Raw genomic sequence first — 144,179 nt, 5'->3', positions numbered from 1 at the left:
TATGGCTTTCACCACTATAAAAACTGAGTGGTTCACAAATATTAAATAGTGCATTCTCAGAATACCCTGAAGCATAGAGAGATTAAGGCAAAAACATCCATTAATTTTGTGTGTCCAATTTGAGATGTCTGGAACCTGATTTTCAGAGTAGTATATAGCCCTTTAACTGTGCAACAAATTCCTCCCATTGATTTCAGCTGCAGATATGAGCACTTAGAAGTGCTGCAAATCAACCCCCAGCATGGCAAGTCAGGCACCCAAGAAATGAAGAACACATAATTATTGACCAGATGAGGAAGGTTTGGTCACAGTTTAAGGGACTCACCCAATATTAGGAATGCTGTGGCACAATAAGGAATTCCATAGGGAAGCATTCCATTGCCTTAACCATGAGCTCTGCTCTTCCTGTACTCCCTGTCTCATTCACTACACACCTTGCAACTTCTGCAACAAATGCGGCAGCGGGCCTAACAGATAGTCTTGTTTGCTACACAGCTCTAACTCATCGCCAAAGCAGGTCCATCTCGTGTATCAGGGGCAACTGAAGAGGGGCCATGAGGGACACTGGCCACATGACTCCCCCCCCCCCAGCCTGGGGTAGGGCCAGGATGACCCCCCAACTGTCCCAGGTCATGCTTCTCCATTCCTTCCCCACCCATGCTGCACCCGCTCCCTACCTCTTTCCCCCAAACAATGTGCCCCCCTCACACACACACTCACCAGCAATGACAGACGGAGTGGAGCGATGTGGTTCCAGCTTGCTTTGCTCCTCCAGACACCTCACTCTGCTTCCTGCTGGTGAATGCAGAGGTGGTCCTGCCCCTCCCCCAAGAGATGTGTCTGGAGAGCAGAGTGAGCTGGGGCTGCTGCCAGTGAGTTCAGGGGGGCTGGACTCCTGTTGCAGATGACAGTCTCCCCAACTAGTCCCCAAGCCACCCAAAGATTCTGGCCCTGCCGGCAGCTGGCCAGCCCCTTACCCCTCCTGCCCAGGGTGTTTTGGGGGGTGCATATGCTCCGTTATGCCCCCCTAGTCGTCACCTATGCTGTGTATTAAATGAGGCATGGGCTGTGTGGAAAATAGTACATGAACATGTAATTAAAAACTATGATGATAATGCATAAGGAGCCGGGGGCTGAGTCAACATTGCATAGTCAAGCTGCCCTGACGAACACAATCCCAATCTCTCTGCTGATTTAGGTTTGCTGTCATTTACTTTCCACACACTGATATTCTGCCATTTGGTTTTGTATCAATAAGAAATAGCACACGCTCTTAAAAATAATAGCGAAGCACCTAAAACCAGGCACAAAATTTTGAAAAGACATAGACCATACAATCATAGGACTGGAAGAGACCTCAGGAGGTCATTGAGTCCAACGCCCTGCCCAAAGCAGGGCCAATCAACCAATACAGGGACAAAACTACGAGCATTTGAGTTGCGTTGGATTTAATATTTTTGTTTTCTCCCAATAGCTGCATACGGAGGAAAGATGGGGTGTGAAAACACCTCTTGAGAAAAATAAACCTTTATTTTAATTACTGGACCCCCTCAAAAAGTGTCTCCAAATCCTCTGGGGCAGGGAGTGGATGTAATGGAAAGGTTGATGGCTCCTTAACACGAGAGAGGCTTATGTAGTGCTGCTGCCGCCTGTGCCATCATCCTACACATCCTTAAATAAACATTCGGAACTGTCATACCCAATATACCGGACCCTGGTGGATAGTTAAAGACAAAGGAGAACAGAGCAGCATTGAAATCGGATCAGAAAAGACTTGCACTTCAGCTGGAGACTAGGAGCTGTTGTGGAACGTAGTGCCTGCTGCCCAGCCCTTTTTGCTGGCCTCAAAGAGATATATTTTAAGGATTTAGTAACAAACAGCCTGTGTGTTGATTTATTTAGTTGCACATTTTGAATGAGAAACTGACAGTAGTTGGAGCTTCTCCATACTCCTTTTTTGTGTTCCCAAGACCAGAATAGTCTCCTGCAATGTAATTTCCAGCTGACCTATCCAGTGGCCAGCTGGAAACTACAGGGATAGATTAATGGCCTAGGAAGCTTTAATGAGAACAATAGCGCGATCTTGGGACAAAGAAGAACATGTGAAGTGGAGTAGTCTTGAAGAGAGAATTCTGTATATTATAATTTTTGCCACAGCTTATTTAGTTTTTAACATGAAAGGCAAACATGAGTGTTTCAACTGACTCAAAATTTGCCAGCTCCAAACAATAACCCTTCAATAAAGCTGTATAATATTATTTCCTTTTAAAAAATTTTTTTACCCTGTTTTATGGATGGAGCCCTGCAAGTCCATAGCTATCTGCTTTATATCCACAGGTATCCGCATCTACAGATGTGGATGTGCAAATCCACAGCTCCTTTTTGTAGACACAGATGTGGAGGTGGATACACATTTTGTATGCATGCAGGGCTCTACCTATGGCCAAATTCTGCTCCTGGTGGAAAACAAAAGCAATTGCAGTGGAAGTCACTGGAGACTTACATCAGTGTAATAGAGAATCATTTGATCCTTGGTGTCAATTTCATAGTGTTCCTGTGAGGAATCACACAGGAGACAATGCAACACAAAATCATAGTTGGAACTCTAGGAATGATCTTTTCTGATCTGCTGAACAGAAGCTGACTTTTTTTTTTTTTTTACTATCAGTAGACTCAGGGTATGTCTACACTACCACCCTAGTTCGAACTAGGGTGGTAATGTAGTCAACCAGAGTTGCAAATGAAGCCCGGGATTTGAATTTCCCGGGCTTCATTTGCATGTTGCCGGGCGCCGCCATTTTTAAATGTCCGCTAGTTCGGACTCCATGCCCACGGCTACACGCGGCATGGACTAGGTAGTTCGGATTAGGCTTCCTATTCCGAACTACCTGTACTCCTCGTGGAACCTATGAGATTCAAACTTCTTATGTAAGAGAGGGTATGTCTACACTATTCCCCTAGTTCGAACGGGGGGGGGGGGTAATGTAGTCATACAGAGTTGCAAATGAAGCCCGGGATTTGAATTTCCCGGGCTTCATTTGCATAAAGCCGGCCGGCGCCATTTTTAAATGCCGGCTAGGTCGGACCCCATGCCGCGCGGCTACACACAGCACGGACTAGCTAGTTCGGATTAGACTCGTGGAACTCGAGGTGTACAGCTAGTTCGGATTAGGAAGCCTAATCCGAACAAGCTAGTCCGTGCTGCGTGTAGCCGCGCGGCACGGGGTCCGACCTAGCCGGCATTTAAAAATGGCGCCGGCCGGCTTTATGCAAATGAAGCCCAGGAAATTCAAATCCCGGGCTTCATTTGCAACTCCGTATGACTACATTACCCCGCCTAGTTCGAACTGGGGGGTAGTGTAGACATACCCTGAAAGAACAGGTTTTTTATACCATATCTGCAAATCTAGACTCTGACATGTTAAGGATTTGAAGAAGCACGCTTGAGACACAAAGAACACTGGGTCAGCATCGGTACAGAAGGTGCTTCAGCATGGAAGCCTGACCTGTGCCATGGGGAGACAGAAGGGATCTCAAATTGCCAGGTCCCAAATCATGTACAGATTAAACCTTGCATGTACAGCTAAACTGCAATAGAAGACCTAAGTCTCAACGACTGGGTCAGTTGACCTGAATTCATAGCATTTAGGGCTAAAAATTGCAGCATAGATGTTTGGATTCAGGTTGGACTCCAGGCTCTGAGACCCTGTGATGGGGGAGCATCTCAGAGCCCAAACTCCTGCCTGAGCCTGAATGTCTGCACAACAAGTTTTAGCCCTAAATCCTGCCATCAGGAAGATACAGTTTCTACTCCACTAAGCTGACTGGGATCTAGGAACCCTGAGGATTTCAGAAGTTTCCACATTGAACCTGTTACCTTTCTGATGACCCACTCCGCAAAATGGAGCTGTGATACAGGTCAACATAGGGTGAGATCACCATGCTATGCCTTATGACACACTGGACCCAATTCTGATACTGCCTTTGCTGTTTTCCCACAGATGTAACTCCAATGATTGTTTCTGTCCCTTGTGGAAAGAAGGTGGTGCTGTGTGCTCCTTAAGCACGCCTTCCTTCTGCCTCATCACCTAATGCGCCCACATGGACAACCTACCACTCTATGCAATTGACAAAGTGCAAAAGAATAAAACACGTGAAAACAAATCAGATATTCCAAAGATGAATGGACAGAATTAGCATCAATTGCCACAGAACATCATGAATACTTAAACATTCATTTTATGTAAGTATGTTTTGGGTATAACAGACAACTGTTGAAGGAAATGATCCATCCTCTTAAGAATGAAAGAGTAGAACCGGAGACCGAAGTGAAGGAAATAGCAAAGATGTTAGACATTTATCTTGCATCTGTCTGCACAACAAAAAGGGGAGATTGTTAGCCTGCTTTAGCTGTCAGCTGTGCTGCAGGACTGGCGGAGGAGAGATGGAGAAAGAATACACATGGCATCTCAAAGCAGTGATCCCTGAGCTACAGCATTTTCTATTTATTTTCATATTTTTTTATTTAAAAATCACCCACCTAAGAAATCTAGCACTTCCCACAGCTTAGAGTACAAAAATTAAAAGCTAAATTAAAGTTAACTTAAGTTAAAAATTAAATGCTGCTAGGATTGCTAAAGTTATGCTTTTAAGAAGCACACGGGATTTTTTTCAGGGGGAAAAGGCAATACGCCACATTTATTGAGAATACTTTTCTACTGTATTCTTAATAACTGTGATGTATTGCCTCCCTCCCGCCCCCCCTCTCACCCCCATATGCTAATACTGCCACCATAGAACAAATCAACCAAATTATCACAATTCCTCCCTGGCTCAACCTCCCTCCTTTCTGCCCAAAAAGCCAGAGGGGAAAAAATAGGCGGAAAATTGAGTCATTGAGCCTAGCTGAGCCTGGGATGATGAGAAGAATAATTTGCTGATATTTCGTATAAGGAGGTGCTGTTTAGAAAAGTGTCAATGGAAAGAGGGAAGTAGCTTTTCATACTGTCATGCCACACTAGGCTAGATTCTTCATAAAACCTTCACAGATCCAGCTGTTCCTTTCAAGTTGTTCCAAAGAGAAACAGAATGTAACAGGAGCAGAGGAGGACATGAATTGGCTCTGAGTCAGAGTTTCTTCTCTGTTTCTTGTTTGTTTGGGAGGGGATGGGGTTCAGTTACTTCATCTCTCTCTGTCTTTTTTTTTTTTTTTATAGCAGCTTACTCCTTCAGTACGTTAGCCAACTGCTTTAGTCAATACAAGGGAGACCAAGGCTGGGCTCCTCCAGATCTCTGCTTGTCTCTTGTCTCTCCGTACACACTTATTTGCAGTGGAAGATATTCCACCAGCAGATCCTGCCTCTCTTCTGACGCTAGAGTCCCAGTGTGAGTGGGATCATACATGGAAGCAATATGGAGGGAGCTGTAATCCCCTATAAGGCTAAGTCAGAGCTGTAAGAATATAGCTCTTGGTGCAAAAGATCCATTCTCCCATTCATAGTGTTGGGATTCTAGCAGAAGTGGGAATAGAAGCCAAAAGGATTTCCTTAGAACAATGGTCCCCAATGCAGTGCCCGCAGGCGCCATGGCGTCTGCCAGGGCATTTATGTACACCCGCCTAGTGACCAGGGTCGGCCCGAGCCATTCTTGTGCCCCGGGCTCCCGGCACATGCACGGTGCCACCCCGGGTGTACGGCGCATGCACAACCCCTGCCTCAGGCGTGCAGCGCATGCGCAGTGCTGCCCCAGGCATGTGGCGCATGTGCGGCCCCTACCCCGGGAGCGCAGCGCATGCACGGCCCCACTCCCACCCGGCCTGGCAGCCCCAAAAGGTTGGGGACCACTGCGTTAGAAGATAGGTGAATAGCTGGCTACATGGTTAGACAAGGAGGATGGAGTAACTGGAAGTGCTGTGGCTCTCAGAGGGGTGACTGGATTTAGAGCTGGAGAAGACTATTGGGCTATGAAGGTGATAAAGAGGACAGCTGGTACTCTTGCCTCATATGGGTAGTTCAACGTGGCAATCTCATTTAAGATGCATGCAACCAGGGTGTCACATCCAAACAAAGTGTCCATTAAACCCATGTTTATTATGCCCAACTGAGCACATTCCTCCCAAAACAAGGAATCAATGCAGAAAGCATGAACTTAATGGACACAAGAGCCAAGAGTCTACACCATGTGGGATACTCAGTATAAAAACTCAGCAATCTATTGACAAATACCATCCTTGATCTTGGAAATATTCTGTACAGTGCAGAATGTTCCCAAGCCTGTCGTCTGCCCAGATCAGTAGGGTCTTTATACAGAGAGTAAATGACTAAGAGAAATTACTCACTCCATAATGCTGTGCTTCAGCAGACCTGAGGCCTAGTCAACATGCAGTACTTAAATAAGGTCTGTTTTCAAACAGCACAATGTGGTTACCTCAACATACTTGGCACCAGCTGGGATCGGAATTGGAGTCATTTGGTGGTTTTGGAGAAACACACGAGCCCTTATTTTACAAAAATATTTCTTTTTAGTGTTTGTTTTGTTTTTGGGTTTTTTTTTTTTCCAAATAGCAAACTCCCCTTCTCTCCCTCTTAGTCCTGTTCTCTCCTCCCCCCAGCATTCTGGGATGTTATGTCTGGAATGCATGGACTTCGACCATTTGTTTTCTTCCATTTTCTACTTTGGAATGTCATCCTCAGCTGTTTAAAAAAAAATCAGAGGGGTTTGCAGGACATTTTCTTTTTTCTGTGCCTTGTTTTTTCTGTATGCAGATACATATTCTGAGGCACTGTTTATCAGAGAGGCATGCTTCCTCTGACTGCCAAGCACACACATTTGTTATGAGATCAAATAAAACACTAGTTACTCTCACATTAATGTCCTACTGTACTGGTGTTTTGTACTTCATATTTATTTACCTGAATGAAATATAATAAGCACTCCCAGGCTATGTCCACACTACACTGATCTATCAGAAAAAGGTACGCAAATTTTGGAAAAGCCTCCTCTTTCAGAAGAGTCCTTTCTTCCTTGGGGGAGGAGAAAGACAGGGCTTCCGAAAAAGCACGTCTGCTCTTCCGCAAAAAAAGTGGAAGGGCAGACGCGTTCCCTGGATGCAGCAGAATTTTTCCGGGATAGCTCTGGTATCCCGGAAAAGCCCCATAGTCTAGACATGGCCCCAAACAGGGAGTGGGTCTTCTATGTGTTTACAGAGGCATGTAATACATAATAGATAGATATAAATAACAATGATGATTCTAGTGACAGGTTAGAAATGGTGCTTCTGTTTATTCAAACCTATTTTAGCCTGAAAAAATATGCAGAAATACGGGGATGTGGCTATAAACTGAACTGGTTTGCTGGTTCTGGTATGTGTTTTCCCTACTCATTTGCTCTATATTACATTGGCTCCCACTCACTATGCAGTCATATGACCAGCACTGAAGAAAGCCAGATCCTTTTATTTTAGTTTAATTTAATTTATTTTTTTGAGAATTACTGAAATATGTATCCAAGTTTTGATTCAAGTATCTTAACCTGCCCAATAGCAACATGTCTCTTTCTTTCTCGGGCTTCATGTGTGTATGAGTGTGTGTGGGTCCGTGTACACACACACACACACACACACACACTAACATGGATCTATACAACCCCCTGGCATCTATAAATGGCTTTGCTTTGGTGTTGCTTAAGTGAGGCTGTCATGGAGCTGGAACACAAACCAGCCCAAATGTGTCCATGCCCAACCATCCCACACCAGTCTCACATTTATACAATATACCTCTTGCCCTGCTTATTCTAAGTTTCTCCTGGCTGGTTTCCCAGACTATCCCTTGCTTCTGGCAAGATAATTGTACAAGTCTGACATGCTGTCGCCAGAGTCCTTAGCTACAGTATATGCTCTGCTTAATATAACTAGGGCTTTGGAAGCTGGCAGGGAAGGAAGGGTTGCACCATAGGAGTTAATTCTGTTTGATGTTCCAAAACTCACACACTTTAAAACTGTAATTCCAAGATGATCAGTCTACGTATTAAATGGAACAGGTCAAAATGGGGCTTTTGCCCATACAAAATTTTCAACTTTTGTCAACACTCCCACCAAAGCCCCCAAAATATTTGGTTTTGGAAACCCTAAAGCAAAAAGTTGGGCTGCTTGGATTTTTAACAGGAGATGGAGAAATTGAGGCGTAAACACACTTCTCAGAAAATGTTTTGAGCTGGAAACCCAATGTTCCACTGAAAAAATGTTTTAATGGAATTTTTTGTCTGGGCCTGGCATTAAACTGACACGATCAAGCAACATCAAGATGAGAGCGAGAGAGACACGTTATCTTTCAAGCATAGATTACCCTGTCCTTATCCCCTTTTCTTAAATATCTTTTAAATGTAATAAGGGATGAGATGCCACCATCAAAATGCCATGTAACAACATCATAATGATGCTCTACCATCACCCTGCTGGGAAATCACACTGCGAGTCCTTTGCGTGATGGAACCCCTCTTATGGCAATGTGATTTCCACTTTTCTAAGGCAAGGTTCCCCAAAGCTGGAATGTGGTCATCCAGTTAGGAATATTCACTGCTAGATTCTGGTCTTTGTGCCTGTAACGAGCGAGCCCGTCCGGCTCCCCGCTGTCTCTGCTTCCCCCCCCTTCTACGTAGTCCCCCTCACCCCTTGTGCTACCCCACTTCCCTCCTTCCTGTGCTGCGTGCCTCCCCTTCTGTGTTCCGTGCCTCCTTCCTCCGTTGTTCTCTCCTCCTCCTCTATTCTTTCCTCCTCCTCCTCCTTCTCTGCTCCTTCCTCCTCCGTTAGCTCTCTGTCTCCTTCCTTCCTCCTCCATCCTCTCCCTTTCCTTCTGCTCCCTCCCCCTTTTGAATTCCCCGCCGGCGTCCAGCCGGGGCGACGCAACGCGCCACGTCACCAGGCTCCGCCCCCGCCGTGCGTCTGTGCCCGGTGACGTCAGCCGTCACGTCGCCGAGGCTCCGCCCCCGCCTTACGTCACTGTCCGGGCGTAGCCCCGCCTCCGCCGCGCCGCCTGTTATCCGGGCCGCGGCAAGGGAGCAGGCCCCGCAGTGCCGCCGCGCTCCCTGGGTGGCGCCCAGGAGGGACAGCGCGACTGCGGGCTCAGTGCGGGGCGGGCCGCCGGATGGGGTGCGGGGGCGGCGCGCCCCGTCACACACCTCCCCCTCCAGGTTCGCCCGTTCCTCCCCTCGTGTCTCTGGGGTCTCCTCGGGTATTCTGGAAAAAAAGTCTGCGTTCCCGTGGTCCTTCCCTGCCCAGTGGCTCACTTTAAACCGGTAGGGCTGCAGCGCCAGGTACCACCTCTGGATGCGGGGGTTGGCGTCCTTCATAGCCTGGAGCCACCGGAGGGGTGCGTGGTCGGTCACCACCGTGAACGTACTGCCTAGGAGATAATATCGTAACATGTCAACGGCCCACTTGACCGCCAAGGCCTCCTTTTCTATTGTTGAATACTGCCGCTCCCGCGGGAGCAGCTTGCGGCTCACGTATATTATAGGGTGTTCTTCCTCTCCCTCACCCTGGGACAATACCGCACCGAGCCCGTGCTCGGAGGCGTCCGTTTGCAGAATAAATGGGCAAGAAAAGTCGGGCTGTGCCAGCACGGGGGCTTGGGTCAGCCGTTGTTTCAGGGTCTCAAAGGCCTGGGCACACTCGGGGTCCCACCGCACCCTCTTAGGAGCCGCGTTCCTGGTTAGATCCGTCAGCGGGGCCGCAATGGTCGCAAAATCGGGCACGAAACGCCTATAATAACTAGCGAGTCCCAAAAACTGTCAGACCTGGCGCTTCGTGCTCAGGGGGGGATAGTTTCGTAGCGCCTCCATTTTCCCGATTTGGGGCCGTATCTGCCCTCCCCCCACCGTGTACCCCAAGTACGACACCTCCCGTTGGCCAAACTGACACTTCACCGGGTTAGCGGTGAGCCCAGCTTCCTGAAGGGAGGATAATACCGCCTCTATTTGCTGTAGGTGTTCGGCCCATGTAGCGCTAAAGATGATTATATCGTCGATATAAGCCACCGCGTACGCCCCATGGGGCCGGAGCACTAGGTCCATTAGCCTCTGAAATGTGGCGGCGGCGCCATGGAGGCCGAAGGGCATCCGCTTGAATTGATACAGGCCGAACGGCGTAGAGAATGCGGTCTTTTCGCGTGCCTCCTCCGTCAGCGGGATTTGCCAATACCCTTTCGACAAGTCGATAGTGGATAAGTATTGGGCATTCCCCAGTCATTCCAGCAATTCGTCTATCCTCGGCATTGGGTAGGCATCGAACACAGACACGGCGTTGACCTTCCTGAAATCGATGCAGAACCGGGTGGTGCCATCCTTCTTAGGGACCAGTATGATGGGACTTCTCCACGCGCTGCGGGATTCTTCGATCACCCCCCACCGCAGCATTTTGTCCACCTCGTCGCGTACCGTCCCCCACAGTTTCCTGGGCAGCGGCCTGACCGGCTCTCTCACGGGGCGGCCGGGCGCGGTCACGATCGGGTGATGAATCAAGTCAGTCCGTCCTGGTGTCTCCGTCAGGACCTGTGAGAATCTCCCCAAGGTTTCCCGTAGCCCCCTGCTCTCCCCTGGTGTGAGGTCCGGGTTAAGGCGAGGCCGGGCGGCTACTTCTTCTCCCCTTGATTCTGAGACCCACCCCGCCAGGGCTTCCCGGGACCGCCATGCCTTAAGCAGGTTGACATGATAAATATTGGTTGCCTTCCGCTTCCCGGGCATCCTAATCTCATAGTTCACGTCCCCGACCCTCCGGACCACCTCGAAGGGGCCCTGCCAACTAGCTAGCAGTTTGGAGGACTGCTCGGGCAACAGGAGGAGGACCCTATCCCCGGGCTGGAAGGTGCGCAGCCGGGCGCCCTGGTTATAGTGGCGGGCCTGCTTCCTCTGTGCCTCCTCCAGATTACGCTTGGCGAACTCACCCACCCGACGTTGCCTTTCCCTGAGCCTCAGGATATACTGTACTGTTCCTTGCACTCGGGTCTCCTGCGCCTCCCAAGCCTCTCTCACTATATCTAGGATCCCTCTGGGCTGCCTACCGTACAGGAGCTCGAACGGGGAGAACCCCGTGGAGGCTTGGGGCACTTCCCTTACTGCAAACAGGAGGGCCGGCAGGGCCCGGTCCCATTCTTTGGGCTCCTCTTCCACGAATTTCCGGAGCATCCCCTTGAGCGTCCGATTAAATCGCTCCACGAGCCCGTCGGTTTGTGGATGGTAGACCGATGTCCTCAAGGTTTTCACCTTCAGCAGGCGGCACAGTTCCTTCATAAGCGCCGAGGTGAAATTCGTCCCTTGGTCAGTGAGGATTTCCCCGGGTATGCCTACTCGTGAAAAGATTTTAATCAGTTCGTTCGCGAGCGTGGGGGCGGTGGCGTTCCGGAGTGGTACGGCCTCGGGGTATCGGGTCGCGTAGTCTACTACCACGAGGATATACTGGTACCGGTTCTTTGTTCGCTCCAATGGTCCCACCAGGTCCATAGCGATCCTCTGGAATGGGACATCTATTACCGGCATCGCCACTAGCGGGGCCTTGGCCACCCTCCCTGGTCCCATCTTCTGGCATTCCGGGCAAGATTCACAAAAGTCTTTAGCCGCCCGGTATATGCCAGGCCAGTAGAATCGCTGCAAGAGACGCTGTACTGTTTTCTCATACCCCAGGTGCCCGCCCCAGGGGTTGCTGTGCGCCAGGTCCAACAGCCGCCTGTGGTGTAGCTTTGGTACGACCAGCTGCGTGACCACCTCCCCGTCCTCCCGTCCCTCAGAGATCCTATATAGTCGGTCGTCCTGGATCTCAAAGCGTGGGTAGGTCCTTTCTCCTTCTGCCCCTGTGGTCGCACTCCCCCACGCTTGCCGCAGGAGGGGGTCCTCCCTCTGTTCCCGGACGAAGTCAGGGGACCACTCCCCCTCCGGGCCAGTCGGGCCCTCCCCGGCCCTGGCTCCCGTCCCCATCATTGGGGCGTCTGCGTCCTCTGTGGCCAAGGCGGCTTGGTCCCCCTGCCACTCCCGGAGGGCCTGCCCGAACCCGCTCCAGTCTCTTCCGAGGAGCACGGGGTATATTAGTCCCGGTACAAGGGCGACGTGGGCCCTCCCTTCCGAACCCCCATCCTTTAAGTGTACCCAGGCAGTGGGGTATGGCTCGACTCGCCCGTGTACGCATTGGACGAACACGGGGGGTCCCCGGGGCTCCCTGGGGGAAACTAGGTCAGCTCGGACCAGAGTCTGGCCGCAACCTGAGTCCACAAGGGCGGTGACTACCTGGCCCTCAACCTCCACCTGACGCAATATCTTTCCCGCAGCCTGGGGCCCCGGCCGGTTCTGCCCCGCCATTACCTGCGTAAAGGAGCAGTCCATCAGCGGGCAGTCCCGTTTGAAATGTCCTTCTTGGCCGCATTGGTAGCATACTCCCCCGGGGCCCCGTGCCGGGGGGGGATTGGTCTTTCGATCCTCCAGGGCGGCGGGGCGGGAGGTTGGCTCTTCCCTCGCGGGTCGGCTCCACACTGGTGCTAGGCGTCTGCCCCCACCGCGGCCGGGGCTGAGGGGGGCAGCCGGGCCCCTTGCCTCCCCTTGCCGGAGTGGGGGGTCTGGTCTCTCTCGATGCCCCGCTGGAGTGTTCCCCCCGCGATCCGACTCCTTCCCTGCCTCCCTCGGCTGACATATAATCCTCCATAAGGGTCACCGCGTCGGCTAAAGACGTAGGGTGGTGCCTTTTCACCCACCGCTGGCCTTCCCCCGGAAGGATGTGTAGGAACTGCTCCAAAACCACCTGCTCCGCTACCTGGGGTCCTGACCGCTGCTCGGGCTCCAGCCAACGCCAACCTGCCTCTCTTAGCCGCTGCGCCACGGCTCGTGGGCGGGCCCCCGGGGCGTATTTTTCCTGCCGGAACCGCTGTCTATAAGTCTCTGGGGTGACCCCTAGCTGGTCCAGGATTGCCTCTTTTACTTTATAATAATGTAGGGCGTCTCGCGGGTCTAGACTCCGATAGGCCAGCTGAGCTGGGCCCGTTAGGTACGGAGCTAGCAGCGTAGCCCAATGTTGCTCTGGCCACCGGGCGGCTGTGGCTACCCTCTCAAAAGTGACCAAAAAGGCCTCGGGGTCGTCGGCAGGGCCCATTTTAGTCAGTCTTACGGGGAGCTGAGCTAGGGCCCCACCTTCCGCCACTTCCCCCCCGACCACTGGGGCTGGCCCCCGGCCCGCATTTTCCCACTGTCTCACCCAGTGGTCCTGTTGCGCCCGGAACTGCTCAGTCACATCACGCAGTAGTTGGGCCTGCTGCTCCCGATGCTGTGTGGCCAGCTGCTGAAGGAGGGCCGTCTGCTGCTGTTGCTGCTGATGTTGGTTGTCCGTCAGCCATTTGAACACGTCGGCTGCGTCCATGGTTCCGCGTTGCACTCAGTTGCAGCTTTGCTGGGCTGCTTGTCCTGGTACCCTCACCTCTTCCACCCTTGGGGTTTTTTTTTTTTTTTTTTTTTTTTTTTTGAGTTGTTGTTGGGGTTGCTGTTGGGGTTCTGTGATTTTAGCTAGAGTTCAGTGCCCACATTCTCCACCACGTGTAACGAGCGAGCCCGTCCGGCTCCCCGCTGTCTCTGCTTCCCCCCCCTTCTACGTAGTCCCCCTCACCCCTTGTGCTACCCCACTTCCCTCCTTCCTGTGCTGCGTGCCTCCCCTTCTGTGTTCCGTGCCTCCTTCCTCCGTTGTTCTCTCCTCCTCCTCTATTCTTTCCTCCTCCTCCTTCTCTGCTCCTTCCTCCTCCGTTAGCTCTCTGTCTCCTTCCTTCCTCCTCCTTGCTCCTCCGTCCTCTCCCTTTCCTTCTGCTCCCTCCCCCTTTTGAATTCCCCGCCGGCGTCCAGCCGGGGCGACGCAACGCGCCACGTCACCAGGCTCCGCCCCCGCCGTGCGTCTGTGCCCGGTGACGTCAGCCATCACGTCGCCGAGGCTCCGCCCCCGCCTTATGTCACTGTCCGGGCGTAGCCCCGCCTCCGCCGCGCCGCCCGTTATCCGGGCCGCGGCAAGGGAGCAGGCCCCGCAGTGCCGCCGCGCTCCCTGGGTGGCGCCCAGGAGGGACAGCGCGACTGCGGGCTCAGTGCGGGGCGGGCCGCCGGATGGGGTGCGGGGGCGGCGCGCCCCATCACAGTGCCCTTTATGTTACTTGGAAACACCCTAATGAAAACAGTTGCTTGACTCTGAGTTTTTACCAGAAGCGCCAAGATCAGATTCTGATATACTGTTCTATACCACACTGTATTATTGCTTCGGGTGAATAATTGTTCCAATGAACTTTGTAGGTTTGACACATAGCAGTAGTTATACAGGCTTTAGCTTTATTTTATGTAGTTATATAGATTTTGTTTCATAAGCTTTGTTTATAGTACATCCTAGGTATTTAAATATACTTTGTATTAGGTATTATAAGTTAGTAAGAAATTGTGTCTAGAATAATTTTTTTAAACTTTGTAAGTCTAAAGAAATCCTGCCTGTTCCTTTGTCAGAAAAATTGCTTTCTCTGAAGTGAACTGCTCTTTGTGTAAGTGAGGAATGTATGAATGTGTGAAGACAAGAGACAGAGGATTCCAGGACCTGATGGTGAGAACAGTTAACAAGGAGGTTTGAAATCAGGTGTCCGCCAAATTCAAGATGGCCAAAGAGTGGCAGAATTGATGGCTCTAAAGCAAAGGCATACACCTGTGAACAAGATTGTGAATGAGATAAACCACCTGCAGTCACTCCCAGGATCTGATGGAACATGACAATGGAAGCAGCCTTGGGGTAAACACCAATTAACAATTAGATGACTCCAGCATGACACTGCAAAACCCATAGACTAACTTGGAACTTACAACTATAAAAGTGGGATATGTAGCCATGAAGCTTTGGGTTCAGGCCTGTAAACACTCCTCAGTACCTTGGAGCATTGAATTATGATTGACAGAGCCCAGCTCCTCACTGGTGTTCAATCTAACCAGCTTCTAGATTGACTCAAGCTACAATAGACTGGTAACTATAAGATCATCTGCAGGACCTGCATGGGTGTGTGAATGAATGAGTGTGCTGATTTCTATGCTGTATGTGCAAGAAATGTGGTGTATTGCCTTTTCCCCCTGAAAAAAGATCCCCATGGCTTGTATAAGCATAACACCTTGAATCCCAGTTTGGAAAGTATCAATTTTCTCTTTGGATGGGGACAAAGGTGGGGAGAGGACAGGTGGCCTTTTGATGATGGTACATATCTAGAAATCATAACATCTGAGTTCCACTGCTGCACAGAGTGCCTCAGAGTCACTTTAGCTCTGTGCCTCTGATCTCTACCTATAAAATGGGATGAGAATACTGTACTTTTCTTAACCAGACTTTGCCTATCTTGTCTATTTAAATTGTAAGCCATTAGGAGCAGGGACTGTTTCTGTTATCGAGATTGTACAATACGTTACCTAGCAAAATGGAGCCTGAGCTCAACTGGAGCCTCTAACAGCTACTTTGATGCAAATAAATTGCAATAATCCCCAGCAGAGGCATTATCTCTAATGTATATAGTGGCTAGCACAACAGGGCCCCACATTTACTTGGTGCTACTGTAATACAAATAATAAAAGGAAGGAAACAACATTTGTGCTGGGTCTCTTGTATGTTCCCACAGTATCTGAAAAAAAATCACAGAAAAAATGTTAAACACATAGCTGTCACAAGCCCAATTAAAGAATCCCATATACTTCAGTCAGTCTGAGGGATCTGAGCCTTCTGTTCTAAATTGCCTCCCATGCTGAGACTGTGTGCCTACGTCTTGTGATCTTTGCCTTACAGGGCCAAAGCAATCTCAAGCACTGACCTCCCTTTGGTATGCCACTCCTTTACAGTACACCTGTCCTTCCACACAGGGCAGATTACGGACTTACTTCTTCCAGATCACAATCAAAGCATTTGGGATGATGTCATTCTACCAAAGTGGGTTCTTAACTGCTCAAACTCCAGATCCTGTTACAGATTTGTTATGTGGAACTCAAAGTTAATTCTCATCTAGAACAGTTGCACACTGGAGCAAGACAAATTGCTTTCCTATGAATATTAAAAGTAGGTGCGTATCTGGGTTTGCTGCTGTAGAGGTCTCTAATTCTGAGCTATGAAAGCAAAAGTTATCAATTGTTCATGGGGTTAAAGAAAACAAGTGAGTGTCAGGTTGTTCAGTAACAAAAGCATTAACCCAATGTGACTTTAATCTCGTTCCTTTAAGACAAAGTTACGAGATTGAACAGTTTGGCTAAATGAAATCGGCCAAATTCTAGTATCAGTTCCATTAGGGATTTCTGTGGAATTACTTCAGACATGCAACAATTTAACAGGGCAGAACACAGCCCAGACAGACATTCAACATCAGCCATTCTGTTTCCTAAACAGTTTAGTTCTTTTTCACATATTTAGCTATTTATTAGCATCTTGTGAGTTTAATAAGTGTTGTGTGATTTCATTGAATGCGAGCTTGGAAATTTCTTGAAGACACAGGGGTAACATCAAAGCATTTAGGAGCAAAATTATGCTTGTGTGTCAGAAAAAATGGTCAGTTAAAACATTTGGAGTGTGTGTGTGTGGGGGGGGGGGGGATCTAAACATTCCCCACGGGGCTGGAAGCCCAAAGAACAGCATTGTGTTAACTCACAGATCCAGAAATGCAAATTAAACTCCCCAGTGCAGTGTCAAGGCCCAAGCAGAACAAAGTATACACAAACAGCATAAATGACCAACAATGTTGGTGTAGAACATTAAAAGGTAGAGTATTCTCATTTGCCTAAACTGCATGATTTATATGGCTAAGGAAAGTAGTTTTCATCTTTCCTGTCTTCTTTTTAATATGGATATTGAGTATCATCTTAGTTGCCACAATTGGCATATGCCTGATCCTGTCTCCTGTGCCAGCAATGCAGCTCTTCCTCTCATGCGTCCCATAAAATTGGCTATAGAATTGTAATAAACATTTAGGGCTGGGCTGCACCCTTTTAGGATCTGCACCGCTATCTGCAGCATGGGAGACACCATGTCAGTCTGGGAGTTTCCTACGTGCTGGGGAGCATGCAAACTGTTCTACCCCTTTAAGGGATACAACATACTTCCACAATGTGGTTGGCCAGTTGTGATGGTTAGTGCAGGAGAAAAGGAGTCATATTTCTGCTTCTGTTCTGTACTAGCCTCCCCTCCCACTCCAGGGCTCTGTGACCCTTCTGGGAGTAATCAGGGAGTGTCATTCTGCCAGCCCTTATGTGGGATATGCATGAGGGCTAGTGAAGCTTCCTTATCCTCCCTCACACGGCACTCTTGTAAGCCAGCTCATAAATGTATTAACTGAGTGGAAATGGTTCAGGAAGGATCCAAGTCCATTTCACATTAAAATCCCTGGGTGAAAAGCTTTAGAAGACATCAGTTTGCGCAGACTTTATACTTTTCTGCACATGACCTGTTAAGGCAATCTAAAGATTTCTCCTGATTGTTTTCAAAACCCTCACTTATTTTGGGATAAGTTGTTATAGAACACGCGAGCTCTATTCAGCTAGGAAGGAGATGCAGAAAATCTCAGTGCAGGAAAAATCCACACAGAGAAAATGAGTTCAACTCATACCCTCCTCCACTGACACCAGTTTTCAACACCATTAGCAGCAGTGCTTATGGGTAGGAGAACATGTGCTCAGGTTTGGGGGCAGGGAGGAGAGTGACCACAGAGTGAATTAATTACCTTTGCCTCTGGAGACCTGGTTGGAAAGGTGACAATATTCACAAGTGAAATGAGTTTGGGACGCTCTCAGCATATTTATTACTTAGTGCCTGACCCACAAGATGCAGAGCAGATCCTGGGTATTGGAGAAATCAATGGGAGATGGTACTTAGTAGCTCTCCAGAGGTGCTCGGCCCATTGCAAGACTGTGCTCTTACAAGTTATGAAACTGCCCCCACAAGAGTTTTCTGCTAAGGTGTTGGACTGTTAAATGTGTGTCTAGATAAGATAGTGTCTCTGATCTCCATGGTGAAGTTTATCCAGCACTGAATTCTGCTTCCCATTGCTTCAGTGGTACTTCTTTGGCTTGAATGCATGAGATACCTGTTGTTCTCTCACACTTATGGTCAATACTATTCACTCACACAAGTGTGTTAGCCTTCAGAACTCCACGCCCTCCACACACACACACACACACACACACACACACACACACCCCTACCCTCCCACCCTGCTGCTCAAGGTATATTCCTAGCATGTGTTTCTATTGATCTCTGAGTGTCAGGTAGCTGAAGGAATCTACCTTAGCACATCTAGGTAATGACCAATATTATTACTCTGACCTAATTCTTATAAAATGCTTTTCACCATTGATCTCTACGCACCTTACAAAAGAAGATCTCATAATCCCCATTTTACAGATGGGGAAGCTGAAAACTAAAAGGTGATGTGACTGCACAAATTCCCACAGCTGGCATACTTGGAATAGAACCCAGGTTCCCAATTCTTTTTCTAATGTCCAATTCCCTTGCTAGTAGAAGTGCGGTAGAGAAAGGAACATTAAAACAGAGTGCTAGAGAAAATCAATGGCTGAATTCTCTGCTGATATAACACCACTGAGATAATGGTTAGCCCAATAAAGAAACTGAATAGGAGGAATATTTTTATAAATAAAAGTGAGACTTTATCTACATTAGCACTGTGTAGAGATGAGCCAAAAAATTAGCCATTTGAATTTGATCCACACTTTTTCCAAAATTCAGGAAAATTTGGTTCCATGAGTTTGGTTTGAGCTCCAACTCTGCTTATCTACATGGGGACTTCACTGTGAAATTGAGAAATGGCGAGAGAGTGTTAGTTATTCTGTACTATATCTCTCTGTGGACATTTATTCTGAACTAAACTAGTGTGGACTAGCTATTCAGCAGTATTAGTCTGCAGTGGTTATTCCATGCAGGCCCGTAGGAGACAAACAAGCTCTTAGAAGAATGCTACCATTATAAAAGAATACATAACAGGACTGCTTAGAAAAGAAGTTCTGCAGCAAATGTCACAAGTACTTTGTAGGTAGTGGTTAATCAGTATTTTATTTTGGTTTTGAAAGTATTGAGAGGTTTTTTCCTGTGTTGATTGGTTTGTTTCTTTGCAGACACTGAATCGAACCCAGCTCTGTAGCCATTTGTCAATTAAGCGAGGGACCCATTTGCAAGCTGAGATGGTTTTCATTATTAGTAATATACAGTTCTTCCTTAGGCTAGGACAGGCATGAAAACAAGAATGAAGCTGCTTTGGAATGCTTGGAATCTACAGCACTTCATCTGTAGGATTCTAGAACTAAGATGCGGTCAGACGACACAGGCTCCTGCATGGACGTAAAGTAAGGGAAATGGCGCAAGGAGCCTCTTCCTTGGAAACATCCTCCCCAGCCACATGGGGCCAGACATGAGCACAATCTTTGCACTAGCCTGAACAAAACAATTCTATGGAGGGCTAGTGCCTCTTAGTCTAGGCCAGCCCAAATGGATAGCCAGCAGTGGAGGACAGCACATGGTGTAGCCTCTTGAAGGGTGATGCAACAGCTGCACTCCCTTTGCCTGCCAGGTAGCTCCAGGAGGCACTGTGCTTTCCTGAGGCATAGTTCCTCCTAAAGTGCCCCTCTGTAACTCCATAGTACCCCTAAAGTGCATGTGTCTATAAAGTAAATTAGGGTCTATATAGCATGATAATATCTCTCCACCTCATTGTGGCGCCAATGCTTTGCAAATCTCAGCTGGAGATTTTTCTCCTTTGTCTCTGCCTCTCTCCAGCTGGTGATATTTAAAGTTCCAGTCCAATAAATAATTGAGGGTATGTCTATACTGCAAACTAACTCCAGATCTGTGAACCCCAGGCCTGTGGGCTTGATATTTCTAAGCCATGCTTCCACATTGCATTGTAATCCTGGGGTTACTATTGCTACACCTGGGTCTCTCAGCCATGCTAATGCACCCATACTGCAGACCTTTTGACTTAGGTCTACCGCTTGCCCTCATCCACAGAGCAAAATTACAGGGTTTGCACCCAAGTTGCAGTGGGTCCTGGGCTCTGAAACAGCCCCTCTAGCATGGTCCTAGGATCCGGGTCCTGAGCATTTGCAGACCGGAGTCAGACTGATGTGTGTGTGGACAGAAGAGGTAGTTTGGGTTCAAATCTGAGCCAGGCCCAGGCTTAATGTGCAATAGACACATAGTCTAGGTAACTCCCCATGGCAGCGAAGGACATCATTTTGCCTGACACCACAATTGCTGTGTCCCTTGTCAGTGGGAGGGCAGCTCTGTGCTCCTGGAAGGAGTGTGGCCTCAGGTGGAAGAGACAAGGCAGGGCAACCATTCCTCAGCACTGCCCTGACCATGCCATTCTGCCACTGCTGCAGTCTGGCAAAGAGCCCAGAGCCCTTTTGAATTGCTGAGCCCCAGGGCAACTGTCCCCTTTGCTCCGCCCCCCTTGGAGGGCCTGGCTGGCAACAAATAGCTTTATAACTCAAGCTGTAGAGACTTCTACTTCTGGGGCCCTCTGGTGCTGAAAGCATAAGTCTGTAGAGATTGAATTATACAGTTGGATTCTCAAGTCAAGTGGGTGAAGCCCAGAGGTGGTCACAAATTAGTCTTAGATTTATATTGGTAAACGTCTGTTCATTCTCTCTCACACACACACACACACACGACAAATGTTTCCATCAGTGACCATAAAAAATGTACAGATCAGCAAAGAAAGAAAAATACTGCTTGAGCACCTATTTCGTGCAGATGTAAGGCTATTTACTTGGAATATTTTGACGTGCGATCTTGAATCCTCCTCTCCCACCAAAGTGTGAAAATGTACATTGATCAAAGTAATAATTAATAAGGCTTAAAAATAAACATGACTCAGAAATTATATGAAAAAAATCAAATGTTGCCAAGGCTACGCATCACCCACTGTCACCGACCAGTATGTTACATGTGCATTGGTGGGATCAAGCCCTGACTCCGTAAACCACTTGGGATTCAAGTTGCCTGATGACTGTAAGACAGTCTATATGTAGCACTGCATAGATTTCTCCTCACCCCTTCGAAATGCCTACTGATTTCAATGGGAGTTTTTTGGGAGCAAAGAAAATATAAATTTGGGCCCCAGAATTCTGCTGTGTTTCTCTCTCAACACTAAGATCCCACACTAAGATGTTTACTTTTAATGTCTGAGCTTTTACCTCCTTAAATACAGAGTGCTAATTTAAAAAACACAGCAACCCACTGAACCAAGGTCATTAGTTTACAGCCTGTGTGATCAGCCACTGAGCTGAAGGTGATGTACTTGTGGCTAAAGACAAGCAAATACTTGGGCTTTACCCACAGCCCATACACAGGACATTCCTTGGAGGGGTTGGGCAAAGTGCAATCCACACACCTAATGGGTGTAGTTCACTGTCCCATGTAACAACACCAAGACTCCTTTCAGAGAGAGAAAGAGGGAAACAATGAGTATGTTCTACTACAGGGGTCAGCAATCTAAGGCACATGTGAAACTTATGGCACACAAGCCGATTTTCAGCAGCACGCGGAAGGGAGCTCAGCCTTGCCCCTCCTCCCCCATGCAGCAGCTGGAGAGTGCTCCCTCCTCCCTGAAGCGGGTTAGGCTGCGGTGGGAGGAGGCAGCACTGGGGCGGAGGCTCCTCAGCGGTGCCTCGGCCAGGACCGGAGGCACCACTGCCATGGCAACACAGTCCAAGATAGGCCCTGCTGCCGAGGCCATGTGGTCCGGGGCCAGGCCCAGAGGTGCTGCTGCTGCTGCAGCCACGCAGTCCAGGACCAACCTGGGATCACGTGGCAGTGGAACCTCGGGCCTCCGGGGCTGGCCACAGACCACAGTGGTATCAGGGCCTCTGGTGTGGCCCTGGATTGTGTCAACAGCGGCAGCAAGGCCTCTGGGGCCAGGCCTGGACCATGTAGGCCCCGGCAGCGGGGCCTCCCTCCAGGGTGGCTGGGACAATGTGGCTACGGCCATTGCTGCAAGGGGGCACGAAGCCAGGTAAGGTTCCCCCCCTCATGCCCAGACCCCTCCCACTCTAATCCCCTCACTTCAATCCTCTTCCCCCTCTCCCCAAAACCCGGCACCCCCAGCTTGCTCTGACACCCTCTCTTGTCCCTGCACCTTCTCACCTGGCCAGACCCACCCAGACCTCGCAACTTCTCCTTCTGCACTCCACCTCCCTCCCATATCCTGAACCCATCCCTATCCTACTTGCTAGCATCCCTGTCTCGCACACTGCATCCCTCATTTTCGTCCCTACACCAGAGCCTAAGGAGGTCTATAAAATCCACTAACTCCAGAACCCCAGAAAAGTAAATCTGGTCTATGGGAAGCCCTGAACCTCAGTCCCTCCCTTCCTTTCGTTTCCCCTCAACCTGTGAGGCTGGGGCACCAGAGGAGTGATGTGTCTCAGTTGGGGCCACATCAGTGAGCATTGGGGGTTTTTGGAGGAGGAGTTTTGCTTCTCACTTGTGTGGTCCCCAACTGATTTTTCTGTGGGGGACCACACAAAAAAGGTTCCCCACCTCTGCCAACCCAAAAAAGGTTCCCCACCTCTGCCATAAAAAAAGAAAACCCAAAAAAGGTTCCCCACCTCTGCCATAAAAAAAGAAAACATTGAAACCTTTTGTGTTGGACATAATATTTTACTTTATTTAAAATGATTTTTGATAAACTAACATGAGAAAGTTAACATTTAATCTGTTACATAATTTAAATTAAACCGTTCTCCCTAGCTGCAGCCGGTTCAGAAAATAACGTCACCATATCCAACCTGCCCTTGCCTCCCCTCCCTGCTCCTTCTCCCAGCACACAGATCTGTGAATAAGTTAAATCTTGGTACACCACTTCTGAAAGGTTGCCAATCTCTGCACTAAAAGGTAAGATCTGCATCTTAATTTATTAATGAAGCTGCTGTAAGTAGGACTATTATTGACTTTAAAAAGTATCATCGGCACTCGGACCCGTACATAGAGGTGAATAAGTCAAATCTTGGCACTCCTCCTCTGAAAAGTTGTTGACCCCTGTTCTACAGCCTTAGCTGAGAGCCAGCTCGCTCTTAGCTCAAGGGGTAGAGGCTCATGCACTGAGGACCCAGATTTGATGCTGCCTGTCGGTATTATAAAAGCAAGGGCTTGAAATCAGAACATGTGAACTGCTGAATCCTGAATACAGCCAATACTCCTTGAAGAGCACCATGCCAAAGTATCTGTGGAAGTCCTAAACTCAATCATATCTATTGTTTAGTGCCATACTACACAGGTAAGCCTCAACCACTTTTTTTCTCTATATTGAGATGTTGTAAATGCCTAGATCAGAAAGATGATAGATTTGTCTTTTATTTGTTACATCCCACCTTGTTTTCTTGTCTTGATGGAGGATGATAATAGGTTAGAGACAGGAACAGAGAACAGTATTCTGAAAATGACATGCTTGCTAACAGTTTGATCAAGTAAGGAACAAAAACCTTATTTGCCACTGTGGCTTTTTGAAAATCAAATTATCTGGAAGAACTCCTGTTAAGATTACATTAATCAACAGCATGGAGGAAAATAATGAGCAGGAGACTGGCAGAACTGTTTGGGATGTTACCAATGAAGCTTGCTTTTTCTCCTAGAAGCATTCATATTAGCTAGTCTCCATAATAGCCCAATGTGAAATTACTGTGATAGCTGGCTGAGTAATTAAAAAATGCACACACATCAATATTCCACTGGATGAATGACAGGGAGAAAAATGAAAACATTACCTGCTGAATATTATTGGGAACAAGTTAAATTATGGAAAAACATGCGGCAAAAATGACCAAATCCCAAAAATCATTCTGAATGTATCTGAAATTATCCACAACAATTCAGCCAACTCCAGTTATTATGTTTACTTCAAAATGAAGTCATCAGAAGGGCATTTTGTCCCATATATATGTATCATACATGTTCTCAGTAGGGCAGATCCTCAACTAGTATAAATTGGCAGAGCTCCGCTGACATTATTATTGTCACTGAAGACCTGTCAGAATTTTATGCATCTCCACTAAAAAAATAAGACCTAGAGCAAGGAGTCACCTGCTGTTCCCTTATTCATAGATAGGAGGTGAGCCTCCGGGAAGGAAGGCGAATGGAGGGGCCAAACCCCACTTAATTGCAACAATCTATACCAATGGCTTTATTCCCCTTTGGGAAACCCGATACTTGGAAATATGTAACAGGTCTGGAGTAGGGTTTGAAAGCCACTCACCCAGCCTTACGTTGCAATGTATACTGCGTATGTTTCCCTGGACATACTGATCAATCAATTCCATGAGGCCACTTCTGGGCTTCCACATCTTGTAACAAGAGTAAGGGACACTCAGTGGAATTAAAGGCAAGACATAAAACCGTTCAGTGGGACTTACTGCCGCAAGAGATCACTGAAGCAAAGAGAGACTGGAAGGGCTCTGAGAAACAGACATTCATATGGATATTTTTAACAGCCAGAATGGCATTAGCTAGGATAAAAATTATGAGGGTCTAGAAGATTTATCCACCATTGCTTCAGTCCTTAATTCAAATACTTCCCCCCCCCCCATTTAAATCATTGTTCTGGGGTGGGGTTGGGGATGAGGGGGTTCACTAGGCAGGCTGCCCCCAGGAAAGAGGACAACCACATCCCTCTCTCGCTTAAGGCCAGATGAGGAATGCCTGTCCAAGGCTGCTGCAACTCCAGCAGGCACAGTGGGGGAAAAGGGGGGGAGGGGGAGGGAAGAATATATTTCCCCTGGCTGGGAGACAGACACACAAAGACAAACTCTCTGAAATATATAGTAGATAGTTGTCCCTTTCTCCACTATTTGTCCCTGCTGGCCCAATGGGGTTATAGCTGTCCCAGTCACCATTTCTGGCCACTTTCTGCCTCCCCCCCTCCCCCCCCCCCCCCCGTGGTTATTCTTCAGTATAACTCCCTCCCGCCCGACCCTTCCCTTTCCATTTTATGAGAAACAATCGAATTCGATGCCCATCCCAATATCCTGGCACAACCAAACCCTGACCTTGCTTTAAGTTATCATAAGAGGAAGCTGCCTACCACATTTGGTGGCCCCAGCTCTCACTGTTCAGGAAGAGTTCTTGAACAAATGGAGTCGCAGATAGACAGATCAATAGATGTAAATTTCTAAAACATATGGTAAAATATCAATCCCCAGGCTTCAGGACATAAGCCAACTACTAACTGCCAGAGATTAAGAAGAAACATCCCCCAAGGTCTGTTATCGTAGAGTTGTTTATTATGAGGATTTTACACCTTCCTCTGATGTACCTGGTATTCAGCACTGCTCAGAGTGGGGTGCTTAAACTGATGGCTAATTCCTGTGCTCAGAAATGGCAATTCCTGTATCCTTACGTTCCTAACAAGAGCTTTACTGAGTGCCCTTCACTGCTGTATATGTTATATGTGCAGTTTCCATCCGACGCTACCAGGTATCGTCTGTAAGAGGCTCTACTCCATTACAAATACAGTCTTAAAATAGCCAACCATAACACTTGCGGTATGTTGGCAAACACCAGTTTGGCAGTAAACTTAGGACAACTATTGGCAAAAACAGGACACCTGTTGTCAATATGCTGCTGAACATGATCGTTTTAACACTGGAAAAACTTGGAACGTCTCCATGCAAACCTATTTAATGCCAAATTAACATCCAATACTTATGACTAAGGTAAATTTTCAAAAATTTTCTTTAACCACTAATTTGTAGCCGATGTAAGTAGCTGTGATAGGGCAATGGGTGCACAACAGCACATCTGAACTTTGTTTGCAAGAACTGTAAAATCTAAAAATAAAAATGGATAGACCCCTCCCCGCAACGGCTGCAAGGGAATGACCGAAAAGAAATAAACAGAATCACCTGGTGAAGCAGGTGGCAGTAAGGCAATAAATGCTCACTGGAGACTGAAGACAAGGCTTTAAAGCATGTGCTGTCTTTAGTCTAACAACTGGCACAGGTGGGGATTGCATGGTCAGATGTGCCCCATTCCAGGCTGTGAAGTGAGTGGGATTTGGTGATCTGCTATGTGACCTTTTTAGAAATTTGTGCCATAAATCCTCCTGCCTGATGTGTCAGCCTGATGATGGCTCAAAAACGACTCCAAACTGAATCCAAAGAAAATTAACCTATGAGAGACTTTGGAGAGAGAGTCAAATTTAGCAGCGAGGGATTGAGTTAATTATTTTAGGGAGCAGGCACTTGGAGAATAGAGCTTGGCCAAAAGCAGCAATTACCTGCTCTAGGAGGAAAGATTGAAAAAGCTGGGCATGCTTAGTCTTGAGTAAAGAAAGCTGAAATGGGGAGCTTTTAACAGTCTTCAAATATGTTAAAGGCCGTTATAAAGAGGAGAGTGATCAATCAGTTTCCATGACCACTGCAGGTAGGATAAGTAGTAATGGGTTTAATTTGCAGCAATGAAGATTTAGGTTAGATAATTGGAAAATCTTCCAAACTATAAGGCTACGTCTATACTGGCAGATTCTTGCGCAAGAACTCTTTTGCAGAAGAGTTCTTGTGCAAACACTCTTCCAGAAGAGAGCGTCTATACTGGCGTGTGCTTTTGCACAAGAGATGTGCTTTTGTGCAAGGGCATCCATGCCAGTGTAGACGCTCTCTTGCGCAAGAAAGCTCTGATGGCCATTTTAACCAGAGGGCTTTCTTGAGCAATAAATTCATGTTGCCTGTCTACACTGGCCTCTTGCACAAGAACGGTTGTGCCAAAGGGCTTATTCCTGAGTGGGAGCATCAGAGTTCTGGCGCAAGAAGCCCTGATTTCATATATTAGAATGTCAGTTTACTTGCGCAAGAACACGCAGCTACTGTAGACAGGCAGCAAGTTTTTGCGCAAGAGGCTGCTTTTGCGCAAGATCGTGCCAGTGTAGACCCAGTCTAAGGGTAGTTATAGGAATAGGATTCCAAGGGAAGTTGTGAAACACTCTTAACTGGAGGTTTTAAAACCAGGTTGGACAACCACCTGGCAGGGGTAGTCTAGACTAGCCACCGGTGCTGGTTTCTCAGATTACAATGCAGTAGATATATTATTACATGAGATATTATCATTTGCTATAAATATGCATCAGGATACACTTAGAATAAACTACCACACATCACTTTCAGTATTCACATAAGAGAACTAAGACCAGTGTTTGCTGTAAACTGAGAGCTTGGGCAGCTACCCAGGAGAAATTCAAATATCACCCAGATGATTAGCAGAGAGCCCATAGCGCCCACATCTGGCAGCATGTGTTTCAACTAGCAGTGCACATCCACACATGCCTCAGGGCTTATAAAAAATGTATTCCATCCCTGGATGGAAAAAATTAGAGGGACCACTAAAACCCTCATTTGATGAAGTACTGAAGCATCTGCTTAGCTTTAAGCACATGTATAATCTCATAATGACTCACATGCTAGTAAGCAGTGATTGAAAAGAACTGGGGATGGTGGTGGATAATCAATGGTACATAAGTTCCCAGTATGACGCTATGGAAAAAAACACCAATACAATCCTGGGATGCAAGAACAGGGGGATTTCACGTAGGAGTGGAGGGGTTATTTGTTGCTGGAATACTGCGTCCAGCTCTGGTGCCCACAGTTCAAATAGGATGTTGATAAATTGGAGAGGGTTCAGAGAAGAGCCGCAAGACAGACCAGACAAAGAGATTAATCTACTTATCTTAAAGAACAGGTTAGGAAATGACTATTATAAGCTACGAGTATCTACATGGAGACTAAATATCTAATAAAGGCTCCTTCAGCCTAACAGACAAAGGTATAACATGATCCAATGGTAAGAAATTGAAGCTATACAAATCTAGACAGGAAATATAAGGTATTTTCTCAAATGGCCAAAACACATATTTTGGTCCAACAGTTAATAAAGATCATGGTGTATTCTCCGTCTCAGACAATTTTAAAATCAAGATCGGACGTTTTTCTGAAATATCTGCTCAAGGAATTTTTGGGGGGCAGTTGTATGACTTGTATTATACAGGGGCTCGGCCACAATGGTCTTTTCTAGCCTTGGTATCTATGAATCTACTTTGCAGAGTCAGGTTCTAAGTTTCTGACAGAGCGTATGATTGATAGGACTGCATTTAGCTAGGCTTATAGGTGGGTATGTGCTAGGCACACCTCCCACACATCGCTCTGCCAATACATCTCACTCCAGCCCTGCAGAACTGCCTGCTATTCAAGTCTGGGTCTATCAGAGGTCAGCAACCATACTAAATTGTCATATGCTTAGGGTTTGTTTGGTGATATGCCCCAGTTAAGTAGCATGACAGCCATCAAACTTTCTCACGTCAGACTCAAGTCTGGGACTTCAAACCAGGCCTTCTGTAATACAAGACCATTGTTAACACCTACCCCTTCCATTTGATTATATTTAGAACTTCACTGATTGTTATGAAAAACCCTGCAGCATAGATGGTATAAAAATATGAGGCCATGCCACCGTCATGAACCATATGGAGACCCCCTTTAATTAAAAAGGGTCATCCCTCAGTGCCTCAGAAAATAAAGCCTTTTCCGGAAGATCCCTTATTCCTGATTTTAAGAGGAATAAGGGATCTTCCGGAAAAGGCTTTATTTTCCGAAAGATCCCTGTCTAGACTGGCGCTTTTTTCTGGCAAGCCCCGAGTTGGAAAAAAGCGGCAGCCATGTTCATGCAAATGCCGCAGGGAAAATTTAAATCCCCACGGCATTTGCAATTCCGACTTGTCTCATTAGCATCCCTTTTCTGGAAAAGGGTGCCAATGTAGACACAGCCTGCGAGTTAGGATTGGTGGCTGTAAACAAACTTTATGGCACTGCGGGAAACTTAGTCACATCCATGAAAAAGTGGACATGTGGCTAACTAAAATCTTTCTGGATGAAGGATGTTTCGGGACGAAGAGTTCTGGACTTGAGAGGTTCAATCTGTAGTAATTAATCTTGTGAGTTGCCTTTGTTTTATAATTAACCTCTCTCAACTATTCCAAATCTAGTCAGCAGAAACTTTAATCTGCAAGTCAACTTTATAGCACACAGTGCCAATTGTACAGCTTAATTCTTCACTACATTTATAGCCCTGTCCTTCAGGATGATCTTGTTCTATCCCCTTTGTTCTTCTTGATGCTTTTAGGCTTTGCCATGTTGTATTATTTTAACATATAGACTGGGTCCAGTATCAATACTAAACACGCTAATGTTTATTTTGGAACAGAGACGACAGTCTTTAGGTTCACACATTCTCATGTGTCTATGATCTCAAAGTGTAGCATCAACTAGCCTAACAGCCTGGAATTTAAATACTATTACAGCTGGCAGCAAGACAGAAGGAATTACAGGGCAGAAGAGGAGAAAAATACGTTCTTTCCCACTTTCTGGTGACATTTTGAAGCACAAGACTGGATTCTAAACTAGTTTACTTTGGCAGAGTAATCTGGAGCCAATGAGCCAGTGTGAGATCAGAATCTGACTCAATAGATTTACTCCTATATCAAACCTGTGTGAGAGATCAGAATATGATAGTCAAATGACTGGATTTAACTTGATCCCTCTTCAACTTTAAAAATGTGTGTCTGCTTTTTAAATAAATTATCTTTTAATATATAAATTTTCCATTCAAGTTGTAGATGACTTCGCTCCCTTATGTGTACAGCGCTGCAAATCCAAAGATATCTTCTGGTATCCACATCTGTAGATTTGGATGCAGGTATCCATTGTTCAGTTTTGTGGATACAAATTTTATATCTGCGCAGGACTCTACCTATGTGTAGTAGTAACATGTTGATACAGTCCAGGCAACGCTATTCAGAACTGTAACTTCTTATCTCCTTAGATTTGTAGTTAGAAACTTCATCTGCTGCATTCTGTTTTAGCAAAGATGTTGTAAACTGAATTTGATATGGAGGGTTGTGTTTCTTAATCCTAACTTCCAACTCAGGAGCCAAATTTTAATCTGACTGCGCTTTAGTAAAAAGCCAGAGAAACGACTGATTGCATTAAAGTGACTCCAGATCTATACTGGGGTAACTAAGCAGCATTATCCTAGAGTTGTAAATTATGCAAACATCTGAAATAAATAATAGATTCTCACAGATCTTCAAGCTGTGAAACTATTTTGATACATTAATAAAAACACAAGCACAAAAATCTTAACTCAACCCATGCAGGAGGAATGTGGGGTAATGAGTAAGGTGGGGAAGATAACAGAAGACAAGAAACCAACTGGGTGATCTGAGCAGACTTAGCCCGTTATTGAAGTTCTCCAGCTCCTGGCTGATGTCTTAGGTGTCTTCAATTCTTTGAGGGCAGTTGATCTGCCTCCTAAGATAAAGGAAGTCTTTATGATCAAGTCAATGAGAGCAGTGGTATCCCTACTTCAGAGGATGTTACTCTTGCATTGGTCATTGTGTGTTATTCATTCTTCTCTGTGCCTGAACTACAGAGGATGAAAGTTGCTTCACAGATGGCAACTTGTGAGGTTGAACCTTAGTTTAAGTAATAGAGATGCATGCTTTTGGCTCCAGAGGTCCTCAGTACCATCCCTAGTAGGTCAGGCAAGATGGCAATCGTCAGATGTTTCTTATTTTTCATTTTTTCTTAGAGCTGATCCCACTCTCTAAGGCAACTGTAATGTCTGCCAGCTGGAAGATACGTAGCAGCAACGGGCAACCTAGGCTAGTGAGTGGGCCACAAGATTATCATAACCAAGATTATCTCAGAATAGAGTGGTTTTGGTGACTGTGCTTGTGTACCTAGAATTTGTGGGGTGTGCCAACTGACCAGCAGCAGTGCTTTGATTGGACGCAGAAGGAGCGCACGGCTCTCATCGTCAATGTTGTGTGCAATCAGTATGCACATCACTTCATATGCCTTTGCTTTACATGTTTACTTTAGTAATACCAGTAGGAAAATCTACCTAGACAGAAACCAGCGGAATCTGGCAACCCTGCATGTGGGCGACAGTGAACAAAACCTCTCATAGTTCTCATATAGAATCCCAATGGGCTGCATGAGGTCCACAACCCGCAGGTTGCTCACCACCAATACAGTCAAGAGTAGATACCAACTGATGCTTCCCTGCTTAGGTCTACACTGCACTAAAACACATCCAGCTGGCTTGTGGGAGCTCATTTCTGATTGCTGGGCTTGGGCTCTGAGGTAATAAAAATCCAGTGTACACTTCTGGGCGTGGGCTGGAGCCTGGACTCTGGGACTCTGCAATGAGGGAGAGGCCTTGAGCCCAAATATCTACACTGCAATTTTATAGCCCCACAGCCTGAGCCCTGCGAGCCTGAGTCAGATGACAAAGGCCAGCTATAAGTGTTTTGCTGCAGCACAGACATGGATATTTCATGAGAACAATAGCAGAGACAGGAGAAAGGATATAAAGCCCACTTCTCACACACCAGTTTTACCCTAATCGTGTGGGCTTTTGCATGAGATTAGAATTAGTGTTAAACAATTGTTATGTAAAACATGACATTTTAAGTGGACAAGATACTTCTTATTTGATCTTTTATTCAATAACTTTATAGCTTTTCCTTTGTACTTTTCTTGTATGGACACAACTGCCTATTGACATTATTCCATTCAGTTTCTATGGCCTAAAATTTTTAAAAAATATCTGAACACGAGAAGTCTCTGAATAATCTTATGTAGGAAAATATGGATGTCATTAAAATTTCTCTAATATGGCACATTCATCTTTTTCCCATTTCATTATAAGAAACAGATTTTCTGAACGTAACAGGGTCCACAATTAATTGTTGTAATTCATCACACAAAAAGGGTAGAGGGTAATCTTGGTTACACTGGTGTACGACCAAAGTAACAAATCCATAGATTTCCATGGAACTCCTGGGAATTCTCACCACCATAACCAATAGCAGAGTCTGGCCGAAGATGTCTTCCTTTCAGTTAAGTGTACAGTGCTCATTTAAATACTTCTCAAAACTGTATACTTAGCTTCATGGGATGGAAAGTTACAATATGACTAATGTATCTCTCTAAATCCAAACAGGAACATCTAAGATGACCTCCAATGTTTTATGATGTGCTCACTATGCATAAAGATTTCAGCAAAAAACACTTTCAGCAAATCTTAACATCTCCCATAAACTGATGAACAGATGCTGAACAGAGTAGGAGCTATACAATGTGATTTGTAATATTTATCCATAGTTACATACATTTCTGGCAATCTTTACATTGGCCTGATGTGCACAATAACTCCTAGAAACACCCCCTCCCCACCGCAAATTGGTTTGCAAGTGAGAAATTAGCAAACCACTATTCTCCACTGTGCTGTGTATATTTTTTGTACCTCCCGCCCCATAGACCACCCTCAAAGTGAAGGGTCACAACTAATGCCCCAAACTAAATGGCTTGTCTTTCATCTCACCTTTCTCTGCTTATTCCTATTTTGTCCGAGCGAACGATACCACCAGCCTGCCTACTGCTCAGGCACATAACCTAGCAGCATCTGACGTTCTCCTCCCTTTCCTCATGCATTCGTGCTGTATTCAAATCTTACCAGTTCTTCGTCCCATAACATTCTAAAGTCTGCCCATGTTCCAAAACCCTTACCTCATCCCCCATATTGACCACTGCTACCACTTCCTCTCTAATTTTAATTCTCCCTGCTCTCTTGGCAGCCATGCCAGGCCCCGTGCACCATGCTCCTGGAAGGGGCTGGGCTGGGGGCAGCCAGCCCTTGGTGCACACAGACAATGGTGGCTCCTGCCCCAGCACTGCATGGAACATGCCACATGGTGCCCCCACCTCCTCAGGTATCCCTAAGAGCCACACAGAGCACCACAGTGATGCTCCAGCAGCAATTTAAAGGACTTGGGGCTCCTGGCCAGAGCCCTTTGAATCACTGGGCCCCAGGGCAATAGGCTCCTTTACACCCTGCCTGCCCACGAGCCTATTAAAAAAAAAATGCAGCTTCTGAGCTCATCTTCCAAGCCTGATCTGATTGGCATCATTCTGCTATGAATGTTCCTACTGGATCCCTTTTTTCCTATCACATCCTTGCCACAACCTTGCCTGTTCATACTCATCTGCTCTTTTCTTACTGTGTTGTCTTCTCCTGCCCTCTGCTCCGCTAATACCACCAGCCCTGTCCACTGTTTCACCACTTGTGCCGTGGTCATAGACTCACAGGGTTAGAAGGGACTGTAAAGGTCATTCTAGTCTAGCCCCCCTGCCAGGATGTAGGATTTCTTGTGTCTAAGCCATCCACGAGAAGCTGGCTCTCCAGCTGCCTATTGAAAACATCCAGTGAAGGAGCTTCCGTAACCTCCCTAGGTAGCCTGTTCCCTTGTCCTACTGTTCATACAGTCATAGTTTTTTCCTGAGATTTCAATTAAATCTGCTGTGCTGTAGTTTGAATCCATTGCCTCTTACCCTGCCACCTGTACAGTCTCCCAGCTACTTCCCAACACCACCCACCCTGAACTCATTCATAAAACTGCTTTTCCCTCTTTTAAATCTCCCTGCAACACCCACTTCTGCTATGAAGCATCAATTAAAAAAAAAAAAAAAAAAAAAAAAACAGCCCATGAGGGATGGTTAGGTTATGCAGCACTATGGGAGAATTGATAGTCATTCACATAACACAGGAAAATAGACTATATTTTTTATATTACCTGTCTAAAAATATACAAACTATTTTGCAAGCAGTCTTAGATTGTAAAGTCTCTATGGAAAGGACTTGGTCTAGCTATGCTTTTGCTGCCGTCTCAGTTGTGGCTTGGACTTTTGAGTGATACAGGTTGGACATCCCTGGTCTGTCACCCTTAGGACCTGTCCTGGTCCTGAGCAAATCTCCAATACCCCCAAGTAGCTACTCTGCATCTTAAGAGCAAGCCTGTTATATCGAAATATAATGGGCTTGCTATTCTGATGTCCCTGTAAACCTCATTGCACGAGGAATTAGGGATGTTTCAGAAGAGCAATTTATTACAAAATGTGGTGCTGTGTAGACTATAACAGACTATAAGCTATTTTGAAATAAGACTGAAAAAAACCTATGCAAATTGCATAACTTACTTTCAGGTAAGGGTGCTGTGTGGATGCACCCCCAGACACTGGCCCTCCTGCCACTGGGGCTCTCTGGTTCAAGAAGATCTGTGGTCCTGCTGGACCATGGATGTTGCTGAACCAGAGGGTCCCAGTTTACAGAGGTTCTGTACTATTACAGAAACCAGACCAACAGCCCTATGACCAGTGTTCCCTCTAAGCTGTGCAGCAGCACAGCCCCTCCAGCTGCTCAATGAGTCCTACCCAGCCTGGGGCTCAGGAGTTGCTCACAGAGCTGCCTGGCAGGTGAACAGGCACTTCTCCCTTAGCAATAGCAGGAGCTCCCTCCTGAGGGCAGAGCAGTGAGCCTCCCCTAGCCTGTAGGGACACATCCCCTTCCCAAGCTAGGTGAGACTCAGTTGTTTAAACTGCAGGGCTGTGCTACCACACAGCGTAGAGGGAACATTGCCTGTGACAGATGGACATTCCCTCCACTGCAGTTTCTCACCTTTCTAGACTGCTACCCTGGAGGAAACAAACCTGCAGGACTGAGCACCACCTTCAACGTCCAATGGATTTGAAGGCAGAGTCCATGTTCTAGGAGATGCTCAGCACTGTGGCTGGCTTTATATAGAATAAAGCCTATTTTAAGCCTTTTAAAATGTTTATCAATTTAACATTTTACAGTTGTGGAAATTGTAGGGAGCAGGAGAGGGAAGGGGATTCAGACAATTGAATGCCAGGAGATTCAAAAAAGTTAATGATTAAAAAATCACAAATTGTCACAATCACATTCAAAATACATAAAATAAATAGCCTTAAGCCAGACTGCAATAAGCTCTCAAGCAGCATCTTTCTTACTTTGCCTAGCTTTACATTTCAAATATCATTGACGGAAATATTTTTGGTCAGTTTGTGTATGTAAGTAGAAATTTATGTTTGACAAAAAAAATCTAATAATTGCAAGCCTATTTATATTTATCAAGGGCCTGATTCTGCACTCATTTACACCAGTTTCATAGTCATGGCTTCCCTCTGACGTCTACTGATTTACACTGACAATCTAAGTGAGCTGTGAACAAGGGCCTCTGTTTTTAATACATGTTATGAATCATTAGGTCTGATGCTGCTTCCACTGTGTGTGTAAAATCTTGGAAAGTTTTCATTATTTTATACACACATAATTGTATAATATCGTATTGCTACTGCTTACTCATCTCATTGTATTTGATATTACATGTATACACTATTTTTAAAACTATACTTCTAGTTAAGGTGCAAAATAGCTCTGGGGTTCCCTACAAATTTGGAAATTTGTAATTTTATGATTATTAGTTATACACTAGGGCTATGTCTACACTACAAGGTTTCCGTGCAAAAACCTGCAGAGCATCCACCTCTCAAATGAACTCTTGCGCAATTAAATGGGCAGTTAAACAGCAGAACAGAGGGCTTTTTCCGCCGTAGATAAACCTCCTTTTGAGGTACAACTGCTTTTAATGCTGTAGCTATTGTGCAAGAAGGTAAGTGTGGACACTCCAGAGGGGTTTCTTGTGCAAGAAACCCCTATGGGAAAAAGCACAGGTGCTCTGAGGGCCAGTCTGTAAATGGCATTCAGAGCTTTCTTGAGCAAGAGTGTCCACACTGCATCGCTTTTGTGGTGTGCTTTGATGGACATGTTCTTGCACAAGAAGTTTTTGTGCAAAAAGTCTTGTTCAAAAGGCTTCTTGCACAAGAAGCATGTAGTGTAGTTGTAGCCTAGGTGGCTGTGTTCCCTGCACACCATGCTTGCCAACCCCCCCTCCCCGGAGTAGGCAGCCCTGTTGCTCCCCCCAGCCACCAGGAAGGCCAGGCCGAGGCATGGCAGCCACAGCCTGCCCCCTCACACCCGGCTGCCAGGCTGGGCAGAGGCCAGGCCAACCCTGGCTCTCCCCCAAACCCCTAGCTACTGGGGGAGGGCCAAGGCCATGCCAGCCCCCTTTCCCACACTAGCCGCATCACCCCTGCCCTCCCCCCGCCCCCCAGCTGCTGGCCGAGCCCATGGCATCCCCATCTTTCTCCTCCCCAAGCTGCCAGGTGGGGGAGGGGGGTGTGACAGGTGAGGCTACGGCAGCCCCAGCTCTCCCCCAGAGTACCAGGGAGGCTGTGTGACACCTGCCCACCAAGCACCAGGGAAGGGAAAAGGAAGAGGGGGGAAGGAAACAGGTGGGATGCAGAGTGACAATGACGACATCACTCTGTTGTCCCACAGGAAGACAAAGTGTACAAATTTCCCTGGGGACATGAAAGACACCACGGTTCACCACAAGACATCCACTCGCAATATGCATAGACAATACCTAGAGATTTTCCAGCTTCTGTGAATTAATCTTATATGGAACAGCGTCAATACATAACATCTGTGCAAAAGATACCCTAACGTGGGCAGTAAACCTCGGAATTCCTCACCAGCAGCATTTACATCATTCTTCTTTGTAAATAGGTAAATGACTGGTACATCTTTGATTAGAGATCTGCATGCCACATATTTAATGAAGCTTTCAGACTGTTCATTTAGAGCTAAACACAAAACCACTGTAAATTCTTGCTAAAAACAAATACATACAGTGAAACTAAGGATTTAAGGTTTCCATAATCACATTATGGTCTCAGTCAGATTGGTGCAAATCCAGAGTAATCCATCTAAATTTCAGCAAAACTAAGATCAGAATTTGGCCCAGAGTCCACAGACCAGTAGCAAGCCAAATTCATTACAACACTCTTTCCTACACGTCTGTGTGTTAAAGAAAGAGCAAGATTTTTATAAGAGGTACATTTCAGCTTGCCTAAAAGTACTTTCTGTAATTTTGACAATAATACCAAGTCACATAAAAACACTCCACAAATGCAACAACATTTTCCCTGGAAATGGATTTAGAAATGCATGTGTTTTCTAATATAGTATTCTTCAACAACCATCTTTAAGAAATAAAAGGTGATTTCCCTCACCATGGTCTATTTGGTCTTTAGGTAAGAGTCTCAACAAGGAAGAGAATTGTTTTTGTCTGTGTCCTCAAAGACATGCAAATGGTAAGAGTTTGGATTTTAGCCGGTTGGTGGGAGAGTGGGATTATGGGATGTGAATGCTTCTTTATTTGGCCTCTTTTCTGGAATCTGATGTTATCAAAGAAACAGCGTTTTGTCCCTGGTTCCTGAGAACTCTCTCTGTCGAAGCATCAAACACAACCACGAGATATCAACCGTGAGCTTTATTGATCGTGTCTGAACTGCATGGATAGTTAACAGCACATACTAAACTACCAGTGTACCTACCCCCCCCCTCCACCCACCTCAGCACGCGTAACACACAAACACCGCTGTCTGAGAAGCAGTCTCTTATTGTATTGTTTTGCAGCCCTAATCAAGAACCAGGAAAGGATGTCAAACTATCACATATGTAACCAGTGACTGAGCTCAGTTACACCTGCACATATCTAGAGCAATGTTTCCCAATTTTATTTGGCCATGGAACCCTTTTAAATGCGAAATAATTTTGCTGAACCCCTAATATCAGTCTTATGTATGAAGCTGAAAAAGTAGACCACAAATAAGTAAGGATAATATTAAACAAATGCTAAACAAGGTCATGATATGCAGATGAATCTATCCAAGTCAATTTGTGTGTGTCACGGTTAAAATTTTTAAATACAAGAAATCACATGACTAAACTGAAGTAAAGTATTTATGGGAGCACTGTCCGCACACTCCCATACAAGCAACTGGTTTGACAGCTGAAGTTTCAACTTTGTCCAGTGTAGCACTAGTATATTTGTATTCAAACACTGACGTGATCCACGCTCCCCGAGTGTGAGTATGGAGATTTACGGTGGTATATTACAGGCGATCACACCAGTGACTGGCTGTGCGCGCAGCACTGAGAAGTGACATCATTGTCCCCACACTCTGGCTAAGCTGGCATTACACAGGGACACTTACCATGGAAGACAATTTGTGTTTGCACTAAAATTCATAAATGCTTAAATATTAATGATCATTTTTAAAGAATAAAGTGTTATTGTAATGGAATTCTCTCACAGAACCCTTATTTTCATTTAGTGGAACCCCGGGGTTCCGTGGAACACCATTTGGGAAACACTGATCCGGAGTGATTCCATTAAATTTAATGGAGTGACTTTGAATTTACACCTGAATCCAGCTCTAATCATCTAACCATTGAGTGGAGACTGTAAGTGATTCTCATTAACACTAAAGTTCCTTTACACTGCCGGAGCCTTAAAATAGGTGCAAATTACATTTAGATCCCTTTTATGGTCCTTTTTACACCCGAGTCAAACAACGTAAATGTCATTTTGTAAACAAGAATCAGGCTTTTATTAAGCCAATTTTTGCTGCCTCATCTCATCACGCTACAAGTTTATGGGGATTTATTAGGCACTTAGCTGCATCAGAGGGAAGTATTTGCTAATAGTTGCTACCATTCCATATGGATTTCTCTGACTCAGTGGGCTCTAAAAATGCACAAATATTCTCCTGTAAACAACAAACTCTCAGCAGAATGCAGTTTGAAATAGTAAGAGGCTGAACATAGACTATTTATAATACTTTTTTTTTTAAATGTGGAGAGTATACAAAATTCATGAACACACTATGACAAACAGTAATTTAGGCAGCTAAAGGTATAATAATTCTTTCCTTTAGATTTTAAAAGTCAGCCTTAAACCAGATGGCAAAGCATAACATTAAGCTTATGTTTTTAATAATTCTGAGAATACAGAGGAAGTATAAACACATATCTTTGTTCTTACTACTGCAGTGATTTTAGAGAGGGCATTGACCCACAGATGATTATTTGGAAATCAGGGCTGTAAGAATGTAACTGGTTAACTGATAAACTCATGCTTATCAGCTACCGTTAATGGTTAAACCTCTGCATGGGACTGCTGGCAGTGCAGGCAGCCCTGTGGGGCCAGAAGCCAGCAGCCCCATGGTGCTGAAAGCCAGAAGCCATTAACCGTGTAACCATTAGAAATTTTTATTGGTTACATAGTTAATATCTTTATTCATTTTTACGTTCCTATTGGAAATACATCTTGACTATTAGACTTCTAGCACACAAATGAGTTATTATAAACACATCTTCCACATGCTTGTACTCAGGTCAACGGAAAGAGAGGGATCTATTAAGGGATTGTCCTTAATTAGCCATGATTTTCTTCCGTCTCTTGCTCTGTCTCTCACACATCCTTGTGCCCTGTAGTGAAAATATATAGGGCCATGTAGGTGAATTGCTTTCACTTCCTTCTCTACCGCAGAGCCACACAAAGGAAACTCCGAAGCAGAGAGGAAGGAGGGCAGGCAATGGAGCACCCATAGGGAGATTAATCTTGAAAGACTCCAGCTGCTGCACAAGGCATTCCCACAGAAAGGAAGGAGCTTCAGAACAGAGTGTAATAATGAAGACCACTGCATTGCCAACAAAAGCATCCACTTTAGTGTACTAAGGCATAATGCGTGGGAGAAGTTTGTATTAAAGTTCAGATCGCTACCTTGAAAATCTCAGCAATCATAACATTTGAGTAATGTCATGGAAGTAGTTTGTGACCTGGTAGAAGGGGCTAACACTATGGGTACGTCTAGACAGTGGCGCTATTTTGGGATACTGGAAGTACCCAAAATAACTATTCCACGTCTTTTGAACAAGCTCGTTATTTTGATATAGATTTCGAAATACTGGTCTCACTATTCCGGTGTCTTTGTAACCCTCGTGGAATGAGGGTTATAGGAAGTTTTGGAATAGCAATTTTGAAATAAGCCATTTCAAAATTAGATTGCATAGTTCAAATTGCGTATCTTATTTCGACCTATGGGTGCAGTATAGATGTACCCTATGTGGTTAAAAGCTGGCAGAGTCATAACATGAAATGATATATCCAGAGATTTATCTTGAAAGTCCCTGAGTGGAGTCTGGATCCTTTGGAGCTGTCTGTAACAGAAAAAAGTCTGGGAGACTTTCTGAATGGTTTGACTCTCTCCATATAGAAGGCTACTGCCCTTCTAGTATCGAGAAAGGCAGCTTCTTGTATAGTCTGATGCAGAGATGAATAATCTGGTTAATATGAAACTCAGAAGACACCTTATATTTAAACAAACACACACCCTTAGGACATGGTCATAAGGAGACCTTTTCCTTAAAGAAAACTTTAAAATGGCGGTCTGCCAATAAAGTCCCCATTTGCCAACCTTTCTGTCAGAAGAATGGCCTCCAAAAAAAAATAAAAAAAAAAAAAAAAGCTGTTTTCATTGATAGTTGAATCAACAAACATGTGGCTAATGGCTCGAAGGGATGTTCCATAAGAGAACTGATGACAAAGTTCAAGTCCTAGACTGGACTAGATTCTCTAATTTGGGGCACGGGACAGATTCATCAGGCCTCAGAAATCTCAGTGTAGGGGAATCAGATAGTACAGGACACTCAGTTTCATTGGGTACAAATAGGTCCCTTGAGTACCTAATGCCACAGAGGAATAATGGAAGTCAGTTGACACCAGTACTGTCTGGCTAGTAGGTGCCGTAAAGGAGGGCCTACACAAATGTAGACTCTAATGGAGCAGCCTGGTGCCAAAGAAAGTACTGAGAAGCCAGTTGGTGCTGGCCTCTTCATTGCAGAATGCCTGCTAACATTGTAGTCATTAGGAGGAGCAATCTTCTTCAGAACCTGGTCTTTTAAAGAAAATGTCTGGCTGTTAAAAGCCTTACATTTCCTTGTGGTACCAGATGCACTTGGATCCAAAGTAACAACCCTCCTGGGGTCGGAGGTCTCCAGGGACCAAGTCCTCTTTAAAATAGATCTAAATGGCCATGCTCTTCTTGATGGTTACCAAAAGTTCAGCTGTAGACATTTGATTCCCCAAAGCTCTTGGTCACTGGGACCTCGAAGAGGGCACAGAAGCAGTTGTCTTAACCTTTGCAGCTTTTGGAGACCATGAGCCAGTTGGTTATCGGGTAGCAACAGTCTGACCCACAGAAGTTCTCAGTGGCCAGGATCCAGAGGTGGATGGACCATTACGTATAGGGGTGTTCTCAGAGTTTTGGTTGAAAGCCAATTTCAAGATGTTCTCCATCATGAGGTGTTTGAATTTTATCTCCCATTTTTATGGGATCTCCCATTTAATAAAGAACAGATTTTACATTTTGGGGGTACATGAGTATCCCTCAAGCATCAAGACACAGAGTGTCTATTACTAGCCAGGAAGAACAAGATTTAAACTACAGCATGGGGAACCCAGCATATCCCCAGTTATAAGAGTCCAAAACAACCCCAGAAATGTGTGTGTGGGCGGGGGGGACTATAAACAAGAGAGAAAGAACTAACTAGAACTAACCACCATCTGATAAACAAAACGGTGTCAAGTGGGCTCCGTCTCAGTCCCAAAGCAGTTGAGAAGGAACTGGAAGTGGTTCACCTGTGACGCTCAATGTATCTTTTTCGTGGGACAAAAGGGATGGTGGTGGCAGTAGCAGCAACACTATCACCCACCTCCTCTTCCTCCAGTAATTTTGTAGCTAGACAAAACTATTGGTGTCCAATTTATAAATAGTTCTAGGTTGTGTGAAACCGCACTTTTGTTGAATAAACAATTAATCTAACAAATCCTCACCCAGCACTAGTTTGCAGTGCATACAGAAGATTAAGGGTTGAGGTGGGACTAAGAATTCCCTCACTTTTATTAGCTAAAGTCAAACTCTTAGAGTTTGCATCTTTGTTGCCTCTGTAGTTTATGTCTGATGGCTAAACTGCCTTGTCAGAATGCAAGGATTTTGTGCATTAAAATAGTCAAATTACAACAAATCATATCGGTGGGTTTTAAGATGAAAACATTTAATTATGCAACCAAATATCTCAATGCTCTTGAAGCAAGCACACTGCAAAACAATTACTGAGTTATGGCAACTTATGTAACATGTGGCATGTCTTGAACTCAAGGGGCAGTAATTGCTGCACTGGTTCTGTGGCCTCTCCAGTGACGGTCTTCCTGCATTTTGTTTGCTCTTGCAGTCGCTATCCAAAACTGTGGACTAGTAAGAGCCAATCTATTTGCCTTTCTAAAAGGTGCAAAGTTTCAAAAGTCTTCAGCATGCAAAGGTGAATTTCCTAAGGCATTTCTATGAAAGTTATACTTCCATTTTTCTTGTTTGTCATTTTCTTTAAGGAATTGAGGTCTCAGTGTTGATCCATTTCTACCTCAAATCAGGCTTATTTTTCCATTAAAATTGCTTTTCAGAAGAAAACTGGATCTCTGACAATGAATTTTTTTTGCAAAGTGTCTGCTTTGCACTAAACATTTCAAGTTTTCAGTCAAAAACTGGAAACTTTGGGTTTTCAGGCAAAAATGTGGCAGGATGGGAAGTTGATAAAGTCTACATTTTCTACAGAAAAAACCCACCCATTTTCAAACCAGTTCTAGTTATAAGACCTGAATAGATTATTTTACTATGATATGGAGTGGGGGGAGGGGGAGGGGGGAAGGAGGGGCTTTAAGAAAAAAATGGAAATCCTATTTAGAAAAGAAATCAGTGAAATGCAGTCTTCTACCCAATTCCCCTTAACACTGAAAAAACAAGTTCTCTTTTTAATGGTGGCACTTTCTGAAGAAAAATGTGTTTTGAAAAGACAAAATTAGTTTTCCAGCAAGTCACATCCATTTATCTTTGTCTATACAAAACCACAACAGGGGCTTAAATATGAGCTGCCAGTTGACTGAAGGGATTGTTCCTGCTAAAGCTCCTTTGTGTTTAATTTCTTCCCATAACTGTGGTGTTTGTTAGGCATTATCATTCAGAGGGGAGAGAGGAGTAGAAAGGGAAGGAAGGGCCCTTTTGTTTCTTTGATCTCCCCTCCCTTCCGCATACACACACAACCTAAACAACTTAGAATTCTGGAGAGTTAACTCACACCCCCACCCCATTTGGATGCTCCCAGTATAGCCTGTAGTTTCATTTTTGACAGGACATAGGCTCAAACCAAAACTCCCAATCTAAGCATTCGCCAGATTTGGGGAAGTTTGGCTCCACAATATTGCTGACCATTATGGTTCTGTTACTCACTGTGGAGAGCATCCTGATCGCTGGGTCTGAAGATTAACTCTGCTCAAGTCTGATACTGCCTTCCTTGCACCATGGCCACTCTCTTCTTCTCTCTGGGACTCAGACGCTCCCTCTTTGAGACTCAACCCAGGCCACTGTACAGTCCTCCCTTTCCAGCGTATCAAAGTCCCACTGTACCAGTAGTCCTTATGCCACTCCACAAAATCTTCCAGTTCAGGACCTCATTGTGTGCCACTTCCCAAGCAACAGGTAGGAAAATCTGGTCCCACCTGCTACTCCAGGCTCCAGCCTAGGGATCTTATGTCCAACACCTCTGTTGTGCTTGCTCTCCAGCCCTGGTGCTCTTTCTACAGACTTCCTCCTACTACTATATCTTCTGCCCCCTCCTCCACGTTTTCTGGCCCAAATACTCTCATCCCAGTGAGTAACTGGAGGCTACTCTGTTCTTGGGTATCTTGCCAGACTCTGTAACCCCAAACACAGCTCCCTTTTCCCAGGGAGTGATCGAAGACTACTTCCCCTGCAGCCCTTCTCCATTCTGAGCTTCCGCCCAACCTGCTTCTTCCTAGCTGGACTCCATTGTCACTTGGTGCTTGTCCTTCAAGCCTAAATCTCCTCCCAGGTGCAGCCTACTAGATTGGTTGGCCTAATTTATACTGCTCTGCCTTGTGTGGAGTGGGCCCCTCATCACAACAGGTCTTGTGACATTCGGTGTTTTTCTTAAAACCCCAGCTCTTGGAGTAATGTGATTACATGAGAATCTCAGATTTCATTAAAATATAAAAAATAACCATCCTGCCCCTTGCTTACAGAGCAAAGTATGAAAATGTGACCCTCAGTGTATCCTAATGGCTCCAAACCCAGAAGGCAAATAAACAGAACCCAAAATATTTCTGTCTTAAAATCAGATTTTTTTTAATCTCATGGGGGATTAAATAGAGATGTCAGGGAACAGATTCCAGATTAGACTGACTTCTGCTTTTCTTCTGATCCAAGTTCCTATCATTATCCTCATCTTTCCAGCTCACTCCCACCACATTTGACTCTGTTGCCTTCCTAGGGTACGTCTACACTACAGCATTAATTTGAATTATCTTAATTTGAATTAACTATTTTGAAATAAATTAATTTGAATTAACGCATCTACACACAAAACCTATTTTGAAATAGCGCGTCCACACTGAGTGGACCCTGAACCGAAGTTAAGGCTGATTGGAACCAGTGCCGGCAGGGCATCATGTTAGGACTTAGTGAGTGGATCTGCTGCCTGAGGCTAACTGAGCTCCGTGCTTAAAGGGACCCTATCCCCTCCCTGGACAGACAGTTCTCAGGGTTCCCCACTTGCTTGTCTACCTCGATGAAGGACAGCAAAGCAGTCCTGTCTTGGAGTGTCCTGAGTGCCCTCACTCTGGACACCACAACACTCAACCACATGGAGCCAGAGCTGCCCCGAGCATGCTGGTGCATCTTGTGGGGTCGTTGCCATCAGCCCGGCTGCACTTGCTGCAGGCTGCCATCCGGGGGGGGGGGGGGGGGGGGGTCCATCGAGGGGCTGTCAGGATCCAGGAGACCCTGCGGGAGAGCGCCCACCCCGAGGAGCCCTCAGAGCCACCCTGGTCCTCCCCACTGGGGGCTCGTGCCCCATTCCTCCCTCACGTCCTTCCACTTACCCCTTCCTGATGTCAAACAAGACACGTATATTCAAAAATAGAAACTGGGTTTATTGAACAAAATGGGGGGGGGAGGGATGAACCTCTGGGGAGACTGGGGAAAGGAGGCAGGAGAGAAGAAGAGAGGGTGGAAGAGGGGAGGGGGAAACCTGGGAGGAGGGAACTGGAAGGGGGAAGAAGGGGGAGGGGAAGCTCAGGGTTGGAGGTCTCGCTGAACCAACTTGATTGTCATGCAAATCTGCTCCTGGGTTCGCATGTGGCCTTTGGTGGCCAGGCTGGCAGCTATCCTGCCATATACGGCCGCATTCCTCCGTCTAGTGCGGAGATCATGGACATTGGGGGCATCCCCCCCAAACCTGAATAAGGTCCATGATCTCCACCCTGGACCAGGAAGGCGCCTGCCTTCTCCAGCCCCCATCAGGCTCCTGGAAGCTGGCAGACTGCTCCTGGGGAGCGGTGGAGGGCTGGCTGCCAGTGGCTTGCTGGCGCATGTTTTGGGGGCCACTGGGTCAGGTGCCCCGGTGGCAACTGCTGGCTCTGGGCTGGCAGGCTTGCAGCTGGCACAAGCACTGTGGCCAGGGTCTACCCCTTTAATGTCTCCGGGGCTGGGGGAGAGGAGAGTAAGTTTTCCCAGTTGTGCCCAGGGTGGCTACTAGGGCTTCCTGGAAAGGGCTGGAGGCCCCCTATTTCGAATTAAGTGTCTACACAGCACTTAATTCGAAATAGCTATTTTGAATTTGGCATTACTCATAGAATAAGGTTTACCAAATTGAATTAAGCACTCCGCTATTTCGAATTAATTTCGAAATAGCGGTTTGCATGTATAGATGCTATTAAAGTTAATTCGAAATAATGGCTGTTAACTTTGCAGTGTAGACATACCCCTATTGTGTCTTAGCTGACACGTACCTTGTAAGCTTGGCTGGGGCAAGAATTGTCTTTGTTTCTTAGCTGTACGAGGTCAAGCACACTAGAACCCTGATCTTTGATTGGAGTTCCTAGAGGTTAATGAAGTACAAATAAATTAACTATTATTATGGACTCTAGTAAGAATCAAAACAAATGACATTCTGGAGACACCCGTAAATCATCATCTGAGTTTCATGGATAATTGTGTCCCTGCTGCAGAACTCCAATGAAATTCTATTTTATGGATGGCCTATCAAAGCTGAAAGACGTGAGCACCCTTAAAAAGTGGGGAAGGTCAGATCCACACCTGAATACTTTGGCTTGGATTCATGTCTGCTACAAGGAAAGTAGTTACACTTTGGAAACAGCAGGTATTTTGGTTCCACAAAACTGCTAGTTTAAAAAAAATAGTTTGGAGTTGCTTGAAATATTTTCCCATTAATTTAAAGCCTCTATTTTTCAATGAAAGATTAATTAAAACCCCATGTGTTCTTATTTATTGGAAAGCTATGCTAAGCCACTGTCTGACAGTCATCCTTGTCCAACTGCTGTTAGGGCTATCAGGGAATTTTATTTTTAAAGACTTTTCAACTATGCAACAGCCCAGAACTTGCTATTTTAACAACCAAATCTCAGCATTTTCAAGCTCAATCCTTACATCTAGATGCCATCTCAAAAGGGTTCTGATCTGGGGAAAATACGTTATTCCATCTCTAAATAAAATCTTTCACAGCAACTTTGTCTGAAGAAAGGAGTTGACTGTTTCTAGGAGGTGAACACCTCCTAATGATCCTTCTAAACCATAAGTATACTTCTAAAATGCTCTGGGTTGTGCCACAATGGAATGGTACTTTCAATCCCAAATCCCTGGTGAGCACACTATAGACATCTCTTTATATCCCCTCTGTACATTTAATTACAATGGTTAAAACAAGGAAGGATTGCAGGGAGAAGACAATCTAATCCAGATTTGTCCTGATATTGCTGCCTCATAGGGTTGCCAGGTGTCTGGTTTTGAACCGGACAGTCCAGTATCGGAGCCTTCTGGAGCCACATCTGGCCTGAGATCCCCCACTCCTGATTTATACGGCCATCCCAGACACATTTATCAATCTATTGTATACAGCCAAGCCCCAAGATACAACCGGATTTGCTCTGATCCCACAGACAGACACAAACACCTACAGAATCTTTATACAGCATTCCTAAAATTGAAATACCCACCTGGAGAAGTGGCAAAAAACATTGACAGAGCCAAAAAGGTACCCAGACAAGAACTATTTCAAAACAGAATTCTATTTAGTACATATAGTCCACAGCTCAAACCCCTCCAACACATTATACACAATCTGCAATCCATCTTGGAAAATGATCCCTTACTTGGGGAAAAACCTAGTCTCGCTTACAGACAACCCCCCAACCTGAAACCAATTTTTTCTGGTAACCATGCTACACAACCACATCATAAGCATCCTGGAACCTCGCCCTGCAATCAGCCATGGTGCCAACTCTGCCCACATATCTATAAAAGCCAATTCATTACTGGACCCAACAACATAAGCTACCAAATCAGGGGATCATTCAGCTACTCATCCACTAGTTTGATCTATGCCAGCAGTGCCCCACTGCGCTATATCTATATATAGATATAGGACAAACTGGACAGTCCCTACGGGAAAGAATCAATGGACACAAATTAGATATCTGTAAGGGGAACGTACAGAAACCTATTGGGTAACACTTCAATCTACCTAATCACTCTCTAAAAGATCTCCAGGTGGCTATCTTGTCACAAACTAATTCTATTAGTCAAATGCAGAGGGAGGCATTGGAATTACAATTCATGTACAAATTCAGTTCTCACTGATCATCTCCTCCTCAATCAGGACAATGGATGGCTGGGACATTACCAACCTAACAATCAATGAAGATGCCAACAGCTCTCTATGTGGATTCTTGTGCCAATTCCCTTTGATCCTAATCTGTTTCCTTTTCACTATCCAATTTTCAGGTGTTTATGGCACCAGCTCTGCCTACTCGTTTTTCCCCTTTGATATTTTTATTCCCTCTTCTCCTGCTCCTTTGATATTTTTATTCCCTTCTCTTTTTCCTCCCTCCCCCCTTCCCTATTTATTTTGGGTCTGCACATCTTAAACTCATAACTCTAGTCATCTGAAGAAGTGGACGGTGCCCACGAAAGCTCATGATACCCTCTACGGCTATGTCTACACTCGCGGCTTCTTGCGCAAGTATGGCCATTCTTGTGCAAGAATCCGCAGAGCGTCCACACTGCCCACCCGCTCTTCCGCAAGGAAATTTACAGTATGGCTTGGTAAGAGAGCTTTCTTGCGCGAGAGAGCATCCACACTGCCATGGGAGCTCTTGTGCAAAAGCACAGCACGCACATGACATTGTGGACATTTTCTTTTCTTCTGCAAGACTTCTTGTACAAGAACCCTTGCGCAAGATGTTCTTGCGCAAGAAGCCATGAGCGTAGACATAGCCTACAAGTTGTGTTAGTCTATAAAGTGCTACCAGACCTTTTGTTGTTTAAGTTTAGTGTCAAGCAAGGGTGCGTGCTGGCACCGACCCTGTTCAGCATAATGTTTTCAGCCATGCTGTCAGACGCCTTTCAGAACAGTTCCTTGGGAATCAGACTGAGATACAGGTCCGATGGGAAACTGTTTAACCTGCGAAGACTCCAGGCTGTCACCAAGATAAAGGAGACTGTGCTACGAGACCTCCTTTTTGCTGACGACTGCACCCTGAGTGCTGGATCAGAGCAGGAAATGCAAGCCAGTATGGACAAATTCGCAGCAGCATGCGACAACTTCGGCCTTCTCATCAACACAAAGAAAACCGAAGTGATGCACCAGCCAGCTCCGAAAGCTCAACATCAAGAGCCCACCATCACAGTGAAGGACAAAAGCTGCAAGCAGTGGACCAATTTACAAATCTTGGCAGCACCCTCTCCTGCGCAGTGACAATTGACATCGAGGTCAACTGCAGAGTCGCTAAGGCAAGCTCTGCATTCGGCAGACTGCTGACCAAAGCGTGGGACCGCCGTGGAATAAGCCTTGCTACAAAGCTTAAAGTCCATCGAGCACTAGTGTTAACTACCCTGATGTATGCCAGTGAGACTTGGACTGTATACAGGAGGCACGCTAGGCAAATGAACCACTTCCACACGATTTGCCTCCGCAGACTTCTGAGGATCCGGTGGCAGGATAAGGTGCCAGACATAGAAGTCCTTTCTAGAGCAGGCCTGCCGTCAGTTTACACCCTGCTGATGAAAGCCCAGTCACGCTGGGCAGGCCATGTTGTAAGGATGCCAGATCATCACATCCCTAAACAGCTCTTCTATGGTGAGCTGTTTCAAGGGAAGCGATCGCATGGGGGACAAAAGAAGTGATACAAAGATACGCTTAAAGCCTCTCTCAAGTCCCTGGATATTGACACCACCTCCTGGGAGACCCTGGCACAAGACCCATCGACATGGCACACGCTGATCTACCAAGGCTGTCAAACATCTGAAGCCAGAAGGACAACCATAGCACAAGAGAAGCGAGCACTCCGTAAAGCCAGAGTTGCAAAAGCTGCAACAGTGGTGCCCGACATGTGGCAGAACATTCCATGCCCGTATCGGCCTTATCAGCCATTTGCGGACACACCGTGGACAGTCCACAACCCGTTAGATGTCAAGGTCCTCTTCGAATACGATGGACGAACAACCACCACCACCACCAGACCTTTTGTTTTTTAAGTTTATCTTGTACAGACTAACTCGGCTACCCCCTGAAGCTTATAAGGTCATGTGAGACTATCAAATGCTTTACTAAAGTGTAGGTATACCACATCTATCACAAAGATGTGGTATACCTACACTTATCCACAAAGTTTGTTAGCCTAGCTACACTGCCCTCTTGCTCAAGAGGGCTTATTCCTCATGGGGAGAGGAATAACTCTTCCGGAAGAAGGCCTGTTTTCTGACACTGTACTGTAAATTTACTTGCGCAAGTACGCGCATGCAGTGTAGACACCCGGCAAGTTCTTGCACAAGAACAGCTGTTGTTGCGCAAGAAGCCGCCAGTGTAGATGTAGCCCCAGAGTTTCTGAAACATCTTTGAAATGCAAACAATGTAGTAGTAGGCAGTGTTCCTTCTAACATTTTCTATTCTTGAGTGAGTTGAATTTTCTTATGTGCACCACCAGTACAAACAGAAAAATCTAGCTATAAATATATATTTTAAATAGCTCAGATAAGAAAGACAAACATTTTTAAAACAAGGGATAATTAACAGGGAGCAATGCTTATGAGGTTTATGTAATATCAAATACAAAGAAAGTTAGCACTACCCTGGGACTACATGTATTTTATCATCCTAACAACCCAAGCTAGTAAACACACCAAAATGTGTATTATTTACACATAGCTCAGCTTTAAGATACTCAAGCAGTCTATGAGTCAACTGGAAACAGTCACGCTCTCCTTGCAAATATTAAATGCAATATTTATTCACACCGGAAAGGAGAGAAAAAGCCATGCATTCAGGCTTATACAGTTCCTCTGGGATGTCAACTCTTAATTTGATTAATAGTGCACAAACATAGAACAGTACAAATAAGTAATAAAGCAACACAAAAACTAAACTAGAGACCCAAATGTGAAAATAAGGGAAGTAAAACATCAGGTGGATAGTGATGGGTATTTTAAATGAATGTTTAGGATCACTATGCAAGTGAAACAGAGACCTGTAAACACAGATAAAAGTGATCCTTGTTTGAAACTTTCACTTTGAATTGGTCACACACACACACACACACACGCACACGCACACGCACACGCACACAGTAGAAGCTCCAGAGCAGCACTTTAACCCATGGCTTCAGAGTTTGTAGACCGATCCGTTTGTAGACAGATCCATTTTTTAAAGAGCTTGCAAATACAGTCTTCATTCTAAAACACACCTAGCATCATACCTAGCTCTTCCATTGACACACAAGAGCTAGAACTATGTCATATAGAAAAGATCTGGCCTTAATGCCCCTCCCCAAACAAATTCTAAAGTTTAATGGAAATCACATGTCTGGAATCCAACTAATTGAAAGGCCAAACAAATAAATAGGTTCCATGGCAAAGTTCTTCCAGTTTTAACAATTTGTATTAATTAGTAACACAGGATATTTAAAAAAGAAGAAAGATCCAAATCTTCAGATACCTACCTCATTCCAAAAAATAAGAATTCTTTTCTTTCCATAACTTAAGCTATTAACCGTATGTAAGCTTTCCTTGAAATGTAATCACACAAGTGTCATGAGCCAGGCCTATCCACATAATCCTTATCTACAAAAGCAACTTAACTGCTTTACAATAGTATCACACCAATACAAGTGAAGTCAGATCCTGCATTAAGATCTGCTAATGCAGAATCTCTCCACCCTCTTTGTCTCCTCTGTATCTCTCCAAACAAACTAATTTTTAGCTCCAGCTAACTTCTCCAGGCAGATTGCCTACTGTTAACAAACTCAACATGGCCAAAAGCAAGCTCTTTTTCTCCCCCACCCTCTCCCCTAATACCAGCTGAAAGATATTTTGGTCTAGAACTGAGGAGTCACTGTTTTGTGTTTGCTCTACAAGTCTAAAAGTGGGTGCTACATTATTCCTTCCCCCCCCCCCCCCCGCATCATATTTTCCTGTTATATTTAAGATCTTGTAATGATGTCACCAATCAGTTGGTAATTAATACCAACACCTCCTCACTCCAGCCTCAACAAGAAAAGGAAGATACATTGGACTAAGCTCTCTCTGATGCATTCATGATATAATGAAATTTCCACAGCAGCATCCCCATCTCCCTTATAGCCACATGACTCCATACCCCAGGATATCAGCATACCATGCCCCCCCCCCCCATCCCATGCAGCCTGCTTTGCCCCATCCCAGGAGAGAGTCCTAGGTCTCTCCCTTGCACCAGCAGTTGCAGCCCAGACAGGAGTGGGTAAGAACACCCGACAAACTTGCCGTATCTCACCACACAGATGCCAGTACCCACACACCCTTTCTTTCCCCCACCTACCTGTACCATGCAGTCTGCTCCCCTTCTCCCAGCCTAGCAGGCTGGAGAAGGCTGGGTTTCTCACATGAAATTGCAGCCACACCCAGCTGCTCAGGAGCAGCCCTAGACTAGCTGCCAGCAACTGGTGCCCTAGGCAAACCATGCAATCTGTGCCCCCCACCTCCATCCCCCTTCACAATATTGCACCATCATTTGGTGCCCCATTGCACCCTATTTAACTTGGTGCCATAGGTAACTGCCTAGTTTGCCTATATGGACCGGCTGCCCCTACAGCTGCTGTAACCTAAGCTAACATAACATAAACCAAACCAATCCTCTCCTCTCCTCACCCAATGAGGATGCCCCAAACGCAGCCACTTATTGCCCCCTCCTCCATATGTTCCCTCCCTGCCAGCTGGAAGAGGCAATTTCCATCTCCAGCATGGAACTGCTACTGCTGGAGAAGTACCCCTCCCCTAGTAAGGCAGCTCCCTGCAAAGCAGCACCTAAGCTCCTGGGCAGGGCTCATAAAGCAGCTGCAAGGCCACACTGCTGCCCAGCTTACAGGGAACCTGAGTTAATTGTATGTTATACCTGCATGCTGATCGTTGACTAAAGAGTTAATACACCTGCATTTTATTGATCTTCAACATTTGCACATGTATTCTAATACAAAAATAGCAAATCATTAAGTGTGATTTAGCTGTTTCCTTTTCTTATTTTTGAGTCAATTATGATTTTTTTTTATACCCTAAATTTTTTGTGGGCCTTACATTTTTCATAGGCCCTAGGCACTGTGCCTACTGGATAATCTGGCCCTGACCCCATTGTGTTAACTGTCATCTGTGAAGGTGATTTTCTGTAACAGCAGCTAGTTCAATGCAAGCATTTTTCCATCCACCTAGCTATGTCTACATTGGGTGTTAGGGCGGCCAAGCTCCAGCTGCCTAAAAAAGAAATCTTGCTCAGAGTACAGTTTTGCTGATGCAAGTTTTGATTGACACCATCTCTGTTAATCCTTAAGTGAGTGAGTTCTATCTTCCTAAACCTCTGACTTAACATTAATTTTCTGATAGTCGAGCTACCAAAAAAGCAAGATAGACATAAGGAGTTTAACTTCTTAAGTTTAACAAGGCAAGAAGCATTTTGCTACCCATCCAAATGTGCCTTCTTTAAGCGATGTAGCGGTTTCCCATCCCAGCAGGCTATGGCTACGTGCCATCTTTCTCTACCACCTTCATTTGCAGATTCTGGAGTTAAGCGGATTTCTTCTGAATATTCTCAGTTAATCTGACAGCCAAACAGTGACTTACCCTGTTACTTGCTGCTTACAAAGTTAACAGAGAAAATGTTTATATTCATACTTTCATGGAACAGAAACATTCAGCTTTATAACAGCTACCTCAGATGGCATTATCCGGGAGGAAGGAGAGAAAATGTTCTTCTAAGAATTAACCTCCCCAGCTGCTAAATTAACAGTCCATGTCACTGCCCCCTACTGGATGGAATTGGAACTGCTCCTCTGTGTTTTTCAAGCCCCAAGTTGCTAAGAGCTAACTCAGATACTCGTGTAAGTGGCATGAGCTTGTGCTTTTGGAACAAGATAAGCATGTTCTACACTTGCAGTTGCTATGAAATTCCAAGTGACCGTAGAGTGAAGCGGAGTGACAGGTGCTGAAGTTCCCAGGAAGTACAGATGTTTGTCTTATTGTGCACCACAGACCGACATGCAAAACCAGCCTAAGTGCAGAAAATATAAATCCTAGATTTGATAGTTACACAATAAAGCACTCTTTGGAAAAAGAAATTGTCTAGCTGCTCTGTGTGTGCATGTGGCTTAGGGGGACTCCAGTACAAAGACCCTCTTCAGAGGACAGCTAATATATTAGAATTCTGAGGATTATAAACATTTGCACAAGTAAAAAATTAGATTTCATTGGCCACAAATGAGCTTAGAGGATGAATCCCTGCAGGATGAATCCCTGCTACCTCTTCATCACGTTAGGTCTTCTACTAACTTTAGCTACTATTTTTAATACATGAATAAAATTCACATGCAAGCAGCAGAGATGCAAATTCCTCATGTAAAGACTTTTTAGGGAAATGTAAGGACTAAAGACACTTTATTATTGTGATGGGCTCCATCTTGAAAATATAGACTCCATTTTGTCTTTGGGACTGTTGGAGAAGTAAACAGAACTGATTCCAACTGGATTTTCCCGCCAAGGGCATCATTTACCTCAGATGTGCACTAAGCAAGTTTGCGGATGACACTAAGCTGGGGGGAGAGGTAGATACGCTTAAGGGCAGAGATAGGATACAGAATGACTTAGACAAATTGGAGGATTGGGCCACAAGAAATCTGATGAGGTTCAACAAGGACAAGTGTAGAGTCCTGCACTTGGGACGGAAGAATCCCAAGCATAGTTACAAGCTGGGGACCAACCGGTTAAGTAGTAGTTCTGCAGAAAAGGACCTGGGGGTTACAGTGGATGAGAAGCTAGATATGAGTCAACAGTGTGCCCTTGTAGCCAAGAAGGCTAATGGCATATTAGGGTGCATTAAGAGGAGCATTGCCAGCAGATCCAGAGATGTCATCATTCCCCTTTATTCGGCTTTGGTGAGGCCGCATTTGGAGTATTGTGTCCAGTTCTGGGCCCCACACTACAAAAAGGATGTGGACGCATTGGAGCGGGTCCAGCGGAGGGCAACCAAAATGATAAGGGGGCTGGAGCATATGAGGAGAGGCTGAGGGACTTGGGTCTGTTTAGTCTGCAGAAGCGAAGAGTGAGGGGGGATTTGACAGCAGCCTTCAACTTCCTGAAGGGAGGTTCCAAAGAGGATGGAGAGAGGCTGTTCCCAGTAGTGACCGATGGCAGAACAAGGAGCAATGGTCTCAAGTTGTGGTGGGAGAGGTCCAGGTTGGATATTAGGAAAAACTATTTCACTGGGAGGGTGGTGAAGCACTGGAATGGGTTACCTAGGGAAGTAGTGGAGTCTCCATCCCTAGAGGTGTTTAAGTCTCGGCTTGACAAAGCCCTGGCCGGGTTGATTTAGTTGGAATTGGTCCTGCCTAGAGCAGGGAGCTGGACTTGATGACCTTCTGAGGTCTCTTCCAGATCTATGATTCTATGATATGCTGCACACGGCACGGGACATTTTGCACATGGCACATGGCACAGAGACAGTGCACTCAGCACCCTTGCTGCTTTTCCCACGTAAGGAACAATATAAGGACTGTCGCTCTGAGGGGCGGGGCTGCTGCTTTTTGCCTGTCCTGCTATCACTTCGTGGTGAAGGCTCGAGTGAGGCCTACCATCTGGCTGTAGGATAGAAGCTGCCTGAGGGAGAGGAATCTCCGAGCTGCTGTGGATGCCTCCCCTCACAGCCTCCACCGAAGGGTGTGGGGATTTGTGTTTAGGGGACATCCAGCAGAGCTCCTAGGTTCCTTTGCCCACTCTGGAATCCTGGCCTCATCCCTGTGGTGAAAGCCCTCTGTAAGTCACACCTGAATCCGTGATTGACCTGAGCCCGAATAACATCTTCGTGGGATCACCTAGGCTGTGTCTAGACTGGCAAGTTTTTCCACAAAAGCAACTGCTTTTGCGGAAAAACTTGCCAGCTGTCTGCACTGGCCGCTTGAATTTCCGCAAGAACACTGACGATCTTTGCAGAAAAGCATCCGTGCCAATCTAGACGCTCTTTTCCGCAAATGCTTTTAACAGAAAACTTTTCCGTTAAAAGCATTTCCGGAAAATCATGCCAGTCTAGACGTAGCCCTAGTGTTCCTCCTGGACAGCAGGTTCCCCTGCTGAACGGTATAAGGTCATAGGGTAGCTTCTTCCCTCCATATCCATTGAATACCATCGGTCATCTAAGCCAGACCTGTAAAGTATTTGAATACTTACCTTGTTGTGGTTGAGGAATCCTTTTCTATCTTCTTCTCTCTTCTGGTTCGAGGCTGTGGGGTTGGTTTACTGTTTACTGGTTGTACTGGGGTTATTGGTTTGTTTCATCATATTCTGTGTACTGTTTTAATTCTTTAATAGATTGGTTAAATTTATATTTGAGTTGTGTTTTTATTGGGGCCATAAGAAATCCACTGGTGATAGATACAGTGTCAGGGGACCTGTGCTTTTGGTGTCAAGAACAAAATCAAGATCAGATCCTAGTTTAAATCCCATCAATTTCATTGTTGTTACTGAGTTCCTGAGTAACACTCAGAACACGTGAACACACTGGATCATGCTTCTAGCTACAGACCATCACTTCATGAACATTTATCTACCATGAATAAGAGCAATTAGAATACGTAAACATCATCACCCCTATTTCAGAGGCAGGTATCAGTACAGAGCTTCAAAATAAGAGGGAACAAAAGTTAGAAGCTACATGTGATCATGTATCTTTTAAACCATTTCTGCCTGCTGATGGTTGGCTAGCGCCTTCTCTCTCAAGAGCACCTGAGCCCAGTCTTCATGGTCACACTGTTTAAAGTTGAAAATAGAGCTAGACGGAAAACAATTTTTGTTTCTGATTTTCTGGCTCAAAAATTTACTGACAACTTATTTTTCTGCAGCTAATACCTTTCCCAATCAAACCACATTTCTTATAGCTAATTATCTCACCCATTACAAAGATAGCTTCCCCAATTATCACCCCCTAATGTCATTACCTCACAGACACTAACCTTCCCCCCTCATCCCTCCTCTGTTCTTAAACCTGATTCATCATTTTTATGTGTTCACTTTTTTTTGATTGTATCACTTTGGTATATATGATTGTACCAATTTTCTTCCACATATTGATCTGAGGAAGTGGGTCTGGCCCAGGAAAGCTCATCACCTAATAAACTATCTTGTTAGTCTTTAAAGTGCTGCATAGTCCTGTCTTTTGTTTCAGCTAGACCAGACTAACACAGCTATATCTCTATAAAAAATTTCTGCTAATTTCTAGTTAAAAAAAGTTATCTTTCTCTATCCATCTCCATATGAATTTTGTTTTGTTTTTACAGGGTTCAAATACAAAGAAGGAAAAAGGGACGATAGTAATACCTAGGATGCTTTGCATGGCCCTCTGAGAACTTCCCAGATCCCCATATTCAGACTCTTCACCTCAAAATGTCAAAGGAAACTCTCATCCCAAAGCACAGGTTTTTATCACTTGAGCTAAAGGAGAATTGCTGTTAGCTGTTAGCAGTATGCAGTCTATGATATGACACATAATGGATCAATTATATCGCCAATCAATGGGGGGGGGGGGGGCTGTCTTAAACACCCCTTCCAATTGTTAACACTGTACCACTACAGATTTACAGAAGGTCATGTCTAGCAATTATATCATGAGTTTGTTGTTCTTTTTAAAGTTCTAGCTCACGGACTCAAGTGATGAGGTGAGAATCCCAGTACATTGAGGAGAAAAACTTGAAAATGTGATCTGAGTGCACCTTAAGGCTCAAAAATCAGAAGGCAAACAAAACTAAGTGCATTAAGTCTCATAATTAAACCCCTTTCATGCGGTTGGTGTGGCCTGACTCATGGCTTTGGAATGCCTTGAGTTGGTAATATTGGATGCCTATAAATTACAATATATAATTGTGACAGATATTGACCTCTCCTCTTCAATCAGCTCTGTATGTCTTAAACCCTCCTGTTTGTACACTCTTCTGGCAGGTAAATTGAAGCCCATTACTTTACACTGGTGCAAATGTCAATTAACCTGTACTGATTAAGCAACATTCAGCACAGGATTAAGCAACAATCAGGCCTGCTGACGGTGGTAAGGGGGGCAAAGGGAGCAGTTACTCCAGAGATTCAAAGGGGTTGGCAGTGGCTGGAGCACCAGGCCCCTTTGAACTACCACAGGAGTGCTGCTTCATGCAGCTCTGAGGGCTGGGGGGGAGGGGAGGTTTCAAGCCACAGTCTGGCACTAGGGGCTGATTTACCTTGGCCCTCCCTTCTCACCCCTCCTGCCTTTGCTCTGGGGCCTATAGCTAGCTACAATAATTATCCTGTTGAGAAGACTAGGGTGCAATTACTTGTGATCAGTTATTACACAGACATATCGTGGATTCAGCCTAAGGTACATAGGAGATGGAAAATCTAACTCAGAGGTTTTCAACCTGTGGTCTGCAGAGCCTTGGGGTTCTGCACCTCCATTTTAAATTTTTTAGGGGTTCACAAAGGAAAGGTTGAAAACCACTGGTCTAACTGATTGAGTCCATCTGGAGCATATGGCAAAACATTGGGGACCAAATGTTTCTGCAGCGCTGGACTTTTTAATAATCTTGATGTCTGTAATTGAGCATGACCAGGCTATGGGGAACAGGATTACCCACCTCAGGCAGATGTGGGAGAGAGGGAGTGGCAATAAATAAAGCAAAATACACAAACAACAACAGGCCTGTTGGGCTCGAAATTACATTGAAATCCAAGTGTCACATGTTGCCACACAGATGAAAGTGTCATGGGCAGCTGGACTGACAATAATATGTGGAGGGACAACTAATAGCAAGCACAGCAACAGTGGCGAGGGCACTCGGTCCCAGGCAGATATGACAAGGATATTTCTCTGCACGTGGGGTTGTAAGGACAATTCTTATTTTAAAATATTTTGAGAGCTGGGGACCTGTACTCCTAATCCCTGTCCCTGCCACTGGCTTCTCTCCAGGCCTAGCAGAGGCCTGGACTTACAAAGGGAATAAGTTTCCTCTGCTTGACAGAGAGCAGGTGTGACATTATCTGAATAAAATATGGCCACAGAGCTCACAGCTGTAACCTCAGTTGTATGTTTGCAACAAAGCTTGTACAAAGTGTAGCATGTAAGATGTCATTAGCAGAATTATTATTTACTGAATATGATTATGCCATTGGTATACATGTATCATTTTGTATCTGATGATATAAATATTAGCTGTGTACCTGTATTTGAAATGTTTGTTCCTGGAGTGATGCCCACAAAGTATTTAGCCAGCACATCTTGGAGGGACTGTTACAAATTAGCTCCTTAAGAAACCCCTAAGTGACACTGAACCATGGGAAATGCCCATGGACTTTCCTGTGGACATTCCAACTAAATATGATAATGGACACTGCTGTGACTAAGCAAAACTATTCATGGACATGTGACTTTACTATGTGATTCCGTACTCCATCTTTACCTGTAATTTTCCAAAGTAAGAACAATGGGATGCCCTCCTCTGGACAGAAGATATAAAAGGCCCTGGGAATACCTCCATTTTGCTTCTTTCCTGCTCCAGCCTCTTTCCAGCTCAAACCTCTGCACTATGGACTTCTCCTGATGGGAGAATTCTAACAAAAGGACCAAGGTCCTTCCAATCATTTGGAAGCCACCAGAGACTTCATTTAAGCCTGAACCAAGAACTTTGCAATTATTCTATGTATTTGATTCCTTTAACCAGTTTTAACTCTTGCCTTTCCTTTCCAACAAACCTTTAGATTTTAGATACTAAAAAAACTGGCAACAGCATGATTTTGGGGTAAGATCTGAGTTTTGACCTGGATGTGTGGCTGGTCTTTTGGGATCAGAAGAATCTTTTCTTTTATGAGATTGATTGCAAAGAACTACTCATCTCTGAATCCAGTGTTTTTGGTAGTGATGCAAGAACTGGAATGCATCAGGAAACTCCTTTTATGACTTCTTGTTAGCCAGAATGGCGAGACAGACATTTATTTTTGTGGCTGATTTGGAATATCTCATGGGAGAATAACCACCAGCATTTTGGGGTGTATTTGTCCTATATCTCAACAGTGTGACCTGAATTTGGTTCTCGGTTGCGACCCACAAAAAGAGTTACAGCAAGGAAGTCTGATGTTTTGAAGGTAGGACTGTTAAGTATTATCAGAAAGCACAGCAGACTTGTGAAATCATGCAATCCCAAAGGGACAGTGAACTGGGCTGGGCAACAGAGACATTGTGTAAGACAGCACCAAGAAAAAATGTCAATTCACTTTCTCTATCAGTAACAAAGGGCGGATGGGAGGGGGACTACACAGTGGCAATTAAAGCATCATGCAGCCTCAAGCCCATAGTCTATCCACCCCTCGTTAGTTACAGCACCAAAAATTTTTCTTCAAGACATCAACAGCACGTTTCCACCAGACTTGGCAATTTCTTCCTCCAGGTTCCCAGGGACATACAATAGGATTCACCATACGAAATGAGAACACTGGTCTCTTTCACCCGATATCTTGCCTCTGAGAGAGCCCAACATCTGATGCTTCTGAGGTAAGTAAGCGAAACTCTCCCCTATCACAAATCTAGCCGCACTCTGCAGTGGATGGGAATATATCTTAGAGAGGTGAATTTTAATGCTACATGTTTGTCTTTCTTTTCAGGTATCTATGTTTCTCATTTTGGGGCTTTCTCACGTTTGGCAAAATAATAGATGACATAGGAATTAGACAGGGAAAGTCCTTCTCAGATAACCTGGTCTCTTCCTCCAGATAAGGCAGGATTGTTCCCAATGTCCAATTCCCGAGGGCCATGTCCAGTCCTGCAGAGACAGGTCTGAGCCATAACCCCCATATTTGTGCACCTCCATGCATTGAGGACTTTCAGATCTGGATCCCAACTTTGTGGGTTGCCAACTCCGACTGACGCTAATCTGGGAGATTTTTCTCCAGCGGAACATAATACCATTTTCTTAAAAACATCCTGTTAGAATCTCCAGGATGGATTACTTTCAATGGTCACCAGGAGACTGATGTTGATTCTGGGAGACTCCAGGCCAATCCTGGAAGTCTGGCAACCCTAGCTTTGTGGTCTGGGCCCAGCCTTCTTTAAAATGATTCAGTTCGATAGAGTCATCACCATATTCCTTGGGGAGGTAGAACAGCCTCTTGGAATTCACTGCTAGGATTCTTTTCTGGACAGTCATTCAGAATTTCTCTTACTCAATTTTCTCCCATTAATTCAATTTATACTTGTTTAGAATCTCTTGAATAATCCCTCTCCTCTCCTTCGTGTTAACATCCTTTAGATACCCGTAGATAATCATTCGTATTCCTTTGCCCACCATCCCCCTAACCAATGATCGATTAAGGCAGGATCTCTGGATTTTTTGGGATTGGGACCCCATAAATCAGTGAGCCAGAGGCAGAACAGGAAAAGTCACTGACTGGTCTGAGCCTGCTGACAATGATGTGCCCCAGCTTATCCCAGAGAGATCAGGAATTCACAAGTGGGAGGAAAACAAGTGTTTCTACGGTGTGAGTGGAAGAAAGAAAATTTTCTAGAGGGAAGGAAGAGTCAAAGGGCCAATTTATGACCAAGTATAAGAAAGTTCAACCTCTCTGGAGTCAGTGGAGTTGCTCCTACTTCACCAAGACTGAATTCAGCCCTGAGAGTCTAAGGAATGAGTGGCCAGAAAAAACAGTTCTGGCAGGGGGGTTATAAGGCTGCATGACTCCCTGCCTTGAATTGTGGTAGCCCCAACAAGCCAGTATGCCTAATGGCCAGTGCCTATGCTTTACTGCGCTGAGCAGTGCGTGGCCAGCAGTTACTGGGATCCACACAGTAACTGCGATATTCTAAGCCCATGGTGTCCAACATGCTAGCCACTAGCCAATTTGGCCAGTTGAGTGTGGCTAGTTCACTATAGCAGTAGCCACTATAGTAGCTACTGAATCAGAACTGGTTGGACTCCACGGTCCTAAGCAAACACATTTATTCTCAAGCTGAAAACCTTACAGAGAAAACATATAAATATAATACAAGTTCTTACACACATGCTAATAGCTCACCAAGGGTCATCTATCAGTCTTTTGGGGCCAGTGTCTTTCTAAATGCTTCTCTTGGACAGAAGGCCCCCTCTGTTTGCTGGATTTAAAACAAGTCCTCTGGCAGTTTAAGCATAGCCCTTTTATACCAAAAGTCCTTTTTTTGTTTCTTTGTCTTTGACAAATCTATTTTGAATGAGTAGATGAAAATCTCCTTAGGGTCGCGTTTCTTAAACTGTGGGTCTCGACCCCCCGGGGGGTTGTGAGCAACTTAGAGGGGGTCACGGTATCACAAAGTTTGAGAACCCCTGCCTTAGGGGATGGTTCTTCCCTGGACCCATTGACACTTTTACTGACTAGTCTCTCCCATTGTTTTAGTCCCTGGAGGACCTGTAGTAACCCTTGCCCTGGAGTTGAAACAATTCCTGGCTCACAATAATACATAAACCATTCAAGTACTTAATGCAATATGGTTCCCAAAGAGATTGCATGCAGTGGCAATACCTGGCTTCATCCCCTAGGTCATTATTGTTAATACTGAGCAATTATAGAGCACCTCATATTTTCAAAGCTCTTTACAAACAGTAGTTCCATAGGGCCACACCCTATGGTCAGGCTGTAACCCTAAATAAAAGTCTGGGCAATGTAAAAAACTGAATGTGCCACTGCCACAGGGTGGCTACTCAGCCTCGGAAGTGGAGCAGCCATTGTGGGCACCTTGCCCAGTGTGGAAGGCTTCTCTAGTGGACTTGTCACTACAAAACCACTCTCCATGCTGGGAATGATGGGTTCCTTCAGCTTCGCAGGTGCACAAGGGGGTCAGAGTTCCTCATGTTAGCTCCCCATGTCTCAGCTCCCTTCGCTTTTTGAAGCCACTCTTGTTCTACTGTGTACACACTATGTTCTGCATCTGTGGAGGGAGTGGGAGCAGACCTAGCAGATAATGCAGAAACTGCTATGGTCAGTTTTTCTGGACTGAAAATGATTAGATCCATTCCCTTTCGGTGTGAGAGTCTGATCCATCAGTCTTTTGTCTGTTGACACCATTACTTGATACCAGAGCAATGAACATTAGTCTGAAAAGATTTGGTGCTGGGACACCATCTTTTAATTTTTAACCGAGATTAATCTCTGTTCTGATCCATCTGGAAATTTCTGCTATGGGTAACAGAGGAGTTCTGATTTGTCTAACTCAGAACGCAGAGCAGGGCAAGCTTCCAAAGGAGACGTGCAACAGATGATAATGTGACTTGCTTTGCAGAGGAGATGAACATCTACTGATCTTATTGGCTTCTCTAAATACTGTCTCTGCCACACAGCTATGAAAAAAATCAGACCATCAGTGTCATCTGTACACTAGGGGGTGCTGAAGTGCTCTACCCTGGAACCTGAAAGACTGCCTGTTGGGTTTTCCAGTGCAGGAGGTGAAGGTAGATAGACAGAATGGTGCACTGCACACGGACTGTTGCATGCACAATAATGTGGGAAAGACTATTGTGTTATCTGGTACATCTCTTTGCTTTTCCTCCCACACCGATTTCTATCATCTGCTTAAACTGTTATCATAGAATCATAGGACTGGAAGGGACCTCGAGAAGTCATCGAGTCCAGCCCCCCCACCCTCAAGGCAGGACCCAGCTCCGTCTACACCATCCCTGACAGATGTCTATCTAACCTGTTCTTAAATATCTCCAGAGAGGGAGATTCCACCACCTCCCTTGGCAATTTATTCCAATATTTGACCACCCTGACAGTTAGGAATTTTTTCCTAATGTCCAATCTAAACCTCCCTTGCTGCACTTTAAGCCCATTACTCCTTGTCCTGTCCTCAGAAACGAAGAGGAACAAATTTTCTCCTTCCTCCTTGTGACACCCTTTTAGATATTTGAAAACCGCTATCATGTCCCCCCTTAATCTTCTTTTTTCCAAACTAAACAAGCCCAGTTCATGAAGCCTGGCTTCATAGGTCATGTTCTCTAGACCTTTAATCATTCTTGTCGCTCTTCTCTGCACCCTTTCCAATTTCTCCACATCTTTCTTGAAATGTGGCGCCCAGAACTGGACATAGTACTCCAGCTGAGGCCTCACTAGTGCAGAGTAGAGCGGCAGAATGACTTCACGAGTTTTTCTTACAACACACCTGTTGATACAACCTAGAATCATATTTGCTTTTTTTGCAACAGCATCACGCTGTTGACTCATATTCAACTTGTGGTCCACTATGACCCCTAGATCCCTTGACAAATTGAAAGGAGTACCCAAACAAATCTCATGGCATAGATATAAACAGCCCAAGGTTACCTGGTAGGAACTGGGAATAAAACAAATGGACTTTATTGGTGTCATTGTGCTGAAATTAACAATACTTCTGCTTCTAGAGGCAACAAGCTAAGCAAATAGCTCACAGGATTTCTCAGCCATTGGTTGCACATTATTGTTTGAAGTTACTTGGCTGACAAATGCCACTTTTATATTGCAGGGATCAAGCAAAGTCACAGTGACATCTGCCTTCTACACAATGTCGTTTGCCAGTGTTTTATTTGCTGGGGCATGGTATCCCTACACTTCCTGCTTTGCTCATTGCACTATAGGTAGCTATTGGTTACACAGTGGAATAAGTCCAGATTTACACCACTAAAATCCAGATCAGAATTTTGTCTTAGGTCTTCAAAATATGCATTTGTGTGCATGTAATGCTTCTGAAAGGAACACAGATCCTGAGACTGAAGTCTTCCATTTAAACAACAAACATTCAGCCTAAGGGCACTCCATTATCCCCAGCTAACATGTCTTTGCCATGGGATTGGGATCTGGCCCCAGAGGCCTTGCTTTCATTGATGGGGAAAAAAAGTGTTTGTTGTTAAAATGGGATATTTATTTAATATTTCACCTTTCAAATACATAAAAGGTTAAAATAAAGTTAATGGTATGTTTACCATGGTATGAAGCAGGTTGAAGTCTCTCTATACCAGTCGTGGGCAACCTGTCACCCACGGACCACATGTGGTCCATTGAGGTTTTATGTGCTGCCCGTGAAGCATTTTGTTGACCATTGCCTACTAAGTATGTAAAGGACTAGTCAACTATCCGATAAGCAAATAGTCGACAGCATAGTTGACTAGTCACTCCCCCCCTTACTGCCTCTATTATATAGAGGCAGCAAGGGAGGGGGGAAAAAGAGGGGTTCTTAAAAATGGTAGCATCACACAGAGCCTGGCATCAGGCTCTGCGTGGCATTTCAAAGCGGCAATGCCGTGCAGAGCCTTGGGTCAGCTGGGGAGTCCCCAGCTGATCCTGGGCTCCAAGAGGTGTTGCCGCTTTGAAATGCCACGCTGAGTCCCAGGTCAGCTGGGGACTCCATGCAGCATTTCAAAGTGGCAGCACTGCTTGGAGCTTGTGATCAGCTGTGGACTCTTCAGCTGACCCCAGACTCACCAGCTTTGAAATGTACGAGTCCCCAGCGGAGGCTCTTGTGCATTTCAAAGAGAAAGTGCAGCATGGAGTCCAGAGTCAGCAGGACTTCCCGCTGGCCCTGGGCTCCGTGTGGCGTTCCAAGTTTGAAATGCACAAGTGATCCTACTGGGGCTTTTGTACATTTCAAAGGCAGAAAGTGCTTATCGACTAGTCAAGTAGTCGATGGAAATTCCATCCACTACTCGACTAGCAAATTAATTGCTACTTAACATCCCTATTGCCTATGCTCAGGGTTGCCAGATTCTGCTGGGTTTTGTATGAATAGTTTTTCCACTACCAGTACTACTAAAGTGACACATGCATAAAGCAAGGGCACATCAAGTAAGGTGCTTGCTGTGTGCTCCCTTTGCATCCCATCAAAGTGCTGCTATGGTTAAATTGGCACATCCTGCAAATTACAGGTATGCAAATGCAATTAGCAAAACTACCATATCCCAGAAGACCATCTTGGTTACAACAATCTGGCAGCCCACTAAGGCAAAGGAAGGCCACTCACGTGGCTCACTCATTAGCCTACGTTGCCCATTGCTGCTCTATACCAAACCCCAGATCTTGTTTAACACTCTTTAATGTTGGACAGCATTTGGTTTGTTAACAGTATTGGCACATTTATTCCATTTAAATTAATACAAGAGTTACTATACCACTTCTAGATTAATTCTCTTTTTTCTTGTCCATATTTTTCTCTCAGTCTCCTATTTAGCTGAAACTTCCCAGAACTGGTCTCAGTTCCAAACTGATATTTTCCTCTAGTGTGAACACAACCGAAAATTCTTGGTTGAAATCCTGGCTTCTGCTGATGTCAATAGGGCACTATCATTAACTTCAAATGGGGGAGGGGGATGGAGGGCGGGACAGGAGCTCACCCCTGAAATATGAGAAGCACTAAGCACTCAACACACATTGAAGTCTGAGGGATTTGAGAGCGCTCAGCACCAGAAAGCAGTTATGTAGCAATTAGCAGGACTGGACTCCAGTTGTGCAACTCCATAGTGGTGAAGGCTATTACATAACTAAAATCCTAAGGGAAATTTTCAACAGCACACGCAAGCAAATATATTTTCATTGTTACATTCCTCTCCCCACCAAAGTTTACTGCCCTTTCATTACTTGTAAACATCTGGCCTCATGTGTTATGTTTGAAGATTTAAAGTTCAGATGTTTTAGCCATGTGCCTGGCAGTTTGAATATTTACACACAGACACTTTTCTATATAACGCTCCTGCACTTGGGCTCACTGACAGCGGAGAAAGGGATCAACTGCACAAGGGCCCAGCACTTCAAAGGGGCCCGGAGCAGCAGCATCTGGAGCCCTGGGTCCCTTTGAACTGCCGTGAGAGCGCTGGTCCACAGCTCCATGTGGCTTTGAGGTCTGGGGACAGGGCAGTGCTGCAGGTGGCACTAAGGGCTGGTTGCCCTAAGCCCCATCCTTTCTGCCCTCGGTCCCGCCCCTTCCTGCGCGTGGAGCCAGGCCCCCCCCCTCTAACCTTCCCCCAGGGCCTACAGTGGAAGTCTGTCCCGTTGCCTGCACTTGACTCACAAAACACAGAACACTCTCACCTTAGACTTTTTTCTGACCTTGAAACTGGAAAGTTCCAACGTAACTGGAGAATTTTTCAGAAAATATGGGCAAACAGAACGGGGGTTATCATAGGAGTGGAGTTGTCACCCCAACTATTGCTATTGCCACTGTGAAAGCTAGACAAACATTTCCATTTTCAATGGAGTGCTACGTTATCATCAAGTTGCATTATATAATCAAATAGTAGGGCCTAATCCTGAAAAACAGGAGTAGTCTCTCATTCACAGAAATGTTATTTACTTCAAAGGGATTGCTCACATAAATAAGGTTATAAAATCAGGTTCTGATTTAGTAACATTTATAGTACACTGGGAGTTTGGACAATAGAAGACTTTGTTCATGATTATTCAAAATACTATACTGTATTAAGGGGATTGGCCTGACTTCATAGTTTAAGAGGTATCTGCATTGTCTACAGGATCTTACATCATGTACTCTTTTACATCTTATTGTGCAAGCAAACACTGTTAAATAGGAATGACTACAATGGCTAAGTAAACCACTTACCATACATCTGGCATCTGTTCAAATACCAGAAGAAGCTTACTATTTCCTTCCTGGTACAGGGTTATTTTACTATGAGTGAGCAATAAATGTAATTTGTTCTATATACTTTACATATTGAAAGGGCTCTTTAAAATGTGTTGACACAGTATAGAACAAGTTACCAGCATATGATTTATCCCTAATGCTGTTGGCTTTGAAATGGTTGCAGAACAAGGCTCTAATATTGATAATGTAGTCCCAAAATTATGAACATTGATAGAAACAGCCACTCCTATTGAAGCTGGCTGCATCTAGACTGGCAAGTTTTTCCACAAAAGTAGTTGCTTTTGCGCAAAAACTTGCCAGCTGTCTACACTGGCTGCTTGATTTTGTGCAAAAACACTGACGTTCTACTGTCCGAAATCAGTGCTTCTTGCGCAAATGCTTTGACGTTCCCGTTCGGGCAAAAGCCCTTTTCCGGAAATGTTTTTGCGCAAAAGGGCCAGTGTAGACAGCTAAAAACAGTTTTGCGCAAAAAAGCCCCGATGGCGAAAATGGCGATCGGGGCTTTCTTGCACAAAACCGCATCTAGACTAGCACGGACACTTTTCCGCAAAAAGTGCTTTTGCGGAAAAGCGTCCGTGCCAATCTAGACGCTCTTTTCCGCAAATGCTTTTAACGGAAAAACTTTTCCGTTAAAAGCATTTGCAGAAAATCATGCCAGTCTAGACGTAGCCGCTGTTTCCAGTCTGGGTAGTGGCTCAACAAACCAGTGGTGCACTGATTTATTGCAGGAAAAGCTGACTGTGGGTCAGATCCTTAGCTGGCAGAAGAAGGGTGAGGCCCAGTGATATATACCAGCCAAAGAAAGTGGCACAAGAAATGTAACTCTCACCACATTACTGCTTCAGTGCTGTGGTGAAGTCCAGGCCACACTGCAGGCAACAGACAGATTTGCATCAACTTCTAGAAGGCCAAGATTTCACACATGGTGACCACTGAAAATATTCCACTTGGTTTCTGCTGCCCCTGCTTACGGTTGAGATCTCATTCTTCACAGGATGATTCCTCTGTGACTAGATCTACACTGGGATAACTTGGACCTGATAACACAGTGGCAAAGACAGTTGCCAGCATTTCGACCACAATGAAGCTGCACCTATGGTGGTTTATGGAGCAGGTTTTTTTCTAACTCAGACAAAACCAGTGAATGTAACAGCTTGAAAGGAGGCGTGGCTCTTCAAGAGTACAGTGCAATTATTAACTATGGGAACTGGAACACTTGTGAGTGAATGACAAGAGAAGTAGCTCCTGTTGATGCCACTGAAGCTGCATGTTGCCAGTGTTGAACAGACAAGCCACAATTCCAGTTCCATGGCATCTAAAGAATAATCACTCCTACGCCAGCACTGGTCAGGGAGTGGTTGCTACTGCTCTGTAGTCATGTCAGCCCATTCTGCATATGGGAAGGAAGCTGACTGGTGGACCTGCACAGACCTATTAGCCTTGCCACAACTTGCCCTCACCTCCCATGGCAGTGCAGATGGAGATCTTGACAAATCTAATTCCGACACACCGATCCCCTGACCTATGCACCCTGATGTGTTGAGGAGACGTGCATGCACGATTGTCTCCTGGGAGACAGGAGGACTTCACAGCCCACTCAATGAACTCATTATAATGACCAGATCAATTATTTACCTTAAAAATACACTGATGTATCAGGCCCCTTGGGAAGAAATCCCAGAAGATGATGTAGCGAGATACTATTATCCTGAAGTGCTCATACTGCAAGACAATAAAACATCTTCAATGCTAATAGCTCCTGTGTCACATTAGCTCTTCTCTCTTCACTTCCAACTCTCCTGTCCAGCCTTCCATCACTGATTGACTAGGACTGGGCCTGTTCTGCCGATGCTGCCTCCAACTCCTGCTCTCCTAGCTTATCCTTTTGCTCTTTGTATTGTAGCTATCCAGTTTAGTCTAGAGACTTCTTATGGTACGGGCCTTTCTAGAAATGATCTGTGCAAGCCTTTGGGCAAGGCCCTGTGTACTCTCCAGTGCTGTGGCTGCAGAATTATCTGCCCCTCACTGCAAGCTATGTCACCAAATAAATGCTCATAATATGGCAACAAATTACTCCCTTAGAATTTTGCATTAACATAGGGAGCCAATGGGACTGCCAAATCCTCAGGTCCTTACCCAGTTTTCACACAGATGTAGGAACAACTTGTGTTTGCTTCTGTGGGAATGTGTACACGTGAAAACTTCTAGACCCAGGCTCCCAAATTTGACTGAAATTTGATGAGAGTCAAGCATCTAAGTCTACTGGGCTCTTTATAAAATCCTAGCCCTCACCTATAGTGCACTGTGGGTTATAGTGTGCCAAACTTGAAATTCCCCCAGGTGAACTTTGCCCTTGTGCACAGGGCCAGTGCAAGGTCTTTCACCATTCACTATGGTGGGATTTCAATGGTCTATCGTCCTGTGTGCAGGTCTGTTTCACCGCAAAATAAATATATGGACCAGTACCCATTGGCTGTGTCTAGACTGGCATGATTTTGCAGAAATACTTTTAACGGAAAAGTTTTTCCATTAAAAGTATTTCCGTAAAAGCGTGTCTAGATTGGCAAGGATGCTTTTGTGCAAAAAGTGCTTTTGCGCAAAAGCATCCGTGGCCAGTCTAGACGCGATTTTGTGCAAGAAAGCCCCGATCGCCATTTTAGCCATCGAGACTTTTTTGCGCAAAACAGTTCTTCCCTGTCTACACTAGCCCTCTTGCACAAGTATTCTTTTGTACATTACGAAGTCAGTGCTCTTGCACAAATTCAAGCGGCCAGTCTAGATGCACCCATTTTGTATTTGTATTTAAACACCCAAAGGAATAAGCAGAATCAGAATAATAGACATGTAGGACTGGGAGGGACCTTGCTAGGTCATCTCATCCATTCCCCTGACTGATGTTTTTCTAACTTGTTCTTAAAAACCTCCAAATGATGAAGATTCCATAACCTTACCAGGAAATTTGTTCCAGTGTTTAACTACCCTGACAGTATTTTTTCCCATACTGTCTACCCAAAATTTCGCTTGCTACTCTTTAAGCCTATTATTTTTTGTCCTGCTGTGTCCTCAGATGTTAAGGAAAACAACTTATTACTCTCTGGGTGCATCTAGACTGGCAAGATTTTGCACAAAAGCGGTCGCTTTTACGCAAAAACTTGACAGGTGTCTACACTGGCCGCTTGAATTTGCGTAAGAGCACTGACTTTGTAATGTACAAAATCAGTGCTTCTTGAGCAAATACTTTCACGCTCCCGCTCGAAAAAAAGCCCTCTTGCGCAAGAATACTTGCGCAAGAAGGCCAGTGTAGACAAGGAAGAACTGTTTTGCGCAAAAAAGCCTCAATGGCTAAAACGGCGATCGGGGCTTTCTTGCACAAAATCGCATCTAGACTGGCCATGGATGCTTTTGCGCAAAAGCACTTTTTGCACAAAAGCATCCGTGCCAATCTAGACGTGCTTTTGCAGAAATACTTTTAACGGAAAAACTTTTCCGTTAAAAGTATTTCCACAAAATCATGCCAGTCTAGTCGCAGCCTCTTTGTTATAAAGAAAACACACTTTTATGCACTTGAAAACTGTTTTCATGTCTCCCTCCCCCCCAGTCTTTTCTTCTCCTAGTTCTTTCAATTTTGACTCATAGATTATGCTTTCAAGACCATCAATCATTTTTGTTGCTCTTCTCTGCACTTTCTCCAATTTGTCCACATCTTTCCTCAAGTGTAGTGCCCAGAACTGGACACAATACTTTAGATGAGGATTTATCAGCATGGAGTAGAATTACTACTTTTTGTCTTCCTTAACATTCCTGTTAATAAAGCTCAGAATGATGTTTGCTTTTTTTTGCAAACAGTATTACATTATTGATCCATATTTAGATTGTGATCCATTATAGTCCCTAATCCTCTTCTGCACTCTTTGGCAGTCATTTCCCATGTTATATTTTTGCAACTGATTATTTCTTCCTAAAAGTAGTATTTTGCATTTTTCCTTTTTGAATTTCATCCTATTTGTTTCAGATACAAATAGGCACTCTGTTAACCAGAAAACTTTAACTGGCTTTGCCCCCAGCCACATTACTGTCACATCTTCAAACACACAGGCCTGGCTTGGTTTACCATGATTGGCTTAACAATTTTTTATTTAAGTACTAATCATCTTTAACTCAAAATAGAAATATGAGACCAACTTCCTCACACTACAAAACTACCAATATTAAAAACTTGAGTTTTAGTATTATTGTCCATTGGTTTTTCCTAGGTTGATGGGACCCTCAGATAACCAAAATTTTTAGATAATCAGAATGCCCTAATCCCTGAGCATGTCGGATAGCACAGGTTTTGCTGTAATTTCCCCAATTTCTCAAGATTATTCTGAATTATAATTCCATCCTCTAAAACACTTACAATCTCTCCCGTCGTGATATTATCCACACACTTTATTAAAAAAAAGTTCTATCACCATGCCATTATCCAATCATTTAAAATATTCAATAGACCCAGACTCCAGACAGAATACTGCAGAATCCCACTCAATATGCCTTTCCAGCTTGATTGTGAACCATTGATGACTACTCTGAGTATACTTTCCCAACCATTTGTGCATCCATCTTAAAGTTGGTTCATGAAGGCTATATCCTCTAGTTGGTTCATGGGATGACATAAGCAGTATCAAAAGCCTTACTAAAATCAAGATATATCACACCTACTGCTTTCCCCCATTCACAAGGCTTGATACCCTGTAAAAGAAAAATATTTAGGTTGGTTTGACATGATCTATTCTCGCCAAATCCATATTGACTATTACTTATCATCTTATTTTCTTCTATTGATTATTTATAAATGCCATAAAATTCCCAGAATTGATGGTGATGAGCGCAATAGATACAAATTAAATACAGTGATGGAGAGGCACATAATTTTGGAAATGTCTTTTCATCTACAGGCTACTCTAACTTATGCTGATTTGCTACAATAAAAGAAAACTTCCCGGTAGCAAACACTGAAGGCAAGTAATAGACTAGCTACTAGATGCATAGTTTATTAAGAGATGGTTGGGGAAATAGGAACAAGCGTATGCACAATACAGCGAAAGTTTGTAGGCACCTTATTGGTTTTCCTCTACTTTTGGTTCCACAAAGCTCTAGGATTCAGGATTCACACATCTTGGCTCCAGTGGAGTAGGCATTTCAGACTGCAGCATAAAGATGACAGCCTGGGCTATCCTCTTACTGATCTATGTGGTTGGCTTTCCTGGAATATCTATCATGATGGTGAATCTAGTCTAAGGCTATAAATAGCCCTGGTAAATTAATACACAAGTAGCTGCTCATCACTTCTCCAAGTTCTCCATCCATTAGGAATCAGAAGACATCTTTTCTTAGCCTGCAGACAGGATGAGGACCTCTTACTATTAACCCTCTCATTACCTTGAATATACCATTACACTTGTTCCTATCAGCTTAAAAAGATTGTATTCTAACCAGAGACACTGGGTTTATGGCAAACCTCTACTTTTTTGTCCTATGACAGCAGAACTATTAACAGATTGCTCTACTTTGAATGATCCTTAGAATATGTGCTAACTATTTATGCTAAATAATCTGTTCCACTCCACTTATAACTCTGATGCTCAGAGTACCATTCCCAGTCCTGTGGCATCTTAGCCCTCATCTATAATACAGAGTTATTTCAAAATAACCCCCCTTATTTCAAAAGAATAAGTGGAATGTCCAGACTACCAAGGCTGTTATTTTGAAATAACGGCTGGTTATTTCAAAATCTGTACTTCTGCTTTCCTCAAGGAATAACGCTTATTTTGAAATAGTTATTTCAAAACAGTGCTAGTGTGGATGCTCCACTGCTGCTATTTCGAAATAACTACTCCCCAGAGTAATTTGAAGTAATTACTCCGCTGTGCTTCCTGGAGATCTAAGTCAAAGTAGCATGTCAACAATAATGGAGCCTGCCTCAGACTAATGTTGAGGAACTCCCATAGTGGGAACATGCTATTTCAATTTTGTTATTTTGGGAGCTATTATTTTAAATTTAGTTATTTTGAAATAATTTCCTAGTGGAGACATGCCTTAAAGTGCCACAGTCCTCTTTTTTGTGTGTGGGTAGCTCCCTGAAAACGTTTGCTCAATGTGCAGTGGCAATCTTTCAGTTATACAAGAATTAGATACAGTGTTCCTAAAGCTAATTGCTAAGTTTTCGGCCAAAAAACCCTAGAGTTGTCAAGTGCCTTAGTAGCTCCTGGAAAGAGGTGATGTCAGTTCCCCCCCCCCCCCCCCCCCAGCATTTGCTGCTTAGCTTGTATTGAGCATGTTCAGGCTGCCCCCCATCCCAATTGCATACACAGGTCACCCGTCACCCCCCCCCCCCCACCACCACCAAAACCTGAAATGGTGCCCCTGTTTGTTTTCGCAGCAGACTATTTTATTTCAAAGACATGACATCTGATCCCTTGCAGAAGGCAAGGCCTTTAATTGCTTTTGTACATAAGTACATGTAGGTGCATATAATGACATTAGGAGCACACAGAGGTTAACAGTGTGTGATGGTCTCTGGCTTGGTCATGGTGAAGCCATGTAGTTCAGAATTAAGGCTGAGGGGACTGTACTGCTTGGGAGACCAATAATAGGATGTACAGTAGAGCCTTTGACTGCAAGGACACAAGATCTAATCAAACTCAGAAGGGCAGCTGACAGTCTTACCATATATTCCAGACATAGTCCAACAGATGAATGAGTCATCCAGTTTGTTACCTGCCTCTATAAATGGATATGTCGTTGAAAGGGGAATTATCTCCCTAGCGCACTTGGTCTACCAGTGCAATCCCTATCACACTATATCAGAGGAAAAGAGCATGTTCCTGCCTGAATATCATATGCATGGCCAGTTTATGCCAGGAAGCGTGTGAGTGGCTAACAAGAAGTGAGCTGGTGGTCTCAAACATGTTCCTAACTAATCCAAATCTTGACCAGACCAGGCAGTTTCAGCTAAGAGATTTCAGACTGAACATGCCCACAAAGAACTCTGCTATAATGTTGGTCCCTACAAGTCAGAGAGGGCAACATTGGAAATTTGTTCTGCAGATGCCCATGCATTTCTCTAGACACGGTGCCAAGCCAAAATTTATTAGAGCCAAAGGCCATGAAATTCAGGAAATTAACATGTGGAAGCAGATCTAATCATTGCTGCTGTCCTCATTCCCTACAATGGCTTTCCATTACACTCCCAATATTGGGGAGCTTGCTTGGGGCTCTGAACTTTGCACCCAAGGCCCCTTTCTAAACTGCAGGGTATCAATTGTACATCTATCCATTGGTGTTAGAACTCACTCAGACCATGTCTAGACTATGGACAATATTAACACTGCAGTGGTTGATCTTCTGGCATTTGATTTAGTGGATCTAGTAAAGACCCTCTAAATCGAATGCTGAGGGTACCCCTATCGATGCCAGAACTCCTACTCCTCACAAAGAGTAAGGGAAGTTGACAGGAATGTTTCTCCTGTTGACCACCCGCTGTGAGGATGGTGCTAAAGCTTGACTTAAAGTATGTTGACTCCAGCTACATTTTTTACATAACCAGAATTGTGTACCATAAGCCAATATTTGTCTGAGGTGTAAACTTGACCTGAATTTAAAACCAACTGCAATGCGATTCATCCAGCACAGTTGGAAAAGAACATGAGAGATTAAATTAAATCACACACCAGAGAGTACAGGCAGTCCCCGACTTACGCGGATCCGACTTACGTCGGATCTGCACTTACGAACGGGGCTTTCTCGCCCCGGAAGTCGGGGCGAGAAAGCCCCGTTCGTAAGCTGCTCCGGTGCCCTGGTCTGCTGGAGACTGTCTCCAGCAAACCAGGGGCACCGGGCGGGTTCCCGCGCTTCTGAGGCTTTGCCAGAGCAAAGCCTCAGAGGCGCGGGGAACCACCGCTGCTGCCGCTTCAATCTGGGTGCCTATGGTCTGCTGGGGACGATCCCCAGCAGACCACAGGCACCCAGATTGAAGCCGCAGCCGCGGCGGGGTCCCTCCCTCTGAGGCTTTGCCAGAGCAAAGCCTCAGAGGCTCTGCTCCCCGTGTCCCTGGTCTGCTGGGGAGGGGGGGGGGGGCGCAGCTAGTGTGCTCCCCCCCCCCCCCAGCAGACCAGGCTTTTCTTTTGGACTCTGGGGCAGAGCAGCTGGGGCACTGCCGATTGGTCCTGCAGCGCCCGCTCTGGGCACTACTGGACCAACCCGGCAGCACCCCAGCTGCTCTGCCCCAGGTCCTGATTCAACCGCTGCTGGTCAGTTTCAGCAGCGGCTGAATCAGGACCCTGGGGCAGAGCAGATGGGGTGCTGCTAGGTTGGTCCAGTAGCACCCAGGAGCGGCGCTACTGGAGCAACCCAGCAGCACCCCAGCTGCTCTGCCCCAGGCGTCCCCAAGTCAGCTTCTGCTGAAACTGACCAGCGCTGACTACAGGAAGCCCCAGGCAGAGTTGCTCTGCCCCGGGCTTCCTGGAATCAGCTGCTGATCAGTTTCAACAGCAGCTGACTTGGGGACGCCTGGGGTTCTTAAGTTGATTCTGTATGTAAGTCAGAACTGGCGGTCAGTTTCAGCAGTGTCTGAATCTGGACGCCAGTTCCGACTTACATACAGATTCAACTTAAGAACAAACCTACAGTCCCTATCTTGTACGTAACCCGGGGACTGCCTGTACAACATTAAAGAGGATTTGAGACATCTTGGGATGCTGTCAGTTTAAGCCTGTAATCACCACTCTGTCCGTTAGTCACCATGTATGGTACAGTCTTTGAAGGTTTAAGTATGCCTGCTGAACTACTTAGTAGAGGGCTAGCTCAAAGGGTGCATGGCAGAACAGATGTAGTGTCCCAGAATCTAAGCAGCCTTTTTTGTTTTGTTTTGTTTTGTCTTGTTCTTTCTGGCTTCATTATCAGCTTCCAAAATAAGAGTTTAAGTGTGAGCTATTTCTCTGCCCAAGAAGCTCTTTTCTCACTTAAGCAAGTAATTCTTCTACATATTAAGTAGGTAGTCACACATCTCATGTAATTTTAAAAGCATTTCAGCCACATCAGTGGAGAACGATGGCTTCTGGTTTCATATATTTGCTCCAGAGGTAGTCTTGGGAGGCCTCTTTATTAGCCCTCCAATCCAAATTCGCCTGAGGGAAATGTTATCTCCCTGGTGTTTTGGGAGGTATGCACATAATCCCCCAGAGCATCAGGAGGAATTTGAACAGGACCCCTTAAGGAATTTACAGTTAATTACTTTGTTAAATTAATTTTTTTCCCAAAGAGCAACTGTCACTGCACCTTTAACTCTTTCATTGACAATCAATGCTTTGCAGAAAGATTCCTGAATGGTTGTGGCAAGAATGGGGAACCCTCGGTGTCAAAGGGATCCATGGTAACACACGTCAAACTGTTAAAACCTGAACTTTTGAGTTCTCAGGAATATTCTTGGTTTTTGTTCACCAAAGCTGGAATCCTGGAAAAAATTATGCACTTGCTTAATTTTACTATCATGAGTAGCCCCACTGATTTCAATAGGAGTGTTGCGAGCTGTAAGATTAAATGTATGCGTGTAAATTAATGAGGGCCAAAGTTCACATTCCACTACCATTACTCTGCTTGAGTAGACCCTTACTCCAGAAGAAAACCCATGAAGTTGATAACAGAGTGAGGTTGGACATACCTGAAGTAAAGGTGGCAGAAAACAGGCCAGTCATGTAGCAATTGAGCCTCAGAATTCTACATCTTAAAACTGTAACAGCAGCATTTTTTGCCATCACAAATATCATTAGGGGATTCTGACAGGGAGCAGACTAGAGGGTGAGACCCTGTAGTAGGAATCAGGTGAGACTCCCATGCAATCCGATAACGTGCCAACAGCACACCAAAATCTGAGCTGAGGCGTTTCTAAGTTGGGCTGCATGAGGGCGTAAGCCCCGGTCCCGGACTGGATTCACCTTGGCTCTGGGAAAACACAAACTCTCTGGCCTGGCCCCAATGTTCAGTGTCACTTACTTAGGGTTAATACGGTCCTCCAGCCTACTCTCTAAAGTTCAATGCCCATTATTCAGGGGCCCTCTGGCCTCGTCTCTACAGTCCAGCCTTTTTCCCAGTCCTGAAGGCTGGATTAAGGGGGTTTTGGGGAGTTGGGGGACCCAGGCCCTCCCACTTCACTGGGTCTCAGCACAGAGCCCTATTGGCAGTGAAAGTCTCCACTACCTGATCGGCGGGGATGTCTGCCGGAACACATCGACCTCCCGGAGGTCCTTCCTCCGCCCTGGGCTGTTTCCTACCTCTTCTGTGCCTATGTCTCGGGGCCGGGGCCTGTGGTTAAGGTTGCGGCTCCTAGGGGGCTGAATCAGCAGACCTCGCTCGGAGGTGTCGGGGATGGCTGAGACGTCTCCGGGTCTCTTACTGGTGCTCCTGCCCCTTCGGCTACCTTCCTTGACTACCGCTTCCCTTCGCTTTTATCTCAGGCCTCACTCTTGAGCATGACCCGGAAGGTTACAGGGGCGGGATCTGCCCTGCCCCCAGGCCCAGGTGGACTCCATTAGCTTCAGCATCGGGCAGTGCCACCCCGTCACAGGCTGGTTGAAAACTTGCTGTAGAAACATGTTTCTTTAAATGGAAAATTGGATTTTTGGTAAAATGTGGACAGCATCTCCTTTCTTTGAAAAACTCAGTGTTTTTATTGGAGGCAAAAACCGACAAACGGAAAGGATTTTGTTTTTTTAACAAAAAGTAAACAATTTCTGTAGAATCCCACCTAATTTCCAATGCTTGCCCAGCTTTGATTTAAAGGAAGATATTGGCAGGCTGTACCGTAAACAGCTTGCAAAAACAGAACTCCATTTACATGTCACACACATGTAAGTGCATGCCCATGCTTGCCCACGCTCTCGCTCCCTCACGCACAGACCATTCCCTGCTCACAGGTGATTGTTAGGGTGTTCAAAGCTCAGAAAGTTGCAGAGTTTATTAGAAACCTAGCCATCCATGCTTAATCAAAATGAAACTGTCACAGGAATACTCCCTTCTTCTAACAAGAAAAAATGGAACTTTGATTATGTTTTAACATGTCCCCCACAGTGTGCTGGAAGGAATAAGATGTTTGTCATGAAGAAAAAAAAGATGCTGAGGGAAATTTTAATATTGCACAAGCGCTTCTTTTCTGGATGTAGCCACGCTCACCCCCTTTGATCCACAAATGCTCGTCATCAACACATGCCTCCTGGCTAATCTTTAAAGGTAATTATTAAGTTCCAATATTAATATGCAACTTATGCCATAGTATAATTTCTCTTGCTGCATTCATCAATCCATCATGGGCCTGTCAGCTGATCTCCTCAGAATGGCAAGATGACTGTTAGAAAGTAACATGTATAAGGTGCAGGCAGAAAGCAGTATTCTGTTGAGTTGTTAGAGTTTGTGGCTACACACAGAGTAATATGGGGGGGAGGGAGGGGCAGGTGCTCCCATAGCAATTCCTAGTAAAAGAGTGATGGAGAGTCCACAACTTCCATAGGCAATTTATTGCAGTATTTAACCACCCTGGCATTTTGGAACATTGTTTCTAATGTTCAGCCTAAACATCCCTTGCTGCAATTTAAGACCATTCCTTCTTGTCCTATCAGATATTAAGGAGAATAATTTTCACCCTCTTCCTTGTAACAGCCTTTTAGGTACTTAAAAGCTGCTATCATGTCCCCTCTCAGTCTTCTCTTTTGCAAACCAAACAAACCCAGTTCTTTCAGTATTCCCTCATAGGCCATGTGTGACGGGGTAGGCGGCTCACCCACGCCACCCCGCACTGAACCACACGCCGGGGCAGGGAGGCAGGCCCCAAGAGGGGGGGCAGAGCGCGGAGGGTCCGGGATCCGCGCCAAGGGCCGACGCGGCCAACAATCCGCAGCTCCGCCCGACGCCTGCGGATGACGTCAGCGGAAGCGACGGGCAGGACGCCAGGAGGGGCGGGGCCCTAAATCCCGGGGCAACGCCGGCCTGGGGGATGGACGGGCGGGGAAGTCAAAAGGGCGGCGGCCACAGCCAGACAGGAGGAAACCCCTGAGGGTGTGGGGAACACCCCCCACCACCACCACCAGAGGAGCCAGGAGCAAGGGAACCACTGCGACCGGGTCCTAGCCAGAGGAAGGGACTCCGGGTGAGTCTGTCCCCTTGCTGGGGAACTGACAGGGGCTAAGCCGGGAAGAAGGGACCCAGGGCGGGGCCGCGGACCCCGCGAGTGGAGGGTTTGGGGAACTCGACCGCCTCCACTGACAAGGGACAAGCGTCCCCGTCTTAGGGCCCTGGGTCGGGGCTCGGAGAGTGGGAGGGCCTGAGCCCCCTTCCCGGCCCCTCAGGTCCAAGTGAGCCCGAAGCACGCTACACTACGAGCCATAGGCCGCGGCTAGGTGGTCAATCGTGAGGCGAGTCCTCTGTTCAGGACGCTGGCACACCCGAACTCGGGGTGGCCTCCGGGAAGCGGGTGACACCATGTTTTCTAGACCTTTAATGATTTTTGTTGATCTTCTCTGGGCCTTCTGCAATTTCTCCGCGTCTTTCCTGTGATGCCCAGAACAGGACACTCCAGTTGAGACCTAATCAGCGCAGAGTAAAGTGGAAGTATTTCTTCTTGTGTCTTGCTTACAATATTCCTATTAATACATCCCAGAATGATGTTTGCTTTTTTCCAAGTGTCACACTGTTGACTCATTTAGTTCGTGATCCACTATGTCCCCTAGATCCCTTTCTGCAATAGTCCTTCCTAGATAGTCACTTCCCATTTTGTGTGTGTGAAACTGATTGTTCACTGCTAAGTAGAGTATTTTGCATTTGTCAATATTGAATTTCATTCTATTTACCTCAGATCATTTCTCTAGTTTGTCCAGATCTTTTTAAATTAAAATCTTATCATCCAAAGCACTTGCAACCAATTTTTCTCCAAAATTCACAGGTTGTATTCCCAATTCCGCCACTGATTCGCTACGTGACCTTGGACAGCTATTTGAGCCACTCTCTGTTGCAGGGTCCCCAGCTGTACAAATGAGGAAGATAACACTTGTTTGCTAATTTGGAGGGGACTTTTTTATAATTTTAACATTCTGCACAAGATTTTCTACTGTTCTTTTTTATGCAAAACACCAAAAAGTGTTTCTTACATTGGCATAAGAAACCCATTTCTACCTGGAAACATCAGGCCTTCAGAAATACAGGCATTTAAAATTTCACATGATCATAAGGAGGAAATGCATTTTTTTTTTTAAAAAAAAGCATCACCCCAATACTGGGGAAGGAAGGATAGTCCAGAGATTATGGCACCAGCCCTGGTCTTGAGAGGCCCAGATGAAAGTCCCTGCTCTAGACTTCCTGTGCTACCTTGCACAAGTCACTTAGCCTCTCTGTACCTTAGTTGTTCCACCTATAAAATGTGGTTAATAGCACTGCCCTGCCTTGCAGGAGTGTTGTGAGGAAAAACACACTAAAAATTTGTGAGGTTCTCAGATCCTGTGGTGATGGAGACCAAACAGGAACCTAAAGTAGATGGTGTTAACTAGGCCAAATGTCATGCAGCAGCAGCACCCAGCAACCAATTTTAACATAACAAAGATACATATAAATCCAGCAACTGGGGATTCCAAACCCAAAAGACTCAGAATTAAAATGCTCCCCCAAGCTTTCCAGAACCATGGAGGACCCAAACAAACACTTTATGCCCCTCCATCCACCCTGTGACAAATCCTGGTCCAGCAAAACAAGCATTATACTGGACATTACACAAATAAATTACATTATATTAACAAGTCCCTCTCCACACTACCTGGTGTCTTGATGCAGGGGAAGATGGATATCTCCTCCAACCTCCTCTGGCATGAAATTTCACCAATGTGAGAGCAGAATCAGACCCTTGATCTCTAAGTCCTTGTGCGCTGTGGCTAGAAAAACAGCAGGCTTCCAGGTTTCTTTCCTAGCTAGTGTAGAGACAGCAGGCCACTCCTGCAAAAATGGCTTCTGCTGGCTCTTCTCACCACAGAGGGTAGGTTCAGCCAATCTGGAAAATCATGTCAACATCACGTGATGAGTGTGATTTTTCTACTCCAAGCCATCCTTAGTCAAAATTTTTAAAAAAATCATTAGCACAAAATGTTCACAGTCTTAGAAGTGCGATGAGGTTCTGGGAATTAGCCTGGACTGTAGAAATCGAGCTCTGTGTCTGTGAATTCCATTCCCTGCATCTGCTTCAGATCATCTACTAATCTGAGAATTCATTGTGCATTTTGAAAAAATAGCTCCAATTTTGTGACTTCTCGGTTGCTCAAGAGCAGCAGAACTGATTGAAACTCAGAATTTCCATTTTCACTATCCTAGAAAAATGATTCCAGACTAGCGCAAAGAAAACAGCTGCTCCTCTGAAGAGTGCACTTATCTGGCTCTTTAGATCCATGGACACCAACCATTAGATTAGGATCTACTGGTTAATCTTGGAACCTCTGACAGGTGATCCTGAGTGGTTTAGCCAGGAAGCTACCAAGTGCAAGCACTTCAGCTGCCCCTCCCCTCACTGCTATGCTGCTGTTGTAGGCTGCCTTGGAGCCGCCCTCAGGAGCCTCTTGCTGGCTGTGCATGGTGGGGGAAGCAGAGGAGAGGGATGCTGATGTCAGGGTGTTCCCCTACCCCCACCTTTATAACCTAGCTGGAACACAACAGGGCTTGGGATGGAGGGAGCTTGCTGGCAGCTGCTCCTATGACTGAACATATTCCGCACACTTAATGGGGAAATGTGCATCTCTCTCACTCTCACACTGTCTTGCTCACTTATTCACTAACACAAACACACTTTGTCTTTCACACTCATCTCCCAACCCAACATATGCTTCTGTGGCTGCTGTTACTTCTTTTACTACAGGTTGAACTCTCCAAAGCAGGACTCTGTGCTCTGGCAACATCTGTGGAGCCTTGCCAGGGACGGGGGCCCAGCTAAGCCAGCAGCAGGAAGACCAGCATCTGAGAGGTGTGCTAGGCCGGTGGCAGCCTGGCAAGACCGGCAGCAGGGGGGGCAGGATTTGGGAGCACTTCCAGGAACAGGATCCTGGCCATGTAAGCTGTAAGGGGACCAGGAGCAGGGGAAATGGGGAACGGCAGAGAACCCTGTCAGGCCAGCAGCGATGGGACAGCTGGAGCTGGAATACCAGCCTGTCTGTAAGCTGGTCCAGGAGAGAAGTTGGACTGGGGGGCCAGTGGTAGGGAAGCCAGAATTTACCTCCCTGGTCCAGCAAACTCTCTCATTTGGGACTGGTCAAAGAGTTGCCACCTGTACTTTCGAAGTGTGTTATTTTAGGTCTTTGACTAGTCTGTATATTTTATAATTTTTACTTCTCTCTTATGCTTAAATTTAATTCTTTGAGTAGTGAGTTCTAAAATACCTAACCTATCATAGCTAGAGTAATTATTCCTATGGTAATTGTGTGTGTGTGTGTGTATATGTTTTTTGTTTCTACCAGTGGTGCATATCTGCATATACTAACTTGATATTGGTGCACATAATTCATTCCCTCTAATGTTTGTCAGTGCAAAGTAGCAGCTGTTATTAACAATTTAAAAAATGTCAAAATAAAATAACTAAAATAACAATAATTCAACTAATATAATATTATTGACATGTCAGTAGTAGTGCTTATTACTATTACTACTAATGGCATGAAAGAACGTAAAAATAATAAAAAAATATAGACAAAAATACTCAAAATAACATTTCAAAATTTTCCAAAACATTTTTTTTCATTTCAAATATTTTTCCAACAGGAAGTTTTATCAAAATTTCTGATTCACTAAAATAGGTTTTCCTGATGAAAAAAATTATTTTGATGAAAGCTTCTGACCAGTATTAAAAAGCAGGCAAAATTTCAATAAAAACACATTGTGCTACAAGTGTTCACCTAGCTCTAATATTTACCCTCCTGGTGACAGGCCCATCACATGTCTTCACTAATGTTTACTTATTAAACTTCTTTGAAATCTTTGAGGGAGAGGAGCCATAGAAATGCAAAGTGCAATTATTCCTGACTTATCATGCTGCCTTAAAAATTGAGCTCAAATAATTTTTGGTTTAAAAGGGGGATGATGAGGTTTCCAAATTCACTACCATCCTCTCTCTTATGTTCCAGCTGGTAAAGGAAAATCCCAGGAAAGTAATTAGCTTGCCAGTAGCAAGTGTAGAAAACAAGCCTAAAAACATGAGATAACTGAGACCATTCATAGCAGAGACTGGGAAGCAGGCTCAGAGATTTTGGTAGAATGGAGAATGCAAACTTATTTCTGGGCATGCATAATACAGACAGAACCTGGTGATTGGCAGGCAGGATCAAACACAAACAGAACTTGGTGATTGGCAGGCAGGGTCTCTCGAACTAAATTCATGAGCCTCTACTGCATAAGTTAAATGTCAAAGGCCCTTAACTGATTCACTGATCTCTCACTAACAGGTCTCAGTGCCACTAGACGGGACAAAATACCACTCTAAACAGGTGTGTGGGTTTCACACAACCTTGGAGACTTCAAGGCCTTAGTCCTGCAGAGAGCTCTCCTGGTGGACCCGAGCACCCTTATGAATTGCCCCGGAATTCAGTGGTGTCCACCACATGGATTTTTATGAATGTCATTGCAGAATCCTGGGCCAGGATAATACATATTACAACATTCTTCCTAGGCAGTTTTTGGCCCTAGAATTATGACACAATAACAGAGAATTTAGGGCTAGTTGTACATAGCAGCCGCAGAGACTTTGGTGTGGCGAAGAACAGAGCTCTGTTTCTGAGCAATGCTCCCTTACATTTCAAAGGGTTGTTTAACAGTGTGCACAGTACAAAAGATCAATATAGGTTTTATAATGTCATTGCTATCCATGAGCCATTAAACTTCTTTAAGTCCTGCCACCACTAATAAGGTTACCAAACCATCAGTTTCTCTCTGCCTCTTTTCTTGCTTCATCATCTCCCTGACTGTGAATATGAAAGGAATATATTTTACAAGGATGTTGATAAAAAAGGGTCAAGGTAAAGTGATCACCTAGCAAACAGAATCCCAGCCCTTTCCTTTTTCATTCAATACCAGGCATCTTCCTGGAACTCCGATTTCTGAAAATTATTAAAGAGCCAGGAAAGGTAATGGCATATTTGATTTCTCATAAAGGTGGACAGAGCCTACTGTGGCAAGGGCCTCTCTCTCCCTGGCCAGTGTTTAGGCCAGCAGCCTCCTCCCATTGTCAGGGGCTGGGCTTGCAGCTGGTTTCTGGGGTAGCAAGTCCAGTCACTCCTTCTGGGATTCCCTCACCTGCTGTCTCTCACACTATAACTGTTGGTTCTCTGCCTCCCTTCTCCCCCACATTCTAACTGGGGTGGCTTTTAAAGGCCTCCAGCAGGCCTGAAATGGAATCAGCTGGCCCCAATCTGCCTTGGCCAGCTCCCTGCCATGGCTCCTAATTTTCCTGCAGCCCTCCAGCTCTAATTAGCAGGCCTTTTACCCTGTGGGAACTGCCTTTTTCCCCACTCTGTAGCAGCCCTCTGGCCTGACCTTGTCACACTACATATACCTAAAGGTGGGACAATAGGACTAACAACTAATTCCGGGGGTGGTGAGGGGAGATGAAAAGGACAGGAATGGGAGTGCAGGTCATAGGCATCAAATGAGGGAACTGGAGGGGGATACTGAGCTGAGGTGCTATACAATGCTCTCTGCTTGGAGAAAGAATCCACTTGAGGAGCCAGTGGATGCCAGACAGAAGAATTCTGCCTCAGGACATGAAATGAGCAGGGGCCAAAAGTAGTCACAGAGAACACCCAAACAGAGTGTCCTCCTCCTGGACTAATGTGTGCCCATCTTGGCCAGTGCCTGGAGGCAGCTGAACATGGCCATGACATGTCTTTGAGGGGAGAGAGGGTACAGACAGGGAATGCATAAAGGAAGAGATAGAGGGAGAAGGGCAACTGAAACCTCAGGAGGAGATGAAAGATGGGCTGCACCCTGATGCATGGGGAGGTAGGTATATGCCAGGGTCTCTCTCATGATGCAGGAAAAACAGTTGTCAGGGGAACACTGTGAACCATGCCAGCACATGCCCACACTCGTGGCTCCATAGTGAAAGGTGCCACATCGATAGCTTCAGAGGTTAAAGTTCTCTGCCTATTTACTGGACATGCAGAATGCAAGCAGGGGCAGCATGTGAGTCTTAAATATGCCACCCTCAAGCCCTTCTAATGCACTGCAATGGTTACCTGGGGGAACAGATACAGCTAGGCTAACAGGGATATTCAATTCATCACATCCATGGCTGATGTACAGTAATCACTTGTGCTGTAGTTTGAGAGCCACCAACACATGCCGTGTGAGCTACCAAATGGCTGCCAGATGGTAATGCAGCTTCTATTAACTTGTGCTGGGTTTGATCCTGGGGGCTTGAAATGTCCTATATCCCACTATCAATTCTACAAGCCAGCTGGTTCCCAGAAAACTCCACCCTCCGAATGGTTTCACCTTTTTTAAAAAAAAGGTTTGAATTTAAATTTGACGATGAATCATCTTTACAGTGAAATGCAACTATGTACCTGAACAGCTCGAGTGAATCTCATTGTAAGAGGACCTCACAGGGCTGGCATGTGAGCAGACCTCACTAGAAAGCGATCTCTCCTATTTCTTATGGTATTTCTAAGAAATACCTGCACGATGCTTCCAGCTCAGAGTCATAAAATCATAGGATTGGAAGGGACTAAAAGGGTCACCTAATCTAACTCCCTCCAAAGATGCAAGACGTGCTGTGGGTAAATCATCCAAGACAGCTAGCTATCCAACCTCCTTTTGGAAACTTCTAGTGAAGGAGATTCTACAATATCCCTAGGCAGTCTGTTCCGCTGCCCTACTGTTCTTACCGTTAGGAAGTTTTTCCTGAGATTTCATTAAATCTGTTGTGCTGTGGGCTTGAACTCACTGCTATTTGCCTGCTCTCTGTGGCAAGAAAGAATAATATTTCTCCATCTTTTTTTGGTAGTCTTTCAAGTAGTCAAAGACCCACTATTAGGTTCCTTCTTATTCTCCTCTTTTCCAAACTAACACACCAGCTCCTTCAGCCTCTGCTCACAGGGCTTCCATTCCATCCTTCTGATCATCTTTGATCAACCTTTCTATACAATGTTGAGCCAAACTGGCCACAGTACTATAGCTAAGCCCTAACCAGTGCTGAGTAGAGCAGTATTGTCACTTCCCGAGAGTTGCATACAATGCCCCTGCCAAGTCAACTTAAAATTGCATTTGCTTTTTTTTTTGCAATAGCATCTTATTACTGACTCATGCTGAGGCTGTGATCCATCACAGTTCCCAGCTCCTTCTCAGCAGTGCTGCTGTCCAGTCAGTTCCCCCGATTCTGTATCTGGACATTTGGTTTTTCTTCCCCAAAGTGTCTTTGCTGAATTTCATTTTGTTGTTTATAGCCCAGTTCTTCAATTTATCAAGATCCCTCTGAATTTTAGCTTTATCCTTCAGAGTATTGGCAACCCCGCCCCGCCCCCCAGCTTTGTGTCACCTGCAATACTGCTCTCTGTAATTACATCCAGGTCATTAAATAAAAACATTAAACAACACTGGACCCAGAACAGATCCTGTGTAACCAGAGGACCTCAAAGTATTTTAGAGGCAATTAATCAGTTTATTTCACCACACTCCTAAAATGTAGGAAAGCAGCATTGCTATCCGCATTTTAAAGACTAAAAGAAACTGAGGCATAGAGACATTAAACAAAATTGAGGTGGTGAAAGTGCTAGGAACAACTTCCAAAATCCTTTGCTTCATAGTGGTGTGCCTTAACCCAAGATTCCACTTCCTTCTGCCAACACCTTGTCTGCTGGATACAATAATACGGAAACACTTTGACCAGGATTGCTTGCTTGCATACAATGTCCCAGCTGTTAATAACATTGTGTTTGGTCTCTGCTCTCAACATTCCAAGAGGAATCTGCATTGCTAGAATGAACAATTTAGTCACACACCATAAGTTCTTGATTGCATAGACCTATAAGGTGTTACACTGGGTTTCTTTGTTCAGCGGGTGTGGAGGAAATGTGGCTCAACTTGTTGTTAACTGAGTAAAAGGTCCCTTGAACTGTAGTAACTCCTTGGCACAGACATTGGGTCTGGCAATCTTAATTGTTTATCTTTGATTATATATATATAAAAAATGTGAAGCTGCGTCACTTTGAGCTAACAAATTTTGTCAAAGATACAGATAAGCAGCCTGGGCACACACTGAAGAGCATTTACAGCTCTCTGCCAGGAGAAAAACTGGTGAGATCTGCAGGACAGCTTTTTCTATCCAACTTTTTGTTCATCCAGCCCAGGGATCAGCAACTTTCAGCACACAGCCCTTCGGGGTATTCTGCTGGTGGGCCATGAGACATTTTGTTTACATTGACCATCCACAGGCACACACCCCCACACCCTCCCACGTTCCCAGTGGCTGCAGTTAGCTGTTCCCAGCCAATAGGAACTGCAGGAAATGGCAGCCAGCATGTGCCTGAGGCCTGCGCCACTTCCCATTGGCTCCCATTGGCCAGGACAGTCACTGGGAACTGCGATGAAAGCTGGTAGGGTGAGGGGACCTGAGGATGTTCAACATAAACAAAATGTCTCGTGGCCCACTAGCAGATTACACTGATGTGTCGTGTGCCAAAGGTTGCTGACCCCGACCTAGCCATTCATTCATTCATGCCACCACAATCCTTTACTTTACTCTTAAGAGGTTTTCCATACTGCGGGGGGCTGAGTGGAGGGGCGGGAGATGAGTCAGGTTACAGATATGAGGACCACTCTCTGGGGGAAGGGAGGGGAAGAGGAAGGTGCAAATTTTCAGCTCAAATGGAAAATGTTTGCAAATTTAACCATCCCCTCTTGGTCCAACAGCAAGACATGGTCCTGGGATCATCAGCAATAACACATGGGTCTCTGCTACATGGAGTAATGAAGTAATTACATGGCTAACTGGTAGCAGTAGCATACTTACAGATCATGTACGAGCACCAGAAACTGGAAGGTGATGAAGACCCACCTCCAGAAGCATAAGATACATATTTCCCACAGCTAGCAAAGATTATCCCATGCGTCTGAGGTCTCCTGGCATTGAAGTCCCACTTTAGCTGTACTCCTTGCACTCTCTTAGACAGAGCACGGGTCTTGAATTCAGGATCTTCTGGAATACTCACCTCTGCTGCCTGAGGTTGGTCATATCAGACAGAAGCTTCAGCGTTCAGCTCATGGATTCTCTGGCACATGAAACCCACAGTTCTGTCCACGGTGACTGGGAGTAAAACCAGCCCTTGCAGAATCATCCCTGAAAAACACAAGCAAAAATCCAGATTCTCATTTTGTAGCTGGCTATCATGTTGATATTGGACAGACCCAAACACCCTATAATTTGGGAACATTCAGGGCCACACTGGATGTCTCTCCAGAGCTGCATCCGAATTCTGCATGTCCAATGTGCAGTGAAAATGTATACTAAATGGGTTTGAACCTGGGGGCTTGAAATGGGTTTGAACCATTGGTAGTGTAGATACATCCAGATTGGGTACTCTGTTTGTATATTACAATGCCCCATAGGATTCCATGTGATTATGCCCTGAAAGTATATTAAGAATAATACAGGTTGGACCTCCAAAAACCAGGACTCCCTTGTCTGGCAACATCTGTGGTCCAGCAGGACTACAGATCTTCCTGGACTAGGGAGTCCTGGCTGAGAGCCCCAGTGCCAAGAGGGCTGGTGTCTCAGAGCCCTGTGGTGCTGAGGCTGGGACCATGGCAGCCCCAGTAGCAGGGCTGGGAATGCAGCGGCTATGGCAGCTCCAGGAATGGGGCTGGAGACACAGCAGCCATGGCAGTCCTGGTAGGGAGGCAGGGCTGGGGATGTGACAACCTCGGCAGCCCTAGTAACACTGCCTGGGACATGGGAGTTCGGGCTGCTGGGGCCACAGTAGCCTGGCAGGGTGGTGGCTAGGGCTAGCTGTGGGGAGGGAAGTCAGGCTGGGGGGCTGGTAGCAGGGGACCATCCCTGGTCTGGCAAATTCCCTCGTTCGGGACTAGTCAGGTACTGAGAATGCTGGAGCAGAGAGGTCTAACCTGTACCTATTTTCTGGAAACGCAGTGCTGTTGACTATGAGCAACTATTGGGCTATGTCTAGACTGCAGGCTTCTTTCGAAAGAGGCTCTTTCGAAAGCATCTTTCGAAAGAGCCTCTTTCGAAAGAGAGCGTCTAGACTGCACGGAGAAATTTCGAAAAAGCGGCTTGCTTTTTCGAAAGAAAGCATCCAGCGAGTCTGGATGCTCTCTTTCGAAGACGGCCTCTTTACATTGAAGAACGCCTTCTTTCGAAAGAGGAGCTTTCGAAAGAAGGCGTTCTTCCTCGTGAAATGAGGTTTACCGCCATCGAAAGAAAAGCCGCGTTCTTTCGAAATAATTTCGAAAGAACGCGGCTTGAGTCTGGACGCAGGGGAAGTTTTTTCGGGAAAAGGCTACTTTTCCCGAAAAAACCCCTGAGTGTGGACACGGCCTTGGTGTTGAAGAGAAGAAGCATTTTGAATGATAGGATCCCAGTGGTGGTGTGAGACCTAATTTGTTGGAAAAGAGTCTTAGTATCTGATGCAGGGTGAAATGAAGAAGCTGATCATCGTGGAAGGAGAACTGGAGCAGGACGGAGGTGGAGAAACAGAAGCAAAGGAGTTCCACTCACCTGTTCATTGAATGAACCCTGGAGTGTATGTTTCTGTTTCTGACATTCGAAAGCTGCCCCAATGAAACAGAAAAATACAAGAGAGAAAATGACGTAGTTCTGTGAACTCTTCTAAGAGTATTTGTGATTCATGTCATGTCTAGGCTAGCTTAGCCAACTCAGAAAAGAGATGAGGCCCGGTTCTGGTCTCCTTTACACCCGTGTAAATCTGGAATGGTTCCACTGAAGTCAATTGAATTCCACCAGATTTACACTGGTGTCACTGAGGTCAGAACTTGGACCCATGGTCTCTGTTTTTCTAGTAGATATTTTGAACGACAAGCCACTGATCAAAGTAAATCAATGGGGTCTGGGACTCATCAGTCATGAATATTTATGATGGGAGCTTGTAGCATCCCAGCTCTGCCTCCTTAAATTACAAACTGCAGTAAGTTGTGTGCACTGACAAACTGTTCTCACAAAATGCTTATCAAGCAGATGTTTCACAGAAATAGAGAGAATTCCTTCACACGCTTTAACAGCTGTGGCCAGCATTAAGAGAAGAGGCCCTGTGTTCCTACTGCCATACAGCCAAAGCCTTACGCAACTTGATTTTAATTGCCTTTGGGGATTCTGTCTTGCCAGCTCGAGTTAGTGGCAGACACGACTTTCCGTGTGGATAGAATCAGCTTCTGTTAGACATCAAGTGATTTTTCCTGGGGGTTCAGCTCTTTTGAAATGATTTCCTTTTCCTTTTCTGAGTTGTTTGTTGTGCTCCGGTGTCCAAGTAGATCCAAACATAGGCTCATTCACTCAGCTCCGCCAAAGCTTGTACCTTGTGAGAGCTGCTTTGACTTAGGAGCAAACTATGAGGTTTGCAGAGCTTTCACCTATTCCTTCATTTAGGGCTGCCGTTTTTCACAATTCCAGCCCACCCCCTCCCCACCTGACAAGGTGCCTGTATGCACACTAGATGCTCAATGACTGATACATAAGATCTTAGCAACTCCCCTTTTGGAGCTAAATCATCATACCTAGACCAGCAGTGGAGAGGTCATACAGAATTCTACAGAACACATTTTGTCCCACTGAATTTGCTGCCTGTGCCGAGCTCACTCAAGCTTAGAAATTAACAGAGGCTCCTACAACTCCATTCACCGCTTGGTAAGTGACGCAAAGTCCATCTGGAGCGTGAACATTTCACATTTGGTTTTGTCCTTGGATTCCTGGAAGTAATAGATCACCTAGAGAGGACATAGCTGACATCAAAGCACCCAGAACTAATTAGCTGATCTTTAAACTCGGAAGAGCTGGAAAAAACATAGAGGTTAAAAAAAACCCACTTCTGTATAGTCAGTGAAGGGCAGTAAGTCGAATTAAACTTCTGCAGCCTGCACATAGATTTCTTTGGGGTGGATTGTCCTCGAAGTGGCCATCAAAAAGTCAGATCTAGGAACCAGAACAAGCAATGTGTGAAGTTCAGAATAACAGCACATGATTTCTTTTTGCAAACTTGCATTCAGGAGTCATAAAATGTCAAAAGAAATAATAACATTGCCCTTTCTTTGCATCGCTCCTCTGAGGATCTCAAAGCACTTTGCAAGTGGAAAAGGACCAAACTCTGATGTTTTTACTCATGCTGATGAGTTGCACTTTGCTTTATGAGTAGTCCCAGTCACTTAATGGAGCAAGACAGTATGCAGCATAAGTAACAGGATCCGAATCTGGCCTTTGCTAATGGTATCGCAACACTTTTGTGCAGCAGGACCATATTTTTAGTTTTATGGCAGACAATGCAAACTTTAATTTCTGTCATCGTCATTATCATTTCCTTCCTTCCTTCCCCATCCCCATCCCCATAACATCAATACAGGCAGTCCCCGGGTTACATGGATCCGACTTACATCGGATCCCTACTTACAAACGGGGTGAGGCAACCCCGCACTAGCTGCTTCCCCCCAGCAGACCAGGGAGACGCGGAGCGGCTTTTCTCAGCAGACACCTCAGCTTGAGAATAAAGGACTGAGGGAAGTGAGGTGTGGGAGAATAAAACTGAGCTCTGGAGAAATGTTTGGCTAGAGTTTCCCCTACAATATGTACCAGTTCCGACTTACATACAAATTCAACTTAAGAACAAACCTACAGTCCCTATCTTGTACGTAACCCGGGGACTGCCTGTAGAAACATACTGAATATTGACACATTTACTCATTCAGGAGATACACCACCCTTTTGACAAATTTGTAGTTGCCAAGTGGTATGCCCCGTATGTCCCCTTCATGCCCCTCTGGGTAGCCCTCCCTGCACCCGCTCCCCCTACAGGCACCAGTCTCCTCTTTGTTTACTAAAGAAAAATGGAAATCTTTGTATGATAACTATATAACCTTAGGCATGGATACTGCAAGTTGCCACAGTCAGGGTGGACCCCTGGACCCACCAACACAGATCCCCATTAAGGCATTTGCTGTGATTTGAAGATAGTAAAATCTTTGGCTCCATCTTGCAAATGAGATACATGCAGACAGATCTGATTGCAGGAATGAGGCCAAAGCCTCTTGAGCCTGCTTGCTGTTCTCTGTGCTCTTCTGGAACTCCACGGAAGTTGTACCATTTATGTCAGACCCCTTTTACCAATGAGTAAACTGAGCCGTGAAGCCATTAAGTGCAAAGTGAGCTTTTGGTTGCGATTCTGTCAAGGTCTCCAACAGAACATAGAAACCTTCTCTGAATTAGCAGTTCCCCCTGAGTCTGAAATCATAGAATCATAGAATTATAGGACTGGAAGGGACCTCGAGAGGTCATCGAGTCCAGCCCCTCGCCCTCAAGGCAGGACCAAGCTCCGTCTACACCATGCCTGACAGATGTCTATCTAACCTGTTCTTAAATATCTCCAGAGAGGGAGATTCCACCACCTCCCTTGGCAATTTATTCCAATATTTGACCACCTTGACAGTTAGGAATTTTTTCCTAATGTCCAATCTAAACCTCCCTTGCTGCACTTTAAGCCCATTACTCCTTGTGCTGTCCTCAGAAACCAAGAGGAACAAATTTTCTCCTTTATGCTCCCAGCCTCCCATTAGGTACATGGTGCAAATGTTCACAAGGATCTGCCTAGTTACATTTATCATCAACAAACATTTTCTGGTGCAGAGAGACTCAATTAAATAATAATTGTTGTGGCTAAAGTTTGCCAGATAATTCATTCATCTCAGGAGCTGCAGGGGACACAGACAGCACATGCGGGAAGCCAACATCCATTTTAATTAACCTAGCATAGCAAAGATCATGGTCTTAAGTTTATTTTACTGAAAAATCTATTTAACAGAGGAGACAAATAGATTGATCTGGCTCATATCATTGGAGATCTGCAGAATTTTGGGACAGACCCTGTCCTCTATGAAGGTGACACATTCCCCATGGAGGAATTCAAAGGGGAACCTCACTCACGCGATTTCCTTCCACATAGGCTTGCTATGAGTGGGCTCACCTCTCTGACTTTTTCCTCTGATTACTTATGTATTAAGTGCTGACCACATGCCCAGCCTCAAAGGAAGTAGTGGTCATAGAGAGACAACACAAATCGGTGAGGTGGAGACAGTGATTCAGAGGATATCTATAGAGCTGAGGTGTGCAAACCACAGCTTGTTTGCTGGATCCAGCCCCAATGATTCATGCATGTGGCCCTCATGGCATATTCAAAAGCTGCACTTGTGGCTGCAGAGATTGCCATTCAACTATCAACCACATGCAGCCACAGCACTGATGTCATCTTGAGTGAAATAAAGAGTCGAAGCAGAGAACTTCCCTTGTCCTATGAATCTGACTGGAATCTCAACACTTAAGTCCAGCAACGACTCTTCAGCATTAACATGAACTACTTCATCGTTTCTCATTCCTGCAGGCAGAATGGAGGGAACGGGTGATGAATTGGAACTTGGGAGTTGCCTCAGGGAAGGAATCAGAAAAAAGAACAGTGGAGACTCATGATGACAGTGGAGGGGAAGAGAAAGAAGGATGGGAAAGGAAGAGAAATAAAAAGGAGGAATAGTGGTGGCCTTAAGGAGAGTAGATTTTTCCTCAGTGAGTGATGATGCAATAACTAAGAATTTTGCAACTACCGGTTGAACGTCTCTAGTCCATCATCCTCAGGACCTGACCGGTTCCGAACCAGAGAATTTGCCGAATTCTGGGACATCAATATTGTCTTTCAGCATTACCAATACTTCCACTGCTTACTGGGTTGTTAGAGAACATTTAGGGGTAAATTAGAGCTAAATAACAGCACAGAACACAGTGCCAGAACTGCTGGCTGTAAAAACAAACTTTATGGGACTGCGGGAAACTTGGCCACATCGATGAAAAGTGGACATCTGGCTAACAAAAATCATTCTGCATGACGGATGATTCTGAACTAGAGAGTTCTGGACTAGAGAGGTTCAACCTGTATAAGAAGGCCATTTTCAAGAGGACCTGATCTCTTGATGTACCTCAATAGGCATTCCACTTTGAGTTGTGGGCAGTACTTTGTTCAGAATTCGTACTCTGGCCCACAGACCCTAACTGAGCATAAAATTCAGACCCTATCCAATGAAGGAATTTGACACTCCTGATACAACGTGTAAGGTGGTTGTTTTTTCGGAGGATGACAGCATTTTTGTTGACATTACTGCTGGTGAATTCCATGAAGGAAGTTGATATGTCTCTATCAATTTGTGAACTGCATTTTGTATTTCAATCTCCATCTTGGCTTGTGACTTTCATTTCACAGTGTAATCTACATTATGGATTAGCACATCTATTTTTTATGAGGGGGAGCTGGCACCTTGTTGAAGGACTATGGCTAGGAAGCCATCACAGAGCAATCTGTGGTCATCTACTTTGATTGTCTTTCAACTACAAGCCCATTTCCCTGAGACAATCGAGTCTCTAATGAAAATCTTGCCTGTAGGAAGGGCTAGGATTAGGATTTCGCAGCTGGTGCACATGGGGCAGATGGGGCAGAAGGGGGGAAGCAGAGGGAGCCATCTACTGCCACACACCTGAAAACCAGGCTGTACACAGAGAGAAGGCAGGAGGGCTCTGCCTTTCCCGAGCCTTTGACAAGACCTGGGATTCAGAGAATGGGTGAAATCAGACTGGAAGGCTTGTTCTCAGTACTTTGTTATTTTATAAATAACTGTAGTTCTCTAGTACATTTTGAGAGTGAAGTGCTGGTGATGAGAAATGCTTTTTCTAAGACAGTGTTGCTAGCTTGTTTGCCACACTGTAACAAAGGGGGTTAATCAAGAAGCTCAGAGTTCCCCAAAGGAAGTGGAAACCTCAATGATTGTGTATGGGTGACTGGAGGCTTGGGGGTCTGGGGCATTGGTTTCAGGATTCAAGGTAGTAGGGCAATGGAGCTCCATGTCCCAAAGAAAGGTGGAAGATATGGAGCCTGTACCAGTGAGTGTGCCTCAAAGAACCAGAACAAGGAACAGAGGCCTTACTCCATCCAGACACAGATGGTTTAGTAGCACGTGGGATCCAGAGGTTGAAATAATCCATTCATAGCAGACTGGTGACCATCCAGAGTAGGGGACTGAGCCAAGCTGTGACATTTAGGTTTTAAGGAGAATAGGATTTACAGCTTTATTATCAGACTAGGGATTATCCAAGATACTTATACAATCCTGAAACAGAAACACAAGCCACAGAAGTAAAGTTTTTATTTGCTAAAAAATGGAGGGGGAAACTTTGTAGAAGGGATGATTTTATAACCATCCATTTGTACCTCAAATGATAAGGGCTATAATGCAATATCATGCCGCATTTCACCTGCAGAGGAGTGATTGGATCCAGAAGTAAAATATTCCCCCTATGCAGACCATTGCAGAGTTGTTTTTTCACCAATCTCTGAAGAACCAGGTATCCGTCACTCCTGGAAATTGGATACTGGTTGGGAAGACAGTGATGTGAAAAGTACAATCAGCTCTAATCAAGCTGTTTGGTCAGCTCTGATCAAGCTGTTTGAAGCAGGGTCTTTTTTTGTTCCATGTTGTTACACCACTGAGCACAATGGAGGTGTGGCAGGTGCTACTGCAAGAGGAATAAATACTTACACAAGTTGTTATTGTGACAAAGTCAGACCTGACAGATCTGGAAGGGCAGTTGAAGTTAGGTACACAAGTCTTTGAAAGGTTAAAGCCCTTTTCCCTATGAACTGAAAGTAGTTACCCCATGTTTATTAGGGACACATGAGTCTAATTAAGGGCAGGCTGTGACCTTTAATTAATTGGTTCCAGTTGGCACTGTAAAAGAGTTGTGGGCAAAGAACTATTTTTCCCTGTAAGAGAAATCTGGTGTTTGCTTCTGTTTAGGGAGAAGCCAGAGGGCCGTGGTTCCCAGCACAGGTAGGCCCAGAGTGGATTAGGAAGGGTGGCTGGTGATTGGCATCCAGTGCAAGATGAAGCAGTATCCCATAGGGAGATAGGAAATGTATTTTGGGGGGGAAGGAGAGCGGGGGAGTGTTTAAAGAAACAAAGGGTAAAAAAACAAAGCATCAGCCCTATCGTGAAAATATAGTAACTAAATCAATGTGAAGAATTAAACCTTTTCAATAGGATTGATTTAGCCCCTGCCCCTCTAATGCCAGAGGGAAAACTGTTGAGCCCTGTTGTGACAAAAGAAGTGCGTGGTTGAATATTAATAAGGCTGGGCTTACCTACCTGTGCTGTTCTGACTATGAAGGTATGAATAGCAGCGCACACTAACTTGGCGAGTTGTGACTGACTCCCGTGGATGCAAACTAAACGTTTCCTAGTTCACGCAAATGCAGTCCTGTTTGAAGAGGGCTTCCCAGACATGAACTCGGAACTGTTCAGTTCCTACCTGCAGCGTCCACACAGAGGAGTGACAGTGCAGCACTTTGGTGAATACTACTGTTCCCATTCCTGTCGTCCAAACTGAAAGGCAGTGTAGACAAGCTTTATGATGTGAATGAGGGAGGAAAATGACAAAGATAAAAAGCATTGAAAAATATTTTCAGTTTATTGTATATTATACTTCTGGAGGAGGAGGAGGTTGTTTAAAGAAATGAAATGCCAGCCCTAGCCTATTTGTGTCCACATGGGTCAGTCACAACACAACTACTTCAGTGTGTGCTGCTATTCATATCCTCATAGTTTGAATGGCACAGCTATGTAGCCCTCGCTTCAGGTTCTTCATGCAGAGGTGAAAGTAAGTGGGTGCACCCGGGTGGGTAGCTCTGGCAAGAGCTGGCTGAGCTGCTGCAAAAGACAGCAAGGAGCTATTTAAATAACTGACAAGGACCTGGGTTGTAAAAGGTCTGTATCTGTAAGAGATTTTAAGTTACTTTCACTGCTGACTAACAGCAAATGCAAACTGATATGACTCCATCCAGGAAGTTCTTACTCTTGTAGATTTGTCTTTGAAGGTGGTTCTGGGGTAGAACTCCAATTAACACAGTACCTAAAAGCCTTCGGCAAAAACTCTACTTTACGAGCCAAAGAGTGCAGCTAAAATGCTGAAGAAGGGATCTGGAGTCTTCTCATTAATAAATAGCACTGAGCAACTAAAACCATAGCACCCCAAGAAGTTGAGGAAGAATGCTTTGAAGCACTAGTGCAACCCTGGCAGCAAGAATCCTCATTTCAATGTTAATCATCAATCAAGCATTCCAGTTCCAGATGGATTTTGCTGCTTGGTTTCAGCTTACAGATGTTCTTCAGAAAGGCTCAGTTCAAACCCGCTGTCCCATTGCTTGATATGATCCCAATATTAAGTTAGACTGTTTATTAGCCAAGGACAGAACTTGGTCTTATGTGCCAACATTTTATATTTTGAACTCTCATGCAAGCAAATTTTCTTTGTTTCAACCTTAGGGTCAGACGTCTAGCTGATATATTTAGAAATGACTTTCCATGGACCCCAGCTAAAATGAATCACTGTGTCCAGTGTTAATGAACTTAAAAAAATATTGTTTTGATGATGATTGCACTGACAATTTCAACATGCTTTTTTTTCTGTTCGCCTTTGGAAATTTCATAATCATCTGTTAGCCAAACTCCAAGTCTGAGCTAGGTATCTTGCAACATTGGTTTATCAATGTCACTGAAAAACAAGTCCCTGCAGCGTCATACCTTTCATTGATCCACCATGTTGGATTCGAGCCTGCCCTCTGTTTCAGAAGAGCCAAGGAAAGTAAAAGCCAAACTTGTTGATTTATACTAATCCCAAATCATTATTTGGCTGCGTTTAACTCACTGACTCAGCTAGAATTCCACTTGGGGGCTCTGGATGTATCACAGACCTTTCATATCCCTTTGGCACAGGTTGTGAATAAAGACTCAATTTAACCCTAAAAATGTAGTAACTCCACTATTTTCCTTTGGAATTTCCCCAGATTTACATCCGCAAACCTGTGCTCAGAAACTGGCATACATATCTGGGCATGCTGGCTTGTTTCGATGGTGTCATATCCATTCACAGTGCTACAATTATTATTCTTATTATTAATGGGCCAATAATACACATCACTGTTTACAAGCACCTGTATGCATAATCCTTTATTGAATTATACAGAAGGTACAGTAAGGTGTTGAGTGCATCACCCTGACCCGGAAAAGCACTTAGTCATGTCCTTAACTTTAAGCACATACACAGTGTTATTGATCTCAATGGGACTACTCACATGTTTAAAGTTAAGCACGTGCATAAGCATTTTGCTGGACCCAGGCCAGCTTACTCAGCACATTACCGGAGCACAGTCTATGTGCATTAAATTGGACAGAATTTTGTTCCCACTGAAGACCAGTGGAAGGTGTTATCACTGACTTCAGTAGGATCAGAATCAGGCTCATAATTTAGGTTGGCCTAAGGGTTCATTTAATTCTGCTGCAAAATCTAGGTAGGAGAATCATGACATGGCACCATTTACAGATTTGTATCTGACATTTAAAGTGTGACTTCCGCAGATCAACTTTCCAAAAGGGGACATGTAAGCTAAATGAAATGGCCTTACATGGCATTTCCCAGCACTCTTTGTTAGTATATTTATGATTTATTTAAAAATAAGGATTGTCTTCCTTCACAGTTCAGTGTCTTCCCTGCTGAGTCTGTCATGTAAGTCCTAGGGCTCAGTTCTCCTACGCATCTGTATTATCTTGGGCTATGTCTACAATGGGTTTTTTCCGGGACACCAGAGGTATCCCAGAAAATCTCTGCCGTGTCCACTTTTTTTTTGTGGAAGAGCAGACGTGTTCTTTCGGAAGCCCCGTCTTCCTCTCCCATGAGGAAGAAGGGCTCTTCTGAAAGATTAGGCTTTTCCAAAAATTTGGCCCAGCGTAGATGGGCCAAATTTCGGAAAAGCCTCTTCCGAAAAAACTATCGGAAAAAGGTACGCAAATTGCGCTTCACAATAGGTCCCTGTAGTGTACACATAGCCTTAGTGTGAAGTTGGAAGTCCATTAGGAAGCCAATTATAATTCACTAATTCTTTGCTGGCCTAAACTTTGTATGAGTTATGCCACTGGCATGTGGTACGAAGGTGGTTTTTGTCTTTGTTACCAGTTATTATGCCAGTGGAGAGCTAACTATACTCAGTCTATATTTACAATGGCCTATGATTGAAATAGCACAAACAAAATCATAATTCCAGATGAGCAATAAATTGCAGGAGCAGATTAATGCCCAAGCAACAGCAATCTTGTTTCAATGTAAAATGTCTCTGAATGGAAAAATATAAAAGGGAAAACAATCTGACATGTTTAAACAATCTGACATGTTTAAACATCTTTAAACTAGGTTTGTTGGGGGCAGGTGAACAAAGCCCACAGGTAAGTGCTGCATGTGCGGGACTGGGAGATGGGTTGGAAATGGGGGGGACTACGGCCTATAATGGGAAGGAGAAAGGAGGGTCAGGGCACAACAGGGAGGCAAGATCAAATCAGTATCTTAGATGCCTATATACAAATGCGAGAAGTATGGGTAATAAGCAGGAAGAACTGGAATTGCTAATCAATAAATACAACTATGATATCATTGGTATTACAGAAACCTGGTGGGATGGGACGCATGATTGGAATGTTGGTATGGAAGAGTACGGCTTGCTCAGGAAGGACAGACAGGGAAAAAAGGGAGGAGGGGTTGCCTTGTATATTAAAAATGTACACACTTGGACTGAAGTGGAGATGAATGTAGGAGATAGCTGTGTAGAGAGTCTCTGGGTTAAGCTAAAAGGGGTAAAAAACGAGGGTGATATCATGCTAGGAGTCTACTACAGGCCACCTAGCCAGGTGGAAGAGGTGGATGAGGCCTTTTTTAAACAATTAACAAAACTATCCAAAGCCCAAGATTTGGTGGTGATGGGGGACTTCAACTATCCAGACATATGTTGGGAAACTAACACAGCGAGGCACAGGCTATCCAATAAGTTTCTGGACTGCATTGGAGACAACTTTCTGTTTCAGAAGGTTGAAAAAGCTACCAGAGGAGAAGCTGTTCTGGATTTGGTTTTAACAAATAGGGAGGAACTAGTTGAGAACTTGAAAGTGGAAGACAGTATAGGGGACAGTGATCACGAAATAATAGAGTTCATGATCTTAAGGAAAGGTAGAAGGGAGACCACCACAATTGAGGTAATGGATTTCAGGAAGGCAGATTTTGATAAGCTCAGAGAACTTGTAGGTAAGGTCCCATGGGAAGCAAGACTGAAGGGAAAAACAACTGAGGAGAGTTGGAAGTATTTCAAAGGGACGTTGTTAAGGGCCCAAAAGCAAACAATTCCGCTGTGTAGGAAAGATAGAAAATATGGCAAAAGACCAGCTTGGCTTAACAAGGAGATCTTGCACGATCTCAAAATAAAAAAGGAGTCATATAAAAAATGGAAACTAGGACTACTAACAAAGGAGGAATATAGGCAAGCAACACGGGAATGCAGGGGCAAGATTAGAAAGGCAAAGGCACAAAATGAGATCAAACTAGCTACAGGCATAAAGGGAAACAAGAAGACCTTTTATAAATACATTAAAAGCAAGAGGAAGACCAAGGACAGGGTAGGCCCACTGCTTAGTGAGGAGGGAGAAGCAGTAACAGGGAACTTGGAAATGGCGGAGATGCTCAATGACTTCTTTGTTTCGGTCTTCACCGAGAAGTCTGGAGGTGTGCCTAACGTAGTGAATACAAGCAGAGAGAGGGCAAGTTTAGAAGATAGGATACACAAAGAACAAGTTAAAAATCACGTAGGAAAGTTAGATGTCAGCAAGTCACCAGGTCCTGATGAAATGCATCCCAGGATACTCAAGGAGCTGATAGAGGAGGTATCTGAGCCTTTAGCTATGATCTTTGAAAAATCATGGCAGACAGGGGAGATTCCAGAAGACTGGAAAAGGGCAAATATTGTGCCCATCTATAAAAAGGGGAATAAGAACAACCCAGGAAACTACAGACCGGTCAGTTTAACGTCTGTCCCAGGGAAGATAATGGAGCAGGTAATTAAGGAAATCATATGCAAACACTTGGAAGGTAATAAAGTGATAGGGAATAGCCAGCATGGGTTTGTGAAGAACAAGTCATGCCAAACTAATCTGATAGCTTTCTTTGATAAGATAACGAGCCTTGTGGATAAGGGAGAAGCGGTAGATGTCATATACCTAGACTTTAGTAAGGCATTTGATACGGTCTCGCATGATATTCTTATTGATAAACTAGGCAAATATAACTTAGATAGGGCCACGATAAGGTGGGTGCATAATTGGCTGGATAACCGTAGTCAGAGAGTTGTTGTTAATGGTTCTAAATCCTCCTGGAAAGGGATAACAAGTGGAGTTCCTCAAGGGTCTGTTTTGGGACCCGTACTATTCAATATCTTCATCAATGATGTAGATATTGGGATAGAGAGTACGCTTATTAAGTTTGCAGATGATACCAAACTGGGTGGGGTTGCAACTTCTTTGGAGGATAGGGACATAATTCAAAATGACCTTAGCAAGTTAGAGAAATGGTCAGAGGTAAACAGGATGAGGTTTAATAAAGAGAAATGCAAAGTGCTCCACTTAGGAAGGAACAATCAGTTCCATATATACAAGATGGGAAGCGACTGTCTAGGAAGGAGCATGGCGGAAAGGGATCTAGGGGTCATAGTGGACCACAAGTTGAATATGAGCCAACAGTGTGATGCTGTTGCAAAAAAAGCAAATATGATTCTAGGTTGTATCAACAGGTGTGTTGTAAGCAAAACTCGTGAAGTCATTCTGCCGCTCTACTCTGCACTAGTTAGGCCTCAGCTGGAGTACTGTGTCCAGTTCTGGGCGCCACATTTCAAGAAAGATGTGGAGAAATTGGAAAGGGTACAGAGAAGAGCGACAAGAATGATTAAAGATTTAGAGAACATGACCTATGAAGCCAGGCTTCATGAACTGGGCTTGTTTAGTTTGGAAAAAAGAAGATTAAGGGGGGACATGATAGCGGTTTTCAAATATCTAAAAGGGTGTCACAAGGAGGAAGGAGAAAATTTGTTCCTCTTGGTTTCTGAGGACAGGACAAGGAGTAATGGGCTTAAAGTGCAGCAGGGGAGGTTTAGATTGGACATTAGGAAAAAATTCCTAACTGTCAGGGTGGTCAAATATTGGAATAAATTGCCAAGGGAGGTGGTGGAATCTCCCTCTCTGGAGATATTTAAGAACAGGTTAGATAGACATCTGTCAGGGATGGTGTAGACGGAGCTTGATCCTGCCTTGAGGGCAGGGGGCTGGACTCGATGACCTCTCGAGGTCCCTTCCAGTCCTATTTTTCTATGATTCTATGATTCTATGTATGAGACTCTGCATTAAAACAGATGGTTCTTTCTTATATCTGTATTTAAGGGTCCAGCACTGAGATTTTTCAGATTTCATGTCTCTAAGAACTCACTTCATTCCTCTTTTTGGGATAGTGAGGTGCTAACTTGCCTTTCTGGAACCTGTATTTCATTTCCTGGAAATAAGCTTTCGGTCACGTGACATTGTTTTGCTACTCTTTAGGAATTCCAGTCCTCATTTAGACAGATTGTAAACAAGGAAACCTGATACCTCAAGGACAGAAGGAGGGAAGAGAACAAGATGTGCCTTGAAAGACATTGGACAGTATTCAAGCATGCAATGTGTTTTTTTTATTTTTATTTTTATATACCATAATTTCTTACTCAGCACCACTAAATGCTATACAGAGAAAATCAATCATAAACAAAAGGAGGTTTTAAAGTAGAGGACAGGGCCTGATATTTAGCCCAGACTTAAATGTGTCTCTGTCTCTGCAAATTTGCTGGTGCGGTGTTGAACCCACGGTTATTTCCAGGCACAGTTTTGCAATCCAAGGATCTGATTTCTGGGTGTAGGCAGGTACTGTTCATGGGCAAGCAAATGAGCACCCACAATCTGCTGCACAAAACCAATGGCCAGTTTTTAAACCATATGGCCATTAAAGAACAGCACGGTGGCTTCAGGAGAGGATGGCTGTTCCAGATAGATGGAGCAGCACAACTGAATGGAAGAATCCTGCTTTGGAGATTCATAGGAAGGGTACAGGGCAACGATTCCTCTAATCTTTTCCTGGAATACATTTTTATACACACTGAGGCCTGTACAAACGTATACCACCACCTGGGAAGCAAAAACCTAGCTATGGGCACTCTACTGGTCTGCTGGGTGGCATTTGAATCTCTCCTGAGTGGCCGCACATGTGCACAGCTTACATGGAATACTGGTACAAGGAGGAGGGCATAACTGAAGTCCAATATGCACAGACCAATCAAAGAGTACATCTACACTGTGGGCTAAAGTCGAGTTAAGATATGCAACTTCAGCTACATTAATTGCATAGCTGAAGTCGAAGTACCTTAATTCGACTTTTGATGCTGTCTACACAGCAGGAAGTTGTAGGAAGAACACTTTTACAGAAGTTGGAGTAAGAAACCCGTTATTTCAAAATTATTTCGGAATAATGGGCATGCTGTGAAGACATGCACAATGTTATTTTGAAATAACATGAGTTATTTCAAAATAAGTGTGCAGTATAGACATAGCCAAAGGGGGAAGAATAGAGACTTTTTAGTGTAGAGACTGCGAGAATGAATCTATAGGGAATTTTGAATTCAGTGAACTAAGAGGATGGTGTTGAATTCAGCACTTCTGAACCATGTCTGCCGCAGTGGGAGTGACATTTCTGGGCTATTTGCTCTTTTTTTTTTCTTGCAGTAATAGAGTGGATTAGAAATTATAATCCAATCTGTTAGGCACAGTATAAATAGGAAAGTAGTGTAGAAGATGAGATGCTACCTCCCGTGGTTAAATACTGTCAGCTTTTAAAAACCTTCCCTCCGCAGATATGTTTGTTCTTCATATTCTCTCTATTCTTGGCAAACACAGATGACATTTAGCCTTAGCCAGATCCCACTATGAATAGCGGACATAGAAGCAAGCAGGGTTCTATCTCTGCACATCACAGTCACTGGGACCCTTGAGCAAAATAACCCTCAACTAAGCCCTATCCATAACTGTGACCCTCATGGAAATGAATTCTACCCAGATTCTAACCTAGTCTGTAACTCTAAGCCAAGCACACTGCTGACTGGCAGCCTCGCAGTAACAAGAAAATAAAATAGCTAGGAAGCAGAGGGGCAGGGTGACTGCCAAGGAAGCAAGCAGGCTGGAGAAGAGAACTCCTGACGGACAGCTTCTGAAAAACCACACAGAGGGAGCCCCCTGAGAAGGGACAATCAGACCAAGAGACTGAAAGCCTATAGAAATCAGAACTAGGGAGGAGCTCAGAGCACTGCAGGACTTAAATCCCAATTATGCCTATCTGGCTTATGGGTCACGAGCTGGAAGAAACACATTGGCCTGGATGGGTATGGGTTCCCCTAGTAGCCCAGAGAGACTTAACCAAACAAGGAGGGTTGCAGACATCAGTTTCACCCCAGATTCACCCCAAGGCAAACAATCAATTCTAAAATGTGCATTTCATACTCCATTGATTGCTAAATTTCTTAGAAGCTTGGAGAAAACAAGCTTTTCCCCCATCCGGTCTGTCCATTTGAAAACTGTTGAATTTCCAACCCATCAGCATTGTTCTTTTGCAAAGATAAACCATGTAACAGTAGTTCAGTTACTTCCTTTGTAAGGGCACATGCTTCATAGATAATGTTAGGAGGAGCATTAACAACTCTGGCAAGTACTGTATCCGGATCCAAAGCCCATTGAAGTCACTTGAAGCCTTCCTGTTGACTTCAGAAGGCTTTGGATCAGGCCCATGTTGCAGTGGGACAAGCAAGGGAAGCTCAGATATAGATTTTCCATCAGAGTTCAAGACCGCAACATTTTTTCCCACCCTAAATTAGGACAAAAAGTCAAAATCTCAAAAATTTTATGTAAACTGATCATCCAAAATGTTTTTCAGATTCAGTCCACTGAAATGTTCTGTTTCAATTTGGACCTTTAAAAAACTACCTATTTTTGTATAAATTAACTGCATTTCAAAATGAAAAGTCCTTTTAAACCAAAAAAATAAACTTCATTTTGAAAATGCCAGAGCAGAATGTTCTAACATTCTCAAGACTTTTTCCCCTTCAAAACATGTCTAATTGCATGGGTGGCTGGTATTGTCTTCCCAAACTGCCAGACTGGCCTGCCCACATTCTGCCCCCATAATGCCTACTGCCAGGGCCCATCCTCTCCATGCTCTGGGCCTCTCCTGTGCTCATGGAAGAGGGGGAGGCGGCTTGGCTCCCATGGGGTCACTAGAAGGGGTGGGGCTGGGTTGAGGCTAGAGGCTTACTTCCCCCAGCCCTACCTTAAACCACTGCCCATGTCTAATTAAAATATTTGAATTCTTGGGTAGATTGTTACAAAAAAAGTGATGACTGCTCTTGTAGGCTGTCTGATGCTCTGCCAGATCTCATTTCAAGTTGCACTGCTGAAGGGTCTCCATTAGGTCTTCATTCATTTTGGTGAATAAATACATCAGTAAAGAGAGCAACTTGTCATCTTTGGTTTTCCAGAGCCCTTCACAAATGCTGCAAAATGGAGCCATCAATGGGATACTGAAGTGCTGATTTCTTCATGAAGATAACGGAAAACACAACTACAATTTCGCATCAGACACAACCCTTTCTGTTCCCTGCTTCAAACAGCTTCCAGTGGAACCTTGATATTTCCTTTTGGTGGTTTTGGACGAAAATGGAATGGGGCAACATAATCCACCTACTTAAGTATATACTGAAAGTTTACAAAACACATTGTCCATATGACAAGTCTTAAATCTAAGCACAAAAAGTTTAATGATTTTACCACGTAAACTGAGACTAAGCCTCTATAAATGGGTTTGTGCTCTCAGCTGCAACAAAATGCTGGAATCTTGCCGGCTGGTTGGTACTGTCACAACATAAAGCAGAAATGGGTGCTAGTGAGTGATATAGCCAAGTCTGACAGTGTAAATAATTCTGCTGTTTGTGATACATTTTTCTGATCAAGACTCCACTTAATGAATTGATTCCACTTAAATGAAGCCAAGGACAAAGTTCAAGGGTAAACCAATAAAATATTATTTTATGTAGAGGAGCCATTTCTTCCAGCACCTTGTAGTGTTGATTTACTCAGTAATTCTCTCTCTCCTTAGATAACTGCCTCATTTCCTTTTCCCTAATAGCATGAGCAATTATTAACAGTTCAGATAAATCTGTGTTCCCCACCTACTTCATTCTGTGGTCTCCCTCACCAAGCCAGGTGCAATTCCCAGTTCAATTTCCTCTCCTGTACCTGCCCTAAATTCCTTTGTAATATCAGCTGAGGGTGGTGGTGAAAGGGGCATGCATTATGTAATGTCCTGGACTGAAATTGTGACAGCAGTTAAAATAATTATGGGCAAAGGCTTCCTGTAACAAAGGAGGACAAGGCAGTTTGTGAGATGCTCCCACCTGGAACTATGACGGAGGGAAGGTAGTCTCATTATCCACTCTATAATCGGTACTTATGCAGGGCCGGACTGAGCCATTCCGGCACCCTGAGCAGACAGTTTAACTGCACTCCAGGTTGGGGAAGGCGCACGTGCAGCCCCGCCCCCACGCCAGCACGTGGGAGAGGGTGCATGCATGGCCCCACCCTCGCCCGGCGCATGGGGGAGGTATGCGGAGCTGGCGGTGGCAGGACGCACGTGCCCGGCCCGGCCTGGCTACTGCCACTGGCCCGCAGCCTGGGGCCACCCAAGCCTGGAAGGGTGCTGCTGGCCGGTGCTGCGGGGGTTAATGTGGCCCCCGGCCTGGGCAGCCGCTGCAGGGTGACTGATGGGAGCTGCTACAGCCCACAATCCGGGAGCCGGGTGCGCAGTACCTGATGGCAGCTATAAGGGGCACTGTGTGCCCCTTATAGCTGCCATCAGGCGCCCCCCAAAGGTTGGCACCCCGGGCAGCTGCCCAGCTAACCCATGCCTTAATCCGGCCCTGCTTACATGGCATCTACCAGCATAGTAGTGAGCCCCTTGCAATCTAGTTTTTCATGTATTTATCCTCACAATACCCTGGAGAGGCAAGAAATTCTGTGTTACATAAGGCCTAATGAGACTACTGAGGAGATTTTCTCACTGGAGGAGAAAATCTAAGCAAGATGTGCAACTCCAGCTATGTGAATCGTTGAGTTCTCTTATTCCTTGTGACAGCAAGGAGTACAAATGCCAACGGGGGCACCCTCAGCATTCAGTTTAGCCAGTCTATACTAGACCTGCTAAATCAAACTGTGGATGATTGATTGAGGACTTTAGTAAGGCATTTGATACGGTCTTGCATGATATTCTTATTGATAAACTAGGCAAATATAACCTAGATAGGGCCACGATAAGGTGGGTGCATAACTGGCTGGATAACCGTAGTCAGAGAGTTGTTGTTAACGGTGCTAAATCCTGCCCGAAAGGGATAACAAGTGGAGTTCCTCAAGGGTCTGTTTTGGGACCCGTACTGTTCAATATCTTCATCAATGATGTAGATATTGGGATAGAGAGTACGCTTATTAAGTTTGCAGATGATACCAAACTGGGTGGGGTTGCAACTTCTTTGGAGGATAGGGACATAATTCAAAATGACCATAGCAAGTTAGAGAAATGGTCAGAGGCAAACAGGATGAAGTTTAATAAAGAGAAATGCAAAGTGCTCCACTTAGGAAGGAACAATCAGTTCCATACATACAAGATGGGAAGCAACTGTCTAGGAAGGAGCATGGCGGAAAGGGATCTAGGGGTCATAGTGGACCACAAGTTGAATATGAGTCAACAGTGTGATGCTGTTGCAAAAAAAGCAAATATGATTCTAGGTTGTATCAACAGGTGTGTTGTAAGCAAAACTCGTGAAGTCATTCTGCCGCTCTACTCTGCACTAGTTAGGCCTCAGCTGGAGTACTGTGTCCAGATCTGGGCACCACATTTCAAGAAAAATGTGGAGAAATTGGAAAGGGTACAGAGAAGAGCGACAAGAATGATTAAAGGTCTAGAGAGCATGACCTATGAAGCCAGGTTTCATGAACTGGGCTTGTTTAGTTTGGAAAAAAGAAGATTAAGGGGGGACATGATAGCGGTTTTCAAATATCTAAAAGGGTGTCACAAGGAGGAAGGCGAAAATTTGTTCCTCTTGGTTTCTGAGGACAGGACAAGGAGTAATGGGCTTAAAGTGCAGCAAGGGAGGTTTAGATTGGACATTAGGAAAAAATTCCTAACTGTCAGGGTGGTCAAATATTGGAATAAATTGCCAAGGGAGGTGGTGGAATCTCCCTCTCTGGAGATATTTAAGAACAGGTTAGATAGACATCTGTCAGGGATGGTGTAGACGGAGGTTGGTCCTGGCTTGAGGGTGGGGGGCTGGACTCGATGACCTCTCCAGGTCCCTTCCAGTCCTATAATTCTATGATTCTATGATTGCCAGAGCGTCGATCCTTCTGCACGTGGAGACATGGCCTGACTTATGCAGGTCACACAGGAAGTCTGTGGCCCAGCGGGGATGGGAACTGCTCTTCCAAGGTCCAGGCTAGTCCATCACTGCACCAACTTTTCTCTCTGAGGAGCTTCACTAACTATCCCTGCACAGCTCTCAGTCAGAGGAAAGCAGCTCATGCTATATCATATGGAGCACAAGAGCAGGGACTGGGATTAAGCCTGGAGGTGCCACTGCAATATAAATAACATCACACTCAGCATGCGCAGGAATTTAAATGTGATTGCTCTTGGGCGGGGGAAGGGTGCGTATTAGAGAATGAGGCATTGGCTGGGACAGCAGTTGGGGCTGAGTCTGGGGCCAGAGTAGTGGCCAAGGCTGGATCAATGGTCAGGAGCTGGATCCATATCTGGGTCTGTGGCTGGGCTGAAGCAGGGTTGGGACTGGAGCAAAAATATGTATTTTTAGATAATTCTGTGCATGTTCCTGATAATACTGCTATTTCAACTTGTCCATGGTGCTGTGGGCCAACCAAATACCCCAGACCTCCAGATGGCTGTAGCTTTAACAGCATTATCCAAACAGGCTCTGCTTATGCAGGGCATGGATCTTACCAACAGAGTCTCACCAAGCAAGGGTAGACCTCACTGCATGCTGCCCTATCCCAGAAATTCACCACACAGTGAAACTGACTGTACTTTACTGAAATATAAATAGCTGGATCTGACAGTTAGCTAATTACCTGACTTTGCTGAGAGCACTTCTGAATATACTTTATTGTGTGCCATGCAGCTGGCCTTTCCTTGAGTCCAACTATCGTAGCATTTTTGGTGTACTCCTTTGTTAAGGGTTATAAATTGGATTGGCACAGAAAGCTGCTTGCCAGGGCTTGAAGACCATTTGCAGTGCAGAGCAATCCCCTGCTACATTGAAATGCTCAGTGAATGAAAACACCACTCATGTCTGTCACCATCACTGTGTTCTGTGGGGCTTAAGGTGCTAGATAGAGAACTTGCACTTGCTTTTCTGTCACTGACTAAGTATGGAGCTCATATTCCCACTTCATGCCATTGTTTCATAGAATCCTAGGGCTGGAAGGGACCTCATGAGATCATCGAGTCCAGCCCCCTACCCCAAGTAAATCATCCCAGCCAGGGCTTTGTCAAGCCGGGACTTAGAAACCTCTAAAGGTGGAGATTCTGCCACCTCCCTAGGTAGCCCACTGCAACGCTTAACTACCCTCCCAGTGAAATAATTTTTTCTAATATCCAATCTAGACCTCTCCCACTGCAACTTGAGACCATTGCTCATCGTTCTGCCATCTATCACTACTGAGAACATTCTCTCTCCCTCCTCTTTGGAACCTCCGTTCAGGAAGTTAAAGGCAACTATCAAATCCCCCCTCACACTTCTTTTCTGCAAACTAAACAAGCCCAAATCCCTCAGCCTCTCCTCATAAGTCATGTGCTTCAGCCCCCTAATCATTTTCATTGCCCCCGCTGAACCCTCTCCAATGTGTCCATATCCTTTCTGTAGTGGGGGGCCCAGAACTGGACACAATATGCCAGAAGAGGCCTCCCCAGTGCCAAATAAAGGGGAATAATCACTTCTCTAGATCTGCTGGCAATGCTTCTCCTAATGCAGCCTAATATGCCATTAGCCTTCTTGGCTACCAGAGCATATTGTTGACAAATATCCAGATTCTCATCCACTGTAATCTCAGGGTCCTTTTCTGATGAATTGCTGCTTAGCCAGTTGGTCCCCAGCCTGTAACAATGCTTGGGATTCTTCCGTCCCAAGTTCAGGACTCTACACATGAACTCTTTATACCTCATCAGATTTCTTTTGGCCCAATCCTCCAATTTGTCTAGTTCACTCTGCACCCTATCCCTGCCCTCCAAAGTATCTACCTCTTCCCCTATCTTAATGTCATCTGTGAACTTGCTGAGGGTGCAACCCATCCCCTCATCTAGGTCATTAATAAAAATGCTGAACAAAACCAGCGCTAGAATTGACCCTTGGAGCACTCCTCTTGATATCAACCTTCAACCAGACATCAAGCCATTGATCACTACCCATTGAGCCCGACAATTTAGCCAGCTTTCTAGCCACCTTACTGTCCATTTATCCAATCCATACTTCCTTAACTTGCTGGCAAGAATTATATGGGAGACCACATCAAAAGCTTTCCTTTGCCATCTGTAAAATGATTGGCTTGATGATGATTATTACTGGTACCTTGTCCACAGAATGTTTGTGAAGCTTAATGCTTGAACACTTGGAAAGTGCATTGTGATATGTGATGAAAGACTCTAGAAAGAAGTGAAAGGATTATTAATACTAATAATATAGTCCAAAGTTTCATCTCTCCACTCTGAAGTCCCTATGGAGCTAAAACAAAATGTGTATTACTCCTTGAAGTTCCTTGGGATTCTGAGACTGTGGAAACAGGAATCATACAGTGGGCATAGGCTGTGCTTTAAATCTCCAAATTCTGTAATATGCTTGTGACAGCCAGAGACACTTCAAATGAAGATTGAAGAAGCCTTGTGTACTGGAGTAACTTGCCCATTTGGGAAGTTTCTTCCTACCTCCTTTAAGTTAATTGATGCATGAAGGTTTCTCTGTCTTGTGATTTTTTTAGTCTAGTTAATATAATTATAGACATTTTCTTTATATATACCATATAATTTCCAGTTGATCATTTAATCTTTGCTCATCAAAGCCTCATTTAAATTGAGATTAGCCTATTTGAAATTTGGCAGATGTGGTCATTTCCCTTGCTACATGTATTTATTTCTTTCCATCTGAATTCTTTTTGGATCGCCTTGCCAGGTAGTTTTGATTAGTAACATGTTGTCCACACATTACTGTCATGTTGCCAGCAAAGCCCCAAAGATGCCATAAGACATACAAATTAAGCAATTGTATGACTGTTACTTTAACTTCTAAAAAAATTTTTCATGTTGTTTTATCTGAGCCTCTTTGACCTCTGTTTGGAATACACAATACTTACTCCGACAAAGTTACAGAGCCTTGTGAGCTCATGTGAAGGAAGGCAAATGACCTTACTGAATAATGAAGTTATAGAATTCAGCTTATTTTCTGAAGCATTTAAACACTATGGCTATGTCTAGACTACATCCCTTTTTCGTAAAAGGGATGCAAATTAGACGTATCGCAATTGCTAATGAAGTGGGGATTTAAATCTCCCCCACTTCATTAACATAAAAATGGCTTCCGCTTTTTTCGGCACGGAGCTTTGCCGGAAAAAAGTGCCAGTCTAGACGCGGATCTTGCGGAAAATAAAATCTTTTCCGAAAGATCCCTTATCCCTCTATTTCCATTCCATTGAGGGATAAGGGATCTTTCAGAAAAGGCTTTATTTTTCGCAAGATCCGCGTCTAGGCTGGCGCTTTTTTCCGGCAAAGCTCCATGCCGAAAAAAAGTGACAGCCATTTTTATGCTAATGAAGCAGGGGAGATTTAAATCCCCGCTTCATTAGCAATTGTGATACGTCTAATTTACATCCCTTTTACGAAAAAGGGATGTAGTCTAGACGTAGCCTATATGGTTTTAGGGAGGAAATACTTTTCCTCAGCTCACTTAACAGATTCTTCTCAGGCTAAGAGCAATAATAGGTTAGGGGGGATAGGAATAGAGCTGAATAGTTATTGGATTAAAGAAAGTGAGAGAATGATTCTATAATTTGATGATTCATGTACACACTTGGGTGGGAGAACACCTGGATTTCAATCCCTGCTTCAAAGACACCAGATTGTCTCTATACAACTGAATAAATGGATACAAATCAAGCATCAAGAATGGTAACATCCCAAAACCATGGGAGTACATTTTAACCTCCGTGGACACACAGTTGCAGACTTAAAAGCTGCCATCCTCAAGACAAAAAACCTTCAAAAACAGGCTGCAACATAAAACCATGGAGCTGGAATTCATATGCAAATTTGACTCCATCTAAATGGGTCTGAACAGGGACTGGGAATGGCTCTCTCATTACAATAAACATTTTTCTACTTTAGGTATTCTCACCTTATCCACATCTATCCTGATTGAATTAGTTCTGATGCAACAAGTCCATCTCTGTATCCCTACTATCTGTTTCTTTTTTCTTTCAGTTCAAGCATCGGACAACTCACAAAACCTTATGCCATAATAAAATTGTTAGTCTTTAAGGTACCACCATATTCTTTGTTGTTTTTATATAAATTGGAACAGCTTGAAGAGGACAGATTGAGGGAGAGGCACTGTACAATTCACAATAATCTGAAGGTTAGAAAGTCTCAGAGGGGTAGCTGTGTTAGTCTGTAACTTTAAAAACAATGAGTAGTCCTGTGACACTTTAGAGACTAACAAAAAAATATATAAATAGTATCATGAGCTTTCATGGGCAAAACCCACTTCATCAGATGTGGGTTAGAATGCTCACCTGGAATGTTGTAAACCTGGCTTTCAAAGTGGGAATCTGAATCTAAGGACTTGTCTACACTAGGGGCCAGACCAATGGGGCAGTGATCGATCCAGCCAGGGTCAATTTATCGCATCTAGTTTAGATGCAATAAATCAACCTCCGGTTGCTCTCCCATTGACTTGGGTACTGTACCACAAAGAGAAGGAGGCAAGTGAAGTCAATGGGAGAGCATCTCCAGTCAACACACCACTGCAAAGACAAAGTAGACCTAAATACGTTGACTTCAGATACGTTATTCATCTAACTGAGGTTGCATAACTTAGATCTATCTCCCTTCATAGTGAAGACAAATTGTAGGTGAATGGTACTGAGGACAAGGAAACTGTGTGCACCCTCTCCTATGTTTGTGAATGGCACCCCAAATCCTCTTCTGAATGGCACTGACAATGATTCATTCAGGATATATCAAGTTGCTTAACATGTTTTATTTTTGTCTTTGTTCATTGTAACTGAAACAATTAGCCATTACTGTCATGAATTCACAAAAATTCCATTAGTCCTGAATCTGCATTTTTCAGTGGAAAAGTTTCACCCAGCTCTAGATAGGAATGAACTGAAGGAGCTGAGCGCGCCACATTTTCAAAGTTAGGGACCCACCGTGGCATGCTCACAATATAGGACTGCAAATATTCAGAGTGCATGTACAAAATCAGGCATTTGCACAAGAACTTAGTTAATTTACTGTCCAACTGGCTGTGTGCACTCACAAAAACCTGATTTGTATACACACATGGGTGTCATTGGCAACCAGAAGTTCATTGCATGAAAATATACAAGTGCAATTTAGGGCTTAGCTTTGGAAACCTGACCCAATGTCTTTATATGTGGAGTCAGCCAGTTCAGCTGATTACATGATCAACAGAGATAATAAATCAGGACTATTGCTCAATGCCCACTGGAGCTCTGACTAGAAAGGGAAAGGGAAGATAGCACCAAATTGCAGGCACGCATTTGTGTGTAATATTTCACAAAGACAGAAGTTTTATGCAGTTTACTGGCTTCCCCCGAATAGTGTTCTGTCATCTGATTGCTCAATATTGAAAGGAAAAATTCTAATAAAGCTGATTAAGCCTGTAACATTCCTGCCTTGGGGTATAGACAAACAAAAGGCACTGCTGGGCAAGTTAATATGTGAATTGCTATGACTAATATCTAACAAAATTGGCAATTTAAAAAAAATTGATCAGAGGTCAAAGAAAAGGTTTCAATGGGAATCTGCATAGCAAGTAGGATAACCATGGGAGAAATCATGAAGTCCTAAACTGAGATAAAGTTCCATTTTGAGGTAGAAGGGTAGGTAGGACAAGAAGTTATGAGCTTTATCTGCAGGAAGGGAGATTTAAGTTAGATATTAGGAAAACCTATTTAACTATAAGGGTAATTAAACTCTGGAATGGCTTACAAGCAGGTCTGCCAATGGCGGGAGTGGGAGGACGTAGGAAGGAATAATAGGCATCTTCCCTGGGGCCTGGTGATTTAAAAGGGCCCAGGGCTCCCAGTTGTCACCAGAACTGTTGGAGTCTCGAGCCCTTTTATTAATCACTGCTGGAACCCCAAGGAGCGTGGGAAGCATTGAAGGGCTGGGTGGGGGCATGAGTCTCCCTGTCCCACCCCTTCCACCTGAGGCTCTGCCCCTTCTGAGAACCTGTAACCATCTCCCACTTTGCCCAGGAGCCCTTAACGGAGACTTGGTGGGATGACTCACATGACTGGAGCACTGCCATGGAAGGGTATACACTGTCTACGAAGAACAAACAGGGAGAGAAGGAGGAGGAGTTGCACTGTATGTAACAGAGCAGTTTGGTTGCTTAGAGCTACAGTATATGGAGGCCTATTGAGAGTACTATTGAGAGCCTATGGGTTGCAGGAGTAATAGGGGTGATGTTGTAGTTGGTGTCTGCTATAGACCACCAGATCAGGTGAATGAGGCTTTCTTCAGACAACTGAGAGAAGCTTCCAGATCACAGGCCCTGGTTCTCATGGGGGACTTTAATCACCCTGACATCTGTTGGGAGACCAATGCAGCAGTACACAGATGACCCAGGAAGTTTTTGGAGAATGTTGGGGATAACTTCCTAGTACAAGTGCTGAAGGAACCAACCAGGGGCCATGTTCAGCTTGACCTGCTGCCCACAAACAGGGAGGAACTAATAGGGGAAGTAGATGTGGGTGGCAGCCTGAGCAGCAGTGCTCATGAGATGGTCGAGTTCAGGATCCTGACAAAAGGAAGAAAGAAGAGCAGCAAAATACACTCCCTGGACTTCAGAAAAGCAGACTTTGACTCCCTCAGAGAACTGAGGGGCACAATCCCCTGGGATGCTTACATGAAGGGGGAAGGAGTCCAGGAGAGCTGGCTGTATTTTAAAGAAGCCTTATTGAAGGCATAGGAACACAGTAAGAAAAGCAAATATGGTAGGCGACCAGATTGGCTTACCAGGGAAATCCTTGGTGAGCTTAAACACAAAAAGGAAGCTTATAAAAAGTGGAAACTTGGACAGATGAATAGGGAGGAGTATAAATATATTGCTCAAGAATGTAGGGGAGTTATCAGGAAGGCGAAAGTACAATTAGAATTGCAGCTAGCAAGGGATGTGAAGAGTAACAAAGAAAGGTTTCTACAGGCATGTTAGCAATAAGAGGGTGATCAGAGAGGGTGTGGGGCCCTTACTGGATGAGGGAGGTAACCTAGTGACAGATGATGTGGGAAAAGCTGAAGTACTCAATGCTTTCTTTGCCTCTGTCTTCACAGACAAGGTCCCAGAATACTGCACTAGGCAACGCAGTATGGGAAGGAGGTGGGCAGTCCTCGGTGGAGAAAGAATGGGTTAAGAACTATTTAGGAAAGCTAGACATACACAAATCCACGTGTAAGCAAGGGATTGGTCCCGCTATTGCGGGGAACTTTCCTGGCTTCTATACCACCCCGGTGAAATGGACCAGCAAAAGGATCGGAGTCCCCGCTCCCACTTCCTTTATCTGATGGCCTCCCTGACCTTGAGGGCTCCCCTTACACTCTTCTGAGTAGCAGAGTCCTCAAAATCCCACCAAGGTGAGGCCCAGGTTTCCTGGGGCTTAATCTCCGACTTTGTAGTCACTTGGGGCAGGGGATAGGGTGTCCCAGCTCCAGGGTGCCCTCTTCACACTTCATGTTTTCTTGACCCAGTGATCATTTCATACAGTTCCAAGCAAATACAATTTATTAAATATCAACTGATTAAAAAGAAAAGAATAAGAAAAAATGAGAAAACTTAAATGAGAACACACAGTCCTACTCTGTACCACAGGGACATCACAAACAGCCATCTGCAGAGTGTAAGGACAGTTCACAGTCTGTTCCTTATAGGTTCCAGGGCTCTCTCTTAGGCCTTGGTTCTGCTGCAGGGGGGCTGCAGGCTGGACACGCTTGCTCTGGCAGTGACCACACGGCCTCAGGCTCTAGGTAGCAGGACCCCTCTCCCAGTCTGTCCTGCATGGCCTCTTGGCTGGTGGTGTCTGCCTGCCCAGAGCCTCTCCCCCTCACTTTGCTGGTCCCAGCTGCTCACCACACCCAGCTGCAGACTATGCTGCTTTGCCAGTCTTCAGCTCCTTGTGTTGCTTCTCTGTCCCTTTTGGCTCTCTGAGCACTGCAAGTCTGCTGCTCAACACAGGGTCTGTGCACCTTGGGCTGTGTGTGCCTGACTCTGCTGCTGCAGAACTGCCCCTTAGCACAGGGTCTGAGCTCCTTGGGCTCTGGCACTGCAGGTCTGTCTCTCCACACAGCTTGCTCTTCTTGCTGCTCTTCTTAGCTCTTTCTGCTTTCTCTCAGAGAGACCCAGAAAATCCCAGCTCACACAGAGGACGGGACCTGGCCTCTTAATTTCCTCACTGGCCTGTCCAACCTGTCAATCAGTCTGAGCCGAAGTGTTAGATGCTTTTCATTGTCTCTGGGGTTTCTCATGGACTCTTCCCCTTTTGGTACTGGCAGCTGGCCAATCAAAAACCCCCACTGAGTTTTAGTAAGGGGCTAATAGTCCCCTTACACATGGGTCCGGATTTAATGCATCCGAGTGTACTGAGAGAGTTGGAAAATGTCATTGCAGAGCCTTTGGCCATTATCTCTGAAAACTCATGGAGATTGGGAAAGATCCTGGATGACTGGAAAAAAGCAAATTCAGTGCCCATCTTTGAAAAAAGGAAGAAGGACAATCTAGGGAACTATAGACCAGTCAGTTTTACCTCAGTCCCCAGAAAAATCATGGAGGGCATCCTCAAGGAATCCATTTTGAAGCACTTGGAAGAGGGGAATGTGTTCAGGAATAGTCAACATGGATTCACCAAAGGCAAGTCACGCCTGACCAATCTGATTAGCTTCTATGATGAGGTAACTGGCTCTGTGGATATGGGGAAGTCAGTGGATATGATATACCTTGACGTTAGCAAAGCTTTTGATACAGTCTCCCACAACATTCTTGCCAGCAGGTTAAAGAAATATGGATTGGATAAATAGATTGTAAGGAGGATAGAAAGCTGGCTAGGTTGTCGGGCCCAACGCGTAGCGATCAATGGCTCGATGTCTAGTTGGTTTCGAGTGGAGTGCCCCAAGGATTGGTTCTACGGCCAGTTTTGGTTTTATTCAATATCTTCATTAATGACCTGGATGAGGGGATAAATTACACCCTCAGCAAGTTTGCGGATGAGACTAAGCTATGGGGAGAGGTAAGTACACCGGAGGGCAGGGATAGGGTCCAGAGTGACCTAAACAGATTAAAGGATTGGACCAAAAGAAATCTGATGAGGTTCTAAAAGGACAAGTGCAGAGTTCTGCACTTGGGACGGAAGAATCCAAAGTACTGTTACAGGCTTGGGACCGACTGGCTAGGTAGCAGTTCAGCAGAAAAGGACCCTGAGATTAAAGTGTCCGAGACCCCCAAATCTCCATCCCTAGAGGTTTCTAAGTCCCGGCTTGACAAAGCTGTGGGTGGGGTGATTTACTTGGGGTTGGTCCTGCTTTGGGCAGGGGACTGGCCTCGATGACTTCCTGAGGTCCCTTCCAGCCCTAGGATTCTATTAATTCTGTCAGCAGCCCTGCTTCCAAAGGAGGTTGTGGAATCCATATTATGGAGGTTTTTAATGATAGGCTGGACAAACACCAATCATGGATAGTCTAGGTTTTCTTTGACCTACCTCAATACAAGGTGCTAGACATGATGACTTCTCAAGGTCCCGTCCAGCCCTGCCTTTCTGTGACTTTATTATTCTAGCCCCAAAGTCCTGAATCCCAGTAACCTTGTTCTGATACTTCATATTTTCCTTATGTAATAGTGACCTCTTCCTTTGTTCTGAATGTTCACGAGATCTCTCTGGTCAGTGATGATTTGCAGTTAGGGGCCAAGACTGACATCTTGCTCCTGGGTGGACCTAAGTAAGAAGTTATGGGAAAATACCTTGTCTGCCATCTCACTGCCTGACCTATTTCTCGTCTGCCTTTTATACAGCCCAGGCGCAGGTGTTGTGGTGTGGCTCTTTGCTGAAGATATCCTCCCCCTTTCTTTTGGCAAAGAATCAGAGAGGGCCAGGTCATGTCTTCATTTATTGGTGCAGTGGAAAGGGAGGACAGAATTTGTCTCAGCATGGTTTTCCACATGTTTACTCAACAGAGCAATGCCTCATGAGTACACTTTCATGTGTTACCAACAGTTATCCTACACACAGTCCTCAGTGGTTTTAAACAGAGAGAGAAAGAGAGATGGCCCAGTCTTGCATGGTCCTGAGCTCTTACATGCAGGATAGGACCCAGAGACAGAGGGCCAGATTCTTCTTGAAAGTCAATGCGGTTATTTAGATTTGAAGTGATGCAAGAAATCAGAATCTGATCATGAGGGAGGGAGAAGTGAACTCCATGGCTATATATGATAATCTGTAAAGTTTGTTTCCTTTATGGGATTCCTGAGATATTTGAGTGTGCATCTTTCCCTGGTGAGTTCACATTTGTCCTCCTCCTCGGTGCTAGATAATTGGAGCTCATTGTTCCAATACAGTCTGTGATTCACAATGTTACAACAGGGCTGAGTTAGGCTTTTGGGAGTTTCTTAATTACCTGTCCTCACCCTCTGAACTATTTATTCCTCAGTTTGGATCAGGAATGTGTTTTCTTGGGAGTATTATATTTTATAACATCAGTTCATTATTAGATTAATCATCCAGAGACTACGGTAATATCATCTTTGATTGCTTAAATACAGTCATGGAAAGAAACATTTCCAAACAGAAAACTGAATGGGCAGCAGTAAAAAAGGGCTGGAATTTTTTTATGTGTTGATCTCTCGCTACCTTGAGGAGAGACTGCTTTATTTTTAATAGGCAGGATCCTCAGCTGGAAAAATTGGTGGCAAAATCCAACTCTACTCACTTTACTGGAGCTGTACCCATTTACCCCAGATGCAACTCTGAAGCAACATTTCTTTCTTGCAAACTATATTTAAAAAACAGATTCAGTAGACTTTAGTGACTAGGGGGCTAATGATGTAAAATCCAGATTAATCAGTTAACCTGTTAAACTGCGTGGGGGAACTGGGTAGAGTCCAGCAGCAGAAGCTGGCAGCCCCAAGCATGGGGAGAGGGGCAGAGAGATGGCTTCTGCTCCTGCACTGCCCCCCCATACACACACTTGGGGCTGCCACTGCCCCCCTCCTTATTTCTGTGGGACTGGAGCAGCCCTCCATCTGCGGCGGGACGTGAGTGGGGGTGCTGCTCCCCCTTAACGTACCCCTTAGCAGATAACTGGTTAACCAGTTACCCATTCACGTCCCTAATAGGGGCACCTGCATGGATGGAGAAACCTAGATTCCAGAGGCTTGAACCTAATCTCACTGAAATCAACAACAAAATCCAGTTTGCTTCAGTAGTTCAATGGTGTAGGATTGGGCTCCAGGTCCTAGACATGATATTAATTTGTGCCCTATAAACACAATAGGATAGATAGATAGATAGATAGATAGATAGATAGATAGATAGATAGATAGATAGATAGATAGATAGATAGATAGATAGATAGATAGATAGATAACAACAGACATGGGAGTTTACAGAGCGAGCTCTTTGGAGCAGGAACTTTGGTTTCTAGTTTTTGTACAATGCCTCACACATTTGGGACACTAGTTTTATAAAAAATGTAACTTATAGCCACAGCCAGGGTCAGGTGATCAGGTCGCCCACCCTTGCAGCCAACGTGTTTTTGTTGGTTGTTTTGCTTATACCTTTTGTGGGCGAGATGGGAAGGAAGGGCAGTGAAAATGTTTTCCTCCTTGAGTGACAAGGCCAGCCCTGATAATAACTCATAGCAAACTCCGCAGGAAGTATTAAGGGAAACATCTACCCTCTGACTCCTAAATAGTCCAAATGAATTGTGCACAGATTTGTAAGGCCTGAATCTCCTTTCATGCTGCCATTAATAGGAGTCACTCTAATGTAATTAATAAGGCTACAAACTATTTGACAAAAGTCTGAGGTCTTTTTCCAACAAAACTTCCACTGAAGTCAAGAGGAGTTTTGTCTGAGTATGAAGAAAATCAGAACTGACCTTGGAGATGTGAGCAATTCTTTCTTTTGTCTTATTAGTAGTCCCATTGTCTTCAACCATGCTTTGCATGTGGGTTCAGGATTAGTCATGTGAGGAAGTGTTGCAGGATCAGGCCCTGATCCAAAGTCCACTGGATTCAGTTAGAAATATTCCCCTTGATCAAAGAAACTTTGGATCAGGTTCTAATTGCTCTGTTATTGTATCTGTTCATGTAAGTAAAACACAGATGTACTGTACTGCATCAAACAAATAGCTACACAAATGCATTTTCATGAGTTACTATAAAGAACAATTTCATGGGTTTTGTCTTATGAAACTCTTTAAAAATTGAAAGGCTTCTTAAGGTCACAGAAATTAAAAATATCCGTTCACATCTGTTCCTATTATCCAGCTCGAGGATGCAGAGAAGTCCCTTTTAAATGGATTTATGTCTATTAAATGTAGTCTGTGAAACCAGTTTACAGCAATACATGTGCTGGAAACTTTAATTTGTTCAGACAAACTGCATGCTTAAGATCACAAGCCATTTGAAAAGATCTGTGATCCATTTTTAATACACGCAATTGGTCTGCAGTGCATTGTGTGGTTTATAAAACAAGATACTTTAGAGACAGGGGGAAAAAAGCAATTAAATTATCCAGTTAATTTCTCTCTGAAAAAGTTTATTCTTCAGTGTCTTGATCCAATCTAATTTGAAAATTGTTTCAACATATGAGGTTTCAACCACTTCCCTTCTGGGAATATTCTACAGTCTAGTAGAAAGCACTGTTAGGAAACTTTTCCTCCCATTTAAGCCTAACATTTCCATTGGTTAGTCTTACCCTATTGCTCTTAATTATCCCGCCTGTAGCACCCTAAGCAGGTCCACTTTCTCTTTTTCTCTAATATTTACAGGCTTCTAATATTTACAGATGGTTAGAATGTCCTGTCTTAGTCATCACTTCTCCAAGCTCACCTCTGTTTATTGGTATGGACCTAGAGAACTCCTCCACCATGACTGCCTCTAACCTGAGGAACCCTCCTCTAGGACCCAGAGCTTGGTCAACAAAAGAGAAAGAAAAGCAACATGGTGACAGAGGGTTGCTATGTCAGATCTTTGGCCAAGACAAACACTCAGTCTCATACAAGGGAATTGTTTGAATTATTTTCAACATTCAGTTCCTTTTATGGATGATTTTCCCTTTCACCCTTTTGCCGCTGTTAATTGGTCTATTCTATTTGTCTTGTTTGATAAAAAGCACAAACAAGAAATCAGGGACAACCAACCAAGACTCTCAAGGGCCAATATGGAACTGGAGTCTGCTCCTATTCTGTCATTCTTATCCTTCCACCTTTCTTGCAAAAGATTCCAGGATAACGTGGGCACAGAAGGTGGGGTCTGAGGAGGATAAATGTGTTTATTCAGTGCTTAGCTATGACTCCCTACTTTGGCTCCTATTAGATAGCTGTGTAATGAGGCTTCCCTTAATGCAGGATCAGGCTAATTCTCCAGCTCCTCCCCTTTTCATCTTGCACTTAATACATGCAATCACTTCTTCTATGTGCAGCATCGGTCTACACAGCAAAGTTATTTTGGAATAATGGCCGTTATTCTGAAATAACTATGTGAGCATCTACACAGCAATTCTGTTATTTTGAAATAATTTTGAAATAACAGATGGCTTATTCTGCCTTCTGTGAACCTTATTCTATGAAGAATAACGCCTGTTCTGAAATTGCTATTTCAAAATAAGGCGTGTGTAGACACTCCACTGCTGTTATTTCAAAATAGCCCCTCACCAGGGCCATTCTAAGTTATTCCTCCTGGGCTCTAAATCGAGATAGCACGTCTACCTTAGGAAAGCCTGCCTCAGACTAATTTTGAGGCTTCCCTGTAGTGTAGACATGTTATTTCAAAAAAAGTTATTTCGGAATAACTATTCTGGAGTAACTATTTCGGAATAACTATTCTGGAATAGCTTATTCAGAAATAACTGTACAGTGTAGATGTAGCCATAGAGACAAAAGGTAAAGTACTAGCCTCACTTAAGTCAATGGGAACACAGCCATTGACTTCAACCGGGCCAGGATTTCACCTACAATTACTTTTCTTCAGAGGCAGTGAGGGATTAAAAGTGTGCCGCATGAATGCCCTGGTTAAAATGAAAGACTTGTTAAGCAGATATAAGGTCCAAACACAAAAGCTACACAGGGTCAACACTCCAGTTCAGTGATTCGTGACAACTGTTCTAGGACAATGTTTTGCTTGGAGCTAAGTAGCTAGCAGTGTGCACTCTCAAGAGCCAAAGGCTGAGATTTTCAAAGATGAGGGACTTGGATACCTGATTACCATTCATTTTTATTTGGAATTGGGCATCCAACCCACTTTGATAGACTTCAGACTCTCAGCCTAGGAAAGCAATAGCCATGCTCCAAACACAATGTGGTCTGTAGGCTGAGATCTCCTGGATGGCACTGCTATGGAAACTCATCTCCAGGAGATATAGCCATTCTGAAACAATGGCATTGCACCAGGGATAAAATTTAGAGTTACACCAGGGTTAATATTTGGCCCCGTGCATGTATAATCCTCATGGATTAGAGGTACACTGGTAAATATAAATTGTAATAGTGACGTAATAGATGGCATTTCTACATGGGAGCACAGGAACTGACTTGAGCCCAAGGTATGGCAGTCAATTTGCAGAGCTGTTAATTTGTGCAGAGGAAGTGGAAAGACTCTGAAGTCAATAATGAAGTAGGATTATATAATTGATAAGTGATGGTGAAAGGGAATCTGATACAATGGGAAAAACTTTTCTTTCTTTCTCTTGGCCCTCTGACTGGTTCGGAGCTGGCTTTGGAAGGAGGTGGAGTGTTTGTGTTCAGTTCCAGCTGGGTGTGAACAGGGTAATTGGGTGCACAAATTAAGCATGCAATTTCATGCACAGTTTTGTGTAGACAATTGCACCTGTGTGGTTATTAACATTGGACTGATAACGTGCATCAAACAGTTTCATTTTATTAACCATTTAACCACAATTTAAATGCATGTGGCACAGAGGAGAATATCCAGCAACTAATCTTAAACTTTCCTAAGTTTTAGCAGTTATGTCAGATGGGCTGGGAAAGCCCTGTCCCTCTTTTCATACTCTCGGACCCCTCACCAAGGGAGGAATCACTTCTCAGACACCACAACCATTGGCCAAGCATCCCACCCTCTGCAGATGCAGTGCTAGAAGTCAGTGCCTACAAAAGGATGCAATGAAATCATAGAACTCATGATAATCCCGGCAGTATAAATTGTCAGCTGAGCCTCTATTCAGCCTCAAGCCCACTAGACTTATTGCACACACACTTACTTTCACCAGTTATATACAGATGGAAAAACCTGTTAAAAATTCCAGCCCTTGTAAGCATCCTTTAAATAATCTAACAGCTGTGCACACATAAGACTCGGCACAGCACTCACACTTTAACTCCATCCCTGTGTGTGCATGTTTAAAGGGTGCAAGCAAGTACTAATGCAAAAGCAGATGTTTGCAACTTCAAAGTGGGGGGTGCAAATTGGTACAACTGCAGCTTGTGGAGAATTCACCACAAAATGGCTAGACAGTGATTTGATTCCAAATTCCTAGGAAGGAAAATTCTCAACACGTATAGATCAGAGATGTAAATATAACCCATACACGTTCTGGGTGTGGGTCACTGTCCCATGTAGTCTGTATCCAGACTCAGGTTTTTTTTTTTAAAAAGTAGCCTTTTTTCGAAAAAACTTCACCTGCGTCTAGACTGCAGCCGCGTTCTTTCTAAATTAAATCGAAAGAACGCGGCTTTTCTTTTGACGGCGGTAAACCTCATTTCACGAGGAAGAACGCCTTTTTTCAAAAGTGCTCTTTCGAAAAAAGGCGTTCTTGAATGCCAACAGGGCTTTTTAGAAAGAGAGCATCCAGACTCACTCGCTGCTTTCTTTCGAAAAAGCGGCTTGCTTTTTCAAAAGTACTGCTTGCAGTCTAGACGCTCTTTTTCGAAAGAGGCTTGCAGTCTAGACATAGCCGTAGAGACTACTTACAGACAGAGAAAATGAATTTGCTCTACAGCCTTAACTGAGAACAAACTGGCTTTTAGTTCAAGCTGTAAAAGCTCATGTACTAAGCTCCAGTGGTCCCAGGTTCCATTCCACCTGTTAGCCTTATGCAAAGGTCAGGCCTAGATCATATCTGAATTTTCCCCAAGTTGAGGGTGTTTGGATCCACTTCTGGCAGAGCAGAACATGCTGTTTTGTTCTGGCTGAAGATGTGGATTCCTGTCCAGCATGACAGTCATCACTAACCCATGTCTAATACTTTCAGATTGCTGAGACTCCCAAAGACCCATGCTTTGGCCTTACATCGCAGCCAGCAACCCACTGTCCCTGCAATAATACAGCAGGGAGAGGGTATGAAATGTAGCCTGTCATCTATGCAAGCTATTTCATCAGTAATCAAATGGTTCTGAAATGTACTTAGCAGCAATATTGTGTAAGGGCAAGGAAAGTAAAGGCAAAGAGCAAGTTTAGCAATCTCCACCCCACCCCCACCCCAAGATAATAAAGGGAATGAAGAATAGAAGAGGAAGCAGTTATTCAGTTCAGGTCATAGAACCAAGCAGGCAAAGGTGCTAAAAGGAGCTGTTACAGGCTGTTCCTTTATTTCATTATTTACCACTGACTACACTGATCTGGGTGATTAAATATTGTAAAGAGAGTGTAAAGTTTCATGTGTTTTGTTTGGAACTGCTATCACTAGATAAAACTGTGGTTTATGATACTTTTATCAGGAGCGGTACTTTCCTTAATTCAGAGTCATTTCCGCAAAACAACAGTAACATCCAGTGCTTACATCTAGGCAACTTGGAGTGGAGAATGGATTTAATCAACTACAGAGACAGTTTTCAGTCTAACCGAAGCTTGTCTCCATTGTCATTAAAACCGGTGAGGTCTACTCTGCCCTCCACACTGAAATCCAAGTAATGGTCAGGACTCGGAGATACTGGTGTCATTTCCAAGAGCAACTGAAAAAAACCCATTTAATTTGCATCCATCTTTGTATTTTTACTAGGGAGGATGGACACAACAAAAACTGACAAGAAAATGGCTTCCTCAGGCGAACAATGGAGATTTATTTTCAGCACCTTGACTGTGCTGTTTCAGTAAAGATACATATTTTGCCTTCCACAGCATGATCTGAAACTGAGTGCTTGGATCCACAGCCTGGGAGTCAATTAGCTTCATGGCAAACTTTATGAAAATCCAGGTTACTACTGTTGTGTCTTTAATGCTCCCTACTGTGTCTGATTGTCGTGGGAGTTTCCTGGATATTGGGGATTTATACCAAATTTCATAACATGCTAATGAGATCCTATCATCGGATATGTGCACTGCAATACTGGGCAAAACAAGGCAGAATTCCAGCCTTCCCTTTGGATACCCAGGATTATAGCCTCAAGATACAGCTTTCTGTAACGTCGCATCCTCGTCATTTAAAAAATTGAATGTTTGTGAATGAAATGTTTGCTGATGAAAAGTGCTAGAATGAGTGAACTGGTGTCTGAACTCCTTTACCTGATGCACAGATCAGGCAGTAGCAATTGAATGTGCTTCAAAATCCTAATAGAGATGTAGCTGTGTTAGTCTAGTCTAGCTGAAACAAAAAGCAGGACTATGTAGCACTTTAAAGACTAACAAGATGGTTTATTAGGTGATGAGCTTTCGTGGGCCAGACCCACTTCCTCAGATCAAATAGTATCTGATCTGAGGAAGTGGGTCTGGCCCACGAAAGCTCATCACCTAATAAACCATCTTGTTAGTCTTTAAGGGTATGTCTACACTACAGCGCTAATTCGAACTAATTTAGTTTGAATTAGTTAATTCGAACTAAGCTAATTTGAACTAACAGATCCAGACTAAAAAACTAGTTCGAATTAGCGTTTTGCTAATTCAAACTAGCATGTCTACATTAAGTGGACCCTGAACCGGGGTTAAGGATGGCCGGAAGCAGTGCCGGCAGGCATCAGATGAGGACTTAGACCGTGGAGCTGCTGCCTCAGGCAAGCCGAGGGCTGTGCTTAAAGGGACCCGACCCCCACCCCGGACAGACAGTTCTCAGGGGTGCCCTGCTTGCAAAGCAGTCCTGGCTTGGAGTGCCCTGAGTGCCCATACTGGGCACATCACAGCACTCGGCCATCAGACCGGCTGCACTTGCCGCAGGCTGCCATCTGGGGAGAAGGGGCAATTGGGGGGCTGCAGGAGAGCTTCCACCTCCAGAAGCCCACAGAGCCAGCCCAGTCCTCCCCACTGGGGGCTCGTACCCCATTCCTCCCTCACCTCCTTCTACTTACCCTTCCCTAGCCCCCCTTCCTGATGTACCAGATAAAGAAAACATGTGGTCAAAAATAGAATCTCTCTTTATTGAACAAAACTGGGGGAGACTGGGAAAAGGAGGTGGGAGAGGGGAAGAGAGAGGCTGGGAGAGGGGAGGACAACTAAAATGATCAGAGGTTTGGAACAGGTCCCATATGAAGAAAGGCTAAAGAGACTGGGACTTTTCAGTTTAGAAAAGAGGAGACTGAGGGGGGATAGGATAGAGGTCTATAAAAGCATGAGTGGGGTGAAGAGGGTGCATACAGAAAAGTTCTTCATTAGTTCCCATAATAGAAGGACTAGAGGACACCAAAGGAAAGGAATGGGTAGCAGGCTTCAAACTAGTAACAGAAAGTTGTTCTTCACAAAGAAAAGAGTCAACCTGTGGAACTCCTTGCTGCAGGAGGCTGTGAAGGCTAGAACTAGAACAGAGTTTAAAGAGAAGTGAGATAAAATCATGGAGGTTGGGTCCATGGAGTGGTATTAGCCAGGGGGCAGGAGTGGTATCCCTGCCCAAAGTTTGTGGAAGGCTGGAGAGGGATGGCACGAGACAAATGGCTTGGTCACTGTCTTCGGTCCATCCCCTCCAGGGTCCCTAGTGTTGGCCGCTGTCGGCAGACAGGCTACTGGGCTAGATGGACCTTTGGTCTGACCCAGTACGGCCATTGTAAGCTCAGGGCTCAGGGTCAGGGGTCTCAGCGGACCACCTTGATTTTCATGCACACCTGCTCCTGGGTGGCCAGGCTGGCAGCTCTCCTGCCCTACACGGCTGCTTTCCTGTGCCTAGTGCAGAGGTCGTGGACGAGGTCCACGATGTCTGCACTAGACCAGGCGGGTGCCTGCCTCTTGCGGTCCCGGGCAAGCTCCCGGGAGCCGCCAGCCTGGTCCCGGGAAGAGGGGGAGGGCTGGGGGGCATCGGGTGGCTGGCTCAAGCCGTGCCAGGTGCAGGGTCTGCTAGCTGGGTGCTGGCAGGCTTGCACCTGGCACGGGCATCGTAGCCAGCCCGTGCCCCTTTAAGGGCTCCGGGGCTGGGAGGGGGGCATTCAAGTTTCCCTGGTGGTGCCCAGAGTGGCCACCACGGAAAGCTGGGGAGGGCTAGCCTCCCACTAGTTCGAATTAAGGGGCTACATATCCCTTAATTCGAACTAGGAAGTTCGAACTAGGCTTAATCCTCGTAAAATGAGGTTTACCTAGTTCGAACTAAGTGCTCCACTAGTTTGAATTAAGTTCGAACTAGCGGAGCGCTAGTGTAGCGCCTATGAAAGTTAATTCGAACTAACATCCGTTAGTTCGAAATAACTTTGTAGTGTAGACATACCCTAAAGTGCTACATAGTCCTGTTTTTTTGTTTCTGCAAAATCCTGACCAGTAGGGACTGTCTATAGGCTCAAAAGAGGAATCCACTTTACCCGGGACTGCCAGCAAAGAGTCAATAAGAATTAATGGTATTAGTCCAATTTTAAGGCGACTTGTTTTCTCATCACAAAAACCACTGAGACATTCCAAGGCTACGTCTACACTGGCCCCTTTTCCGGAAGGGGCATGTAAATTTCATGAGTCGTCATAGGGAAATCCGCGGGGGATTTAAATATCCCCCGCGGCATTTAAATAAAAATGTCCGCCGCTTTTTTCCGGCTTTTAAAAAAGCCGGAAAAGAGCGTCTAGACTGGCCCCGATCCTCCGGAAAAAGTGCCCTTTTCCGGAGGCTCTTATTCCTACTTTGAAGGAAGGAATAAGACCCTCCGGAAAAGGGCGCTTTTTCTGGAGGATCGGGGCCAGTCTAGACGCTCTTTTCCGGCTTTTTTAAAAGCCGGAAAAAAGCGGCGGACATTTTTATTTAAATGCCGCGGGGGATATTTAAATCCCCCGCGGATTTCCCTACGACGACTCATGAAATTTACATGCCCCTTCCGGAAAAGGGGCCAGTGTAGACGTAGCCCAAGAGAAAACTGGACCTTTTCGGAGTTATCAAATAAGACTGCAGGGCTTTGATTTGAGTGCCTCTCACCAGCCCCATCTTTCAGTTTTGATATTTTGTAAATGACCAATCAGCTATGAAGGGGTTGCCTGAAGTGTTTACTGGGTTGTGAAGCAGGTAACGCAGGTGCTAAATATTTGCCCCAAGAAGAGAACTGAGACCAGCATCTCCTGTGATGATGTGGAATTTTATGTCCCAGTGCCTGGCAATGCCCTACCCCACTCCCTATGCTGGTTCTCTGGGTTCCATCTAAAGAGGTGGCACTTTAGGGGCTTGGTTTCTGCAGCAGAATTGCTGTTTGTTTTTCTCAGGCTGTCAGTGTATCTACTAGTTAACTGAGGAACTGATTTCTAATTAAAAATTAAAATAATTAAGAGCTAGCTCAGAGGTTTGGTAAGAAGATAAAAAAAAATTTCTCCTCTAGGTCTCTGTTGCTGATCCAAACCAGGTCGGTGAGAAGCGAAGTGGATACAATCTGACAACTGCTCAGGGGCTCCTCTGTGGATTGAGACTGGTGATCTCAGTCCAGTTCCTAGGGGAGAGGGGGCCACATCATGGTGGCCACCACTATTGTGTATGTGACATTAACTGGCATCCTTGTTTGTGAGCTCAGCAACGATGCCCAGGAACAGGGCAGGAAAACTAACCATGGGGGAGGGGCAGGTTCTTCTTTACTGAAAATGAGGCTTGTTACTATTCATCTAGCGCTTTTATGAAAGGGGCTGTACAGAGTGATTTGAAAAAGGGGTCCCTGCCCCTAGGAGCTTATGCTCTACAGAGACATATTGAAACAGACACAGGAATAAATAAAAAGCAATAGGAACCCATTTCAGGAGATTTTCTGGGGAGACATGTCTAGCTATGGCCTGTCCTAGACAGGTTCTGTGGTTTCAGAAAAGATTCCAGGGCTTGGATTGAGCACCTTTCACCAGCACTTTCAATTAGTTTTAATCAGCGGTGAAAGTAACTTAAAATTTTGGACAGGGACTGTCCTATTGCTACCCGGTTCTCTGCCAGCTCTTTAAATAGCTCCCTGCTGGCTTTTGCTGCAGCTCAGCCAGCTCTTGCCAGAGCTGAGCACCAGGGCACACCTGCGTACTTTCACCTCTGGTTTTAATATTACAATAACTGATCACTTATGAAAGATCTGCCTAAAGACATTTAGAGCTCCTGGTTGGTAATGACAAATTTTAAAGCAGATGAGAAGGGAGTCTGTGTTCCTGCAAATGAAAAACAAATAATTATATAAGTCTCTTTGCTTTCTAATGCAACACATATTGGGAATCTTGTGCATTGACTACAGTGTGTGCATTGTTCCACGTCAGCCGATAAATAATTCACCATCTGAAGGCTTGGAAGCTTTCTCATGCAGCTCAGGATTATGGTTTCACTTGAGGCAGGAAGCTGGCTCTTCTCTTTCCCTTCTTCCCAGGAGAATGTGGTCACTTTGAGCCTGGAGTGATACTTAGCCCTGTGCCACACCAACCTTGCCTTGCCATTAGTGCGTGCATGTATGTATATGCCAGAGTTACGTGAAGAGCTGATTTCACTTGGGCTTTATGATATTTCGTTGTATTTGTATTTTGCTTCACAGTGGTTTTACAGCTGTTGTCTTTTGAGCTTTTGCCAACCTGATTTAAAAGTGAAGGCTTGTGGATGGCCAAATATGCGGTGGATTGTTTTTTGTTTTTGTGGTTTTAATCACAGGGTGGATATGTGTGAAAACACATCTGAGGGGGGTGTCTCTGTGGGGTGTCCTTTCAGAGACTGTGCCACAAGTGAAGAATTCAGTGAACTCCTTTTGGAAAAGAGAAACCAAAACCACAGCCCCAGATCTGACTTCTAGGAAGCCTGGCGTGGTGCCAGGATGATCCCCCCTCAATTCTTTGGTAATTGGGGCAGTAGTAGACTCAATGTAACCCTCCAGTAGGAGTGGCAACTTCTTATTGCCAGAATGCATGTGGCCCCCATAGCTTTAATGTCAAAAGATTAAGGGTCTGATCCAAATCCCTCTAAGTTCATACAACATTTTTCATTGGGATCAAGACTGTAAAACTTTATATTAAATGTCAGATGTGAAACATGGAATAAATCACATGGCCCTGAATGTGCACCTTTCAAATCAATGGGTGCTTTGCCTGTGGCTTCAAGTACTGAGCCCTGTATCTGCAGCCTGCAGTTTTAGAAACTGGCATCTACATCAGACATTTCCAAAGAGGCTGAAAGAGAAATTTGTAGGTTGTGCTTGTACACATAATGTACCCATGTTCCACATTAAGTACGCCAACAGAGACGTAGGAGCTACATAATTGCCAGGGCGAATAATTGCAATATCGAGAGAGACGCAAACTGCAACATTTGCATCCAAAGACAGGAGAATTGCTTTATAAAGATGGCGGGCCAAACCCTCAACTGATGTAAATTGGTGTATCTGCTATGCTAATTTACACCACCTAGAATGTGTGTGCAAAAGTAGGCACTGGATCCAGAGCTGAGTTCTAGTGCCCCAAATTTTGTATAGTGGATACGAGAGTTTCTTTATGCCTGATTTTTTGTTTTCTGCCCATCTCTAATGCAAATTTGATACTTGGAAACATGATGGGTAAAAGTACATATTTTGAGGGAGAAATTTATGAGCCCACCATTTGTAAATTCAGTCTATTCTGCATGGCTGTGTCTACATTAGCATCCCTTTTCTGGAAAAGGGTGCCAATGAGACACTTCGGAATTGCAAATGCCGCGGGGGATTTAAATATCCCCCGCGGCATTTGCATGAACATGGCTGCCGCTTTTTTCCAGCTCGGGGCTTTGCCGGAGAAAAGCGCCAGTCTAGACGGGATCTTTCGGAAAATAAAGCCTTTTCTGGAAGATCCCTTATTCCTGATTTTAAGAGGAATAAGGGATCTTCCGGAAAAGGCTTTATTTTCCGAAAGATCCCGTCTAGACTGGCGCTTTTCTCCGGCAAAGCCCCAAGCCGGAAAAAAGCGGCAGCCATGTTCATGCAAATGCCGCGGGGGATATTTAAATCCCCCGGGGCATTTGCAATTCCGAAGTGTCTCATTAGCATCCCTTTTCCGGAAAAGGGTGCCAATGTAGACACAGCCCATATGTATGTTTCAATAGCGTAACAAAGAGGGCATATATGTTCTGTACATTAATAAGTATGTGTTGTGTGATTAATGAACAGTTCTATTAGCTTTTTAAATAATACACTATTGGCTTGCAAAATTATGTGGTGGGTGTCACTCATTTTGATTACGAAGAATATGAATTAGAAAGTATTTGATTTTTACAGAGTTAAGGCTCTGAAACATCTGGTAATGTTATGCAACGATTGCATTAAAACATACAGTACATTTCCAACAGTTCCAGGTCTTGTTTGTCTGAAAATTGACTTGGAGCACAGACACTTATCAACAGAGGCCTAAACAAATTTCAGCACAAACTTTATTTTTTTGCTGACTAAAAATCAAGGTCTTTTAGGGCTGCAGTTACTGAGGCAACAGAAAGGAGAACATTAAATGATCAACGTGAAGGCCAAAGTTATCAAAGTTGGAATGACCAAAGGTTAATATTTAACTTGAACCTGCTATTTGTTTAAAAGCCTTTAGCTCAATTTATGTTACCAATTGCCTGGTGGAGCTATTTCAGAAATAATTGTGGACCATAGAAATTTTCATACAAGTTCAGATCACAGGTCCATATATTTGAGTATCCTGTCCTTTCCTAGCAGCCAAAACCACACAGTGAGCAATAACATGTCTATGTGGGAGGTATTTCCTCTGATCTTATGTATCTGATGGTCAATTTATGTCTTGAAGCATGAACAATGATATTGTTTATGCTAACATATAACTGTGCATGATATTTTTAGTATCTAGGGTTTTATCATGCTCTGTCATGTGACGGTGAGTTCCAGAGATTATTTACTCCATGCACACTGAGCCCTGAAGACATGGAACAGATAGCAGATGAGTTTGGTGGAGTTCAGGACATATGGAAATGGACTGGAAATGAAGATGGTGCAGGATGAAATAACCGACTACTTCCAGTGTAATCAGGTATTTTCCTCAAATGCCATCTTCACCGAATCTTGCCTCAAAGATCAGGCAGTGCACTGCCTTCCCAACCCCCCATGATGTTTTTTTCCACACAAGAAAGTACCACCTCTAATAAGCCAGTAGGAATATAGTAGTTTGGGCCAACTTAACAAGTCCATTGATAGTTTAAAGGTACGTTAAGAAGGGTTATATGTCTACCTGCAAGCTAACACTTACCAAAGCCAGATCCTTACCTAATGTAAATCAGAACAAGTCACTGAGATCAATGATGCATTGAAATCATTGAGCTTTGCTACTTTACATCTGGTTCCCTATTTCTTGTATCTGCCCTTTTGGGAGCTGATTCAACCCACCTCTTAATGTAAATGTCCAGCAGGGAAATTGCCCACCTTTTACTCCCAATCTTACAAGAAAAGTCTCACCCAGCCCAATAAAACATTCTCTTTGTGGCCGTTGTCCTTGAAAAGGATTTTCTTTGCATCACCATCTGGCACTAAACATTCATTCTGTTTGGTGATTTCTTTATATATACTGGAAATCATGAGAATAGCCATGTGCGACCACAGAGACAAAGCAGTCACATTCTAACATACAACAGCACTTTCTTGGGGAAGGGGGAGATGCTGCCACTCTGGCCTTGTCTTAACAATGTAAAGCGCAGCTGCAGTAGTGCTTTAAACTGAAAGTGTGGCCACCGCACTAGCTCTCCCAGCGCTCTATGTAAACTACCTACAGATGGGGAGTAGCTAGCAGCGCTGGGAGCATAGCTCCCAGCTCCATAGCCTGGATAACACTGGTGCCAGGGGCGGATATAGGGCAGGGCGAACGGGGCGGCCGCCCCGGACCCCGCGCCTCAAAAAGCCCTGCGCATGCGCCGTGGCAAAAGGGGGCCCCGCGGAAATATACTGCCCGGGGCCCCGCAGAACGGTCATCTGCCCCTGACTAGCGTGTTACAGCGCTGTAACTTGCTGCAGTCAGGTGTGTGAGAGGGTGGTTTTTCACACCCCCTGAGCCGGAAAATTACAGCGCTCTAACGTGCCAGGGTAGACTTGGCCTCCATTTCATAACGTTTCCCAATTCCTCTGAAGATCTCAGTTCAATGGAAATATGACAGTTGCCTGCCTTGTGACTCTGACTAAATGTCAGCAGACCCTGGGCAAGAAACGGTGGGTCCCTGAAGCTGTTGTCCACGTCACTCCACTGAATCATGCTCAATTCTTATTGTCCTTATCATCTGCGCTCTGGCTCCCTTCAACAAACCCACAGAAAATTAGAGATAAGACTCTGTTCAGTCATTTCAACATGGGCAATGACACATAAATTAGCAGAATTGGGGCTGGCTATTGTAATTCATCAACACTACATGCATGGCCTGATCTGCCAAAGCGCAGAGCACCCTCTGAAGGCAACAGGCAGCCTGAGTGTTCAAGACCTGTTAGGACTGGGCCCATAAATAGTAATGGGATGGAGGCTGATCTTATACTAGTTTTACACTGGTGCACCTTGACCGGTTTCAGTGGTGTGACTCCAGATTAGGCTTGCCAACAGAGGAAGACATAGTTGCCCTGGAGCCCAGCGATTCAAAAGGGCCCGGGCCTCCCAGCCGCCACCGCTGCTATTGTGGCAGTGGCCAGAGCCCCAGACCCTTGAAATCACTGCCCAGAGCAATGTATGGCATGCTTTGGGAGGTTCTGAGGACTCAGGGGGAGGGAGTGCCACACTCTGGACTGCACAGAGGGTTGGCTGCCCCACCACTGTCCCTTCTACCTGAGACCCCGCCCCTTCCAGGACTCAGGAACCAGCCTCCCACACACTAACCTTGTCCGAGGGTCCCCGGAGGCTGTCGGCACCCCTGCTTCTAATTGACATTACAGTAAATCAACAGAGAATCAGGCCAATCAGGACAATAGACCACGACTACACAGAAAGAATCATGCCATTAATTTGTTACCTCTAGAGAGCTGAATTATAATCTAGCTGGTCCTGGTTCTTGTGAAACCAGAAAAGCTTATGCTCAATCTGTTTTCTCCTCCTCAGGGAAGTGGGGAAAGGCGCTCTCTTTTTTATACACCAGATTCTGTGTAATCCCATCTTCTCATTGCTCAGGGGAAATTAGGAAGTGAAACACCAACTGTGCTCTCCCAGGTATCTTCCAGCCAAACTCAACTTTCAAACTACCATAGTTTTTGCCTGACATGACAAAAGATTTTCTTCTTTAGTTGAAAGTTGCCGAAAACTGTGTTGTCCACTCTGTCCCATTCACACTGCTCCTAGCTGAGGAGCATACAATTCTAATCAAGAATAACCTATTAGATGATGAGCTTTCGTGGGCCAGACCCACTTCCTCAGATCAAATAGTGGAAGAAAGTAGTCACAACCATATATACCAAAGGATACAATTAAAAAAATGAACAAATATGAAAAGGACAAATCACATTGCAGAACAGAAGGGGGATGCGGGGGGGGGGGGGGGGGGGAGGGGGAGGAAGGAAGGTAATGCAATGTTCTGTTCTGCAATGTGATTTGTCCTTTTCATATTTGTTCATTTTTTTTAATTGTATCCTTTGGTATATATGGTTGTGACTACTTTCTTCCACTATTTGATCTGAGGAAGTGGGTCTGGCCCACGAAAGCTCATCATCTAATAAACCATCTTGTTAGTCTTTAAAGTGCTACATTGTCCTGCATTTTGCTTCAACTACCCCAGACTAACACGGCTACATTTCTATCACTAGGAGTCTGAGGGATTGATTATGAGGAAGGATCACAACAAAAGGAACAAAATGGCTGTGTCTACATTGGCACCCCTTTCTGGAAAAGGGATGCTAATGTAGACTTTGGAATAGGCAAATACGCGGGGGATTTAAATTTCCCCCGCGGTATTTGCATTAACATGGCTGCCGCTTTTTTCCGGCTTGGGGAAAAGCCGGAGAAAAGCGCCAGTCTAGACGTTGTTCTCCGGAAAATAAACCCTTTGCTTTGCTTTGCTTTGAAAAGGAACGTAGGAATAAGAAATCCTCCGGAAAAGGGTTTATTTTCCGGAGAATAACGTCTAGACTGGCGCTTTTCTCCGGCTTTTCCCCAAGCCGGAAAAAAGCGGCAGCCATGTTAATGCAAATGCCGCGGGGGATATTTAAATCCCCCGCGGATTTGCCTATTCCAAAGTCTACATTAGCATCCCTTTTCCGGAAAGGGGTGCCAATGTAGACACAGCCAATGTGTATAAACTATGCTAAATGATGTCTAAGGGTGGGGTACAAAAATACAGATCTTGCCACCAGGTCATTAAATGTGGGTATCTAGGCACTATAACAAACACAAATAGCAAACTATAATAACCTCACAGATATGTTCATAATGGTAAGGATTATAACACTGGATCCTTAGCTAATGCTGGTTCAGGTGGTTACTTTTTGATTCCTTGACTTTCCCCCAGAGATAAAGCTAGCTATTTCAAACATGTGCACATGTACACTGTCTGGTTCATTGATGTTCCACTTGCTATTTCTACCTACCACCTCCCCACAATAGAGCCATCAATCTCTTCCCAGAATGGGATAGTGTTAATAAATGCGTTACCCACATGAAAATAGCATATGCCAAACAACACCGATAAACAGGATAGCGTATTCCTCGCTTCCTATCCTAAACTCTTGGGTAGTATTGCCATGCTCTGTTTTAAAACAACTGTCATGTTCCACCCAAGGGGAGGCTGCTCATCCATGGATGGCATAGTGCTTCTGGTGTCCTTTAGGAAGGACACAAATATGAATAAATAATATTGTTGTTATTGTTATTACACTATTACATGGCTGCTGTAAACAAATCTGGTTGGGAATTGAGGCCAAATTTACATAAATGGCAATAAAACAAAACATTACATCTCATCTGGAAATTATTTTTATTTGTATTTATGTTATTACATTTTTGTCATGGTGACGTTTGGCCTGTAAGAAGGAAAAGCTGGACCCTGACATGAACTAGAAATCTCTCCTGTTCAGAGGCCCCAGGCTTTTATTCCTCTCTTAGAGTTTTATTTATGACTTTCAGCACATCTGGGTGGACAGAGCAGTGCCTGGTGTTCTGCAGTTTATATAACCAGCGTTTTTTCAGAAGAAAATCATTGATGGTTTTATTTAAAAAATAATGAAATAAAAACACACGAAAAACTTCCCGCTTTGGAGCATTATATATCAGGCCACTGAGATATGCAAATAACTCCAGCTAATGACTGCTGGAATATACGCCCTCCCCCATGGTGGTCAAACACTTGTTTCCATTGGATCCCCTCTTTGCTTTGCTCTTTACACAAAGTGTGAGCCACTGAGCTAACTCTCAAACTTGCGAATCAAAGAACTTGCATATCACAGAACATTCTCTAGCCATAAGATTCCAGTCCCCTTTCTTCAGAGACTGCGTTTTATTTCTTCAGAACACAAGCTCAGCACATCAGTCCTATTCTTTCCCTTTGACCTACCAGCTTCAGCATGGGGTGTGTCTAGACTACAGGGTTTTTTTTTTTTTTAAAAAAAAGTGGCCTTTTTTGAAAAAATTATACCTGCATCTAGACTACCACCACATTCTGTCGACAGTAAATTGACAGAATGCAGCGGCTTTGTCGACAGTGGTAAACCTCGTTTTACGAGGGAGAACGCCTTTTTTGACAGAGATCTGTTGGAAAAAGGTATGTGTGGACGCAGGGAGCCTGTTCTGTCAAAAAAAAAAAAAAAAAAAAAGGCCTCCAGGAAGAAGCTCTGGTGGACAGTCTAGCCTTTACACAGGAGTGGCTCTAGATGAGCTGCCGGCAAATGGTGCCCTAGGCAAAACGCACAATCGGCGCCCCCGCCTCCAAAGCCCTCAACGACCGTTTATCTTGATGCCCTAGGCGACCACCTAGAACACCTGTACTGACGGGCCGCCACTGCGTTTACATGTAGAGCACCTCTGTGGCTCCTTGCTGCAGCCTCTTAAAGGCACAAGCACCCAGACAGGCCTTGCTGTCCAGCAGCTAGCCAGAGCACCCGTGCCAGCCATGTCCCAGCCTCAAGGCCCTCCTGGCCCTTCTTGGCACAGAGAGGAGGACCCACCCAGGGGCACCAAAAGGCGGGCACCAGCCTGGTCAGGGCCAGAAATAAAAAACCTGCTGGAGCTCTGGTCCCAAGAAGCAGCCCTGCAGGCCCTGCAAACACGCCGCAGGAATACAGACATCTATGAGCACCTGGCCCAGGGACTGACTACCAAAGGGCATCACCCCCGCACCATGGCACAAGTGAGGGCCAAGGTCAAAGAGCTGCGGCAGGGATATGCCAAGGCCCAGGACCAGAGCTCCCGCTCCGGGGCAGCCCCAGAGAGCTGCCCTTACTACCAGGAGTTGGAGCAGATCCTGGGCAGTGGGGAAGCCTGTGTGTGGTGGAGTCTGGGTTACCTCACCGTATCATGGACCGACCCCTGAGGAAGGAAGATGAGGGAGGAGAGGCGGGAGAGCTGCACCAGGAGGAGGAGGAAAAGGGGGCAGCAGGGACCCTCTCTCAGGAGCCGGTCCTCCAGACCCCAGAGGCCTCCCAGGTGTCCGAGGACATCGGGAGGGAACATCAGATACATGCTTTGTGGAGTCACCACACACAGGAGGATTGGCAGTGTGGGGAGCCATCTAGTCCCATTGCCATTGTGGGGCCCCTGTGAGGCTTTCAGGGCGCTGCCCAACTCACACGCAGTGTCACGTGTAACACCCCTGCGTCTCCTGTCCAAAGGAGAGCCCCTGACAGCCACACCATGCCCTCGAGGACAGCAACGTGCACACAGACATTGATTGTCTCTTTCTCTTTCTCTTCACAGCCAGACCCTCTACCCAACAGGGGAGCACCACACCCGCCCCACCACCATCCCGGACCCGTGGCACCTGCAGGCACTGGCGGGTCTACACGGATGAGGGAGCATGTAGTGGCCCTGCAGGACCTGAACAGGACTCTCCAGCAGAGGGTGCAGGCAGAGGCCGAGTGGTGCACCACGCTGCTAGATGAGCTGGTCCAGCAGTGCACTGACATCTGTGCCACAATACGAGAGATCCTTGGCTTGCCTGCCCCTGTCACGGGCACTGCTCCTCCTGCACACCAGGCCCCTGCTCCTCCTGCTCCTCCAGCCCCCTTTTCCCCCAGCCCCTCCTGCTCCTCCAGCCCCCCCGTCCTCCCAGCCCCTCCTGTTCCACCAGCTCCTCCAGTCCCCTCTCAACCCCCCAGCCTCTCCTGCTCCTCAGCCCCTCCAGCCCCCCCTTCATCCCTAGCCCCTCCTGCTCCCGAGCCCTCACAGGCCCAACAGCTGCCCCACCCTGCTCTCCTGCCCAAGCCAGGACTGGCTCTCACTCCACCCAATCCCAAGGCTGTGGCGATGCAGGAAGGTGGCAGGATCCTGCGATCAGGGAAGCAGCGGCCTACTTGAGCCCCTCTCCCCCCTCCAGGTTTTCAGCCCCCCTCTCCCCTCCAGGTTTTCAGTCCCCTACCACTCCAGTTAAAGGACATTTCAGTTATATAACAAAATCTTTATTTTTGACTGACAGTTTTACTTTGTTTATAAACAGTTGAACAGTAAGAAGAGAAAGGTGGTTTATACACATTCGCACCTGTTCTGTATTGCTAATGTTTCTAATAAAAAAGAATTCTGTTTAAACAGAAAACCAGGTCTATGTCTTCTTAATGGGAAGAGAGTGAGGGTTGTAGAGGGAAACGTAGGGGTGGGCCAGGCCAAACCCCCCATGGGGGAGGCCCTGAGGAGAATCAGTGGGCTCCTTCTGAGAATCTCTCCCTCAGGGCCTCTTGGATTTGGACACTAGGCTGATGAGCCTGGTGGATTGGCAGCCATCCAGGGCTGCTGAAATTGCCTCTCCTCACCATCAGCACCTGTCCCCCACTCCAGCAGGAAGGCCTCTGTCAGCCGACGGTCAGGGCTCCCTATATCTGTCCCTTAAGACCGGCTGAAGTTCTTTTAAATTGTGCTTGGTTCTGTTACAGCAACTGAGGGTACGTCTAGACTACAGGCTTCTGTCGACAGAAGTTTTGTCGACAGATACTGTCGACAAAACTTCTGTCGACAAAGCGCGTCCAGACTACATTGAGTTCTGTCGACAAAGCAAGCTGCTTTTGTTGACATGGTAGTCTGGATGCAAAGGACAGTTTCCATTCAATAACACCTTCTGTCGACAGAAACTCTGTCGACAGAAGGTGTTATTCCTCGTAAAATGAGGTTTACATACGTCAACAAAACTGCTGAGTTCTGTCGACGTTATGTCGACAGAACTCAGCGGCAGTGTGGACGCAGGTATAGTTTTGTCGACAAAAGTCCACTTTTGTCGACAAAACTCTGTAGTTTAGACACACCCTGAAGGAGTCAGGTTAAAGCTTAGACAGTTACAGGTTTATTAAAGAAGCTTATAAATCATATGGTTACAATGGCTATTGCTCTATTTCTTAACTACTAGCAAAATATAGATACTGCTAGCAAAATACAGATCTTAAAAATGGTTACAAAGAAGATAAAGATAGAAAAATAGAAATAATGGTACCAAGTAACAGCTTACTCTTTCTATGTGTACACTTAAGACAGAGGACCACATCCAGGTACAATTTTTACCCCCTTCTGTGCCTCTCAACTCCAGCATGTCAGGCAAGGGCCGGTCCCTCAATTCCTAGGAAAGACGAAAATACGAGGTGGGCGTCCCCATAGAACCTCGGGAGGTCAAACACCTAACCTGACCAGCAGGTAGAGGGTAGAATGACACTCAAAGTGAGTGTGTGCTGGGCCCATCTTACATACTCATGGGGTCACGTATTTTCTCTTTCTTATCTGTCATGCCAAATGGGGCTGGTCTGTCTTTTGTGAGACCAGTTCTTACAAGGGAGTTGTGAACTTAATTTACACTTGTAAGAGAGATAACTAAATTAGAATTACTGGGGATTCTTTTCTCAGTGGGAAATTCCTCTTCCAGGGACTGTGTGGCTACGTCTACACTGGCCCCTTTTCTGGAAGGGGCATGTAAATTTCAGCAGTCGTCGTAGGGAAATCCGCGGGGGATTTAAATATCCCCCGCGGCATTTAAATAAAAATGTCCGCCGCTTTTTTCCGGCTTTTAAAAAAGCCGGAAAAGAGCGTCTAGACTGGCCCCGATCCTCCGGAAAAAGCGCCCTTTTCCGGAGGCTCTTATTCCTACTTTGAAGGAAGGAATAAGACCCTCCGGAAAAGGGCGCTTTTTCTGGAGGATCGGGGCCAGTCTAGACGCTCTTTTCCGGCTTTTTTAAAAGCCGGAAAAAAGCGGCGGACATTTTTATTTAAATGCCGCGGGGGATATTTAAATCCCCCGCGGATTTCCCTACGACGACTGCTGAAATTTACATGCCCCTTCCGGAAGAGGGGCCAGTGTAGACGTAGCCTGTGTGTGTTCGAATCAACATAGGTGCCAGCCGGTGGCAGTCTTGCATATCCTGATCTCTCCTCATATCTATGTTTCAGCTTCTCAGGATCAGATGAGCCAGCATAGACTATGCTGATTTTATTGCTCCTTCTCTGTCCTGTACTTCAAAGAGGCAAATAAGATGGATGATATGGAGGCGGGCTGTCTGGCCACAGCCTCCCCTTCCCTCTCCACCAGGTTATGGAGGGCGTAACATGCGGCCACCACCTCTGGGATGTTGCGTTTGCCCATCTCCAGGCGTGTGAGGAGGCAACGGAACTTCCCATTCAGCCGGCCGAAGGCGCATTCCACCTGGATGCGAGCCTGGCTAAGATGCGTGTTGAAAAGCTCCTTGCTCGCATCCAGATGTCCGATGTAGGGCTTCATGAGCCATGGCATCAGGGGGTAGGCCGCGACGGCCACTATGCACACCGACATCTGCACGTCCCCGAGCGCAAGGTGCCGCTGAGGGAAAAATTTTCCTGCCTGCAACTTGCGGTACAGATAGGAGTTATGGAATAAGTGGGCATCATGTGCCCACCCCGACCACCTGACAGAAATGTCCATAAAGTGTCCCCGGTGGTCGATCAGGGCCTGTAGCACCATGGAATAGTAGCCCTTTCTGTTTATAAACTGGGCTGTTCAATGGGGCAGTGCGCAGATTGTGATGTTTGTCCCATCGAGGGCTCCTCCAAAGTTTGGGAAGCGGCAAACCCGGCAAGTATGTTGTCCAGGTCCCCGAGACAGACAAGCCTCTTCAGCAGCTCTGAATTGATGGCCCTCACCACCTGCAGCACAAGACAAACAGACAGACAGAAACCAGGGAGTTACACAGGTTCCCTAAGCTCCCCCCACAAGCCACCCCTCCCCTTGTCAGGATGCCCCCCGCCCCCGCATCAGTGCAGGGTTGGCCAAGGAGTGGCCTCCAAGTGCCACTCCATCCCCCACTCCCTCTTGCCTTTGCCTGGCAGTCCCCCTTTCTCAACCCCCCCACTCAGCAGGGCCTGTCCCCTGACAGTGACTTACCTCCATCAAGACGGCCCCGATGGTTGACCTCCCCATGCCAAACTGGCATCCCACAGAGCGGTAGCTGTCGGGGGTGGTCAGCTTCCACAGGGCGATTGCGACCCGCTTCTGCGGGGGGATGGTGGGCCGCAGGTGGGTGTCCTGGTGTTCCAGAGCAAGGATGAGTCAGACACACAGCTCCAGGAATGTGGCCTTCCGCATCCCGAAGTTGCGGATCCAGTGTTTGTCGTCCCAGAGCTGCATGATGAGTTGGTCCCACCAGTCCGAACTCGTCTTGTGCCTCCAAATCTGCCTGTCCCCAAAAAGTTTGGGGGCAAGGACAGAGCTCCTGCACCCCGGAGGAGGGTCTCCTCGGTGCAGTCCAGGTCCATATGGGGCAGGAGATTCATGACAGAGTCATGCAGCTGCAGCAGAAGCTGCAGTATGGCAGCGTGGGGCCAGATCAGGCTCCCTGGCCAAAAACACCGTGAAAAGCAGAAAAAAACCTGCATATAAACTGCTGTGGAGTCTGAGGAAGCAGGGCAACCAGAGCAAGGACTGCAGCAGCTTTGCTTTTCCTCCAGGAGGTAGGCAAGCCAGAAGCAAGAGCAGAGCAACAGCTGTCCAGGGGGATCCCTTTAAGTATGCGTCTCTGCAAAGGGCAGGCAGCAGCACCTGGAAATAAAGGATGCCCCCATGCCCTGCCAAAAGAACTTCCGGGTGTCTTCTTTTGTCAACAGAGTGTCCGGCAGTCTGGACACTCTTTTTCGAAATAGCGGATTGATTTTTCGATCCACATAATGTAATCTAGATGCTCTTTTTCGAAAGATACTGTCGAAAAAGCCTCTGTCGAAAAAGGCATGCTGCCTAGACGTAACCCATGTGTCTATCTACTCCCCATAGAATTACATTCTAGAGTCCATCTGTTTGGGAGTCAAATGTAAACAGAGTTCTTTTCTGAGGGCCAGGAACTCCTACCTGATTATCATCCCCCCTGCAACCTTCTCTCTTCAACTGAGCTACCTGTTGGCTCTTATGAAAATGATCTTCAAACTATCACCTGGACTCATAGCATCAGGTGAGAGGCAGCTGATTAGTCACAGGTGGGGCTGGGCCCAACACCTCTCAGAGTCAGTCTTGTAGAACAAGCCTTGAATGGGAGTTTTGCTTGAGTAAGAACTAGGGATGAAATCTTGCTTCTCTCCCTCCCTTCCCCCCCCCCTGCCCCCCCGACCACCCAAAGTCAAGGGGCTTGTCATTGACTTCAGTGTGTTCAGGATCTCATCCTGAACAGATATTGTAGTATGTGCCCTGATGAAAAGGCCTCCAAAACGTGCCTCATTTATCAAGTGGGCGGCTGTGATCTTGCAGAATAATTATGGGCTAGGTGTTAAGAGACATGGGA

At 45.1% G+C, this 144,179-nt stretch overlaps 1 long non-coding RNA gene across 1 annotated transcript; it reads left to right on the top strand.

Annotated features, from left to right (window-relative positions):
* Window positions 1–79,153: 79,153 nt before the first annotated feature.
* On the top strand, window positions 79,154–139,557 carry LOC142830927 (uncharacterized). Its single transcript, XR_012906478.1, has 3 exons — window positions 79,154–79,337; window positions 133,143–133,329; window positions 139,165–139,557. It is a non-coding gene; the product is annotated as an uncharacterized LOC142830927 (long non-coding RNA).
* Window positions 139,558–144,179: the final 4,622 nt, after the last annotated feature.

Source organism: Pelodiscus sinensis, chromosome 11 (genome assembly GCF_049634645.1).
Source record: "Pelodiscus sinensis isolate JC-2024 chromosome 11, ASM4963464v1, whole genome shotgun sequence".
NCBI lineage: Eukaryota > Metazoa > Chordata > Testudines > Trionychidae > Pelodiscus > Pelodiscus sinensis.
The sequence above is the reverse complement of the archived record's forward strand: the minus strand, read 5'-3'. Positions and strand labels throughout refer to the sequence as shown.